The sequence below is a fragment of the Xenopus tropicalis genome, chromosome 3 (genome assembly GCF_000004195.4).
Source record: "Xenopus tropicalis strain Nigerian chromosome 3, UCB_Xtro_10.0, whole genome shotgun sequence".
In the NCBI taxonomy this organism is placed as follows: Eukaryota; Metazoa; Chordata; class Amphibia; order Anura; family Pipidae; genus Xenopus; species Xenopus tropicalis.
In genome coordinates, this window is record NC_030679.2 from 96,824,554 (window position 1) to 96,949,417 (window position 124,864).

At 37.9% G+C, this 124,864-nt stretch overlaps 1 protein-coding gene and 1 non-coding gene across 5 annotated transcripts; both read left to right on the forward strand.

The window, feature by feature from the left end:
- The first annotated feature begins 40,693 nt into the window (after positions 1-40,693).
- trpm1 (transient receptor potential cation channel subfamily M member 1) lies at positions 40,694-120,343 on the forward strand. Of its 4 annotated transcripts, none has more exons than XM_031899151.1 (27): positions 40,694-40,995; positions 68,723-68,802; positions 70,452-70,647; positions 73,483-73,696; positions 74,420-74,544; positions 74,849-75,020; positions 75,633-75,807; positions 75,946-76,069; positions 81,266-81,338; positions 81,847-81,947; positions 82,471-82,641; positions 83,055-83,189; positions 84,392-84,442; positions 85,143-85,283; positions 86,410-86,439; positions 88,195-88,484; positions 89,686-89,914; positions 91,062-91,184; positions 91,497-91,628; positions 93,260-93,388; positions 97,861-98,112; positions 100,870-101,044; positions 110,776-110,796; positions 111,842-111,986; positions 115,642-115,844; positions 117,269-117,401; positions 118,976-120,343. In XM_031899151.1, exons 1-27 carry the CDS (start codon positions 40,864-40,866, stop codon positions 120,261-120,263), a joined length of 5,040 nt encoding a protein of 1,679 aa, XP_031755011.1. In that variant the 5' UTR covers positions 40,694-40,863; the 3' UTR covers positions 120,264-120,343. The 4 variants fall into 4 exon arrangements, with proteins under 4 accessions (XP_031755011.1, XP_031755012.1, XP_031755013.1 ...); XM_031899154.1 differs by lacking the exon at positions 40,694-40,995 and adding an exon at positions 65,744-66,041; XM_031899152.1 differs by lacking the exon at positions 110,776-110,796 and having other exon boundaries at positions 100,870-101,062.
- On the forward strand, positions 75,265-75,369 carry mir204-1 (microRNA mir-204-1). The gene has a single exon (NR_049693.1). It is a non-coding gene; the product is annotated as a microRNA mir-204-1 (primary transcript).
- Positions 120,344-124,864: the final 4,521 nt, after the last annotated feature.

The window sequence follows — 124,864 nt, forward strand, 5'->3', positions numbered from 1 at the left end:
ACCTTTGATAAATCTGCCATGTAGTGTAGAAATAATAAAAGGTGTAAACATATATGTGTGCCAAATCAAATTTGCCATAAGAGAATTGATTAGAGTATAGCAATCCAGCTCTGGTGGTTTTTCTGGCGTTGTGTCTGGTAAAGGTCTTAATCATGCTCTATCTTATTTTAGTTATGACACAGCGATCACTATTTATTGCCGCTTTAGGTTTAATCCAGGGATCTGTACTAAACTGAAAGCACATTTCTCAAAAAGTACATGAAATATACTGTAGAAGTTCTGTATAAAGGCTAGTATGTTTTATACTGTACTTCTGCAATGCCGTTGCATGCACAGAGTATATGGATAATGTCATCCCACAATATGAGTAAGAGAAGTCGTAATCAAAGGGCCCCCATTCATCAATGCGCCACCATAACATATTCTGGATGAACGATCATTTGCCATTAAATCTCAATTTTTAATCCCAATTTTTAAAAATCATAAATATATCCAATTTAAAATAGCAAGGGTACCCAAATCTATTCCTGGTAGTACAGTACAGGGTAGTATTAGTATAATATGAATGTGTGCTTGGTAAAAACTAAATTCTAGTGTCACAATGACAGGATTACTGACCTTACCTGACTGAACTGCAGGAGACACCAATTACTGTTACTAAGCATACCTTGGCATTTCACTGTCCCTTAAATAAATTCCCTCAAGCACACTAAAGACTACTTACTGACTTAATTATTGATAGATATAAACCCATGCACCTAATATGACATAATCACACACAGCATTTTATACAACCTATGCCTCACCTACATCACACAGTTAAATAACAATAGTGACTAGGGCCCAGACTTGCTTGCTAGCACTGTATGGCTGTTACGTAAATGCATGGTAAATAACACTACTGCCGCTGCATTGCTGCTGAAGTCTTGGTTGCAGTTGAACACTTAAGGACATTTAAAGCTTATATAAACACTGGACTAATTTGCACCTGAGCAGTAATCCATAACACTCTTTAAAAAATCAAATCAAAGATTACCTCTAAATTAAATTATAAAAATAAATTTTGTAAATTGTATAATTTGACAATATTTAACTTTGCATTAGACCTTTTCCTTTCTTAAATAACACAAATAGCAGGCCCTAGAAGAAGTCATTAACCAAAGTGTTGGTGTCCAAGGCTTAGCCTATTAATAGTGTCTGCGCTCAAGGCCTGGGATTATGGACCCTAAAGCATTGTGTAACAGTCAGTCCTATGAATTATGTTAGCCATATTGAATGTAATAGTGGGCCCTTTCCTCATTAGGGTGCACCAACACAGCAACCATAGATTCTATAGGGGTGTCTTTTAGGAATCTGATAATTTATTTTATTTAAATTAAATGTATTTAAATTTTTCCTTTCAAAGTTAAATCCACTCCAGGCCCCTTTAACATGGTCAGAAACAATACCATTTAACTATTAATTGGCATTTCCTAATAGATTCAATAACTTATTTACAAAGTAAGTGACATCTGCTGATTTTGTAAATTGTGGTTAAACAAGACTGTTAGGAAATGTTTCATTTCCCATAACTGCCCCACCAGCTGTGTAGCATGCGCTGTAACAATCATTGTGAAAAGAGATTTCAAGTCCAAGATACAAGACCCATACACACACACCACAGTGTGCATTTTAGTCTAAACAGGTATCCATTTTTGATTGAGCCGCTCAACTGCGCCCCATGGCACTAAATAGCATGCCATGCCAACGCAAAATGCATTTACTCAGAATAATAGTAACTGCTGCTCCATTTCAGGTTAGTCAGGTTTCTATACCTATACTCTTCGCTCATAAATATACTGTACAAGGTTGGCACAGCCCTCCTATTTATTAGCCTTAGGGAAAAAGGGTGCAACCAAGAAAATAACTATTAATTTCAATGTATCAAATTATTATTATTATTGTAATAATTTTATTTATAAAGTGCCTTCTTACTCCACAGTTCTTTACAGAAATAAAACATAATCAGGTCAGGTTATATCAGCAATCAATTAACCTGCCTGTATCTTTTTGAAGTGTGAAAGGAATTTGGAGTATCCTGAGAAAACCCACACAAGCATGGGAAGAATATGCAAACTCCTTGCAGATAGAGTGCCCTAGGACCCTCAAGCTTGAGGTGCAAAAAGCAAAATTAATAAAATATTGGCCCCCAGGTAGGAAGTGGTACTGCAAAAGTAATCTGTGGTTTCCATATCCAGCCCTGTGGGGGAAGCAGACCTTGTGTCTGGGGGGGGGGGGGGGGGTGCTTCCTTTGCTTTAGTTGCTTGCACCTACAATTTTGGCCAGGTAAAGGGGGGGGGGGGCTTGGAAAAAATGTTTGCTGGGGACATTACATATCATTACAGCACTGGTCCAGCCTGTCTAATTGTTGTAGGTACATAGGCATTTGTAATCACTATGTTTCAAAGTGGTGATCAGAATTTTACTAGTATCTTCTCTACATTGACATGACTATGAAAAACACTGCCAATGCTGGGGCTAACATAGGTGTCAAATTGTAGAACTGCAGCTAATAACATCAACCAAAGAGCTTTATTCTTATCAGATTATTACATAATAGAAAATGAAAGCAACAATTTGATTGATTGCTAAGGGTCACTGCATAGTGCACTTTAGAACCTATGTTTTTAAGTGGGGAACTAAAGCAAAAATGAATTTAATATAAGCTTCATCCCATGGAAATAAGATTTTTTATATATAATCAATTAACAATTTCTACGCTTTCTGCAGTTTCAGCAATCTATCTTTTTCATACCCTCGCTTAATGTAGAAGTTATAGTTAAAGCTGACAGACAGCTAGTTCTAATACACAGTCTAGGCAAAAGTGGGCACATACCAACAATGTATTAGACCTGTCTATCAAAATCTGATGCTGACTCCTGCCTGAAGACAGACAGATTCCTGAGAGGAGGATACTGAAAAGTAACTTGATTATACAGCTATGGGATCTATTATCCAGAATGCTTGGGACTTGTGATTTTCTGGATAAGGTTTTCTCTCATGATTTGAATCTCCATATCTTAATTGTACTAAAACAAAAATCCTGTTAAACATTAACAAAACCCAATAGGATGGTTTTGACACCAATATGGAGTAAAAATCATTTAAAAAATTTAATTGTTTGCTTAAAATAGAAATTACCCTACCATAATTCTGAGCTTTTTGGATATTGGGTTTCTGGATTCCTGTACCAGAAACAGTCCAGAATTTTTAATCAATTATATTTAACAAGTTTCTTATTTCCATGAGATATTATATTTTTTTTGTACATTAATTCCTCTTTAAATTAGCAATCCTAACCCAAAGGCCATCCCTGAACATTTCCCATTTATTAGAGAAGTGGGAAGTGGTTGCCAGTGATGGCCTCTGTTTGGCCTGAAAGGTCCCTTGCTATCATTGCTATGCACACGTGCTCACAGTTTCTTTTTTTCCAGAGCAAACAATCCCAGTTAGTTTATTGAACTTTACAAGCCTTCCTTTACATTATTTTAATAATACTGCTCACCTCTGAGCTGGCTTGAATTCATCTATGTCCTAAAGAGGTGGCCCAATAGTGCCATGTGTTCAAAATGTGGTGTGACAAGGGGCTTATAGAGTACAAAAACAATGTATTGCATCATGTGGCCCTATTTTGGCATTTTATCATTTTGATAGCAGTTGATTACAATAGTGGTACATTTTAACACCTATCTATACATGTACAGTAAGTACAAGGGCAACAAGGATACCAATAAATGAACATTTGCGGTATATAAAATTATATTTTTGCTTAGAGTAACTGTGGAAAAAATATATTACTTGCAAGCTATGTTTTCTTTAGTTGACAAACTGTATAAAATATGTATATGTTATTACATTTATTAATTTATTGACTGAAGAACAGTTCCTGCCGCTGGCATAAATATGTGCCAAATGCACTGTATGAATCGACTGCTGTATTTGCCCTATTGTAGTATTGTCCTCACAGGTCCTGTAACTGGAATCATTTCTCTCCTGGCCTTGAGCCCTCACTTACAGCACATGGAAATATGCATCCATAACGAACACAAGAACACAGGACCTTTTTATAGCCTTCTTTGTGCGCTATAATAAAAAGTGTTTTATCTAGCTTCTCTTTGCAAAATCAATTTCAGCCGGCAGCCATGTTTGTCTGTAATATTTTAGCATGCTCCCTGATGCAAGGTAATCCAAGGAAAAAAAAAATGATATGCAAGGAGTCTAAATGATGTGGATATTGCTTGCCAAGCAGCTGTGCAATTGCCTTCAGAATGATTTGCTAATAAACTGAGCATGTGCTACCAGATCTGCTTGGATTTCTACCACCTGAAAGATTGTGCTGCCTTTTTTATCACTGACAGCTATGGGTTGCCCTTTCTTTCTTTTTCTTCCTAAGGAGCTTTGCAGAATGTCAGCTTCCCGCAAATCTTTGGTGTTATTTTAAGGCACCTGCTAAACTAGTTTCATGCCCCATTAACATATTTGGTGGCATTCTCTATTAATTGTTTGTTATTCTGAAGTTTGTCTACTAAAAGATAATTTAAACATTTAATAAACTCAACAGAATTGTTTTGCCTACATAAGGATTAATTATATCTTAGTTAAGATTAATAACAAGGTAATGTTTTATTATTATGACCTTCCTGTAATTTGGAGTTTTCTGGATAATGGGTTTCTGGATAATGGATCCCATACCTGTAATTAAAAGAAGTAAACTGAATACAGATTAACAAAAATAAAGTTGAAATGCAACGCAATGTTTTCTTGACAAAATAAGAGGGTATATGCCAGTTGTAAGAGGCTGGGGATGTTAATTGGGTTTTACCATGGCTCCAGCCTGTGCACATTTACATCTATTTAGATAGCCATTAACTCCTACATTTTTTTTAGTATAATCCATATTAGAATCTACTCCTTATGTTGCATGACCTACTTAGAAACACATATCTTTGAAACATACTGGGTATTAGTCTAGGAGACCTGCTGGCACTATACATGCATAATTAGAAAAATTTGCCAAAGGTTCTTGGCACATACTACCACCAGATGGATAAGTAGGCTGCACAAATTCTTCTTTAATAAATACCTCTAGTTAGTTACGGTAGCAGTTTCACAGTTCCAGCACAAAATTGCCATGTAGTTGCCAAAGTAACATAACAATTCAATGTTAATCTTTGTGACTTAGCATAGAATATTTTTTCCACTGCGGGATGAGATCTAAAACAGAGGCAGTTTTCCCTGAACTGTAGACACAGTGCCAGTATATACCTGCATGAGTTATGCCAAGTGCCATCTCACAGAGGAGTGGTGTGCTCAGAGTGTAAATGTGTTAACTTCTTGTTTGCTGGAGGAGGAGCATCCTGTTCTTGTGCAAGTTACAACACAGGAAGAGCACTAAAAGTTTCTAATGCATTTCTTCTTCACACAAATCTGCCGACACAAGGTCAAGGGAGAAAAATGTAAAGAAGGACACAGCTTCAAGAACACAAGGGAGTTGATTCTCTAACTTTGACTTACCCATTTCTCAGGTAATAGGGTCATGGCTGACATCTGAGGCATTTGGCAACACAAGAGCCTACTGACACCTTTTTCTATTGTCAGGTCTAGCTCTCCTGGAGAGCCCCTGGTCCCCTTGGAGCTGAAATCTCTTAAAGGGACCCTTCACATAAAAAAACTGTATTTTGCATAACAGAATGAAAGAAAATACAGTCTTGATAACTTTCCAATGAATTCACATTAATGTAATTGTTTTAAAGTTATTTGTAAATGTAATTTTTACTAAAAGTAGTACGGAACAGTTGCATGCAGTTCATTTCATTTTTTTGTTGTTGTTTTTGCTTATTAAATTAAATTAAATTAATGCTGTAGTTGTTACCTGGGTTATTGGGTTAAATAAAACATGTCCCTATTAGTACTTTTGATGTAGAACATTCCTCTGAAAGGGCAAGTTGTGGGACCAAAGTGGGTAATGCTCTGAAGCAGTTTGCGGACAATGTGGGGGTTGGTTTTTATATTATGTATGATGGTGTCATAAAAGGGGGGATTGAAATGGGAAGAAGGTTTTTATTGCTTTAAAGCAGGGGTCCTCCCCCTTTTTACACGAGAACACAGTGGTAGGCTGATGTAGAGGAAAATACTTTGAAACTTCCCTGTTTGATCTGCCAGAGGTGGATGTGTGAAAAGGCAAAAGGGTTACTTCTGCTATTGCAAGGGCCTGTGAGGTACAGTATATATTTGGGAATAGGCCCAAGTCCCGGTCTGAATAGTAGGACTGCAAGTACTACCCCTGATGATTGTGGTTCTGGAAAACTGTGGAGGTAGGGGAATTAATTATGTTGCAACCTGCAATAGGGTTAGGAAATATTGGGGCAATCCTGCTGAAGGCTGATGGTGGGAACTGTGCTGACAGTGACAAATCTTACTGCAAAGCACTGCTTAAGAGACAGAGAAGTGGGCTAGTTATACTGCTGCAATGGAAAAAAATCCCTCTAGTCTCCTGTCAGTAATCCATATCCTCTATTTTACCCCTTATACTTTATACATTTATAATTCTTTTAAAGTGCTATATTGCATTCTTTAGTGATGTTCAAGACAATATACACTAAAGCATATTGATTACACACAAATGTAAACTGATCATATTATATATTTATTTGTTTCAATTGTTTTCCGCAGCAATACACAGTTACCTTGAACTCATCTCAAACAGGACACTGAATATTAATTTCCAAAGGGGTGGTAAATCCATGCCATTTAATTTACAGCTTAGCAGACCTTCACTGCCCCATACTGGATAATGCCATGTCCTGCACATAGGTGATGATGCAATGAGAAAGCTTGATGAGCTTATTGCAGTGCTTATTTATATTTATATGAGTACAGACAAACAGTATGCCGGTCAGTATGGAATAGCTACTCTACTTTAAAAATTAGAAAAAGAGTATTTCCTGCAGAGTTCCCATCCAGTCAGTTCCGATGAATTGTGCACAAGTGCACTTATTAATGCAGCGGGACCCTGAAGCTGAGCCACCCTGAAGGTGATGATCAGGAGCGGGCCAAGTCGACTGGGCGCCCTAGGCAACCCGGTCGCCAACTCCGCCCACCTCCCCGCCCCCCCAAACGGCGCATGCGCGCCAAAGCACAGGAGGAGGTGCGGGGGGGGGGAGGAGGTGCGGAGGGGGGGCGGTGCGATTAGATCGGTCATTGCCTCCGCCGCTACTGACAAGCACTAAGGGTAGGCAGGAGAGGCTCCTGCCTGGCGCCCCTCAATCGTTGCGCCCTAGGCAGCTGTCTCTTCTGCCTACCCCTAGTTCCAGCCCTGGTGATGATAATCCCAGGGTTCTTACCAGAGGCTGCTTTAAAGGAAATCTAAACACCCAACAATGTATTGCATAAAACAGCCTATATGTAAAATTCCACTTCATATAAATAAAAATATATAGATAAATAAATAAATATATAGAAATATACTTTTTAGTATTTTTTAGTATGTGCCATTGGGTAATTCTAAATTGAAAATTGCCATTTTAAGTACTAAAGGCCACCACCTGGGATCATAGGATTCATAGCGCACACAAACAAACCAAGGACACACATACATGTTAGGCCCCATCAGCCAATTAATGGACAAAGTTCTGTCTTTTACTCCCACACTTCTTCCTGTTACAGTTAGAGCTGTATTTCCTGTCTTTGAGGGAGCACCCAGCCCATCACAAAATAATGGTTCAAGGGAAAATATGTAAAAGCGATATTTATTTATATATTCCAGTTTGGTAATATTCTTTAATAGGGCACTTTACCTGCTGGTTATGTATTCATTCTGGGCATATAGTTTCCTTTAAGAGGCACAACTAAAGAATCATGGCAGATGTAATTTTAAGGCTGAGTATTGGAAACTAAGTAACCTAAACTCAGTTGCAAGCATTTTAACTCATCAGCATTTACCTCATCTAATCACAAAACTGCAAACAGAAGCAGTAATGCTGAAATTGTAGTAAAAAAATATAGCCTCAGGCCGCTATCCTCAAGACTAACCCAGGTCCTGCCTATTATAGCTGCTAGATTTATTATATTAAATCAGACATGGAAGATATTGTAAACCATTTTGAGATGACTTTAATATAGAAGGGGTTAAAAGATATTTTTATGATATACTTGTCTGACTCTTTCAGTGCAAGAACATCCTGTTTCAGGGATATTATTAGCCATTCTGCGTAACTATGGCAGGCAAGCTTCTGTGCCGGGCACGCGATATGATGCCTCATACAGACAACACAGGGCAGTACCCTGACTCACACCTGCAGTCAGCAAACTATTCTGGGCAGAGAATACATTCTGCAAAATAGCATTTCTAAACTGGAAGTGATTCCGTGGGAAGATTCCATCAGACAGTAATATCACTTGCCAAATTTCTGCTGTATAAGCAAATTTCAGTTTGCAAGATTACTAAATCATGACTGGTATATGACAGTGGTTTCTCTGCAATACCCTTTAGTTACATATTTCTTTAAAATAAAGTGTTATCAAGCTAGAATGAATCGTTAACTACCATTAAGTATCATACCCCAATATAGGTGGATTTCTCTATCACTTTTTAAACGGTGATGAGTATAAATTATTTGTAAATCTTTCTGTAAGATTAAGGGCCTAATTCTTCAAGCAAAGGAAGTCATCGTTTATTTGGATTTTGACTTGTAGCTAAATTGTAAGTAAGTTTAGATACTGGCAGGGAATACATGCCTGATGTCATCTATATGGTGATATCAGTGTGCTATGGCAGCGCTGTCCAACTGGTGGCCTGCGCCCCCCTGTATTGTTTAAACATGTAATGCCCTGTACTGTTCACACCTTTTAATCTCTGCATTGTTCACCCACTGCATTGTTCACACCTCAGGCTCAGACAGGGGCACAGGCCAGGCAGATAATGACACACACATCCAGCATAGGGCAGACAAAGCATTGTACACACAGGCAGCATAGGGCAGGCAGAGTATGGCACACACAGGTGGGGTAGGGCAGAAAGAGTATGGCACATATAGGCAGCATAGAACAGGCAGAGTATGGCACACACAGGCAGCATAGGGCAGGCAGAACATGGCACACATGGGCAGCATAGGGCAGGCAGAGTATGGCACACACAGGCAGCATAGGGCAGGCAGAGTATGGCACACACAGGCAGCATAGGGAAGGCAGAGTATGGCACACACAGGCAGCACAGCGAACGCACAGTATGGCACACACAGGCATCACAGGGCATGCAGAGTATGGCACACACAGACAGCATAGGGCAGGCAGAACATGGCACAGACGGGCAGCATAGGGCAGGCAGAGTACTGCCTTTGTGTGCCATACTCCGCCTGCCCTATGCTGCCTGTGTGTGCCATACTTTGCCTACCCTATGCTGCCTGTGGGAGGTGAACCTGGCAGGGGTTTGTTCTGGGAGTTTGTTAGCAGTTGGAAATAGCCATTAAATGGTCCTTAAGGCGTGTAATTATGTGCTGGGGGTTGCTGTGCTATCCCACAGGGGAGGAGGAGGCATATGCATTTAAGGGTATGTCTTAATATGACATAATAAAATTCTTTCACATATGAATGATGGATGAAATCCCCACAGTGAGCACCAAGCATTTGGGTTTTTGCTTTTTCTGGGCTACCACCATTAATGTGGGCATGGTCTTAAAAGCTCTTGTGATAGCATGGGTGTGGTTTGAAGTGGGTGCAGTTTAAAACAGGGGAATGGTCAAAATTGGCTTCCATTAGCAGCCCTCCACTATGTATGCTAGAGAAATTCTGTCCCTCGGCACCGCAGAAGTTGGACAGCACTATGCTATGGTATCTGAAATCCTGGCTGCAGCAGTTCATAGATGACGACTCATTTTTATGTCTTGGCCCCTCCCCCTACAGATAAATACTTTTTATGGTTAAGGCATAGAATATATTGTAAGCTAGTAGTTGTTTAGATTTGATTAAATACAAATTTGGAATATTGGACTAAAAATTAATCCAGTTGCATAGTTTTCACTAAATACAGAATGCCTGCATTTGCTTTATTTGGATTTGTAACTCTTTAACAGAAATCAACCAAAAACTAGGAATGCTGCAATATTTAACCTCAACCCCTCTTCTAAAAATGCTGTTATTATTCTTTCCCGGAGGTATTTTTAACATCAGTTTATGTTTCATTGTGGAGTGCCCAAGCTACTATAATGAATGTGGTGCAGAAAACATGGCCTTTAGACTCCGGTTCAGATCTTGGTTACTATATATATCAGCCTGCACTCCAGCAACTTCCCACTCCAGCCTGCGGATGTGCATGTATCATCTAACCTGTGATCTATTGCATATTAAATAACACTCTGACAATAAAACACAAAACCCCCCTCAAGATGTTCTCCACCAACAATAGTTTCTCTGGTATGTCAGGAAATGTGCTGTCTCCCTGAGAGCTGGGTTTTCATGCAGAAATAAATTATGTAAAAATGATAAAATACAGATTGTGAGAGCTGAATAAGATCTATTGTTTTACAGATATTTTATCTCTTGTAAACTTAAGCATGTTACATAGACAGCGTTATTAACTATGTAACAAAGACACCTGCTTTATGCTTTAAATAAGGTCCTGCTTTTGAAACCCAACAAGTCAGTGCAACGTAAAATAACAATTATTGGTGGGATTAGCACCACATAAAGAGAAACATACATTATTGGTTGCTATACCATGAATTCTATATGTTTATTATGAATATACAAAGTCACAAACTCTTAATTTTCTTTCACCTGACAGCTGCATGGGTCTGTTTCTAAGCTCTGGTGAAATGTTTGTGGCTAAATAGCATCACCATGAGGTTAATCTGTTCTGCAATCTGCAGAACTGGAGACATATTCTGAATTCATGGGAATGCCACTTTAAGTTGACTTTTTCATTTGAAGGTGTCATAACTGCAATGTTTGATGTTTATCCCATTTCAACAATGATGTATAGGCTCAGGAATTCTCAGATAAACCCATCAGTAGACACAGCAGAATTGCACCTAAAGAATCAGCCACATATGGCATTTTTAAGTGCTATCAACTGAAAAAGGATTCAATATTTATTTTCTATTTTATGTGTTTTCAATAAACACAAAAGGGAGAGTCAGTTGCACAAAAATACCAGTCATTAAAGGTACTTGTATTAACAAGTGCTCCTTGCTACTTGACACCACAGCTTTCTGTTCTGAATTTTTAATTAAAGGTCGCCTTACACTGCAAGATCCGCTCGTTTGGCAAGGTCACCAAGTGAGCGGATCTTCTATCGATCTGCCCACCTACGGCTGGGTGATATTGGACTAATTTGATCGTTTGCCCCAGGGCCAAACGATTGAATGAATAAAAACGGCAAGCATAGGCGCCGTAGGTTCGGAGACTGCCTCAATGAGACAATGCGGCCCCCAATCTGACAAAAAAAAATCAAACCTGCCGATCGAGATCTGCCCGATTTCAGTCCAGATGTCAGTCGGGGAGGCCCAGTGGCGGTGCTCATACACCAGCAGATAAGCTACCAAATCGGTCTAAAAGACTGATATTGGCAGCTGAAATTGGTCTGTGTATGCCCACCTTTAGCCTATTGATGCAGGGAAACCCTGTAGCTACCACCACCTCCAACTCCAGGTTTCCCAAAGCAGCCTGTGTCAATTGCCTTAGCGCAGTGGCGACAAAAGAATAGGACACATATATCAATTATCAATCTCAACACTGGAAATTGTTAGTGCAATTGCATAAGATACAGGTAAAAACTCAAGAGCAATTGTGGACAAAAAATATTTTGCCAAACACGCATTATTTACTATTTTTCATGTACTATTTATTCCCTTCAGGTGTTTCTCTGAGTATTCTATTTGTTTGCTGAAGCATCTGCCTGTGGCAATAATAGGGCGAGAAAGGCTATTATAATTTAACAATTTATTTTATACTAATTAGGTCAATGCTAAAAAATGAAGATTGCTTTCATTGTTTTTGCATTGTGACTAAAGGATAGCCTGACTCCTTATTTAGCATAAAATCCTCAAAACATAAAAGAACCCCCCCAAAAAAAATTTGTGTAACAGTATATTTTATGAAACATGTATTAAACAATTAAGAATCAATCTAACTACTTTTACCTTTTAACTGATTATAAACTTGTTTGGTAAAATGTGCACTTTTTCATCACTCCTCCTAATCCTGAGCTTTTCAAACCTGACCACAAACATTCCACCTGTGTTTGTATAAACCAGCCAAGCATACAACCAAACTGACTTGTTTTACTTTGTACATGACATAAAATATTGATATATAATTTCTTTGGTTCAATAATCTCATGACTTATTGCCACTTAGAAACTGCCATCAAGTTCTGAAGCGATCCATACAGAGCAGAGGTCTATATACTACAGACAACACTTAGGTACCCTCCCTTTTAAAGGGGCAGTTCCACAAGAGTTTAATAAATAGGGCTTGGGCTAAATATACTTTTGCCTATCATTTTAATAATGAAAAATAATGATAATGATCATTTTTTTATTTCTGAAGTTACACAGGGAATACAGGGAAACTGAAGCTACTCCATGTTTGGTCCTTGCAAGGTAGATAATTAGATTGCCAGTGCACTCAAACAATAAAACAGGCACAACAAAGAGGGTAAGGGAGGAGTTGTATGCTGATAATTAGTGATAAGCAAAATTTCGATTTTCCGTCAGATCAGGGATCACATTGCGGTCGTTGGTCCAATGGCACCTATGCCCACCGTTATAATTCAGTAGTTTTGGTGACCTTGCCAAACTAGCGGATTGCAACATGTACTTATCTACCACACCTAATATGTAGTCTTTGTATTAAACAACAATATGTTCTTACAGATAACCTCAGATTTACCTCTTATAACAAACATACTCAATTCCATTACTGGCTGGTTGAAATTCCAAGTTTTCTGTAACAGCTGTGATGGATATTGCCCAGGCTGCTCTCCTTTTACAGGGCTGAAATCAACCCTAATGATTTTATATTCTGCTGGAATCTATAATGTATTCATTTAATGTGTGCTTCAGCATATGTTGATCTTTATAAATCATTATAAATGAAATATAATGCCAGTGAAAAATTGAGCTTAAATCTCTTGTACATAGAAACAGTAAACATCTGGTATATTTGGAGTAGTGTATTTAGTTTATATACTTTTTTCCACGAACACTTTGCTTACATAATATGGCTTTGTTTTTCTTATAATGTGCTGTGCCTATATACCTAACTCTGGAAAATGATGGGAGGACTTGTGCAAATAATACGTTTGGGTTGTTTTTGACTTTATGCACCTCCTATCATTCATAACAGTGCTGTGTTTATGACCTTGAGAAAAGGTCATTTTGCTTCTGGCAAAAAAAGAACAAAATAATCCACATATTTTAAGTGGAGAAAAGAACAGTTTCATGTTGGCTGGTTTCATGTGGTTGGCTTTACTGCTGCAGATTGATTTTTGTTTTCCATGCAAAATGTAATGTGGGCTGTTGTACAAACAAGCATTATTGTGATCTGTGTCAGTACTGTAAGTATAGACTTGTGAGGAGTGCTTTACTATGAATTCTCTAGATAATTGCAGAGATTCCCTGCTGCCACTCCCTAGCCCAAAATATATTTGCTACTACAGGTATGAGGTCCCTTATCTGCAAGCCCATTATCCAGAAAGCTCTACTTTACAGGAAGGCTATCCTCATAGACTCCATTATAAATAATTCTACATTTTAAAAAATGATTTCCCTTTTCTCTGTAATAATTAAAATTACCTTGTACTTGACGGTAACTAAGCTGCATGAATCCATATTAGTGGCAAAACAATCCTGTTGGGTTTATTTAGTGTTTAATGGGATTTTGTCAAGGGAAAACATGTTTTTTAAAAAATGCATCAGTTAGTTACACTCCCCCATTTTTTAAAATAGCAAACAGGTTTTTTATATTTAATTTTGAAATTTCACATGGGGCTAGCCATGTTTTTCCTTTTTCCAGGGTGCCACAGCCATTTGACTTAGTCACACTTTACTGCTGCGCTACAAGTTGGAGAGATATCACCCCCCTCTCTTCCCCCCAGTTGCCGTTTAGCAGAACAATGGGAAGGTAGCAAGAAAGCAGCAATATCTGACACCTACATTGCTAAAATGCTCCCATGCCCCACCTAATGGTAAATATGATAACAGCACTTAATAGTAAAAAATCTGGCTCACCCAATTCATGACTCCTCCAGTTACACTGAGTAGTAGAAACCATAGCTTATCTCAAAGTAGTTTTATTTTGTAGTGCTGGCCCTTTCTGAAAGCTCAGAATCAGGCGCAATGCACTGAGATGGCTGACTACACACCAATATATCAGCTAAAAAGATACATTTTTTGGTTCAATAATAACATTTTAAATGGTAGAGTGAATTATTTGCAATGTACACAGTGTAATTTAGTAACAAAATCTACACCATAAACATCATGACAGAATCCCTTTATATGATTTTTATCAGACTTAAGGTATGGTGATCCAAATGACAGAAATATCCCTTATCCTAAAAACCCCAGGTCCCAAGCATTCTGCATAACAAATTCTATACCTGTATCACTTTGTAAGGGAAAATGTTGAAGATACAGCATTCTTTGAAATGTAACCAAAGCCCCAAATAAACCCTATGAAACGGCTCTGCAAGGTAAATTGGGCAGGAGGTGCAGGTATAGCAGTATACTAGTGCGGTTGGTCAATTGGACAGCAACCCCCGATGAAAGCAAAAAGTTGACTGGTTGCCTAATTCCCTTTACCAGCTTAGCTGCCCTTTTCTGAACTCTCTCTAACTTACTAATGTCCCGTTTGAGTGCTGGGCCCAAAACTGCAGATATTTTATAATTAATTGGAGCCACACTCTCAACCCACATCTTTTTACTATTACTATATTTAAGAAACTTTTTCGGGTTAGTCTTAGCCCCCACAATGTGCTCCTCATTTTCTATCTTTGCCTTCTGGATTGCAGTTTTACAACACTTGTTATAGTGTTCATATTCCTTAAATGCAACTTCTATCCCCTCTCATTTGTATTGCTTAAATGCTTTCCTTTTTCCCCACTAACTTCTTTACTTCTGAATTAAGCCACATAGGGTGGTTCTTAATGCTTCTACATTTACTTCCCAGTTTATAACGACTGAGTGCCCATTATGCCCATGTATGTGATGCAGAATTGGGGGATACATTAACCAATATTGCACATTAAACTTTAATTCTTAAAATTGTATTTTATTTAAAACCACAAGATTATTATTTTTTAATAAAAAAATTTAAATATTTCTTTACACATGGAAGCTAACATCCCACTTTACATTTAACCTATTCAGTGCATGGGTATTTAGATTAAAGATCCACTTTACTTCCAATTGTAGTAAACTACTTAATTTATTCCCTCCAGTTATTTAACCTTTCGCTTAATCTATACCAGGGATCCCCAATCATCTGAACCACACTCAGATGTAAAAAGTGTTGGTGAGCCACACAAGCATGAGTTCTTTGGGGATGCCAAATAAGGACTGCTATTGGCTATTTGGTAGCCCCATGTGGACTGCTAGCCTGCAGGAGGCTCTGCTTGGAGTAAATCTGTCTGTGTGATTCCAAAACTTGCCTCAAAACCAGAAATTCAAAATTGTGGAACTACGATGAGGCCACACTGGGAGCAACCTCAAAGGAGGTAAGGAGCAACATGTTGTTTACGAGCCACTGGTTGGGGATCACTGATCTATACCCCAGGGAGCTTCTGGTGCAGGCGGCCATGTTGGGCACAGGCATAAGTTTCTAATGAATGAATACCCCAGTTCACTGATTATGCACATGTGTGTGATGTAGAACTGAGGAACACATCAACCAATAGGTGCTGTTTTTATCTTTATTTTTTATCTTTTAGTTCCCTTTTGGTCAGCAAAGAGAAACTAACTAAAGAAGATTTCTAAATATATGAATATTACTTGTATAACATTTATATCTATATACAACTGTACAGCTAATAGGGGTAATATTTTTGCAATATATTTATTGAAGCAGGCTGCCTCTGTATATTTTAGCTTAAAAGAATAAAAATCAATGTCTGTTATGTGGGCGTACTGTGCTTGGATGAAAGGGATACTGACACATGCGTGGAAATGCCACAGATTTATTTCTCTTTTTAAATAACATAAATAATACCTTGTATACACTTACTTCCTGCAAACCTCCTGTGCCTGATGGCCTTTAAAGGAAAAAGAAAGCCAAAGTCACTTGGGGGTGCCAAAATGTTAGGCACCCCCAAGTGACTTTGACCACCTACCTTTTACCCCGGGCTGGTGCCCCTGTGAGGAGGGAACAGCACCAGCCCGGGGTAGCTGCCGGCGCTTCCTTCCTTCTGTTTCGCTGCGCGTGCATGCGCAGTAGAGTGAAAAGCCGAACTTAAACATTAAAGTCGGCTTTTCACTCTACTGAGCATGCGCCCACCGCTGGCATTCCGGAAAAGGAAGCCAGAACACGGAAACGATCCGCTCCAGGTGCCCCGGGCTGGTGCTGTTTTCTCCCAACAGGGGCACCAGCCCGGGGTACGAGGTAAGCGGTTAAAGTCACTTGGGGGTGCCTAACATTTTGGCACCCCCAAGTGACTTTACCTTTCGTTTCCCTTTAAAGGTATCTCTTACTTCTTAGGGGGCTGCAAGGGCTTATGTGAACATATTCAACACCAAAGACCACCTACAAGGATTATTTAGTACATTTGGGGTTTGACTCCAAAACAGCTGAACAGTGGTAGCTGTGAACACAAATGATATTATTTATTTTAGTCTCAATATATTTCCCAACCTCTTACCTACATAACGCCCTCACTACCTTCACACACCTGATGACTTGTAGCACACCTTATGTACAAACGAAAGACCTTATACGCACACCCTTAACTCTCCTCGGAAGTTCACGCTCGGTGCTCACTGCGGAGGGATCGGCACCCTCCAAAAGAGTCCAAATAGAAGAAAGCAATGGCACTCAAGAGCTACAAACGGGACTAGCTCTCTAGATACTTTATTACGGAAGTGCAACGTTTCGGGGCAAAACAACCCCTTTGTCAAGCATACACATCAGTGGAAGTGACGGCAATAAATACCCAATTAATTAGCATACACAGCTTCATTAATTAACATTATTCAATATACACAAGTGATTAACTACATAAATATAAGTGTAAAATCTTTATACAAAGTTCATAAAGTGTCCATATAATAATCTCAGTTAATATAATAGTTTCTATTAACTATTATTAATATAATAGTTTCTATTAACATCGCAGAAAAGTGACTTGCAGATTGCAATATCCAAAGTGACACAGTGCTGAAGAAAAAACAGGTCCCACAGGATACTAAAATATAAAATAGTGTTACCGAATTAAAAATTGTTACTAAATTAAAAACATTCAAAGAATATCAGAAACAGCTATTTGCAAGAATGTATCAGAAAAAGTATCTTACCCTACTCGCAGCAGACAGAGAAAATGTATCTATCCCTGCTAAGTACCCAAGAGGGTTATTTATCTGAAATAGAAATATAAAACCAACCATTAATCTACTGTGCAGGTATTCATAGGAAACAGGACATATTAAATTCCTCATTTAACCCCTTTGGCTGGCGCGATTGTAAACGCCAGATCCAATAGCATTCTCTTTGTGACAATATTTTCTTTTTCTCTTGTCCCTGTATAGTAATCACTTTTTCTAAAATCTGCCATCTGACTTGTGACACCTGGTGTCCATGTGTAAAAAAGTGCTTAGCAAGCAATGTCTCTCTTTTTTTCTCTATTTCCTTGCCTTTTTCGTTAGTCTTAATTTTCTGAGGAGATTGTGGTTGATAATTACGGATGATAGATTTATGCTCATTAAGTCTGACTTTAATAGATCTTGTAGTTTGTCCAACATACACTAAACCGCATGGACACTTAATACAATAAATTACATCCTTTGTATCACAGGTAAAGAAACCTCCTACCTTGTATCTAGTGCCATGCAGAGGATGTGTGACAAAAGCCCCGGGAATAATACCACTACAGTGGCTACAATTTCTACATGGATATGTACCATTGATGTTATCAGTAAGGGGCCTCTGCTTCAAGTTTGATCTATGCTTGATACTCTCACCAATATTTTTACCCCTTCTGTAAGAAAAAACTGGTGGCAATTTAAACAAATGGCCATATTTAGGATCAGTAGCCAAAATTCCCCAATGTTTTAAAATGATATTCATTCTTTTTTTTAGCATTTATATCATAAGAAGTAATAAAAGGGATTCGCTTAACCGTATCCACCCTTTTTCTTTTTAGGGCCTCAGTTCTTGGGATCGATTTTACTTCATTTCTAATTTCCATTAACGTATTCGGACCGTATCGCTTATCCACAAATTTCTGAACTGTCTTTAACGACTCCTCGTCGTATAATTCTGGGGTAGATGTAATGCGCTTAATGCGCATTAACTGACTCTTAGGCAAACCTTTAAATAGCCCTTGTGGATGGAAACTGGATGGTCGTAGCAAATTATTCTTATCTGTAGGTTTACTATAAACTGAAGTAACGAAACTAGAACCAGAAACCGTTACCATCACATCCAAAAAATGCATCTCAGTCCGGTCTACCTCCAGGGTAAATTTGATGGTAGAGTGAACAGTATTCAGATAGGACAAGAATTTATTTAAGAGATCTAATGTACCAGTCCAGAAAAAAAAGGTGTCATCCACATAGCGCATGTAGCTATGTATAAAAGGTTGATAAGAATTATTAGAAAAAATATATGTTTTTTCAAAATTATCCATAAACACATTAGCATATCTTAGCCTTGAACAAGAGGGAGGCTCACATTGTTGTGGATGACTCAAGAACACTTTATTGCAGTCACAATGCAGTTTCTTTAGTAAACATTGTCACACAAATCCCTCACAAACAATATATCCAGCATAGGGTTAACCCAGGCTTCTGGGCCCGAGCCTGATGCCTACTTCTGTGCTTCTTCCTTCCTTTTAGGGATGCTGTATCTGCTTACAGACTTTTAGCACAGGGGTCATCCTTGCATTAGAGGCACACTAAGCCTGACTTACCCTAACCCTTTTTCCAACTGGGTCCCTATCTGGGTGAGGTACCACGGGACAATGGTCCCTTCCTGTCTCCTCAGTGGAGCCTCAGCTGCTCATCTCACTAATCTACCACTAGCTCTCACTGACTACAGTGAGCTCCACACATTTAACCTGCCGCTTTCTGTCATAACTATTCTCTTTGGTACCTTTTTGAGGTGTTAGACCTTTGGCTTCCTGGTGTATTTCACTTGATCCTCCTGTTGACCAAGAGTAAGTAGTCCCCTGTTCTCGCCTTGATTATTCTTTAAGCAACAGCACTAAACTTTAAGTCAGCATTCCTTAACTACAAGAAATATTTATTATATAAAACATAGATTTTAAGCAACATGTGCGATGCCATATGTGTCAAGTGGGTGATCTTGGAACTTTTTGCTGCTCTGTTGCTAGGCTGCATGTTGTAAAGCATTAATATCAATATCCTATGCCCTTTTGTCAATTACATGTTTTAAACATGTACATACATTTGTCCCAATACATTTTTTTAAATATTTAGATGATGACCTACCAAAGAAGAAAAAGTTTTTCCTGAAGAGAAAGAGATTTTTTTTGAGTCCAGCTGGAGGGTTGTGGAACCAATGTGGCTCTCCAAGACATTTCTACAGCCTTCTACTTTACAAGTGTGTGTATCAGTAGTTTCCAAACTGTTCCCCATGCAGGCGTAAGATACTGAGTATGAAGGGAACCCTGTAGGTACTGTCTATAGGCACAGTAACACTCAATGCATAACAGAGGGCAGGAAGGGCTGAATGGTGTCAAGCACAACTACACCACACAGCACAACTATAAAGGTGGTTTTAATGCACAATTGACTGCAGGGAAGTTGCAGACATACATGAGTCCTCCAGCATAGGGAATTGGGGGACAGCATACAACACTATCATTGTAAAATTGTAAGGGGGGAATGCTTATTAACTATTTTATATATTCTTGAAATTACAACAGTATGACTATTAAAACAATGTTTTCTTAATTTTTTAATGTTAAGAGCTAATGGAGAGCCAGGCCACATAAACCCTGAAAGCCACCGCTTTACATGGCTTGGGCATGTCTGTGTGCCCAGGTATATAACCTATACTGAAGATGGGTTTTATCCTAGTCTAGGATGTAGGGCCCCAGGTGTGGGAATGTATACAAGACTGACATCTAATATTAGAAATTGTAATGTAACTCTTCTGTGAAAGGTAAACAGGTATTACTTCTTAGTAACTTATCCTGATATCAGTTACAGAGACTATTTTATGCAATATCCTGTCTTTTTTCATCTTTGTGAATTTTTAGGAACAAATTGAAAGTCTAACCATATACATAGGGTTAGAAAACCCAGCTTCTACCATATTGTGCCTTCTGGCTTCTGGGGTTCCATACAGGGTAGCCCCTTGCTGATGGTATTTTAGTTTCAAATAAAGGACACAAGGCCAAGGTAGTGACCCCATCATAGCTTGTAGTTCTGTCAGAACATTATCGAGGAGGATATAAATGGCCAGTTCCCTCTTTGGCTATGTCTAACTCTCATCTCATGGAAAATCCTATGTGTGTTATTGCTCGTTTACCAGTTATGTCTGTGCCTTTGCTGCCTGCCAACACCACTTCCTCTTCTATGGAAACATTTTAATTAAAGGATGTTTCTTGAAATTGCTGTTGGTTACTGCCATACTTGGAAAGCTTGCACCCCCTGTCTAATTCTGAGCGGCTGCAGAATACTAATTGACTCAAAGTGAAGGGTAAAGGGAAGACTATAGATATTAAGCATGTAAAGAGGGGAGTCCCCTGCTTTACATTACACAAATGAAATAAAATAGGTATTTACATTACTGCAGCAAAATTATTAATATGGAAATGTTGCTGCAGTGTCCCTACTAGTAGCATGCAGCTCAGATACACTTAGAAAAAAATGAACAGTGACATAGATTCATATAAATCATTAACAGACAATTACAGACTGTTTGGAAGTACATTTTGTTGTAACCAGCATTAAATAGGTGCATTTTGATTCAGTTTCTTGATTCATTTTTGGTGCTCACCCACACAAATATTTTGCTTCATTGAAGTACAAAGGAATGTTTGTAGTTCTGCAGCCGACTGCCTGGGGGACTTCTTGGAGAAATCCCTGCTGTAAAACAATCAGGGGGAAACAAGCAGGCTGATTCTTCTGATCTTAATTTCATTCGTATCATTATAATCTGTCATTTGCAACCACAGCTTTGTCTCTCCATTTGAAAGATTTCCCTTTATTTGCTCTAAGCCAAACGGAATTGGATCACACACACTTTATATAATGTGTTTGGAGTTTTTTTATTTTCATTTTCAGCAGTTTTAGGAGCTATGAATGTTATTATGATATTTAAATGTAGCTAGGAAATGTGCATAGAATCATATTTTCTCAGGCGACAAAGTTTGACTTATCTTGCTTAAAAGAAGAAGGCATTTTTATGTGAAACTAGCACTTTTTTAAGGACCTGATTTTCCCAGGATAGCATCTTCTTCTCCAAAATACTTTCAGATCTGTGACAGCCTAACCTTTGTAGTTTATCTTACTAAAGTGTGACTGAAAGGAGTGGTGCTTGGCATACACAAGCGGCATTATACCCTCTCTGAAGGCAGTTGCCAGCAAAGTCTAGCCAGTGGCTGCTGCAAAGAGAGTAGGACTTTGTTGCCTCATGCATGCAGCAAATGTTCATCATGTATAATGTGCTGTTATGTTATTCTAAACATTATGTATTTGGTGGGGAAGGGGGGGGGCACCACTGTACCATAACTTTCAGCCATGTCGAAATATGTAAGGGCTCATTCATTAAAAGTATGTGCAAATGAATATCGCTATAATTGGCACAACATTGTATGCCAAGTGCTTGAATCTACCTGCACTCCCCTAATGGAGCATGTTTTACCCCTTGCAGCCATGTATTTATACTTGGTGTGCAGTTAGGCCTACCCAAATTTGCACTCCTCACCTGTGCACATGTAGTAGCTCATCTCCTCCCCGCTGCTTGTCGCTAGTGCTTCTCATCTGGTCCCAGAGCACTGAAGTATTGGCGTGCAGGAGAGTTAAGCAGATCTCCTGCTTGCCTGTTTTCCTAGTGCTCCAGGGGAAAAACAAATGCATGCTGCCTCTAAAATCGTGCCGCCCTAGGCCTGGGCCTTTGTGGCTTTCCCACAAATCTGGGCCTGCAAATGTGCACCATTCACTACCAGGTGCAAATCTTTGGGCCTCTGGAATCTGATGGAGGATAAATGGATATGTTATCCATATAGTTTCTATTAATTAATTTAATTAATTACAGCATTGTCCTAGAATATTCTTTATTATCACTTCCCACAGAGGTAATCATTTTTTGATTCTTTATTATTTTTTGCATTCTTCATGCTTTAGCTGACGCTAATTCACATAGAATGCTGTTGTAACATTTTCTTATGGATGCTTCTCCATCAGTGATTCACCCTTCATAATCCTGTTTAACATACTGCATATCCAAAATAAGGAAAATTCCAAAATAGACAAGTTAAGGAGTATAACCATCAATTGTTGTATATGGCCCAGGTCATCAAACCTCAGCTCACAGGAAGAAACTCAAACCAAAATTGCCTCAAAAATTGAGAAACATGGCTGGCACTAGAAAAAGTGGACCAAATAAAAAGTGGTGCAGTTAAAACATGTTTGTTTTACTCAAAGAAAAAACATCTTAAACACAGGCACTTAATCATTATTATTATGAATTCAACTGTTGGGTTCACAGTCAACAACCAATCAACATGGCTGATACCGTTGATACCGTTCCCCACAAACGACTGCTTTCTAAGCTAAGGTATATTGGTCTTAGTGAAGTCGTTTGCACATGGATAGAAAACTGGCTACAGGATCGGGTACAGAGGGTGGTTGTTAATGGCACATTCTCTACTTGGAGTAAGGTTCTCAGTGGGGTCCCTCAGGGTTCTGTACTGGGTCCACTTTTGTTTAACTTGTTCATAAATGACTTAGGGGAGGGTATTATGAGTAATGTATCAGTGTTTGCAGATGACACAAAACTCTGCAGACCAGTCAATTCTATCCAGGATGTGGCATCCTTGCAGCAGGATCTTGACCAACTGGCAATCTGGGCAGCTAAGTGGCAGATGAGATTTAATGTGGATAAATGTAAGGTCATGCACCTGGGATGTAAAAATATGCAAGCCCCGTATACCCTTAATGGGACTGCACTAGGCAAATCCATAATGGGGAAGGACCTTGGAGTCCTTGTAGATAATAAACTTGGCTGTAGCAAGCAATGCCAGGCAGCAGCTGCAAGGGCAAACAAGGTTTTGAGCTGTATTAAAAGGGGTATAGATTCACGGGAGGAGGGGGTTATTCTTCCCCTTTACAGAGCGCTGGTAAGGCCTCATCTAGAATATGCTGTTCAGTTTTGGTCTCCAGTGCTCAAACGGGACATTATTGAGTTAGAGAGGGTCCAGAGAAGGGAAACTAAGCTGGTAAAGGGTATGGAAAGTCTCAGTTATGAAGAAAGACTGGCCAAGTTGGGTCTGTTTACACTGGAGAAGAGGCGCTTAAGAGGTGACATGATAACTATGTATAAATATATAAGGGGATCATATAATAACCTTTCTAAAGTTTTATTTACCAGTAGGTCCTTCCAACGGACACGAGGGCACCCACTCCGTTTAGAAGAAGGGAGGTTCCATTTAAACATTCGGAAAGGATTTTTTACAGTGAGAGCTGTGAAGTTCTGGAATTCCCTCCCCGAATCAGTTGTACTGGCTGATACATTATATAACTTTAAGAAGGGGCTGGATGGATACTTAGCAATTGAGGGAATACAGGGTTATGGGAGATAGCTCTTAGTACTAGTTGATCCAGGGACTGGTCCGATTGCCATCTTGGAGTCAGGAAGGAATTTTTTCCCCTCTGCGGCAAATTAGAGAGGCTTCAGATGGGGTTTTTTGCCTTCCTCTGGATCAACTAGTAGTTAGGCAGGTTATATATAGGCATTATGGTTGAACTTGATGGACGTATGTCTTTTTTCAACCCAACTTACTATGTTACTATGTTACTATGTAACATGCAGGATTAAATGACCAACCACAAGACCCAATTTATCTACCAATCAGATAACATTTCTCATTAAAAGTGAATGGGTATATGTTAGACATATATACAAAAAGTTTGAGGGATTACTTTAGAAATTAATACAATTCATTTAAGTAAATAACAATAAGCAATGAAGCATAATATATCTAGGGCTCACTCCTTAGTGAGCTGCTGTTGAATACAAAAAGCAGGTACAAGAACAATATATAGAGAAGTAGGTTAAAAAGAGGACTAAATGAACATATTAAGTTCATGCCCAGTGGTAATCCTGTTTAACATACTGCATAACTATATTGCCGTACAGCAAGCAATTCCTTAGGCTTTGGAGGATGTGACCATGCACCCTTTTCTGCCTGTAAGAGATGTATACACACATAAAGCGGGTCATTTACTCACTATTTTTTTTCCAGGGCAAGTAAGGACAAGTCATGGTAAGAATGGTAAGTGTTATACTGGTTATAACTACTTGACACTGCCCAAGTTACTAAATTTTTGGGAGTAATAGACCTTGATTTCCACAAGCCACTTCCCATTACATTTTGACCCACATCTCAGTTCACCTTTGAGTGACTTGTATCTAATGTAATGGGTAAAGAAGAAAAAGCATTACACTACTTTCCCCTAATTATAGCTACGTATTATTGGTATAATATTAATTCATTACAACAATGAAAGCTGGACTTTAACATATTTGCTGTTTAGCTTTTTATTAACTACCATAATTTTACTATTCCTGTTCACCTAAGTCATATATGTCAAACACAAGGCCCGGGGGCCAAATCCGGCCCACCTGGCTGTTTTATGTGGCCCTTGGTGAGTGTGTCTGACCATCCAGCCTGATCAATTTCCATTTTCCTCACATAGTAACTAAGACTAAGGGGTATATTTATCATGCTGTGTAAAAAGTGGAGTGAAGCATTACAGTAATGTTGCCCATGGCAACCAATAAGTAATCAGATTTCAACAGTAGCAAAGCATCTGATTGGCTTCTATGAGCAACATCACCGGTAATGTCTTACTCCACTTTTTACGCATTGTGATAAATATACCCCTTAGTATCTTACTAAGTATATTAATAAAAAATTTGGCCCGCGACTTAGCCTGTGTTTTAGATTTTGGGCCCCTTATGCGATTGAGTTTGACACCCCTGACCTAAGTGAACTTAAAAGACTCTGTAAAAATAATAAATTCTGTTGTAGTCTTTAGCTAGGCTGAGGCTTAGCTTATGGAATTAGGAATTAGCTTTTCTGAGAACAATAACACACAGAGAATAGTATTCGATTCCAGAGTTTAACATCCATCCAGGAATCAATGGCTGATACCATCATATCTCTCATCATGGATCTTCTGTCTGGATAGAACTATCATATACCAAGGATATGTTGTTGTCCCTATGTCTGACAAGGTAAGTTATTACTTTAAGTAATTCTGAAGACTGAATCATTATTTAAAGAAGTACTGCTTTATTTAATCACTGTTTATAGTTTCTTGAATGAACTAATATGACCATTACGACCATTTTTGAACTACAAATATGCAGTTATACCATATTGTTAATATATAATAAATAGTAGGTTGAAACAAATATTGTTGCTAGCCTTCCCACAAATGTTTTCATGTTATCATTTACAGATCAGTGGTGTTTAATAGATGAAAGGTTGCAGTATGGACATTATCAAGCTGAATTCCAGAAACACTAATCAAAAACACCCATCCAGAACAAGTCTTCTGATGTTTATTTATTGCCTTTCACCAAAACTGTGCAAGATACCGGCTAGAAAGCTAATTAGTTGATTTCCATTTACATTAAAACAGTGCGACAATAGAAATGGAATTTCAGGTTCCTTAGGCACATCTAAGGATGGTGGTTTCGGGCCCTTTGTGATACAGAATTTGAAATTCCCCCATTATTTTATTACAAGATTGCAGATATATGAAAACATTGTCATAACACCCCGAAGAACATCTAGGCCAGTGATCACCAACCAGTGGCTCAGGGGCAACATGTTGCTCCCCCCCCTCCCCCCTTTGATGTTGCTCCCAGTGGCTTTCATTCTTAAATTTCTAACTTGGAGGCATAAAAGCCATGGGTACTACCAAACAGAGCCTCCTGTAGTCTGACAATCCACATAGGGCCTACAAAATAACCAGTTGCAGCCTTTTTTGGTCACCGCCACAAACTTTTTTCATGCTTGTGTTGTTCCCCAACTTTTTTATGTTTAAATATTTCTCATGGGTTAAAAAGATTGGGGACCCCTGATCTAGGCAAATAAGCATTTGTGCCTAGTTTAACCCTAATGAGCTTTTAAGGAGAGCAAGTGAACATTGTCAGTACATACCATTATAATTATGAGTTCTTTCCCCTACACATATTTTGTACCCCTAAGTTTAAGCAACCCTATAGCCTGGAGACTTTTCTCTTGGTGCAAGGATAGAAACCCTGCTTAATGCAGGATAACAAATAGGTGTTGGAATTAAAACTTGCCCAGTCTGTTTCCTTTGATATCCCAGTTGACCATGGCACCAACCAGCAGGATGTTATAATGGCAGACGTTAAGATATGGTATATCATTTTATTATTCATCCTGTGAACCCAATCACAAGCCTGTAAGCTAGCCCATTAACCTATCTCACAGCACATTATAAATCTCTTTTCCTATAAAGGAGTCAGTTTCTATTCTGTACTTACACTATATAAATGTACATTTTTTATTTTTTTGCTTAAAATCACAGCAAGCAGACACGCACCATTTTGTGGACACTGCTTTGTAGCACCCCAGAATCTTATGCTTTCACAATCTAGGTGATATCTAGGAAGTGCTGAATGAACAGTTAAAGTCATTGTAATTACAAATTTGAGCTGTCAATCATATATTGCCTGCTCCACCGCTATACCTGAGGCATAGAATTGGGACAGGTAATACATGATTGACAGTTCAAATTTTTATACATTTATTACATGTTTGGATGATTTAGTTTAAAAAAAGAATTTGGGATTAATGTTTTCAAAGGTCTTTTATTATAAAACTTTTTATGTGTAGGTGACAGGTCCCCTTTAAGGCAAATTGAATTCCCACTAAAGTCATTGTGGCATTTAATAGTCACATATACAAAGCCTTACCAGGATCAAAGCACATCCCTAGTGTGTTGTTGCTTGATACAGAAAAGCCTGAATTAATTGTAAACCCCAAAAGTCTGTTTGCCCTTTAGTTTGCTGTCCCACATTTTTTTTTAATCTTTATGCCTTAACTGTCCCCTTCTCTCTATGTTCTACCCACAGGCATCCTTCTATAGACTCTGGCTGCAACTTTTTCACCTACCATTCTCACCTGTCCCATTCTGCACTAGACACTGCACTTTATATTCTATATAAACTATTTATAGTTTTGAAGGATTTTAACTCTTTGTGTTTTAGCTTGGTTACTGATTGAGCTAAGGGGGGTAGTACTCTAAGGTATCATTGTTGATACCATATTGTTTTTGTTGACCCTCTTCTCCAGTTTCCTAGTTTACTGTTTTTCTTAGAAATAAATATTTAAAAACATATACCCCACTGCTGCCTTAATTAATGTAATTTTATTGGTATTTATTTTGATTATTGAAATAAGTCAATAAGTTTAAAGTAAAGTAAAGTAAAATTAGGTACCTCGGCTTATATTCAGATTGGCTTATACTCGAGTATATATATATATATATATAGTCCAAATTAAAATCGGCACTCACCGCTCCAAAGGCACTCGCCGGGTGCTAACCAAGAGATAAACAGCAGATTTGTAGAAAGCACTCACAGCATAGGTATAGTAAAAAATTTTCTTTATATTTATTTAGATCATCGCATCCACATGCGATGCGATGATCTAAATAAATATAAAGAAAATTTTTTACTATACCTATGCTGTGAGTGCTTTCTACAAATCTGCTATATATATATATATATATATATATATATATATATATATATATATATATATATATATAATAGAAAGAGTGCCACACACATAGGGACAAACCCTGAGGAAGAGCACAGATTGTGCTCGAAACGTTGGAATTTTTTTCAATAACCCACTTTTTCTTTTGTATCAAGCCCCTATGTGTGCGGCACTCTTTCTATTATATTTTTGTTTTTGACCTGCACCAAGGGCATTTGGACTTGTATAGGGTGTGCTCCTCCCTGTATACTATATATATATATATATATATATATACACAGTATATATATAAATATGTGTGCGTGTGTGTTTATGCTTATGAAGGCTTTGCAGGGCAAACTGGATCCTACAGAAATCCAGTAACTGAGGGAGAGAATGATGGGGGACAGGGAGATGGAACCTCATTACTATAATTTGTTGAAGTATCACACTTATATTCTGCTTGCTATGATGTTGCTGGTCCCTGGTAATTTTTATCCCCCCACCACTCTGCCATTCTAACCTTGACCAAGTCTCTGTTTTAAAAGCAGTAGTTCACCTTTTAACTTTACATGTTCTAGATTTTCTGGTGCCCGGGGTAGGGTACTAGGTGGAAAAGAAATGCCAGTCCCCACCCAATACCAAGTTTGTAGCCCTAAAATGTGGCAATATTTTGCTTTTGTATCTGGTGCCCAGTGAAGGGTACCCTGCTTGCCTTAAGGCAAGTTTATTTTTGCTTATTGTTACCAGTGATTTGAATTTCTAGTTTTTATGTGTATTTGTAATTTATATATACCAACAGAACAGTGCCTGCATTTAAACAGTAATATTCAATTCATGTAAAGTGTTAACGTACACCTTGTGGAATCAAGGAGCAGAGAGTAATACAATCAGATTAGGTTTGCTTATATGATTTTATTGTCCAACTGCATTATGAAAAATGATATTAAACCATTTAAGCACCATTGCACAGTGCAATGAGACCACACAGCATTGGGTTATAATTGGACAAAGATATACTATTCAACACATTGTTTATCACTCAAGTCTTGATGCCAATGCTAATGTAATCCATAATATAGATTAATTCCTGCTTTTTAATTAAGTTATTTTTAATTGTTGTCCATTGATGGAAAAATCTAGCATATGCACAGTATTAAATAGCCTTCAGCTCTGTATTAATTATTGGAAATCTTTTACTTAGGTCAAGCACAAACTGATTTGGATGCATTTCTGCAAGAATGTGGTTGTAGTTACATGTTATTAAGTAAGTTCCACCAGTGGTTTTGATTCTGTTAGATCCCCTACTTCTAAGGTCGTCTTTATATCTAAAGATTGAGCTATGACTATTTTCTTATTTGCATTGCTCCTTTAGTATTTTGTGACTATCGAATCGCCATTCGCAAACAATCGTTTCAATACAAAAATTTCGGAACGTTCCGATCGTAAGTACGAAATTTTCATATTCAAGCAAAAAGAACTTTTAGTGACATTTGTGATCATCAGAAATGATCGGATTTCATGATTCGAATTCGTACATTAGTGAATCGGCCCCAAAATGTTGAATGACTTACACTGCTCCACAGAAATCCATTTAGCTGACCAAGTAAATAACTTGCATTTATCTAGGTACAGGCCATAGGTACAGGTGTCTGTTACAAGAGAACTAAACCCTAAAACAAACATGGGTATAAATGCCATATTGTATATCCCTATCTTATTGCACCAATGTTTTAGTAATGATTCAGGCCTTCAAAGATGTGCACCGGGGGTCATCATCTTGGACTTCGTTAGGGGTGTCAGTGACATGCCCATGCTCAGTGTGCGCTGTGCAGCTTTTGGGAAGTTGAGGTTTGGCATATAAGCTAATGTTACAGAGCTGATTATCAAATTTATTTGACTTTTTTGACGCAACTGCAACTTTTTTTTCTCACTCAGTGAATCCATGCCTGGCGAAAAAATTTGCTCATCGCTACTAGAGGGAAAATGTAATAAAAGTGAGCAGGTAAAACCCAGGCAAACATATAATCAAGGCACTGATCTTTTTAATAAAGGAGAGGAAGGCAGGAGGTGGGAGCTGTGCCTACATTCTGCACAGATAATTGGCATTGATGTAATTTGTTAGCATTGCCAAGCAGAGCTGCTCTGTGGGACTCTTGTAGCTTTTCATTAGAGATTAATGTTACGTGCTAAACTTGGATGGCAGGTTTCTCTGAATGAATGATCTAATATTGCCTGCTATCACTTTAATATCAGCATATTATTGTAATAATTTTGTAAATGTTTCTATAACTGACAAATAAATGAAATGCTTAAATGCAGAAATTTATTTTTTAAAATCCAGTGACACAGCAATTAATCATCTTTCCCCGTAGGCATCAATAGTTGCAACAAACAACAAATTGTGGTGCGTACAAAGAATTTTGGATTTATTCTGACGTGAGCACACATGTTTAAAATGTGAAAAAAAATTATTTTATGTAGAAGTTAATGGGAGTTGTCCTAGGCAAAAAATAAATGCTTTTTTTTTAATATGGTTTTTAAAGGTACAATACAAATTTGATACATTTGAGTTCATTTTGAATTCGATTGGGTTTTTTTTATATTCAGTTTTTTTAATAAATAAGCAAACATTCGAGTTAAGTAAAATTTAGAGTTTAATCAAATGTAAAAAAAAATCTAAAATTAACAAATGTGAAAATTGATGAATAAGCCTTTATGGGTTATTCATGACCAAGTGCAGAGTGTAAAGTGCAGTTTCAGATGCAAAATGTTTTGTACCCTTAATGCAGCGAAATTCCAGCATAATTGCAGGTGTTCGGGAAGTTGTGGTAGCAAATCAGATGCCATTGTGACTAACATTTTCAGAGCTGGGACTGTGTCTCTTCTGGGGCTTGAAGTGAAATGATGTTTGAGTCTTTTGGAGAAAGTCTGCTGGGCCTATTGACGCAATGTGTTGTGGTAAGGTTCAAATTACTACCACATTCAGGGTGGCAGTAGCTCTTGGGATCCCCAAAAGTCAGTAGTCACACTTGCATGGGGCAGCTGCAATGGCACATAAGCACAACATTTGTGTCAGTGGCGTAACTAGATATTACTGGGCCCCACAGCAAATTCATTTTGGGGCCCCTAAAGTTGACCTATTCTGCCAAGATATATTGAAATTGCTGCATAATTAGGGTCTTACTGGCCCCCCTATACTCCTTGGCCCCCCTGCACATCAGTGTTTGTAAATTACCCCTATTGTGCTTATATAGTTAAGTGGCAGTGTATAGCTAACTGGCATTCAGAAACACTGGGGCATATTAATGAAAAAGTGAAACAGTTTACCAGCTTTTTCTATAGGATTCTTAGGGGCTGATTTACTAAAGGTCGATAAAACGAGTAATATTTATACCATGTGTTAAAAATTTCAGCACTTCTTATTTTTTGTGACTTAACGATTGATTCACTAAAAGGTCATAATAAAGAAGCGATGTTCTTTGCGTTATTTATCTGGCGATAAGCGATTTTAAGTGATATTTTAACACATGCCCGATAATTTACACTGCGTGCAATATTTTTAGCCGCACTTGATATTAGCACAAGCTATTACGCACGTAGCAGTTACTTTCTGAAAACTACTGTTCTGAAAATCACCATTTCCCTGAAAACACAAGCATGCATCACACTAGGAAGATCACATACTTGAAAAAATCCAACTGCAAACTCCATTTTGTCACCACAGACAATCACCAGCTGCAAATTTGTTAAGTAACGCCTACTCCTGGGAGGCATTAAGTTTCACTGTAATTATCGCCACATTTTACGCGCTTAACGCGAAGAACTTTAATAAACTTAGTGATGTAACCGAACACACAACGAATATACAAACTGAATGTAGAACGGCAGGCAGAGGCAGAATCCAAAAACAGGCAAAAGGTCAGGGCAAGCGGCAGTCAAGCGAAGTCAAGGACAGGCCAAGGTCAAAACCGGGAAATCAAGGTAGAACTAGGAAGGGCTCAGGAACAAGGCAGAAGGCAGGATCAGGACACGGAACTGGAGCTTGGAACCAGCGAGAACAAGAACAGGAACAGGGAACACGAAGGCAGGGTCACGAGAGACAATTAATGACCAAGCAAGGGGCAATGGTCAGGGAAAGGCTTATAAAGGGTGAAGATTAGGAGATGGGAAACACATGAGGTTAATGAGGTGGGTGGAGGAAAGTGAGCAGACAGAAAGTAGGAGACAAGAGAAGAAACAGACAGACCGAAATGCCTCCAGTGGCTACAGAGGCAAATGCATGCCGCCAGGAATACCACAAGTGGTGTTTGAAACCTGGCTGATCCTGACACATGCGCTAGTATTATTTCTCTGCAATAATTACCGCAATGCGTTAAAAATAACGCTTTGCTATAATGCGTTTTTTTGCGCATGTGACATGAGTGTTAACGCATGGAAAATGACTTTGATGAATCGGTACTTATATCGACCTTTAGTGAATCGACCCCATAGTAGCATATTTATCAAAGGGTGAAAATAGTTCACCATTTGATATGATAGCTGCTTAAACGATCTTGTGCAAGAAGAGCTACTGTATGAGGCAAACTATAACAAACTTTTATTTCACCCTTGGATAAACAAGCCCCTTGATTTGTATGGAGAAGAGATGGGGGAATACTTCACTAAGCAATGTAAGGAAATATAAATATTTATGTACAGCACGGGAAAACAGCAAAGTGAAGAAACATAAGTGTCTGGCCAGTTACTCCCTGATCTTTCCACCAATGCACATTTTCTAAAAACCTGCAGTAGATGGTGCTGCTGATCCACTATACGTTAAATGACAAATACAATTGAGCTGGTCACCTAAGGGCACACTTGTCACCGGATAAGCAGCAGGCAATGTTACTTCTAGCAGGGAGCTTTCCAGATATACTGTACACCATTAAGGTACTCAGAGTAAATCCAATTTTCCAGTTATTTTGTAAGCAAGGCTCTGGGAAAGCGAGCAAGGTGAAAGCCTTACGTTTCTTTGCTGGGATGACTTGCATTGTGAATAATTGAAAGCAATTCTATAGCATAAACTTCAGAACACACATGCACAATGCTTTAAATAAGTCTAACACAACAATGAATCTATAATATAGTCATAGTAACATAGTAAGTTAGGTTGAAAAAAAGACATATGTCCATCAAGTTCATCCATAATGCCTATATATAACCTGCCTAACTAGTTAATCCAGAGGAAGCAAACAACCCCATCTGAAGCCTCTCTAATTTGCCGCAGTGGGATCAGACCCTGGATCAACTTGAACTAAGAGCTATCTCCCATAACCCTGTAGTCCCTCACTTACTAAAAAGCCACCCAACCCCTTCTTAAAGATATATACAGCTGGTTCAGGGAGGGAATTCCACAACTTCATAGCTCTCACAGTACCCTTTGTACCCGATCCTGTAACCAGTTTCCTATATAAGTGCAAATGACCAATAGACCTTAGTTTAGAAAGCAGTTGTTCGTGGGGAATGGTATCAAATGCTTTGGCAAAATCCAAATAGATTATATCTACTGCATCCCCACTGTCCAGCTTCTTACTTACCTCATCATAAAAAGCAATTAAATTGGTGTGACATTATTTGTCCCTCATAAAGCCATGCTGATTTTTGTATGTGATCCCTTAACAAGCCTTCAAATAACTTGCCCACCACGGATGTCAAACTTACAGGCCTATAATTGCCAGGCTGAGATCTTACTCCCTTTTTAAATATAGGAATGACATTCGCCTTCTTCCAATCCCTAGGTACCATACCTGATGAAAGGGAGTCTGAGAATATCAGAAACAGAGGCCACTGCAATTCTGCCCCTAGCTCTCTCAGTACCCGAGGGTGTATTCCATCTGGCCCAGGTGCCTTGTTTACATTTATCTTGTGTAACCCTTTAAGCACCATATCCTGTGCCAACCACTGTATAGTTGGAGCTGAGGCAACAGTGCAGCTATTGGGTGGGACTTGGCACTCTGGCTCCTCTACTGTATACACAAAAGAAAAGAACTGGTTTAGCACATCTGCCTTTTCTGTATCCGCTGTAACCATATTGTTACTATAAATGAATGGGGCCAGACTCTCAACCTGCATCTTTTTACTATTAATATAAAAAATCAAAACCAATTGTAAATTGTCTCAGAATATCATTGTCTACATCATACTAAAATTTAATTTACAACCCCCTGAAAAAGCAAGGCCCATTTTGTTGGAAATATGCTTCTTGTCTTGGGCCATGGAACAGGATCTTCACTTATGAAAGATGTCCTGGCATGTCTCTAACATCACCTACTGACTAATGTACCCTGTCACAAGTGAATAGCACATCAATACTTTAATTGAACAGAAATTGCTCTTAAGATTGCACCTCTACTTTTGCCCTCGCTCCTTTCATATCATTTATGAGTCCTTACCTAGCAGCAGGTTTAAATAAGGGCTTTTTCGCATTCCTTTTCCCTCCAGGAACCCAGGTACACCTCCGTCAGGCATGTGTTTTCGGAGTGCGTATCAGTTAGAGAAATACCCTTTCCAGATACCTGTATCCCCAGATTCTTAGGCCTTAACCATAAGATCTTTGTAGAAGATTTTTGTTTGATGCCTGAAAGAGAGAGTCTGAGGCATAAGCAGTGCAGAATTTAGTGCTTCATGGACCTGCAACTGAAAATTAAAATGGCCCCCTCTTTTTTTTTACCAATTTAGAGCAGAAATGTAATTATCCTATAAATATATCTTTGAAACTGACATACGAACTGTCTCATTAAGAGCAGTGAATCAAACTGCACCTACACTTTCATTCTTGAGCTTTTTAACAGGCGCACTCTTCCTAGGCTGTCAGAATCATTGCAATACACATATATATTTTCAAATGGATTTTAGTGCTGCAAGAAAACCCATCCATAATAAGGTGAATCTACAGCATATCAGAACAAAGTATAGGTAGGCCAATCTTTTGACAGTCTACCTTTACCAAGGTTGCCTTCTCCTTTAATTTAGAACTGTCCCTTGCACTTTTATTAACATTTTCCCTTCATTAGCTCAGTAACAAAGGTTTCCATACTTTCAAGATAAAGAACACTAATAACGTACTGGCAGTGTATCTCTTTAGGAAACACCTTGTTATCTTATTAGATGTTATACCAGAAGGGTTGCAACCTTTCCTGGAAAAATATATACATATATATATATATGATAATATTAATAATAATAAGCGTTATTTTCCTTATTAAGTGACAACCCTATTTACCAGTGTGGTTATTTAACTTTAAAATATGCATGTTTTCCTGAGCAATCCTTTATATATAAAGATAACAATATTTTGTTATCTTTAAACTGTATTGGTGGTAATGATATGGGATGGGAATCTAACATTTAACAGTGCATTTAACAGTGATATGTTGCTTTTTTAAAATTTATAGATACAGTTAAATTAATAGGAAATGCATCTTTGTTTTTCCAACAGCATTATCTGTAAATGTGTTACTGGCGCCCTCTGCTGATGGTTTAGAGCAATTGCTTGCATCAAAAATATTTTTAAACCATATTTTGAAATATATCTGTATGTGAGCAGGCTGAAAACAGAGTTACATTTATAATCCTTTACCAATTTTCTCGCCTATATGTGATCATTCAGTTGTCTAATAACACACACACACACACACATATATATATATATAGCGAACCCAGGGTGGCACTCTGCTTCAGGTCTTATCTTGGGTGCAAGGTAAATGATTTAAATATCCAAAAAAAGACCAGCAACACCGAGAACTGAGTTATATTCCAAAAAGATCAATCGTGTATTAAAAACGCATGAACAGCCAACGTTACGTTTCGATATATATATATATATATATATATATATCTATTCCAGCAATAGTACTTTACAAAAAAAACAAATGTATTGGCAAAGGTAATCATGGATTTTCAGACTTATGTAGTACATTGGTACATTGCAGTGATCTGAAATAAGTAATATCAAGTTATATATCAAACTTACAATTTACAGGGGGGACAGGTCTTTATGCATGAACAATATGCAGGGTATCCATGAGGCTGAGTACTTTTTATGGCACTTTGAATTTCCTCCATTTCAGTAATCCATTACACACAGCAGAAAGTGATGTTTCATCACCATGGAATCAGTATGTTTGTAGCATTTAATGCAGGATTTGGTGTAACTATTTTTTGGTTGTTGATTGGCTTTCTTTTGCCTGAACTGGCCTGCTTGTAATATTCAAGTCCAGTTAAGTTTTATTGTCATCACATCTGCATACAAAATATATATACATGGGACGAAATTGCAAATTAGACCCACACAAGAAAAATAGAAACATAATTACATTTCACATACATACATACTGCTAAAAAGCGCAAAGTGCAAAAACATACTGTGCATATACAGAGCAAAGACTAAATTATGTGCCAAATAATAAAAACTTTTTCTAGTCTCTGCTACCTATTTAGCAAACCCAGCATTTTCAATTTCCAATTCTGCTCACTGATTCAGTTAGTATTCATGCCGTCGCTGTGCCTGCATATAGCCTTCAGTTTGCTGTAATTCTTTACCTGCTCAAGAGTTGTTTCCTGCTCACTATTACTTACCTATCAGTTTACGTTGGAGTTATCTGTGAAGCTATCTACTGCAGCTCTATTTCTTCCTTAAAATGTATTTAATTGGAATTCTTTAACATTCTTTAACATTTGATTTACAAAGTACAGATGCTACCGCTTCTGTGCCTCATTGCCTCACTGTGAGAATCTGTTGTCAGGATGATGAGCAGCGTTGCTATAGTAATAAAGTTCTGGAGAAGAACCAATCAGAGTTGGGACATAAAAAGAAATTCTAAATCGTATAATTCCACAGATCGCCTTCAAATCAAATAAATTGAAAGAATAAGGCACATGGGGGGATGCCACATTGTGGGTAAAAAACACTGCACTTTGCATACTGCACTTGTGTACGTATATTACTGCTGGTAAAGTCATAGAGGTCTGGAGAACTAAAAAAAACCATAAATCTCTTGAAGGGTCATGCACTTAAGGGCTCTGGCACACAGGGAGATTAGTCGCCCGCGACAAATCTCCCGTGTCTCGGGCGACTAATCTCCCCGGATTGCCATCCCACCAGCGAAAATGTAAATCGCCGGTGGGATGGCATACGTGGCGGTGCGATTTCAGTGAGATCGCGCAAGTTTCCTCTCGAGGCAACTTGCGTGATCTCACTGAAATCACGCCGCCGCGTGTGCCATCCCACTGGCGACTTACACTTTCGCCGGTGGGATGGCAGGTGATGGCAACTCGGGGAGATTAGTCGCCTGAGACACGGGAGATTTGTTGCGGGCGACTAATCTCCCCGTGTGCCAGAGCCCTAAGAAAGTACAGCATGCAAAGTGCAATTTACTTAACATCTAGTGGCCAGAGCCCCCAAGGCACAGAATAGAAAAAGACAGACACTGATTCTAATAGAAATTACATATGCAAATAACTTAAAAACCATTACAAATGTGTATTGAATGTTATTACAAAGTTGCTTAGAATTAGGTTTTCTTTTATTAGGCAAAAAACTAATTTTTGGTTGATGTCCATTAAACTGCAATGTGGCTATAAAATATTATGTTTGTAAACGGTCTACTCTCTCTTACTGATCTGTTATGTTTTGATACATATAAGGTTAAGTCTGTCGTTTCTCTGATCCTTATCTTGCCTTTTCCAGCTGCTTCTAACATTTCACACTACACTATCTTCCGCTCTGGGGACCATCTGCTCTTATTCTAGCTGGGTTGGCTTGACATGTCCTTTAATGTAGCCCTGCAAAATACAAAGTTCAAAACGGTTTTTAAAGCAAGAACTTTGAAGTTGTGGAGTGCTCTCCCTGAAGCTGTTATACTGGCAGTCATATTAGATAGTTGCAGAAAACACTTACCTGAATATATATCTGATAATATCTGAACTTATTAAAAGGCACTTTAGAGTACCATGACTTAGACTTGGTCTGTGCCCAGGTCTGGGAACAAGTAGAGCCAAACATCATGAACTTTCATTCTGCCTGAACTACCAATCATCATGTAGGCAGCACACAGAAACCTTACCGTAGATCAGATCTAAGTAAATAAATTATTCTGTGCATTTGTTGTGAATCATTTGCCCTGGGACACAGGCAAGGATCAAAAAGGCAAGAAACAAGTTTCCTTTGTCTTTCATGTCTTCGCCTTATCAAAACACCTTTTCTCATTCACTGCAATATGAGAGGCCACAAATCTATAAACTGAATTTCTTCCCCATCTTGTTTGGAAAGTGGCAGGTAAACAGCTTTACCTGTCTTTTTGAATGCATAAAATGGCTGAAAATATTGAGAAATATGAGCAGTAAGACACTTAGGAACTGGCATGTAAATGTCTCTATTTGCTTCTTCTCTCATGGTGACAAGCAGTCTCAAACAAAACCATTAAAGTCACTTTTTAGATTAAGATGCTAAAAAAAAAAATTGTCAGTGTGTCTTGAATTACTCCTGGTACCAGCTCTGTATTGTGGAGCCTTTTCACCCGTTAGCACCCCACGTGGATGAATACTGAAGTCCTACTATATCCTTAATTGAAGGGACATTAGTAGCTTACAGGGGCAACAAAGTTGAAGCCTGCCCACATGTATGCTCTGTTATTGCAGCAGTATATTCACGGTTGGACTATAGAGGGCCCAGCAGTTACAGTACATCAAGCTATGTTTCATCTTCTTCTGAATCACTTCCAGTATCTCCAGTGCCACCATGAGAGTCCCTGTCAAACCTGTAGCACCCACTTTTGCTAATTGAAATGGGGACAATAGAGGGAGGAAGAGGGTAGTAGCAGTCTTTTCCTGGCGCATTGAAGGCAGTAGGAGTAGAAGTATGGGGGAGGCAGGTGCTGACACCTGGATTGCAGGGAACTGAAAGTACTTGCCTTCATGATGATTGTGGGAGACAATGTAGCTTATTTCTACCAAATAAGGTAGAAAGGGAGGACAAAGGGGGGCAAAGGGGACCATAAATAATGGAGGAGAAAGGAGGAGGTGAAGGAGGAGAAAATGAGAAACCTAGCAGGATATTAGAAGTTTCACAAAGGGTATGGGGCACAGACAGGCCTGGACTGGCAATGTGTGAATTCTAAAAAATGCCAGAGGAACTGCTGTTAGATATCATAAACAGTCACTAATAATTGGGCTGGTGGGGGCAGTTTGGGCCTATGTGTACTTGAAATGCCAGGACCTATATTAAAAACCAGTACAGACCTAAGTACAGACCAAATCCTTCTATACAAGTTATGGAACGCTAAAGTGATAATAAGTTCAAATAATAAAGTAAGTGTTTTCTGCAACTATCTAATATGACTGCCAGTATAACTTCACGTTTTGCAGGGCTACATTAAATAACATATCAACCCAACCCAGCTCGAATAAGAGCAGATGGATACAGTGTGAAATGTTAGAAGCAGCTTTGCCTACAGCTGATCAGCTGGAAAAGGCAAGATAAGGATCAGAAAAAGGACAGGCTTAACCTTATATGCATCAAAACATAACAGATAAGTAAGAGAGAGTAGACTGTACGCAAACATAATATCATATAGCCACATTGCAGTTTAAAGGACATGTCAACCCAAAAAAAAAAAAAAAACCCAAAGTTCTTTTTTGCCTAATAAAAAAAAACATAACTCTAAGCAACTATGCAATAACATTCATTACAAATTTTTAACGGTTTCTAGGTTATTTGTAAATATAATTTATTTTAATTTTATTAAAAGCAGTGTTTGTCTGTTCTTTTCTATTCTCTGCCCTGGGGGCTCTAACTCTTGAAACAATGTAACACAAGCAGCAGACTGACAGACCTGCCTTGCTGGAGGAGACTGATGTTTGCAACATTGTTAAGCAAATGCTGCTTCCAATAGCAATTACATTTAGAAATAACTTTTAAAGCACTAAAATGTATAATACATTCATATTGGAAAGTTAGGAAAAAAAACTATTTTTTTGGGTTGACATGTCATTTAAACTGCAATGTGGCTATATGATATTATGTTTGTGAACAGTCTACTCTCTCCCTCTGATCTGTTATGTTTTGATGCATATAAGGTTAAGCCTGTCCTTTCTCTGATCCTTATCTTGCCTTTTCCAGCTGATCAGCTGTGGGCAAAGCTGCTTCTAACATTTCACACTGTAGTTTCCTACCGTATATTCTGCTCTGAGGACCATCTGCTCTTATTCTAGCAATCCCAGCATCATTTCCATCTGACTTATGCCTTTCAATGTAGAAAAGGGAAAAAAATAACTTTCTTTTGTGCTGATGCTACGTAAAGTAGATTTACCTTCAATCATCATTTATTAAATCTCCATCCATTAAAAACCATAGCTTGCTAGAGCTGCGTGCATTAAGCCTGATTATAGAGGCTGTAGAAAAGGGGGATGGGAAGGAAGGCAGCAGTCTGTACCCATGTGTTGCTCACTTCTACTTATGACTGCCTCCAAGCTATGTCTACAGAAGCTTCTACATTCTGGAACTTATGTTACTACAGAGAAGTGATGCCTACTTCCCTAGGTTCATCTTCTCACTGTTGGCCTGCTGAACTCTGAGCTGTGGCTTCAGTAAATGAATGAATATAAAGTTCCCCTTAATGACTTGGAGCTGCTAAATATATCCTTATGGAGGGGAAAGGGCAAGGGGGCAAGCGAGCAGCTGGAGGTAGAGGTGGAAAGTTCTCAGGTTCCTTAAGAAGGATGAGCGGGTCCTTTAAACGCACATCTCTAAAGGGCTCTTCATCTGGATCCCAAAAGGTATGTAAGACTGTAAAGCTGCAAATGGAATTGCTTAGACACATGGGGCACTTTTGCCTGCCTTATCTTTTTCTACTCCATGTTTTAAAAATACAGTATTACTAAACAGTAGCCTTTTGTACATGTAAATTGCTTTCTAAGAATAAAATGTCTAAAAGTTAAAGACAGATAAGTATGACAGGATAAATTAATTCCATGTTTTAAGATATTATCCAGAGAATGCTCATGCAAAGATTGTCTTACTCTGTTCAGCGCTAATGAAAGCCCTTTCACTAATGATACAAGATACAAAACAATTTGAAAGTAAATACAGTAAAAATACAACTTAATGAGTATGTGTATAAAAAGGCTAATTTGCATTAATTTATACATGCTATTATGTCATTAATTTCATATGAATCTTATTTTGTTCTGTAGAATGGAGATACTGCAGGTGCTTAGTGACTGGAAATAGAAGCTCTGCATTATCTAGGATAGGTACTGACTTTGTTATTGGCAAGTGTAACATCAGATCCAGGCATGTTGACTTGATGCCAGTACTAGGCAGAATAAAATTATTAAAACCTTCATTGTGCTTTCAACAAGAACTTAATGGATCCTAAACAAACAACTACAAAACTACAAAAAGCATATATTGCTTATGACTGAAGTTACTGACCCTTTCTTGAGTTTATAACAGTTGGAATCTATGTCTGTTGAGCAAATGGATCTTAATCATTTGCACAAAAAACTCTACTGTTCTTAACAGTTTGCTCAGCTGTGTTTTTTTACTAGTTCATTGGGAGCTGTATCTTTTTCTAATGTCTCTCAGTGGTTTAATGTAGCCTTAAAATGAGCAGCTTCCTGTTCTGCAGGAAGTGGGGATTCAGAGGAAATGCATTCCCCTGAGAAACAACTAATGCAATAAAAGACAAGGAAATTGCACTGTATTGCTTTTGGATAAAGTGTATATGTAGTAGCTTTCTGTGTTAAACCCCTTTTAAAATGCTAAGACTTTCATTATCCTTAATGGAACCAAGAATGTGCATCTCTCACCAAAACTACTAGTAATGGCTACAGTTATTATTATTATTATTTTTCTAAGATTTCTGAACAGACCCACTGTAATAAGAAGCCATGACTGAAAAGAACCAAGCAATCGCTCTATATTTTAGAGAGGTTATATTTTGCACAGAGGTTTTTGGCCATTTTTTTAATGTCTGGGTTCTGCTATACACATTATGGTCATCATTTACTAAAATAGATTCCAATATTCAACAGTGCATAACCTTTTACATCCAATCAGATATTTTCTTACATTATAACATGTGCACAGCTGCACTGAGCCAGTTGAGCAACCCATAGAGCCTATCAGACATTACATCACACTAGTGGAAAATTACATTCATATTACTGAAAAATCTCCTTTGTGTGATATCTGAAGGTCATTATTTATTATTCCAAATTAGGGAGGCAAAAAGGTGACGTATAATAATACCTCCTGTTTTAAACAGTATCTCGCTTACTTTTTCTTTTCATGATCATTATTATTTTTTCTGTCTTTCCAACACGTAAAGATAAAGTGCAAGTTTAATTGCAGTGCCATTACACCAGTCAGTTACTATTATTTCTGTCTTGGTGTTTTTCTTTTCTGATGTATATTAATACTTATTCTCAGTCAGAAAGTTTGCAATAACAATGCTTACCAGTAGGGGAATACATGAAGGAACTGTAACACCCTGACAAGATTTAAACCAGTGACCTGCTATTTGCTATATATTACTTCTGCACTATCTAAATAGACTGCTACTTATATGCTGTGTTCTCCTTTAGTTTCCAGATAGGCATAGTGAATTTAGATGTTGTTTTTGGCAACAGGTACTTAGGGGCTGATTTACTAACCCACGAATCCGACCCGAATTGGAACAGTTCCGACTTGAAAACGAACATTTTGCGACTTTTTCGTATGTTTTGCGATTTTTTCGGATTCTGTACGAATTTTTCGTTACCAATACGATTTTTGCGTAAAAACGCGAGTTTTTCGTATCCATTACGAAAGTTGCGTAAAAAGTTGCGCATTTTTCGTAGCGTTAAAACTTACGCGAAAAGTTGCGCATTTTTCGTAGCGTTAAAACTTAACGCTACGAAAAATGCGCAACTTTTCGCGTAAGTTTTAACGCTACGAAAAATGCGCAACTTTTTACGCAACTTTCGTAATGGATAGGAAAACTCGCGTTTTTACGCAAAAATCGTATTGGTAACGAAAAATTCGTAAAGAATCCGAAAAAATCGCAAAACATACGAAAAAATCGCAAAATACCGATCATTACGAAAAAAACGCAATCGGACTCCATTCGACCCGTTCGTGGGTAAGTAAATCAGCCCCTTAGAGTTAGCCATCAGTCTGCCTATATAACCTCCAGCTCTGTATTCATTCACTGCCCATTGTAGGTCAAATTTGCTGGTTCCTATGTGCCCTGAGTCCTGTTCCTAGATTCTGATTCCTGCTTCCCTGGTCTTCTCCCTTGTGTTGTTTCTTGGTTTAAACCCTGGCTTGTTTCTGGTTTCAAGTTTGCCTTATGATCCTGCAGTAGTTTTTCTGTTACTGACCTGGCCTGCATGATGTCTAGTTCTGTCCTTACAGATTATTTTCTTCCAGCTACATAGTTACATAAGACCAAGACATCTGAAAGACTTCAAAATGTAATGCTTTGGTTTTTCAAGATCTTTTTCTAATGATTTTGAAATTTCATATATAATACCATTGTCTATAAAGCTGACTTCTGTGTTGAATACCGTATCAGGAATACAAGGAGGAAAGCAGGGCTCAATGGATGACATTGATTCTTTAGATTACAGGTAGAAATGTCATATTCAGATAAGGCAGACTGCATAGCAGACAGCAGCTCACCAGCATGAATCCAGGTAGGATGTTACAGGAACAAGAAAATGGTTTGGTCTCATATAAGGGATATTTTGGGGTTCTTATTTCACACAAAAATAAATGATCACATTTTCCTCTTAAAATGATCAGGCCCCAGTGTGTCTGCAACTATGGTAGTTACTATAACAATCATACTTGTAATGCTTAATCTTTTTTTCCTTTTCAAAACCACCTCTATATGAATTAGAGCAAATGACATGCAGTGTACAGGGACAGGGGCAGGGGAGTAACTACAGGGGCATAACTACAGAGGAAGCAGATCCTGCAGCTGCAGGGAGTCCAAATAGTGTAGAGCAGGGGTCCCCAACCTTTGTTAATCCTGAGCCACAGCCAAGTGTAAAAAGACTTGGAGAGCAACACAAGCATCATTAAAGTTCATGGGGTTGCCAAATAAGGGCTATAAATGATTGGCTATAAGGTAGCTTCAATGCACACTATCAGCTTACAGGGGGCTTTATTTGGTAGTAAATCTTGTTCTTATTCAACAAAAACTTGCCACCAAGTCAGGAATTCAAAAATAAACACCTGGTTTGGGGACACTGAGAGCAACATCAAAGGGGTTGGGGAGCAACATGTTGCTCATGAGTCACTGGTTGGGGATCACTGGTGTAGAGGGCCAAGTAAGGCCCTAATTAATGAGCAATTTCAATGTATCTTTGTAGAATAGGTCAACTTAGCAATGTTTTGGGGCCCTGTGACATCTAGTTACGCCATTGCTGGCATGTCTACAGTTTGTGTGTGCTGGAATACATCTGTGTTCCCAGAAGGGGTACATTTATTTCCAACTTCCTATAATATCTCATTGCTCAGTTTGTGAGCTTAGTGACTGGAGTACAGTTGCTGTGCAACCAGCTCTACTATGTATAGCTTTAGAGAAAATATTAAATGTCATATTGTCAGGCACATCTTGAAATGTGGAAATATTTAGCTGCCTTACTGACTAAAGAGGATGCAGATCACAATCTTTTGCCATTCTTTTCCAACCACTTAAATAAAAAGTTGTCAAGTGAGTTAACTTATATATTTTCAAACTTTTCTTTCATAATTTCTTCAGATATTGCTTTTGAAAATATCATATCACTTTTGCCTTTGATGCTGCAGCTAAGGCTGCAAAGATGTTTTTCAACTCAACTCAGTTTTCTGGTTTTAGCTTTGTTTTTTTGTCAGTATCATATCATGATCAATAAACTGCATTTGAAGTCTATAACAGGCATCAGAGAAAAACAGCAGACTATATCAAAAGAAACACTTGATGAATTAAGCAGTAGATGCATAAACACAAACAGAATAAACCATAATTTATGAGCGTATCACTTACCTGGAGGCAAGGGAAGTTTTACTTTAGACTTGTATGGCTAGCACACGTGAAAATAGAAAGGCTCAAATGGAATGCAAGTTAAGTACATTATAGGCAAAATACACTAATAATACCTGAAATTAAGTTTATGGGGATCTTTACTAGATTTTTTTTTACAGCTACATCTTTGTTCAGAGACTGCATTATTTAAGGTGGTATTTATTCCACTTCACTGGATTGCTGTTAATAATAATAAAATCTAAAACTTTCCAATAACTTGTTAGTCACATGAAAGTTATTCTTCTGCCTTGTGGGCTATGGCTACATGGGCATCCAAGTCACCTTTGGGACCCTAGTTTGGAACTTCCTTTATTTACTGCTGGGGACAGTTAGCGTTAGTCTAACCCTGCAACATTACTACTAATGTAAGGAGAAGGCTCACAGAATGGTACAGTGTAAGATGGTACAGTGTAAGGTGTTTGTGTGTGAATTAGTGAGAAATAACAAATATTTAGAGGTAAAACCCACCTGCAAAAATTGTATAAAAATTGTTTGCTCTTATAAATGCGTGATGGATAAAACAAGTATGGGACCTGTTATCCAGAATGCTCAGGACTTGGGGCCCCTAATTTGTATTTACTCTGAATTCATGAATACATAAACCCATTGACACAAACCTGTTATTTTCAATATGATAGGAAGAAGATTAGATTAAATAATCTAAGATTATTCAGTAACTGCAATGAAGTGCCTGTGCCTATTAAAAATTAGTATCAATTGATAAATTCTTATGAAGTGTCAGTGCTCCAATTCGTGACTTATTCCACAATTAGGAAATAAATATAAAAAAAACCCCAAAACATAAAAATTGCTTACAATTCATTCAAATAACGGTTACAAAATAATAAGATGGAACACCACAAATAGGGAGAAGGCAGGATGCCAAGGACTGTGGTCTTGTGTTTTATCTTCCCTACCTCAATTGTGGAGAGCTTATCTTACCTAAAGAATCCCAAATCCAAGGCACTTTGGAGTTATAGAGAAGAAAGATTAAAAGAAGCATAAAAATTTAAGCACCTTAAAAGGCCACTGTACATGTACAAATAAACCCATATGGTGATAATGAGAAACTATTTTTAAAAACTAATTATTATGGAGAATTAAGCAATGTTCGTTATAAAATCAATAAGAGAAAACTTTGTCAACGTGCCTTTCGCATAAGGGTTTTTCAAGGCAAATGGATCTATCAGAGTACGCGAGGTTATTTAAAGCTTCCTTGTATTACATCATGCTAATCTGCCCTTTCCTATGTGACTATTATTTGAATATTTGACGCATCATGCGCATGTGCGTATTTGTACGGGCAGTGTCGCACAGCTACTCCTTTCTCATCATTACCAGAAAGGGCTGTTTGCCATCTCGCCCCAGATCTGACCAGAAAAAGGGAAACACATGAATATAAACGATCTTTGTCACCATAGCAACCGGGATTCAATGTAGTTTCACCTAGTATATTAACAAGAGCTTACTGGTATTCGATTTATAACTCAATAAAGGTTTTCAATACTCCAACTTTGTGAAATTAATTACGATGATTTGATGATATGTATACTATTATTTGCTAAATACATTTATATAACAAAACTAATTCTGTTCATTATATAATTATTTAATGAATTTTTCAAAATTTACCATGCACTCACAGTGCCCACTATATATTACACCACTTATAGCTGAGCTCAAAGTACTCTTTTGTAAAAATGCTATAAAATGTCACTTTTAACACACAGACATTCCTTAATTTTAGAATTAACACACACACAAGGATTTTATCCATATATACAGTATATATCTACAGGTTGATGCTAAACTACATAAACTACATAGAAACAATAATCTACTCATACTGTCCAGTGGCCTAACAAGCAGATCACTGGTTATGATTATTGGTTAGCAAAGTACACAATCAGAGGCTGTGGTCTGGTCACAGGCGGAGGTCATTACAGCAGTATTACAAGCATTACCGTAGTATTACATTACCCCCATAAAGGCCCATTGTGTATCCATAAAGGAAACTAAGAACAATAATCAATAAAGAAAATACTATCTATACTAACTTTAAATAACTCTCCCCCCATGTGCCATTTCATTAAAAACAGAAATCAGCTGTGTATTAGGGACTCACCATACACAATTATTTTACTTGTAGAAAAAGTATCATATACCCCATCAATACAACACATTTTATTTAAAATAAGCATCATGTGTACAACGCAAAGTATGTCTAAGCCAACCAATATGCAGTAAACCAATGTTCAATTCTTCAAGTAAGCATCTTGCATTGATATTGTGTGGGGGAATTTAGCATATGAAGTGGATTACAGATCAATCATCAATTAGCATTGCTGCAAACAAAAATAATTAGTTTCTGTAGGTTGTTGGCATTAAATAAATATTTACCCCTGTTTCTTAATAGCACCCTAAATGATCAGATATTAGAACTTGCTCTGGGTGGCTGCAGAGACCAACCCATGCATTAGTATTAACCGCATTATTGTATAACCTGTTGTTTTTTAGAATGTGTTGTTCTGGAGTAGCTCAGAAAGATCTCATCTGGATGTTATGCAAAATGTTGATGTGTACTTAGAGACAGCAGGGAAAAGGCAGCCAAAGATTAATCTCTGATAATGGCACAGCGAAAGAGCTAGCAGCTGGTGTGGATTAATATTCCTTAATATCTGCTTTCATGTGATTAATAGATAGATGGTTAAAGCCTTTACCTACAGAGAGCAAGCAGAGTGTTGTGGCTCTAGTGACACTTAGAATGCGCACATCTTTAGTGCTCTGGGAGCTTATGTAGCAGGTAATGTGAGTTCACATAATCACTGCTTATGGGTCAGCTTCCTGGAAATTGCCTGTGAACACAGACCAGAATAAATTACTAAATTCCATAAAAAGCCTTTCTGTCAATGTCCTATTTATTGGTTGACATTAATTTCTGATTTGTATCTATTCTGTTTTTCCTATATTATCAGTGACCTCTTTTCTTAATAATGGTCAAGTTGAAACTACCCAAGAGAGACTTGCTACTGTGTTATGCACTTTGATTTTAACTCTTTATATTCTGATCCTAAGGGTAATAGATATTGCAACAGGTTTACAAATAACCTGTTATTTTCAGGTAATGTTAATCAAGTCATATAGACGTCATAACAGCCTGATTTCTATGAGCAAATCCACCATTCTGTTAACCAACATTTTTAAATGAAGTACTTTTTTACAGACAAATAAAAGAGCCCACATAGTATTCAAATGATTGAGTTACTTTATGGCCTAACAGTGCCTAATATAGAGGAAACCAGACAGACAGAATTCAGTTCCATGGTATTACAAGATGATCAAAATCTTGTAATACCATGGAACTGCAGTCTGTCTTGAGGAACCCATAGATGTATTGTAGCAATATATGGGTGGAAAGGCCAAAAACTTTCCATATTGCTTGACAATATTGCTGTTTTTGTGGACAGTGTTACGAGCAAATCAAAAATAGTTCATATTGTACTTAAATGGAACATTTTTGAGCAATGGGCATGTATTCTCAACAAGCTTTCTTGGCAGTACATGCACTTCCAGTTTTGTATATGCTACCAAGCGAGGGGGGGTGTTAGTTGGCCAAAGGTTGCCGTATTACAATAATGAAAAGTTATCTGTTTTGTACATCATATATGATGGATAGATTTTATATATAGCAGAAAGCAGTAACTGGTGTCAGCCCTATAATGTCTTCTGATTCAACATCAGAGTATGATGGCATGCATTTTCAGGGTCACTGCCCAACTAGTTTTTTTTTATCTTGAATAATCATCTCATGTGAGATCACACAGAGTAACGTGATTAAATAAAGAAATTACATATGTACTTCTGTCACATGTAACCCCTTTAGATTTTTGGATCAGAAGCTTATTGGCCTTTGTATGGGACATGGCCTCTCTGACTTAGGGTTTGGCCCTGATGTATTTTGAGTACAGCAGCAAGCCACACATATGGTCCTACCCATTTTGTTTGCACAGGCTGCCTGATCCATTGACCAAGTTATGCACAAAGTTACCAAACAAATTGTCTAGTTTATGGCAAGCTTAAGTAAATTTGACAGAAATTTTCCTGAGAATGAGAGATGCATTACTAAATGGGATTATACACAGGGAAAGCTTGTAGCAAAGCTGATCTGATTTATAAAGTGATATTTAAGTATTTCTTTAAAAGGACATGGATTAGATGTTTTCTGTTTGAATACTTAAGTATGGGATTTCACTACAAGTCATTATGCATTGGAGCTTCCTCTAAAAGCTGCTCAGAATACATCAGTGCAAGTTAATTATTATTATCCTATATTTATATAAAGCTGAAAAATTCCAAGGCACTTGTATGCATCGCTCATATCAGTCCTTGCCCCAGTGGAGCCTACATTCAAAAGTCCCTATGGCATTCTTACACGACAGTCCATTTTATCTGCAGGAAATGCACACAGAGCATTCAAACTCCTAACAGATGGTGCCTAGAGCCAAGAACCCAAGTGCAGCAATGCTAGAGCCAAGAACCCAAGTGCAGCAATGCTAGAGCCAAGAAACCAAGTGCAGCAATGCTAGAGCCAAGAACCCAAGTGCAGCAATGCTAGAGCCAAGAACCCAAGTGCAGCAATGCTATCCATTGTTCCACTGTGTTTCTTATATTGTGGAGGAGTCAGTATTGCATCTATTTGGAAAATGACTCTAGAACAGGTGCATTTATTGTTACTCTTTAGACATATTACAGTGTTTAACAATATTGCTAATATGGTCACAGGCAAACATGTATACGAATTGCCTTGGCAGGTCACGGGATATTTGCAGTCAGTGGATACAAAAAGAGTGATATATTTCCATAGCTGAAATAAGCAGAGATTATAACAACAGTAATTATGACCATTTACCAAATAAAGTCCAAGATGTTATGTATGTAGTTTAATAATAAGAAATACCCAGCAACAGATAGAACATAAAAAAAGATAGCATACTGAAATATTAGGTATTAAGGGTCGTCACTAAGAAGTTCCTTGATCATAAAAAGGCACATTGCTTAAAGTCAGGGAACTAGTTTCTAGTGTAAAAAGTGTATGAGAAGAGGGAATGGAAGAGCTAGGATAAGTGGTGCCAAAGGAATCCCTGTGCCATACAGTGGTGCAATAGCGCATGATAAATCATTGTTAACAAATGATACATTTTTAAAATGGGAATGGGATGATATTGAGTAGAAACTACATCGAAAGGTTATTGGGTACAAAAAAATAACTTTCCCCAAAAGTAATTTATCATATATAAATCAATGTACAGCCGCTGTATTTTTGTTTGCGAGCACACAAGTGCTTAGCTTAGCTTAAGTTGCCTCTGAACATTGCCTACAGGGTACAATATGGGAAAAAGTTTGTTTGATGAGTGCTTCAATAAGAATTGTTCTTACATAAACTAATTTTATTTTAAATGGACCATAGTTGTTGATATAAAGTATTTTAAGAAGACCATTTTAAATAAAATTCTATTTTTATAGAATTCTATTAGTATAAACATGCTGTATGTCGGAAATCCCTTATGGCTTTATAACGGGAGGTTAAGGCTACCCTTTTATTTCAGTCTTGCAGTAATTCTGTAATATTTCTATTGCGGTGGTTCCCAAACTGCCTGCCTGTGAGGGCTGAGAGCAGTGACAGTGGTTGCTCAGCCTGATGACCTATTAGGGTGAGAACTGGTGAGAATCTCCTCTCTTAGATATACCTAAAAGCATAATTTGAAGGTCAGTTAGAGTGAAATTTGGGATAAATATATATTTTATGTCCTGGATATATTGTGATTTAATGGTAATGTAGGTATGTATGTATAACTTTATTTATAAAGCACCACAAGGGTACGCAGTGCTGTACAATCTTACAAAAAACAAAATTACACACAGGGAGGACAAGTGTTATAATAAATAAATACAATATATATATATGCACAGGGAATAAGTGCCATGTGGAATGAGACACAGTAGGAAGGAGGTCCCTGCCCCGTAGAGCTTACAGTTTAAGTGGTTTGGTAACATACAGGCACAAATTGGAAGGTAAGAGTGCACTAGGTATGGGCATTTGCCCTTAAGCGCAGGACTGGGCAAAATAATGTAGCTCTGTCTTCACCCTAAGGGGGGTTCTGGACAAAGGTTGGACCTTCAAGTGGGGTTTGAACTCAAAAATGGTTGACAACTGCTGTTCTAGAGGCATATTAAGATGCAATCCCTGTAGTAGCTGTGAAAGGAGTTCATCACTGGGCTAATAAATCTACTCTCAGATTAATTTAGAAGTGTCTGTGGGAGTTTTAAGGAATATTATCTTTGATACATGGTGTGCCTAGTCAGAAATATAACCTCATAATCTTCAGATAGGGTTTTAGCATGTAAGGTAATATTGCCCCCAAAGCATATCACTTGATGGATAGTTGGACTGACCTGCTAGATCACCAAAGGATCTCTCAGTGAGCCCAGGCCATAAAGCTCCCACAGATTAGAACCTGTCCCACTATCTTTTATTACATGTAATTGTTGTGAAAGCAGCTCCTGTATTTCATCTTCCTTGGTATTTACTTGGTATGTCCTATCTGTGATACTGGTGCCAAAAGGATTCTTGGAGCAGTTAATGCAATGAGCTAATATTGTTTTTTTAGTGATTTAAAGTTGTTGATATTATATTACATAGTTTATTATATAATTTGTTTATTTTTTTACATTATCTTTTTTATTATTTTAGAGTTATCGTTAAATGTATTTACATTCAAATGTATTTTTTGCTGTATCCCATATCTCTTGCCCCTAATCACCATACGCTGTGCTGTCATCTTACAGACAGTATCAGGAACAGACTGAACCACTGCTCAGCATAATCATTGCTCTTTTTAATAAGCCTTTAAATGGTGTACAGATGGCTATGGCTTTAAAGGTATTAATCTCTGTGAGAGGAGAATGAACCCTTGTAATAATTAATATAGAAATGATTTTAAAATAACATTCAATTACAAAACTGCTATCTTTTGGAGGTCCTTAATCAGGGTCAGATGAGTTCATGAAAATATATGACCTGTGATACTTGCAGCGCTGTAAGTACAAGTAGAAGCAGGAGAGGCCACACACCATTACCAACCAAAAATAGGTGGAGATATGCTTGACTGTCATATCAAATAACAGATGGCATAAACAATAAACAGCAATAAACAAAAAATTGCCCAATAAAAAAACATTGCCATGCCTGGAACAGCACATTCCAAAAGTACAAAAGAATAGAATAGAGAATACACAGAAATCAATCATCACAGTGGCAAAGAAATGTGTGTATAATAGCAAGGCTCTTGATTTTAATGTTAAATATCAAATACAGTTTCTAATATGCACGACATTCAGAATTTACCCTACAAGAAATTGCAGTCATTATAGCAATTCAGAACATAACCAAAACTTCATTTGATGTTGCTTCAATAAAGGTTTTTGTTTTTAACTAATTTTTCATGCTTCTATGTACCCCCCTCTGATATTTGCCAGAATTCACAGGCTTTGCTTGGTGTTAATATTATCAAAAGGCAAAACCCATAAAAACATACGAAGGTTGGTATTTTTTTTCAGAAAAGGTGGCAACCCTACCTATGTTCGAAGGTGTTGCTTCTGAATGTAGGGGTAGTCATTTTAATATAACGACTTTGTTTTGTATTACATAGTTTATAAAAGAAGCCTCAACATAAATACCCAAAAAATTAAAAAAAAAAAGAATAAAGGTTGCAAAAACACCAAATACCACATAGGAAACTTTTAAGGCTATTATTTGTGTTGTTAGATATTATCAATATGGGTTTCTGCTCCCCTAGTTGAGAATATATAGCACCTGCAATACGTGTCAATGTATGTTGTAATTGGGCAGTAGCATTTTAATTTAGATTTAAAAAAGAACTTGTTAACCCCTGTATCAGTTCCAGGCCAGTACAGTGAGCTGACAGTTATGGGACAGAAGGGCATTTTGGAAAGCGCTGAAAAGCGTAATGAAAATGCAGAGGGACTGTGGAGTTAAGCGGCATGCAAATTCCCTCTACACACAAAAGGGTTAACTTATCCAATCCCTCCCCGCACATAGCAGCCTATAGGGGTCCCCTGTGCTTTCTCATCCACCCCTCCTCCTCTGGGAGATGCCTGGCATCTCCCGGGCAGCACTCCCTGGCAGCACTCCCTCTTCTATGCTGACCGGAGCTGCATCTCTCTCCCTCCCACCCTGTTCTGGATTCACCTTGGCAATACCTGTAAACATAAAAAAAATTGTATAGGCCATTTTTTTTTATGTTTGTTGTAAAAAGTTGTCACAGCAAATGGCGAGTGCTTGGTCATTTAATTTCTGCTGTTATTTGATGTCTGTTACATGCGCACTGCATTTGCAGTGGCCGGAATTCGGTTATGAAACAGCTATAAGATGTTTTGGTACATGTGAAAACAGATGGCAAGGACAAATGATGAGGTATTTTTCTAATAAAGCTGTGGCTGACCTGCACCTCAAATATCTGTGTCTTTGTGTTCTTTCTAGAAGCTTGGATTTAAGTTCTATGAAGGGAGGGAATAAGTCTCCACAGTCTTACAGAGGCATGGAAGGTGCCATGGACGTTGTCAAAGTACTGCTTAAAGAGATACTGACACTAGAAATGAAACCTTTTTACATTTATCATAACACTGTATTTGCATGAGTTTTAGCATTTTGCCAAAAAAGTATTTGCCCGATGCTTTTACATTACCTATCTAATCCCTCATGTTCCCCTATGAGGGGACTGCCATATTTGTGCAGCAGTGGGCTGTTAGTATTAGAAGCTATAACTGACAGGCTGAGAAGGGACAGTCAGGTTAAGGAATTTCAAGTAACAATTACTTACAGAAGCAGACCTATCAGCAAAGAATGATCAACATGAACTATAGGTAACTTTTTTTGTAGATTCATATTTGAAAAGTTGTTTTTTCGTGTCAGTATCACTTTAAGGACACGCTGTTCCATTCCATGAAAAGCCCAATGCTGTGATCTAACAATACTGCACCCTATGCTATGATTAGCGAGGCCACCTGTACAGGGAATTAATTGCCAAAGTGCTGGCCTTGCAGGCATCCTAAGATCTCAGGCATACAGAGTAAAAGGAGCTTTTAAGCCTCTTTTCCCAAACATGGTTCTTTTTAGATTATGTAAAATGTCTATGTATGTGTTTTATTTTTTATGTAATTGCAAAAGTGCTAATAGGAACATTTTCTTTGTTCTGGTACAGGATTAATTATCTGGATTGCTTGGGACCTTAGGTTTTCCAGATAAGGGATCTTTCTGTAATTTGGATCACCATACCTTGTTTGATACAAAACATATAAACATTAAATAAACCCAATAGGATTGTTTCCCATTAATCTGGACTAGTTTTTTTAATTAGCGTAAAAGTAGACTCTATGGGATATGGCCTTCCCGTAACTCAGAGCTTTCTGGATAAGAGATCCCATACCATTTACTTTGATTTGTTCCTCTGTAAAACGTTTTACTTACACCTTTAGACATATACAGCAATGAGGTACTGGACTGACTCAATCCTAAACCAAAGAGCCCCACTACATATAAACATTTAGAGGGCGGCTCTTTATTTATCTGCACAGTTGTCCTTGTATGCTGTCAGCTAGTTTACCTTGAATATGAAGGAAGAAAAAAAACAAACAAAACACTACATTGTATAGTGAATGTCAACAGCATCCTTTTTGTTATAGCCAGGCACAAGCTTTTTTCCTTTTTAGTTGAAGAAGCATGGGCAAACGCTTTTATTATATTCAATGGAAATTAGAGAGGTGCCTTGCAAAGGGAACAGTAGCTGCTAGGTGGTGCTGTGATTCTAAAAAATCTTGTTTGCAAATGGCCTACTTGTGCACCATATATGATGTAGGAACCAGTTGTGTTTATGTTTATATTTGGAAAAAGTGACCTACATGCAGTGTCTTCCTTGCACCACTCCTTGTGTGTCTGTGCTTGATCTGTATAGCCACAAACCCAAAAGACAGCTGTGATATTACTGAAATGTTTTTAAAAGTTTTTTCCCCATATGTAATACATATACAACTTTGTCCAGGTGTAGTAACCCATAGCAACCAATGAAATGTTTATCTTTAAACAGGCGATGCTTTCTGCTGATTGGTTGCTATAGGTGGTTAAACTTTATATTCTACACAGCTTATCTAATATCACTGGTAACCTGTGCCTTTTGGCCCTATTCAGTAACTACCCCTATGGCTACACAGCAGCCTATTCATATGAAATATATTAATGTTTATGAAGTAAACAAACAATATTTATTAGTGTAGTATAATAATATTTAATGTCTACATGCATATAAAACAGTTTTTGGCAGTGCAAGGTCAACTCTTAGCAGAATCCAAGGCAACAACCGGCTCTCGATCACCTCCCCTCCCCACCCCAGTGAAATGACAAGGGGGGGGTGGAGACGGGATGATCACAGGAGTAGCATTAAATAGGGATGGGGATGTGGCCATCAGCTCCCATAGCCTGCAAACAGCTTCAGTTAAAGATAAGCAATAAAAAGTAATAATAAAGGTTAGAATTACAAAGAAAGTTACTGATTGCCAGTGTCAGCGAGCCCTGCCAGATTATTCACTTTCTTATTGCCCATTTTCTAAAAACTGAACTTCTATATAAAGCATAGGTCTGAATGGCTCTTTACTTTGTAGTGTTTGGAATACAAAAATGAATAATACATTTCCACCAGAGGGGTCCTTGGCATAATTATAAAGGAAGCAGAATTTGCACTCATGGGGTGCCCAGGGCACACACAACATTTGCCCCAGGTCTAGTAAGAAAAAATTAGCTGAAAAATAAATGCCTTCTGGTAATAGTTGCTATGGGTAACTAGAACTGCAGCTTTTATTATATTACAGGTGTGTGATTTATTATCAAGAAGGCTTGGGACCTGGATTTTTTCAGATAAGGGATCTTTCCATATATTGGATCACCATACCTTAAGTCTGCTAAAAAAAACATTTAAACAGTAACTGTTTGACACCAGTATGGATTCATGCAGCTTATCATCCAGTACAAGGTACTATTTTATTATTACATAGAAAAAGGAAATCATTTGAAAAGTTAGAATTATTTGCTTAAAATAGTGTTTATGGGAGATGGCCTTCCTGTAATTCAAAGATTTCTGGATATTCCGGATAAGGGATCCCATACCTGTACTGCCTTAAATTTAGGAATGGACAACTAACATTTTTTTTGTCCTTTTCACCTTTTAAACTTGGCTTGGTGCATCATATCTTCTGGCAGTGTATGTAAAAATCACAAGTTTTTATTTCCTTCCCCAAGAATGTATGTAACACTGTGTAAAAGTCTGTGGGTAATTGTATTAAGTCACTTTTGCTTTCAATAGGGTTACTGTTGGAATAATATGCTTCTTGTATGCCATTATCTCCAGTGAAGCTGGTAAAAATGTGTGCGACTTTTAGGGCTGTTTTTCATCACATGTTTATAAAAGCACATGTCCAAGATTTGTCTGTCACAAGACTAGAGAGTGCTGTTATGTAGTGAAATCATGGCATGTCCAACACTAATGCCAGTTACCGCTCAACCTTAAATAGAAAATGTCATTAAAGCAATGGTACCGGTCTCCCAGGCTTGTGCAAAAACATAACAGAAATAAATGCAGGATTGCATCTGAAATAACCCACTTACTGGCTTGAATTTAGTGGACGTGGCTTTTTTTAATCATGTACTACTGTATTGTATGTACAATACAATGCAATATGATACATATGTTGTTATATTTGTATCTGCCTATCAAAAGGCAAATATACCCTGTCCATAAGTAGGATAGATTTCCATTTATTAAAAGATAAACCTGGTTTAGACAAGCCATAAATCACATGCTCTTAATCTCGCTATCTCCCATTAACACACCTGTGTAAAATGTTGTAGGAAAATATTCGTAGCTAAACTGTATGAGCACAGAAATGCCATTAATTGCAGGGATGGTTTTTTCTTTTCTTCCCAGACTTAATGTCCAAAATAGGCCGCTTGGCACAAAAAAAGCTTCGTAGTGGGTAGTTAATTGCCAGTCATTACTTATCAAGTGTCTTGTTTGATTTAGGCTGAGTGTAAATATACCTACAGTAGGGATGTCTTTCTAATATTGCATCAAACCCATTTATCTCAGAAATGGGTTCTTAGTTCATCAGAACATAATCTCAATCAGGGTTGAATGCTTATGCAGGGATGGTGACCTTTGCATACTACAATGCTTTCCACAGTTTTGCTAAAGTTGCTGGTAGAGAATCTCTTACTCAGATCAGTGCATAACCTTACGTCATTATATGCATACACACAAGACTACCCAAAACCAGAGAGATTATGGGGCTAATTTACTAAAGCAAAATGTAAAAAATAAGAGTAATCAGAGCAATTTACCCACAATGCAACATTCCCTCCCACAATTCCAGCATAACTGCACTTGCTGCACCCAGGTGCAAGGATTTGACAACAGATAGCAAATTGCACACAAATACTGTAGATGCCAGTTATACTAACAAAGGAAAGAACATGGGCATATACTTAGACTTATTTATATGTTAAGGTGGCAATACACGTTAAGATATGCCCACCTAAGGTGGGTGATATAGGGCTAATTCAACTAAATTAAAACGGTGAATGGGCCGTCGCACCGCATCAACAAGCCGAAGCTGCTCCCGATCCAATGGGAAAAGCAAACCTGTTCGATCAAGATCTGGGCAATTTTAGGCCATATATCGGTTAGGTAGGCCTGTCAGGGGTGCTCACACACAGGCAAATAAGCTGCCAAATCGGTCTAAAGAACTCAAAACAGCAGCTGCAGTCCGCCAGTGTATGGCCACCTTTATTCAATTGCCAATAGCAAGCAGTACCTTAGTGTACTCTGCAGCTTGTGCATTTTTGCACTAAAGAAGCAACCAGCAAATTGATGTATAGTACTAATATAGATGAGGACAAGTAGGCACAAGTGCATTGTGTATCGCAGTGGGCACAAATATGCAACCATTTTAGCTTTTATTGCATTATATCTAACTACACTGATGGTCTGTTGTACCACAGGGCTAGGGCAAATTCCATTTCTGTAACCACCAACCACCACCACCTCCTTCATGTCCCTTCTGCCTCAAAGCAGTGTCTTGGTTTTGCAGAACACCCGGTGCATGTGCAAATCATTTACACAATGGAGATGCAAGGAGAAGTGCAGGAGTTTGTGGGACATTGAGGTTAAACAAATTGTGGTTTTAAAGCAAAAAAAATGAGAGGTAATAGCAAACATTACTTTACAAAATGTTTGCTTGAGTATCAGGGACTCATTTATTATAATAATACATTAAATATAACATTCATAAAAAACGCTGAACTACCGGTAATAATTCATGTGGAATTGCAACATGAAAGGAATTATATGATATGTTCTATGCTCCTGGGCTTGGAGTATTCCTAGTATTCATGGATATCACACAAAATCAAAAGATGAACGCATAATATGGGGTTTTTGTTTTCATCTGTTTATAATTAGAATGTGAGGGCCCATAAGTGTTTGCTACATTTTTACCTGGGCTCCCACATTTGGTTTATTTAAACCTTTTTGTGGCACAGTGACTAGAAAATCTCTAGTGTTAGGCATTTCTCTCCCGAAATGCTCCATGACACATAGTAGATTTGGAGAATAACAGGTGCTCTGCTCACTCAGGCTGAAGGAGCATCACCTGGGAAATATGAGTGGGACAAGTAAGTGGTGGAGTAGGCTTTACAACTGAGAGAGCCAGGGTGAAGAAGACAAAAAGCCAGCAAGTAGAATACTTTGGATTATTTTGATCTTATTATGGATGAGGCACAATACAAAAAGAAGGTTATCCTGACTTCCAATGGGCTGTCCTCTCTGGTATCACAAGAATAAGCTTTATTTTGTTTGTTGCATATACTGTATAAACCTGTAAAGAGACTAATAGCATGTGGTATTAGCAATGAAAAAATAAATTGGTGATAAAATATTGTTGCATTTCAAAATTAAAACAGAGTTGCTAGAAAAAAAACCCTCAAAATGTGTATGTAAACATATTAAAGTGCACTGGTGTAAGACAAATACAAATCTCTGATTGAAGGCGTTCAAATATAGAATAACTAGAAACAATTAGCTATTGAAATGTATCTGGGATCTCCACAAGTCTATGCTGAATATAAACCAAGGACCAAAAATAGACTAACTGCTCAGAGCACAGGCTGAACAGTCTTTATCTTCTGCCAAAAAATATCTTTATATATTATACATCAAGGTTTTTGCTGTTTCTGAGTATATAAATTGTGTGCCACTAATATGCTCTCATGCTGTGGGTCTCCAGACCTCAGAGCCCAATAATAGTTTGAGAGGATCAGACTGAAAAAAAGATATTTATTAGAATGCATGACGAATAAATGCACAAGACCGCTTAAAGTACTGGTGTAATTTCAGTCATACACCACTGGCTGACTGCATGTAGCCCAAAGGCCATATTAGTTGGGGGAAACAATAGTCTCAATGTCCTTGGCTGAAAGCCTTTACATCATAACCCTGATCTCATGCTTTTCACATGGCATGACACTCAGTCTGAAGCACTGCTTGTGTTAGGCAGCAGTTGAAGTGAAACTTCTGTTTAATGTTATATTCATCTACTATGCATGCCCCAACTACTATAAGGTCAACTATGGCAATTGAGTGGATCTCAACTTATAGATCGGAACCTAAAGATGGCTTGTTATGCTGTTTTGGTTGGATCAATACAGTTGATTTATTCTTATGACTGACAATGTTTATTCAATTTTGACATACTGTATTCAAACTAAAATTTGGGTTGAAAGGCAAAAGTGACTATATGGATTGAAGACAAAATGAAACTGTTAACCTAGGTTAAGATGTTCCTTATAAGTTTCTTTTAAGATCTCCACTGGTGGCACTTGAGTAAAGACCTGCAGATATTACTTTTGCCAGTCAGGGAAAGCGTTATAAATGGCTTTTAAAAGCAGGTTATTTAGGGGTACATATAATCCAACCACAAGCAGAGTTTTGATCCAATCATATAGTTTAGAGATTAGGATTTTTTCTGTTTAATTTTCTAAAAGTGAAAACAGCACTTTCTTGCCATAATGTGTATCAACAGCAACAAAAGAATCTTGTTCCTGTCTCCCTGACCACGATTGCACAGTGGAAGCCAGGACCAGATTTGCTTCCATTCCCCTTGCTCCTGCTGGGCAATGAGATCCAGAAACAGGATGTGATGTAGCTGAGGATGAAAGTCGCAACACTGCGGTGCTACCCTGCAGTTACATAGCTGGTACAGTACCTTAGGTGGTAAGAGTGATTTTGCACACATTTTGAAACTTAGGGGTATATTTATCATGCTGTGTAAAAAGTGGTGTAAAAGAAACCGGTGATATTGCTCATAGCATCAGATGATTTGCTTTGGTTTTCTAACTGTTGAAATCTAATTGCTGATTGGTCGCCCTGGGCAACATCACCTGTAATGCTTTACTCCACTTTTTACACAGCATGATAAATATACCCCTAGGTTTCATTAGAATCCCTAAGTTTTAGATTTAGAATCAAGAGCACAGATGTGATAGTTAAAGTACCTTATGCACCCCCTAACAGGCGCTGGCTTTGCTGACTTTGATGTTAACTCATAATCAAAAAAAAAAAGAAAAATGGTGTGAAAGCGTAAAATTCTGGTACCTTCCATCCAGTATAATATCGACACAAAAATACTGAATTCAGCTTGCAATCAAAAGTAGGAATATCTGCTTTACCTGCATTTAATCACAAGCAGACACTAGACAAAACCAATGTAGCAGCAGGCCACAGTAGGTTGTTTATGCAAGAACGTCATTCATAAAGGTTTCCTGCAGTCAGCATTTTTCTTAAAAAAGGAATAAAAAACCTCCCTGTAATTTGTAGCAAAGAACTGAGCATTCTATTGTACTTCATTAGGGACAAAGATTAATAAAAGCTGAGATTTGCATAATACAATATATTGATAATAATGAAAGAACTCTGAGATTACGCCTAGCTCCCAGGAACAATGAAACCTCTTTCAGCATTGTGTGTTCATTCCCTCACTGTTGGCCTAATGTAAGCAGCAAAGCGGTTCAGCTGTCGTTTGGGCTTGCATAACTTAGACCAAAGCATGGGTCTTAGCGCCTGTTTTTTGTTTTTTTAAAAGAGCTCCCCTGTGTTAACAAACAGCATGAATACAGAAACATTTAGATCTTCGTATGCCTTCTAATTTCCTGTTTAATGAGCAACTACTTCAGTACTTTAAATAGGTTCAGCATATAATCTTACCAACATACTGTATTATCTGCAGTTAAATTAAGGTCACTCTGAAAAGTAGAGTTTCATGGCTGTATCAGCACTATTAGTGGGTACAGCACCACCGGACCAGCTGTGCCGATTAGTGTACATCTTAATATTATTTTAATAATGTGTTTCTGGGTTCGGAGCCTTCGCAAGTACAAAAGCACAACAAAGTAATAAAGTTATGCCCCACACAAACAGAATCTTCACTAAAAATAAAGTTCATAGATGGTGGCATAAATACAAGTTACTAGGCCCTCATAACATTTTTTTGTGGCCCCTGGAATTCCAGGAAGAGTACCTGTTTTAAACATATATATTGAAATTGTACATAAGTCATGAAGATAAAGTTTTTATTTAAAAATGCAGTCCACCTTGCAGAACTCCAGCTGTTGTATAGCTAAACTAGCTTTACCCTTCCTACAAATATTTTCTATATTTGAAATGCTGGAAGTTGTAGTTCACCAGCAGATCTAAGATAACGGGTTAAAAATTTCAACAAGGCATTCTAAACATATTTATCTGATATTATACATTGTACAAATAGTAAATCTGTAACTTGCCCAAAGATATGGTAATAACACAGGGTCCCTCTGTGGCTAGAGTCCCAGGATACATGCCATCTTTGGCCTGTACTAAAAGCCTCTCTCCCAGCAAGTACTGTTGGGAACTTGTCAGTGAGAGCCACTGCGAAGGCCACAGCACATCCGAGGGCAAATAGTTTTTGTTTGGAGTCACAGAACCATTGTGCTAAGTCATCTCACTAAACAAACTCACAGAGAACTCAACCATCCCATGGCGAGTGCTCAGTCACCCACAAAGGCACCTTTTGTATGGGTATATTAGCTCTGTCTGTCTTTCCTTTATTATCCATCTGTGTTATTTCTGTGAGCTTTGATTGTGCTCTTTGGCTGACTGTTGCCTGCAGATTAATGGTGCATAAACCCATTTTCCCACCATGTTCTAAAGTCAGACATAGCTGCCTGACGTGTGCCTTGTACAGTTAATAGATTCTACAGCAGGTACTGTATCTGCAAATGGTATTCCCTGTGCAACTGAACTACACATACCAGAACCCCCTAACAGCCAAAGGCTGTCCATCCTGCCCAAGGTTGTCCATCAATGCACAGTAGAGTGGTTAGCTAGCTAAATGCCTGGCTTAAAGCACTGGCTTATTAATATGACCTACAGATAAATACTTCTAATTTTCTTCTATTTTATTATTGTATGTACAATATATGCAGGCCATAAATGTACTTTATGCTGTATGGAGTCATAGCCCTCAAATGTCAACAGTAACAAGACTGTTTTAAAGGGTAACCAAAGCACAAAAAGCATTCAGCTAGAACTGAAGTCATTGCATATTTGACAACTTTTGGAAATACATGCTAGGGTGATTTTACCGCTGGGTCTTTGTGACTTTAAAAAACTGCACTAAAAAGAAGAGATAGCAGCCATCCTATATGGCATGCTTTATTGCTGTGGTTTTAACAATGCAAAAGATTTTACCCACCTCTCTACAATAGATAGATAGATAGATGATAGATAGATAGATGATAGATAGATAGATAGATGATAGCTAGATAGATAGATAGATAGATAGATAGATAGATAGATAGATAGACATAGGCCGAAACACAGACTGGCTATTACCATTCTGCATAAACACTTGAAATAAGCATCTTTTATCTTCCCCTAAGTATTTACTAAGAGGCAAGCAAGTATGGCTGGTGTTTCAAGCAGATAGTGCATCGAGTGTACAATATGTTCTAGAGTTCTGAATACACTATTTTATTGACCTGTCAAAACTCAGTGACAAAGAAGCTGCTCCATATCCTTCTAGTTTTGTTCAGCCATTGCCCTTGTAACAGTGCCCATAAACTCATTGGGAATGAGTAGCACTTCTGAAACGCTGGGGACAAAAGTTTGATTCTATCTGGGGCACTATCTGCAAGGAGTTCGTAAGTTCTCCCCGTGTCTGTGTGGGTTTCCTCAAACACTCACAGACTCAAGACATACTGGCAGGTTAACTGGCTCCTGACCTTCTTGTGTGCGAATGTGATAGGAAAGCATCCTACAGTATGGCTTTGTTTTTGCTACATAGCCTTTTTTATGGCTAATTCATGATGAGTTCCTTGTGCTTTCCTTGTGTTCTGTTTTTAAACAATCTTTAAGTTAGAAAGTCATTCCTATTGCTACATGCTTTTGTGAGGGTAACCTATGGCTTTCATTTCACTGGCATATGCTAAGAATCTGCTCCTGCATAATTAACAAAGTGCAAAACACTATAGTATAGATATATAATATATGGCTTGCATGGTTTACAGGACCTTTTCAATGGTGTAAAAAAAGTATTTCTGTATGAGGCAGTGGCCTAAAAAACATATAAAATATAATGATAACCATTTACCTAGGGTGCAAGTGCTACAGATGTGCATCCATTGGTGCTCATACAATATGCATTTATGCCCCAAGGAAAGCTGCAGCACGGTGCCAGGATGCGATGGTGAGCCCTGTTCTTTAGGACGTGGCCCTATTGCAGCTTGCACCTTCTGTAGCTCTCTAGCTTGTGCTTTTGAATGACATGCAAGTTAGGGGACAGGTAGGGGGAGGAGAGGTTTCATCTACATAGCTCCCCACACCTGCCTCTCTTATATAGAGCGCTCACCCAAACAGCTCTCTGTTTCACAGCACAGGGGCCTGCAGCCATTCTGCAATAGCAATTGCAAAAAAAGGGAAAATGTATACACTGTGTCCTGTAACATAAATTACCCCTTTTGTACATGTGCTTGTGACACAGTTAAATGGTTTGCTTTTCTAAAAATTTAGAATGCTTTTCATTTACATTTGACAAAAAATGAAGAGATAAACATGATCACTCCTATTTTCTGTGTATTTATATTCAATAACAGAGAATAAGGGCAATCACAGGAAAAAATACAAGTGGTCATTTACAAGTGTAAGCAAAGTTTCACTACTGCAATTTTCCCCAGCAGTCAGTTGCACGTTAAACCTGATTCTTTAAATATCAAAATGTGCTCATTGTTGCTCTGTCCTTCCTGCCTTACATTCCAAATTGATCACTGCTGCACCTATTAACAGGCGCAGCTCCTAAATTATTGGGCACAGGCATCACTTGCACACTGAGCACCATAAATTACATTAGGAAAATATGGTATTTTCAGGTATAACTCTTATCTTTTCAGGTTAAAGTCACATGAATTTGAGGGTTAGAATACTGTTTGACTTATCACAAGAATTTGGCAAAGTCTGGATTCGGCTGAATCCAAAAACAAATATTGAATTTGCTGCATGCTCACTGTACTTCTGGGTAGATAGTTTTGTTACTAATTACTGGGCACTGGACTATATTTCAGCAGCAACACTGGGGTTGCATAAAATTGTTTGATCTGGCACCAAACACAATATTAATACTGGTATAAGCAAACCAAAATCAGTATTAAAATATGGAGTATAAAGTGGTGCTCAAAGGTGTAAAAACCCCTAAGTTTGCCCATTGTTTATTAGACTGGTTCTCGTGTGCAGCAGAGGGCTTTGGCCACATTAGTTCTGTCTGAAAAATTTCCTGTGCCATTTGATAAATATGTGAGACAAACTGGAATTCTGTATTCAGAAAGCTACAAACTATTGGAAGAAGATGATCTCCTTTAATCACCTTGTTAATAATGAACGTGCAATATTTTTGCCACTTAAGGACAATAGAATTTATGTAGCAAAAATAGAAATTATGGAAGCTTTTGCACTTTACGGAGAATGATTGTAGAAATATTTGGGCATTTTATGCATACGTCTCACTGGAGTTTCAGACTTTTTAAGGATTATCTGTAATTAATGCTGTGTGACCTCTTTTTCCATTAGAAAAAGAATGGGTAGTTTAATGAGGACCCCTGAAAAGGCTCATTATGCCCAATTGTCTCAATTATGCAAATGAAGTTGATTTTTTTAAAGCAGGGCAGTAGAGTTTCAGATTAGAGTTTTTGGAATTCCATCTGCAAAGCAGGCATTTTTCCAGTTCCTTCTCTGTAGTCACACAGAACTTTTAACAAATTGGAGATTTGGGTATTATCAAAGTAGATTTGTTGTGCCTTGTTCCACCATGGGATGAAAATACCCTCAGGGCAGGGAGACTGATCATGGGACTGCAAAAGGATTACCTTCAAAGGCAGTCATGAGATTGGCCTGAACAAAGAGACTGCTCACATGCTTATCATATGAGATTCTCTTCTTAAAGTGCTGGCACCCCATCTCCTCAGGGAGTCTGACCACCTCCTGGCAGAGCACTGAGGAGGCAAGACAGCACTCTAGCTCTACTGCCTTCTCTGTCAAGCAACGGCGCAGGACATCTGAGGTAGGAACACACTGAGATGTACTTTTACTTGCATGTTTTTCAGTTAAAAGGGGTTATTCAATATCTGCCTCGGTTGATTTTGCTTGGCTTGAAAAAAGGATTAGAAAATCCTCTATTTTATTTTATTAAATAAGTTGTTTATTATCTGTAGGGTGCCATCTACCATTTGGACTAACTTTTTTTCTCTATGCCATTATTTTTTAATCTTCCATCTATTATACACAATTGCTTTACAAATGCTCTAAATACCTTTTGTATTTTAGTAGATTAAATAGTAAATGACAAAACAAGCTGCCATTTGAGCTGTGATTGATAAGATAACACAAATGCTAGAATTTTGTTACCTCATCAAATAGGGTCCAAAAAAATAACAGAAGTAGAAAACATTTTATGCAGTGAACTTAACACAGATGTTATTCACATACTTCATGCTTCACACACAGCATTGCCTTAAAACTGAAACTGAGAGATTTGAACCTTCAGTTAAAGAGTTGTGAGCAGACCTGCAAATGACTCCTTTATGTCCCTGTGGTTGACTGTGCATCAAGAACTGCTAGTTTATTAGCACAAATAGAGCCTTATATTAAGAGTTGTAAATCAAAATTTGCAGTCAGCTGTTACAGTCTTGTTTGATGCCATCAGAGCAAGGTATTTGTATATGGCTTTAAGGAGTAGGAGAGCGACCAGACAGAAGAACCAGAGAAGAAAGGGTGAGGCTCAGAAGTCATGCCCCAATATCTCACAGTAATCTATGAGATCAAAGCCTCTTAATTTTAAGGCTGTTATCATTTATTGCATGTGTATATATGCATTGGGGTTGATTTAATAAGGTTGAACTTGATGGAATATTGCCTTTTATCAAACCCAATTAACTGTAACTGTAATTTTAAAATAGTGGTTCTTGATTCAGGGACTTATAGGTGTCATTTGCATGTGTCTGCCTGAGAGTCATTTATCAGTACTTATGGCAGTTTCTTTTTAGAGAAAGGCTTTCAAAATATTCAATGTACTGTGGCTTTTTGGCTTCTTTTCAACCATCACACCCTTACCACACCATCTGCAGAATTGGCACCACAACCACTGTAATTGTAAGCAGGTTTCCAACCATTTTGGTCCTTTAAACAAAGTACCTACTTTCTGTATTGCATTTGCTTATAAAAGTGATATAAATAAGCTATGAAGAATAATTCCTGTATAGTTCATAGCTTTCATTTATGTATTATAATTGTACTCATTTGTAGTTCAGACTAGTGTGCCATGTTTTCCAGATTGCTAGTGAATTTAGTATTAGAACACGAATAACACTTTAATGCGCCGAGATGTGTTTTTAATGCTGATTTCACATACAGATTAACAAAAACATATATTTAAGGCTTTATGTTACCAGTGCTGTCTGTTGTACCAGGATGTTAATAAATGTAGTTGTAGGCCTCTGTGCCTAGTATGTTTATGTGCTTTGAGGGATCAACAAGGAATTAACAGGTTTACCAGTAGGATCAAATCACTAACAAATGTTCTATTTGTCTTGTAGTAAAAAGGTTCTCCTGGCCCTTGGCCTGAGCATTACAATTAATCTGTCATAATCCTTTCTGAATTCTTCAGTGTAACGGAAATGTTCTTTTTCTAAACTCATTAACTACATGGTATAAAGAATCAAATGTATGCAATCCTTTGGGATGTTTTACTGTGAGACAATGTACAAGGAAAATACAGACATACAGTTCCATGCAGTATGTGCCTGCCTCAGCATTTGCACAGGATGATAATCAAGCTTTGAGTAAGGAGATTAAAGAGACAAGGGCAGTGACACTTCAAAGGCTGTCTGAGCATGGTTTCTGAATTGTATTGCAGAGATGTCACATACCAGCCTTTTGCTGCTACTGGGGAATGGGTTAGTGCATAATGATGTGACTCTTTCTCTGTTTCATTGCAAATTTTACGTATAATAAAAACCAATAGACTTGAGAGGGGAGCTTTCAATGCTAAAATAATAAAGTTTCCAGGTATAACACAATTCCTTTGTAAAGGCATTTACATTCACCTACAAATAGGGCAGCTGTAAAACATCAGGATAATGGTAAAGTTTGTTGTGTTTCCAACAAGAAATATGGATGTTCCTGGAGCAAATATTTAGAAAAGATCCAGTTTTGATCCCATAGATGGTATTGTATTATTTTCCAGGTCTACCAAACAATAAAGGCACAATAATTTATAGAAAATATGTGGGGAATAAATACAATTTGTTGGTTGGTTGCTTTGGGTTACTAGACCTGGTACATATTGTGACTTTTACTTCATTACCCTGTAAGTCAGTTATTTGTTGCATTCATTTGATTATTGAAACCAAAGATTGTCCTGCCTGTTCTTTGGGGGGGGGTGACTAAACGTATGTGTGTAAATTAATATGAGGAATATTATGCAGAATGGGTTATAAAAGTTACACATTTATATGTTTTATTTATTTAAGGAGAGTCCAGTAACACCTCTGATCTTCAAATGATCCTGGCAGATTGTCTCTTGCACAACCCATTAAGCTCATTAAAATGCCTTAAATTGTGTCTCAAAGAAAAGTCTATTTGGAGAAGGGTTTTGAACTGTTTGTTTACTTTTTAATAAATATGCCCCCCCCCCACCTGAGACGTTCTGTATATAAAATTAAGCATATTTCTTGCATTTTTTAGGGTCAAAAGGCTTGGATAGAAAAGACATTTTCTAAGCGAGAATGCATTTATGTACTTGCCAACAGCAAAGACAGCAACAGGTGAGTACCGGAAAACTTATATGAATTAAAGCAACATCACTTTACAAAAAGTAAAATGTTTTTTTTAATCAATAAAAAACTCAGAGACAATAAATTGTAAATTCAAGCTGCTGTTTTAGCTCAAAATATGAGCTTTTCTGAAGCTTTGTTATCACATCCCTCTACCTTGACATCAATTTATCTCTACTAAATCATATTAGGAAAAAAAAACTGCTATCTGCAAGTAGCGTTATCGAAGCCATGTGGTGTGTGTGCTGAGCAGCCCTTTGTTCCTAATAGTCACATACTGTTATCTACGAGTGTGGGATATGATTTCTAATCTAGTCTCAGACTCCATCACCAACGCTCTCAAATAAGTAAAATTACCACACAAAATGTGTTTTAAAATGGCTGTCAGCTTGCATTACTATGTACTCCTGTCTTTTGTTTTTGTTTCTTTTTTTAAATACAAAGATAGACTTACCAAACATTCATGCAGGTTAATTTGATCCTTATGAAAATGACCCTATTGCATGTCGTACCCGTGATTACAGAAAGATTGTAAGCTCTGCAGTGGTGTCTTGGAAATTGGTTAGAAAACAGTTTATTTTCTTAAACAGAAGGGAACCCCATCCTTTCAGCATTAGCAGATGCCCCTATTGGTTAGCTCTGGTTAAGGTTAGGTCTGGCAATTCACAGGACCCCCCTTTGCAGCTTGTGGCCTCGCTGCTTCCTAACTTGTCTGATGATGCACAAGTTAAGGGGTCAGACATTTACATGCCTCCTCCCTTCCACCCCCCCTGAATGCAGTACTGCTGAATGCAGGCACTGGTTTAAACTTGGGGGTAGTTGCAGAAATGGAACACAGAGACCTGCAGCAATTTTACATTCAAGCATGACAAAGTGCATAAAGGACACCCTTTTGCACTTTTCACACTGCCTTCCATGTAGCAAATATCACTGTTCTGTTTGTCAGATTGATACGAAGTACATCCTGCCCATGCTCACTCACTTCCTCATTTAGCAATGCAGCAACAATTAAAAACTTGTGACATTTTATAACAGGAAATGAGAGTTCAGCCTGCTTCCCTTATGTTAGTATACCTTACCATGTAACCATGTTTACATAGTGAGTTATATCAGAAATATGCAATGTATAGAACTTCATCTATGTCCTAGCATTCTCAGCTAAAATAGTCCCTTTTTATCACCTCCCCTTCCATTTACTTACTATCCTATCCTTCATTTAGATGATGGGACAGGATCACATACAGTTGTGCTCTCCTGCATTAAAAGGACAGAAATCCAAGTTTAAAAAATAAAATTTCTGCTCTAACACTTACCATGGACACATTGTTGCCTTAGTTTCTAGCCTTCTTTAAATATGCTATTGAAATTTACAAATATATAAATCGAACTACAGACTATCCGCTGCATTGGATATTTGAAAGTTGTAGTTCAGAAAGAGCTTATGGAATCCCAATTTCAGATAACTAATAATATGCCATTTATATATTTATTGTATATTTTCTGATCTTTGTGAGGCTAAAGCTTCTGTCCTGCTATTAACTTGACAGTGATGTAAAATAAGAATAGACTAGCATAAATATGATTTGTTGACTTTATACACTATATCCCTGTGCTGAGATCTGACCATGATTCATCTCTAGGTGTTGCTGTGGCCAGCTACTTACTCAACACATCCCAGTTCCTCAAAATGCTACGGGTAACAAGAATGGAGAAGAGTGCAAGCAGCTGGAAGCAGTGCCTGAAAAATGGTCAATCAGTAAACACACTCAGCTTAGCCCTACAGATGCTTTTGGAATTCTGGAGTTCCAGGGGGGCGGGCACTCCAACAAGGCCATGGTAAGATCAAGATGAAGTGCCCTTTTTTACTGTAACTATCACACTTTGTGCTCTTTGTTCTAAAGAAACTTGTCCTAGTGTGCACATCTGTGCACTCACATATGTAGGACTAGAATTCAGCTCTAAAGTTAAAGGAAGGAGAGATTGCTTGGATTTGGTCACTGTTTGTAGCCAGCAGCATCACTTACAGTAAATTAAACATCATTGTAATAGCATATTATTCATATCCAATGATTATTATATTTTAAATAAAAAAACACTTTAAACGAATTGTATTTTAGCTTTAAATAAGGATCTGATTTTTTAATCTATGAATATAATGTAATAGGGGGTTAACTGGTTTCAGCAAGGGAGCAAAGCAAATAAGACCTAGTAACTGTCCTTAGTCTTTAACTTCAGTTATTAGTGATTTTGAGAAATAGATGACTTTTCCTATAAAATAAATCCAAAGCCTCAAACTCTGGACATAATAACATAAGCATATAAGTCCTGTGCCCTTTTATAGGGTGTAATGTGTCCTTGCTATTCCTTACTAAATTACAAATGAGTGCTCCCTATCTGTACCACAGTTAGAAAGGGTGTACCCCACACAGAAACACAACATTCACTGCCCTTCAGTTACCCAGGGTTTCCCAGAGCTTTTATGTGATGGAAACTACTGATTTTTCTGTAAAGGGGTTGTTCTCCTTTAAGTTAACTTTAGTATGTTGTAGAAAGGCCAATTTTTCAATTGGTCTTCATTATTTATTCATAGTTTTTTAATTATTTGCCTTTTTCTTCACTTTCTTTTGGTCACTGACCCCAGCAGCCAAAAAACAATTGCTCTGTGAGGCCACAGATTTATTCTAAAGCCATCTTTCCATTCAGGCCCTCTCCTATTCATATTCCAGTCTCTTATTCAAACCACTCCCTGGTTGCTAGGGTAATTGGTACCAGATAGCTGCTGAAACTTCAAACTGGAGAGCTGCAGAGAAAAAGTAAAATAACTAAAAAAAGTACATATAATGAAAAAATGAAGACCAATTGCAGATTGTCTTAGAATAGAACTTTCTACATCATAAATATATGAATATTAAAGTTAACGCAAAGGTGAACAACCCCTTTAAGGAACATCTGGAAAGCAGAAAGTATTGCTTTGCTTTGTAAATTTAAAGGGTTCCTTCTGGGCAAGTAGATAACCGCCATATCACACCTCTGAAACTCTGTGCTGCCTCATTCTGCAGTCAGAATTACACCACTACAATTGCTCTTGCAGTTATATATATATATATGTTTAACCTACAAGATAGCCCTAACTTATACTATAAATACTAAGGATATAATATACACGAACCATAAATATCCTGTAAATGATATCCTTATAAATATTATACCCCCTTGCCCTTTTTGTAAAGTATGTGGATATTGGACGTTACACAGGAGTTTAATAACCTGTATAAAAGCACTTAGACTCTGGCATCATGCTTTTATATAGTCATGGAACATCTATGGGACTTATATTTATTATACTTATATTTTACAATAGGTGGTGCATTATTCCCTATATATTTCACATTCAATGTAATTTAAATACAATATGAAGAACAGGAAATTATATACAGATAGAGGGTTACTGTTTTCTCATAAAACTAGAGGCCACCCCTTTAGATCAGAGGAACTGAACTTTCACTTCAGGGCAGTGAGGTTGTGGAATGCCCTTCCTTGTGATGGCAGATTCTGTTAATGTGATTAGGATAATATTCAAGGATGCTGGGATACTTAAATCTACTATCGATGTTGGTATATATAGTTTGTGCACAGTATGTGAGTGTATAGATAGGTCAGGATAGGTTTATGTGTGTGCTGGGTTCACTTGGAGGGGTTGAACTTGATGGACTTTGGTCTTTTTTCAACCCAACTTTACTATGAAAATATGTAACTATACACTGTACATTACTGTCTGTTAATGTGATGACATGCTGAATACATTTACGATTAGGATTCTGTAATAACTACACATCATATATTTACACTTAAAGTATATCCATGCCTTGTACACAATCCTAGCGTAATAAACTGATGTTTTTAATAATATAAATGGATGGAGAAAAAGTGTATGAAGGCAGTGTCTATGGCTGATAAGGCATATCCCATTTCAGAAGATGCACATTCAGCTGGAGCGAAGACCATCTGTACAATGTGTTATGTTTATGGAACTTTACTTATCTGCATCTACTCAATCCCTGCTAAAGGCAATATCACCGCTAGAGAAAGCGTCTCCAGGAAATTTGAAACAGAAATACATCAATTAAGTGCTATTTGTGTGAAAGATATGGCCTCATTCTAGCTGACTCCCAAAGAATTTACTGAGCTTTTTAGAAGTAAACATTCCATATGCAGCAATTATAATTGTTCGGTGCTCTTAATAAATGTCAGTAACGGGCCAATGAATGAAAACACAATTCTAAGCAACTTTCAGATATACAAAAATTTTCAATGGCATTAAAGTTATTTCGAAATGTGATTGCTATTGAAAGCAGTATCTGTCTTAAATGATTGTGCTGGGGTATACTGGTGTGCCAACTCACCCCCATACTAAGAACAGTAAAAACTGATGAATTGTGCTTACTGTTATAGGGCAGTCTCAATGTGCCAGTAGTTAAACTAACCCTTTGGTAAAACAGAAACAAATGATTGTATTTAAAGATGATTGAGTTTATTTATCTTAATACGGAGATTATTTTCTTTTTCTGTAATGGCCATTGGTTATATTGTATAAGAAAATTTAAAATAATTATTTAACTTTTTATTACTTGAATTGGCTTGTATTGACATTATTGCATTTTCTGTTTTCAGTATATTCGCGTGTCCTATGATTCAAAGCCTGACTCTTTGCTTCACCTCATGGTAAAAGAATGGCAACTGGAACTTCCAAAGCTTCTAATTTCAGTGCACGGGGGGCTTCAAAATTTTGAAATGCAGCCCAAGTTGAAGCAAGTATTTGGGAAAGGCCTAATCAAAGCTGCCATGACTACTGGGGCCTGGATATTCACTGGAGGAGTAAGTACAGGTAAGAAGCCAATGCAATCTATATGTTTTATGAGTATCAAGGTAGCATTCCCAAGCATTAGACTTTTGTTACTTATACATATTGCCTTTCCTAGGGGCTACCTGTTCAATTCCACATACTAAAGAATACTTTTTAAAATTGTATTCCTTTTCCATTGTCAGCCCTAATACACCCACTTTTATTCCCATTAGTACTCATCTATAGGCCACACCACTATAGGTTTTACCCCAACTGCATTTCTAACTTGAAAGTGCCAATTCAGTTTAAAATTAAAAGGATGTAGAATACAGTAAAACATTTTTCCTAAAAACCAAACCTGAAATATATTATTATTTCATTACCTTAGGTTAATATGTGGAATACTAGTCTAACTGTCAACTGGAAATAGACAATTTATGAACTTTATTAGGCAATTTTTTGGAGGGGGCATGCACAGACTAGTCACTAGATGACACTTTTTTAGTTGAACATTATACACCCACAACATTAACAGGGCTCTCCAGCTACAATACAATTAACATAAGGGGAGAGGGAAAGAAAATATTTAGTGAGGGTAAGATTACTATGAGGGAAAAGGCCATTATAACAGAACATGCAAATAAAGGCAGTATTAACAAATGACAAACAGGAAGGGAGAAGATAGTGGGGTAGTATTTAATACAAACCCATTTTACAGATAATAACAAAACATTTTACTTATTATTGTGCCTCTTATTTCTGCAGGAGTTATACGCCATGTTGGAGATGCCTTGAAAGACCATTCTTCCAAATCCAGGGGAAGAATATGTGCCATAGGAATTGCACCATGGGGGATTGTAGAAAACAAAGAGGACCTTATTGGAAAAGATGTAAGAATACAGTTGGGCAAAAACAATGTGACTAGGCTATATTATAAATCTGTTCTATGGGCACAACCCATGGTATATGAACTATATTCAAGGGTAATCATGGTCGCAGCAGTTAGCATGTCACCTGATTAATCTCAAGGTACTTCATGCTATTGCTGAATGTGGATGTGGGAGCGGATTTTAGAAAATTCATGAAAACTGTACATTGGGAAGACCACCATCTCAGTTAATATTACTGTTTGTTTTTTTGTGTGAACCCAGTAAAATATAGGTGCCTCATTGTATTTATGCTCATTTCTTACAGGTAACAAAACCTTACCAAACAATGTCAAACCCCCTTAGTAAACTTTCTGTGCTAAATAGTAGTCATACACATTTCATCCTAGCTGATAATGGAACATTAGGGAAGTATGGAGCAGAAGTGAAATTACGGCGCCAGTTAGAGAAACACATCTCTCTCCAAAAAATTAATACACGTAAGTAGGAACCTTGTTTTTGCAGATGGTTTATATTGAAGGGCTATAATTGCACTAATATATTTGAACAGGAGAACTTGTTTCCTAACATAGTCTTCATGTTTCTTATGATGCATATATTGTTGGGTTTAGGGCAAGCAGGAAGTAGTGGGTAGTAAAGACCCTGAAAACATGTAACACTATTGGAGATGCACAGGATTAGGGTGCAGTTCTATAACCACCTTATGGTTTATACTCAATGCAATAGAGGACTTCGACATTGTGACCCATGGGCTTCCCTTTGTCATCCTATGCCTGAGAATGCTGGAGAGGCAGGGACAGCAAAGGGATGCTCAGATGTTACCTCTTGCATCACATGCATGGTGAATGATGGAAGAATGATGGATTGCATAGGTATATTTATTCATTTATATATTATTTATAAGTTTATATTATTAATGCTTTATTTAATGTACCAGCAATAAAGAGGTGGTTATGATTTAGAAGCTTTGATTTTTTTTTTGCACATAATAGACTTTATTATGAATTGAAATTAATATGCATATCATATTATAAACAGAGCTTATATATGAAGTGCCAGTATAACTGGACAGATTTGTGTTTGTGCCATAGGTCTAGGCCAGGGTGTGCCTGTGGTTGCTCTCATCGTCGAAGGAGGTCCTAATGTCATCACAATAGTACTGGAATGTTTACGGGAAGAACCTCCTGTCCCTGTGGTGGTTTGCGACGGTAGTGGCCGAGCCTCAGATATAATGTCTTTTGCACATAAGTATTCTGAGGAAGGAGGGTAAAATTTTCTTTTATTTACTGGAATTCTCCATCTAATTATATTTTTTCTCAGGACTTTGCTAATGAATATTCTAGTAATGGATACCAGTTTTGAAAAGTATTCATACTCTGTTCCTTCTGGTGCTTATTTTTTTAGGATAATTAGCGAATCCCTCCGTGACCAGCTTCTGGTTACCATTCAGAAAACTTTTAACTACAGTCGCAACCAGGCTCACCAATTGTTAGTGGTTCTGATGGAGTGCATGAAGAAGAAGGAACTGGTGAGATAGTTTAGTCACTATGAACACATTCAATAGCACTTAATTTAGCATACCTGTAAAAATGTAACAATGAATGCATTTGCAGAGTCTATATATATATATATATATATATATATATATATATATACAGTATGTATATAATATAGAGACAAACAATTTTTAAAACTCCTATTGAGAAAATACAGGGGATGTTTTATATTTTAAAACTGTCCTTTAGAAGCACATATTCACATATATACTATTTATAAAACAATAATGCAAAATTAATTTATATCATATTTAATTACGTTAGGAGAAAAAGAGAACCAAATACTGTTTTTTGTTACTGATACAAGTAATGTACACATTTGCTGACTTGATGTGGTATGGCATTTTTTTACTCCAAACAATTGCAAATTCTTTTTTGATATATGAATTTCCCCTAGGAGATGGAACTTGATGGAACTTTTTTTATATTTTGACTTACTGTTTAAACACCCATTTTCCATCTCTAACATTAACTCAGGGCTGTGTTAGCTAGCTCTGCTGAAACAGAAACTGATGATACAATAGCATTTTTCTATGTACTGTGTAATATTTTAATAAACATGTTTTCTTCCCATTATGACTCCTTACATGAATCTTATCTCAGAGCCACATCTAAAGTTCATCCCAAGCATATCACCCTGTAACTATACACAGGGCCGCCATCAGGGGGGCACAGGGGGTACAGTTGTCCCGGGCCCGGATGTTTTTAACTTTAAAGGGGGCCCGGCCGCACTAGAGTTTTCCTAGCTCGAGCCCCCTTTAATCAATTCCGGGCCCTCTCACTGCTGATGTCCTTTGCTACGTCCTGGTGTTCCCCGGTACATCAGCGCTTATATAAGGTTGCGCCCCATGCGTAGTGACGTCACTTGTTGTGAGGGGCCCCGTGATTTCTAATGGTGGCCCTGACTATACATATGCCTGCAGTGAGAATATGAATGAAACTATACGTTTTAGTATGCAACAGGATGCCATCAATATATTAGGAAGCAATTAATGGAGAAAAGAATTGTTTGTTTTTATGTGTGTGTGTGTGAATGTGTGTAGATTCTTTTCTAAATACAAATTTGTTTTGTTTATTTATACAACACAATTGGTAATTCTGTAAATTACAGTAAATTAATGTATTTAAATGAGAAAACCTGCTGGCCTATATGAGCCCACATTATTCCATCAGATATGTACATGTAAAATTCCTGATTTTACTGCTACTTATCATTAATTCAGGACACTTTATAATATTGCAGTACTTTTTATTAAATGTATGCAGTTAAACAATTTGTCTGCCACATTAGTAATATATATAGATTTACTTCTTACGCACTTTATGCACTAATGTGGCTCCATTGCACACACAATTCAGTTTTTAAGCATGACTAAATAGCTCAGATATTACCTAAGTACAAAAACATAAGACTTCACTGATAAATCAGAATTTAAAGTATTTTATTTAGAATAAGGCAAGAGAAAAACTTTTCCCTGAAATCACATCATATTTGGATAGAAATTGAATACTGTACACATATAATGGATACATTGTATATGTTTCATTTTGGTTAAATAACTAATACCCAATTCTATGACATTAAATTGTATGCATTTATACTGTGGCATTGCTTGTGCTTATCTGACTAGTTAATTGACGCACCCACATTATGATATTATATTACTCTCAAAGACACAGCATTAAAGTAAGAGCTATTTTCCATAACTGAAGAGTTGAAAATAAAATTGTTTGTTTTCCTAATAAAGAACATTTATTGTGTCCATCACTTGTCACCAGTCATTGATTTTTCCTTCATGTGTGCCATAATCCATATACAGGTATGGGATCCCTTATCCAGAAACCTGTTATCCAGAAAGTTCCAAATTACGGAAAGGCCATCTCCCATAGACTCCATTATGAGCAAATAATTTTAATTTTATAAAATGATTTAATTTTTCTGTGTAATAATAAAACAATACCTTGTACTTGATCTCAACTAAGATAGAATTAATCCTTATTGGAGACAAAACAATTCTATTAGGTTTATTTAATGTTTAAAGTTAGGGAGAAAATTAAGGAAAGATCCCTTATCCGGAAAATCCCAGGCCCCAACCATTCTGGATAACAGATCCCATGCCTGTACTGCCTTTCCTAACAGACCTATGATCATAAAGATGTATAAAAAATTGTACAAGGATTTTGGTTAACGAGAATAACTGTATGGCAAGTGAAACACCTGTCGCTATCCCGTTAATATTCTTGGATGTCAACTAGATAAAGAGACCTGATAATCAGTTTACCAGCTTTCAAATAAGACATTGGGGACAAATTATACGATCTGTATTAAAAACATACACTGAGCATCTGCTAATGAAAGGGTGGATGTGGACAAGTTGCCTCTCCTAGCATGAGGATTGTCTGGTTTGAGGGTTGAACCAAATCATAAGTACCTGTACTGCGATACAGAACAGCTCATTTATGTTCACAAGTGCAATTTCAAATGCAATGGGCATGGCAAAAAGGTAACAATAGCTCTGTGTCAATGGGAAGAGCAGTGCCATATTCAGAATGAAATGCAGGAAGCACAGACCACAATGAAAGTGCATTGAGTGCATTTTGTACCTTTAAATTAATACCTTCATGGGAAAATGTGTTTTTTTTTTCAAAATGCATCAGTTAATAGAGCTTCTCCAGCAGAATCCTGCGTTGAAATCTGTTTTTTAAAAGCACACACATTTTTTTTTTATATTTCATCTTGAAACTTCACATGGGGCTAGACATATTCTTCATTTCCCAGGGTGCTAAAAGCATGTGACTGTGCTCTGATAAACTTCAGTCACACTTTACTGCTGAGCTGCAAGTTGGAGTGATTTCACCCGCTCCACTTTCAGCCCCCAGCAGCTGATCAACAGAACAATAGGAAAGTAGCAAGATTGCAGCTCCCAGACACCTCAACTGCATAGCACTCAATAGTAAAAAAGTCTGGCTTGGGACTCCTCCAGTTACATGGGAGTAGGAGAAACAATAGATTACCTGAAAGCAGTTCTAATGTGTAGCGCTGGCTCCTTCTAAAAGACTCAGGCACAATGCTGCCTACACACCAATATTACAATTAAATGGTAGAGTGAATTATTTGCTTTGTAAATAGTGTAATTTAGAAAAAAAAAGTACACTGTAAAAATCATGACAGAATCCCTTTAATGAAAATGGTTTTAGGCACAATTCCTTGTGGAGAAAAAGTTGCCCACTGCTCTTGAGGTTATAAATGAGCCCTAGAGTGTATAACATAATGCCATACCCCACAAATCAAACAAAACTGCTCTAGAAGTTACATTTATTAGGAGAAAAAACTTTCCTAATACCAATAATACTAATAATTTCATCTAATCATGCTAGAAGATGGAAAGATTTATACAGCCAATTAAAACCCATGTCATTCCACAAACTAGACACACCTTCCTCTTATGGCAGAAATTAATACTTATACTAAATTAATACTTAATTGAACGTATAGCTATGCAATTCAAATAAATAATGATTTTGTATCCAGTGGAGCATAAATGTATTTGGGTGAGTTTACCCAAATACAGCTATATAAAACCTTACTTATACAGTAAATATATTGCATTTTCCAGTTAATGTTCCATACACAATGTGAAGGAGATGATGTTTCTACATCAGCTTTATATTGTGCTTAAATAATTCATGTCAGGTCATTTGTATACATGCAATTACAATTATCTGTCTGATTCTCAGCAAATTACTCTGAATGTTTTTATTCAAGTCCTTATGCAAGGCAGTTTCTGTTCATTAGTGGAAATAATAGAATATTAGAATAATAGAAAGTATTAATATACAATATATTAAACACAAATGAGCATAACACTGCTGTCTGATAAACTAATTCCTGATTCTATTAGCACCTGTAATGTGGACTCAGAGAGCAAAATGAAAGTGGAGCATGGGCAAAATGAACAGAACACAGAGGAACCAGAAAGTAAATTCAGAATGAGATGTATGCCTGTGAATGTATTTTCTAGTTCACACTGTTGTCTTTCTAGAAGGATTCAGCCATCCCACTGAAATTTCACTGTGAATACATATTGTCACACTTAGGGGCTGATTTACTAAGACACGATTTTGAATCCGAATTGGAAAATTCCGATTGGAAACGAACATTTTGCGACTTTTTCGGTAATTTTGCGATTTTTTCGGCGTCTTTACGATTTTTGCGAAAAAACGCGAGTTTTTCGGAGCCATTACGAAAGTTGCGCAAAGTCGCAATTTTTTCGTAGCGTTAACACTTGCGCGCAAAGTGGCGCCTTTTTCGTAGCGTTAAAACTTAAAAGGCGCGACGTTTCGTGCAAGTTTTAACGCTACGAAAAAATCGCGACTTTGCGCAACTTTCGTAATGGCTACGAAAAACTCATGTTTTTTCGCAAAAATCGTAAAGACGCCGAAAAAATCGCAAAAAATACGAAAAAATCGCAAAATTACCGATCATTACCAAAAAAACGCAATCGGACACATTCGGCCCGTTCGTGGGTTAGTAAATGTGCCCCTTAGTAAAATGCAGTAAGCCATGGCGTTTGTGAGCTACAAGGGATAACTATATAGGCAACAAAGGCCATGGACTGCTGCAATAATTCCAGTGTATAGGATACATAATTTCCAGCAGAAAATGCTACCTGCTGATTGGTTGCTGATGAGTTATTGCTCTTGGGCAAATTTATTGCCATTTATTGCATAACCCCAATAAAGTTTATGTGGAAGCAAATCTAATTCATATATATAACAAGAATCACAACAAAATAATGAAGGCAGTATGATTGATTGTTGATTATATTTATGTATCAAAGAATTATTGAGGATGAGCGTTAATTGCTCTATCAGTACTTCTATCTATATACTCCATTTTATCAGCCCCTTTTGATTTATTGTAAATTGCACACTTGCGGTTTTCTGTTAATAAAGACCCCAGCTTTTACTACCTTTAATAGATTTTTTTCCTTGAGGCTCTGTGTATTGGTAAAAAATGTCCTTGTAACTGCAAAGTTACAGTATAACACAACTCATAAAGTCATAGAAAGTTGTATGGGTTCACCACATGATTTTCAGTGTAACATTTGGTTGGTAGCCCTCAGCATGTAACAAGGTTACAAATGTATTATTTAACTCCAAAACAGATCACAGTGTTCCGTATGGGATCAGAGGGTCAGCAGGATATTGAAATGGCCATCCTAACAGCTCTTCTAAAAGGTAGGCAAGTTTGCCTATACATATTGGTCTGAACAGTCACTTTAGGCAGCAATAATCAAGGTTTAAAATAAAATATGAATTAATTCACCTTATTAAGAAAATAACATAAGCAAAGTTCCAGTTTTTTTAAATTTTCCATTTAGTACACAGTTGCACAAGTTGCAAGGCAGTTACATATCTTTTTTCAGTTGAATGTCATAATCCTTACCCCTTTATAGACCTGAACAGAGCAGCACCCTTTCTTGTTTTATAAACATGGTTTGCTCTTATGTCTGGAGCTTTCCAGGTATACCTTGATAGTGACAAGCAACACATCTATTGATTTATATAAATACTAACATGCAGTTATAGTTTGGTATTTATTTCTGAATATTAAAGGGAAAGCATAGTAACATATACTGCCCCTATCAGTATTCTCAAGCAAAGTACCATTTTCACAAACAGAAAGTTTATTTAACTAATGTATTTAGTTCATAGATCCTATGTTAAATTATCTGTTTAATTTAAGGAACAAATGCCTCTGCTCCAGACCAGTTAAGCTTGGCATTGGCCTGGAACCGTGTTGATATCGCACGCAGTCAGATTTTCGTGTTTGGACATCACTGGCCAGTAAGTTATGATAAGACAATCACTGAGCCCAGACTAATGATTGAGAACACCAAGGTCTTATTAGTTAGTGTTATCTAGATCTTGGCCTCAATTATGATCACTGGTTCAATGTGGCAAGATCATAAATGGGTGCCAAACGGAGTGCTCATTGATGTTTTTCATTAAGGTACTTGCTCCCTTAAACTTGCAGAAAATGCCAATACACTCCTTCAACCGGCTCTTAGGAATTACAAGCATCAATGTAACACTGGACCTACAGTCAGCCTGGACCTGCCAGTAATTCGTGTGTGCATCCACAATTATGCAAGAATTCTGCAAAAAAAAAACTGCATTATGGTTTAAAAACATGAATCCAAATTCTGAATTTGCAGATTGCCCTGAGTATGTTAGTATGTATGTAGCAGTGTTAACTGTGTCTGCAGCGGGAGGCCATTTTGTTAGATGCTCCATCAAAGTGAATTTTAAATATCCATTCTTTTTAAAGCCTTGTGCTAAAACCTTAGTAATTTATTTTGTGTTAAAGCCCTTAGGAAGCCTTACAGCAGCTGATGGGACCACACAAGATAAAGACAAGAAATCACCTGCTGCTCAACCTAAAGCAACACGAGGAAAGGGCAAAGGTAAAAAGAAAGGCAAGGGCAAAGAAGAGCCAGCAGAAGAAACTGATCCAAGGAAGATTGAGCTACTTAATTGGGTATATTATTGATTTAAATTATATTGTGTTATGCACTGCAGTATATTTTGATTCAGAATATCCCTCCCTCTGTGAGAAAGCTATACCTTCAAAATAAATACTTAACCAACATAACATTTATATCATAAGTAAACTATTAAAAAATCATACCAAATTGGCATATACATATCAGTCTATATTGCCTTTTTACATGTATTACCTTCAGCCAACATTTTGTGATAGTCTGTGTGCTTCATCAGAGATCACCTGACAGGAAATAATGAAGCTCTAACTTCCCTTTAACTTCAATTTATTTCTCAAAATCAGCTTGTATCCAGTGGTCAATTCTGGACAGCTAATGCAATATAAATACTATTATAAACCGATTTTATATAATTCCCTCAAGCTAACCATTAATGTATGGATTTTTCAAGGTCAGTTCTTTAGAACAAGCCATGATGGATGCCCTAGTCCTTGATAGGGTAGATTTTGTAAAGCTTTTGATTGAAAATGGTGTCAGCATGCAGCGTTTTCTAACAATCCCTCGCCTAGAAGAACTTTACAACACAGTAAGTATGAACATTCTTTTTTTTCTGATAAGCTTTTTTAAAAGTCAAAACAAAAAAGAACTTTGCAATACTATATACTTTTAGAAAAATGCCTATTGCATCCCATGGCAATTTTAGAGACATATTTATCAGTTGGTGATAGAGATAAATACACTTCCAAAACTCTCATAGGATAGTGGGTGATTTTTTCTGCCCCTAGGTCTTGGTTAAATATGCCCCCTTGTGTAACCACACCAGGACAGATGGGGCAATCTATGTCCTATGACCTACAGGCTAATGACTAGCTCAATGGTACACCAAAGGCCAGATTTACTAATGTTCATATTTTTTCATATTTTTTTCACTTTCATGAGCATTTTACTAATTACTTGAAAACTAATTACTTGAAAAGTGTAAAAAACACAAAAAACTCTAATACAAAACTATGGCATCTAAAAGCCGTCGAGGTCATGCGGAAGTCAATGGGAGTTTTCCTAGGCAATTTGTAACAATTTCTGTTTAATTTGTGGTTTTAGAGGTTTTGTGTTTTTTTCCATTTGTAAGTGCATAAAACTACTTACGAAAAAGAGAAATTCGAGGTTTTGGTATTCTTATTTGTATTTGTTACACATTTTTATTCATTCACGCATTTTATATTCATATCTGTTAATAAACAGTAATTAAAAAATTGTGCATTTTTCATTTGTGAGGTTTTTCAAGGTAAAAAAATCCACGAAAATCCAATTGAATTTTGATAAATCTGCCTCCAAGTGTCTTTACAGTGTGTCACTGCTGTTAATGATATAATAGTGCTGTTTTATAGTGAGTACGAGAAAAACTCTCTTAAACTTTTGAAAACCTTATTAAATATTTATACTTTCTTGCAGGCATTCTTCATACAGTTTACACATGGAGGAATTACATTAACTCTTGTCCTTAAAATTTCAGTCAGATCAGTTACTACTGCTTTTACAGTCATTCACCTTTTCTAGCTAAAAGGTATCCAATATGTTGAGCCTCTCCAACTAAATCCTTCATTTACCTGATGTTAAGACTGAGACTCCATATCAAATCCCTAATGTGACTATTGGGGACATACAAGAACCTAGTAGCCCCAAGCCATTTCTTAATAAAACACACAGGGCTCTCAAGAGTAAACGTTTATATACAGCTTAATGTTATCAGGATCTTCTATGCTAACCACAATTTTTTATTTATTTTAGAGGTTGGGGCCCCCAAATACACTACATTATATTGTAAGAGATGTGAAAAAGGTAGGTTTTGCACACAGAAAGCACTCTGAACACATTTTAACAATGGGGTTGCAAAATATTTTATTTCAGCAATAACTAGAATGTTGGCAAAAAGATATGCTATAATTACTTTGCAAGTAAAGAAATATATCTAGCATCTATGTATTAAATATTTTGTTGGTGTTTTTATCTATGTCTATCAACATATCTTTCATCTCAGTTAAATCCGCTCTGCAGTTAACATTCAGATCACTTTATCTCATCACATATGTACATTATTCTCTGCATTAATCTTTGTCTGTTTCTCAGTTTTCATCGTAACATCTCCTCCTTGCTTTTTCATTGTTCATCTGTGATTCATTCTCATTCAGCGAATGACTAGAGGTTTCGGTTGGGTTAACATAGAGGTGAATGTCTGTTTTTTTAATTATTTCTTCTGGTATATATTATAATGCATGGCAAGAGAAATGCCTATCATGTGAGTTATGTGCACAGCATTAATTTAACACAAACAGCAGATATTATAATTGAGCCAATATAATAAACCATACAATATATTTAAAATTTGGGGTGCCATCGATTTAGGCCATGGGAAGACCATTATCATAATGTGGCTATAATGTTTTCTAAATTCTTTGTACAGTACATTCTTTGTACAGTAGAGTGCTGTTTAATATCGTGAATTGTATTCTGCATCCTGAAATTCCTTTATTTTTGCTAGGGTAATCTTCCGCCTGATTATCATGTCAGCTTGATTGATATTGGTCTTGTGCTTGAATACCTCATGGGTGGGGCTTACCGTTGTCACTATACAAGAAAAACCTTCCGAACCCTTTACAATAACTTATTTGGACCAAAGAGAGTAAGTACATTATGAATTTTGTGTATCAGTGCCATGTTTTCTCAAGGGCAGCTGAAAGGCACTTTTAGTTGAGCTGTATGAACCATCTAACCTTAATTAGTCATACTGAAATATTTCTAGTAAGCTCTAAGTTATGTCAGTTTCTAATTTATTTGTTTTATTACCTAATAGCCTCTTAAATAATAGACTATTGGTTGCTATGGGCAACACCACCGCTGATGTTTGTCTCCAACGTTAATAAATACACCCCCATAAGGCTTAAAACCAAGTACAGCATGTTTAAGTATGATCATATGAATGCCAGAACAGATATCTTCCCAGTGCCCTTCTTTTCACAGGATTTCAGGGCATTAAACAATAAATTAATATTACATATATTTCTCATAAATGCAGATAATTACATAGCATAAGTTGTCAGTGTGCTTAACATTTAAAGCACATAGAAAAGAAGTTTGCCCATGGTGAGAATAATTGGTACAGGAGTCATCAAAAGGAACAAACTGCTGATCACTTAAGCATATCTCATTCAACCAGTGAACATGCTAATATATGCAGTGTATGAAGCTGACATATGAAATATAGGTATATCTAGTGGGCCCATTCATTAAAGTATGAATTTCGTAGTGTATGTACGATAGGAAAAAATTTGTAGGAAAAATTGTGGTAGCGATCCTAAAGTTACGAAATTTTCGTATCTGAACGGTCGTAAATGGCGCAAAAACCTGTGACTTCACTACATCATTTTGGGAGCATTCCATAGGACTCAATGGCACTCTGCAGCTCCAACCTGGCCAAAAGATAGTCACGATAACAAAGCTTGAATGAATAACGAAACTTTCATTGTCGTTGCGCAAAATATGACTTTTTCGTGGAATAATCACGGAAAAGTCATACTTTTTTTAACGATATTATTGTTAACAGTACGAAAAGTTCTAAACTTTAGAAAAAATACGATTGTTTATTAATCATGGTCATTGTGCTTTAATGAATGAGCCCCCTAGTGTATGTCTACATTGAGATACAGTAATTCACAGATTCTTTTACCTGTACTAAATGTGGATTTTTAGTTTAATAGAAGGAATGTGCTGTATTGCTGTAACCAAATGTGCTTGTTTTTAAATTGCAGCCAAAAGCTCTTAAGCTTTTAGGAATGGAGGTAAGTAGTTTTATTCTATTTAATTTTATGGATATACACTAAGCCTATACCATGAGTCATGCTTTAGAAAATCACAAACAACATTTAAATGATAATTTTTATTTGTTGGTGTACTTTACATTTGGATTCTCATATAAAAGGGGCAGATTTTTGCATTAGCCCTTTCTAACCAAGCAGCATAGCATTTCTTAACCAATTTTAGCATAAACATCTGATATCTTATATATCAGGTTGCATAGCAATAGGTGGCTTTTATATACAGTACTCCAAATATACTTATATACAGGGATGGGACCTGTTATCCAGAATGTTCGGAACCTGGTGTTTTCTGGATAAGGGGCCTTTCCATGATTTGGATCTCCATACTTTAAGTTTACTAAAAAATAATTTAAACATTAAATAAACCCAATAGGATTGTTTTGCTCCCAATACGGATTCACTCTATATTAATTTGGATCAAGACCAATGTACTGTTTTATTATTACAGAGAAAAAAGTAAATTAATTTTAAAAAATTTAAAATGTCTATGGGAAAAGAGTCTATGGGAAATGGCCATCCAGTAAATTGGAGCTTTCTGGATAACAGGTTTCTGGATAATGTATCCTATAGCTATACCTATTAAACCAACTGGTCAGAGACATACCTGAAGTTATGGCAAAATGGTGTTGCCAATGAGTGTGGTCCTCACCTGGTATCTAATTACAGGGTTTGTATCTCTAAGAGGCTTTATTTGTACAAATCTCTTATTAAATTTACAATGTGCTATAAATTTGATCCAATCGATGTAGTGGATGGCACGACGGAACACACTAAACAGATATTTATTTACATACAAATGCACATTTGTATTGGTGTTTTAGTCATATATGAGAATACAGAGTATACTGTATGTGTGCAAGTGTACTGAACTGTGCAGTCACATCCAATATACATTACAGTCACTCAGATTAACTACTATGAAAATGAAGTCTGTAGTGTGAATGGGAGGTTATAACTGTTTTGCCAAAGAATTTTGACTTCATCACATGTAGGACAGATGTTGAAGCCTGTCATTGAGTTTGTCAATGTGCTGTATTGTGTTGTGGAAGATTATTAGTCATTCTCTTCTGTATTAGAATATCTGCCTATTCATGTATCAGTCTTAACTCCCTGTATTTCTCCCTAGGAACCTGCTTCACTCCCATCAATCCCTGCCCTTCACGTCATTCCTGTAGCTGAGACCTCCCTTTAACTCTTCCTGAACTGATTACATAGTTATAGCCCACCTATCATCTATATGTCCTGCAGTAATAAGAAGATATTGCCTTTCATTTAAGGTGATTGCTTCTCCACCTTGTTATTTCTCCCTGTCAACCATTTCTTTAATATTAGTATACAAATGTTTCCTCTAAAATTGCATATGTGTATTTACATACATTTCAAGTTGTAATATTAAAGACAACTGTGGTTATTGAACACTGGGTAGAAAAGGTAAGAGACAAAATACCAAGTGCTGCAGCAATTCAGTTTTCTTTGGATAAAAAGAGATGCAAATTGACGTGCAAAATATAATGTAGTATTATGACTTAAATTACACACGTCGCTGCCCCGAAGGTGTTGTTTTATTATAGTTAAAAGCTATTCCCTTGTTCTGAAGGGATGCTAAGGGTTTTGTTACAACAACAGGCTGCACCTGAGCAAAAAGGAAATTTATACAAATCATGGAAAAAGTATTGCATTTGCAATGAATGAGTTAACTCCAGATGTTTCTGCTAGGACGATGAGCCTCCTACTAAAGGGAAGAAAAAGAAGAAAAAAAAGGAAGAAGAAATTGACATGGATGTGGATGATCCTGAGGTTAGCCGGTTCAAGTACCCATTTCACGAGCTGATGGTGTGGGCTGTGCTCCTGAAAAGGCAAAAGATGGCTCTGTTTCTATGGCAACGAGGGGAGGAAACTATGGCTAAAGCACTTGTGGCATGCAAGCTATACAAATCAATGGCACATGAATCGTCAGAGAGTGAACTTGTAGATGACATCTCCCAGGATTTAGACAACAACTCAAAGTTAGTTTCAAGTCAATAAATATATTATGATGTAGCATTCAAACTCTAAGCTTATATCTTTTCATATCTCAACTGGGTTTTTAATTGTTTGCTTACCTTCATATATCTATTTGGGAATCTATTGTGTGTCACACAGGCGAGGCTATTTCTGACCGAAGTGTATTATCATTTGTGTGAGGCCCTACAAAAATAAAGATGGAGGAAACAGGGTGAAGGAGTGTGTATAATGGGTTAGCAGGGGACCCAGAAATTTATTACCCACACTTCTATTCGTTTTTGATAATTTAAATGAATGGTTGACAATAAGGTAGTCATACTGTTTTAATATCCAACAGATTATCCTTTAAAACAATTGGCCAGGTATCACTTATCTCATCTTGTGTGTAGTCAGCTAAGCCCTAACTTCTGTGTGACTTGGGCAAGTACAATGTATGTGTGTCTATGCTTGTAATTTGCATTACAAGGTCGGGACATGGGCATCCATTTGGATTACCCTCAGTGAAGCCTATAGGAGCTCTGTACTGAACACTTACATAGTTACATAGTTACATAGGGTTGAAAAAAGACCATTGTCCATCAAGTTCAACCCATCCGAGTAAACCCAGCACACAACCTATACTAACCAATCTATACACTCACATACATAAACTATATATATATACAACCAGTAATACTAACTGTAGATATTAGTATCGCAATAGCCTTGGATATTCTGCTTGTTCAAAAACTCATCCAGGCCCCTCTTAAAGGCATTAACAGAGTCTGCCATTACCACATCACTAGGAAGGGCATTCCCCAACCTCACTGCCCTCACCGTGAAAAACCACCTACGCTGCTTCAAATGGAAGCTCTGTTCCTCTAATCTATAGGGGTGACCTCTGGTGCGCTGATTGTTTTTATGGGAAAAAAGAACATCCCCCAACTGCCTATAATCCCCTCTAATGTACTTGTACAGAGTAATCATGTCCCCACTTGCTCAAAGGAGATATTAAATATAAGAGTTTCATTGACCTTGTGCGATTGGCCATGCGGCAATGTAGGTACAACCAGCACAGTCACATAGCTCCTATAGGAGGTAGGTGCAAACATTAGGTGCATAGCAATTTAAAGGGAGCAGTTTATTGTACCTAGTTAAATGAGCCCTTCAAGATAATTATACATGTTTGATGTGTTTGTTAAAAGTTCTTCTCATAACCTTTAGGGATTTTGGCCAGCTGGCTTTGGAGCTGTTGGACCAGTCTTACAAACATGACGAGCAGGTTGCCATGAAACTCTTAACCTATGAGCTAAAGAACTGGAGCAACTCCACCTGTTTAAAGCTTGCAGTGGCTGCCAAACACAGAGACTTCATAGCACACACATGCAGCCAGATGTTACTTACTGATATGTGGATGGGACGCCTTCGCATGAGGAAAAATCCTGGCCTTAAAGTATTTAAACACTTTGATCATTTCTACTTATATTAACTATTCTTGCATATCAATCCAGATACTTTGTGAGGTTATCAAGCTCAAGGGTATTATATAATGCAGTAAGAGGTGTTGATAGGAAAAGAAAATGAGTTAGAAGCTTGGTCTATTTAATGATTGCCTGTGTTCAATATATATATATACTATATATATATATATATATGAGTCAAAGGCAACTGGCACTCCCGTCTAAGATCATTAGAACGCCTGGGTGCAGTATTCAAAAATGGTATAAAAGAAAAAAGGAAAATGCTGCACTCACAGGTCTTAGTGGAAAAATTCAGCTTATTTATTTCAAACGTCCATCTAACATTTCGTCTGCTGTGGAAGCAGCCAAAACATTATGGACGTTTGAAATAAACAAGCTGAATTTTTCCACTAAGACCTGTGAGTGCGGTCTTTAGGAGTTAGTCTGCCTGGGTGCAGTCCTTCATAGTAGCATCCAAGTGGACCTTATATCCAGAATCCGCACTCAATGTCAACTTTGACAAAGGCTGGGGTACCAGCCGAATCGTTAGTTCTTGTCATTTAATAAAAATCCTTTTAAAATCTTTCCGAAGTCCTGTGAGTGCGGATTCTGGATACAAAATGAGTTGGACTAAGACTAAACACACATCTTTACTGACTTGTATGAAAAATCCTATCATATTATTTTAAGACTGAATATTAGGGATATGTGAAAAAATGAAAAAATTTGCAGCAAAATCTGTGAGTTGGCTGACAGGTACAAGTTCTCTATGTATGACAGTCAGGGCAAGCAGGAGATAAGATCCAATCACATTGCCTGCTTGATCTGGCTGTCAAAGTAAATGGTTAAAACTCTTGCCATCAATTCACCCTCATGAATGTGTGCAATGGGATAGTAAAGTATCTGCATACTTTTAATATTTGTGATCCCAGGTGGGTGTGACTTTGGAACAAGTCATATGAACTGTACTGACACATGCAGTAAGCCCTGCACATCTGACACAATATCCTCATACCACTCATACCCTTACTGATATTTAAAAACAATACAATACCCATGTTGCAACAAAAACACAGGGAACTCTATACATTTTTTAGAGATACGTATCTTTATCTTTTCCTTTATCTTTACTGAATATAGGTAATCATGGGAATTCTTTTCCCACCAACCATCCTGTTTCTTGAGTTCCGATCCCAGGATGACCTTTCTTTTCACACTTCCAAAGAATATGAAGAAGGCAAGGAAAAGGAAGATGAAAACATGGTGAGAAGCTCAGTATACCCCTTTTGTCCCATGGCCTTTAAAGAATGAGCAGAAGCAGGTAGCAGAAGCAGGTTCATGATTTCAACACAATTTAACACAAGTTGCCATCATTTCCTTTATATAGTACCTAGTGATTTCCACCTATGTAATGTATCAACGTTTTCTGTCCTGGTTAAGTTTATAGATTCATTGTCTTGCAAATAGAAGCCAGTACAATGCTTAATATGGGCAATTAAACTTGCCTATGGGCAGGACACAATCTATCACCAGTATGCTAAAAATGTCAATTAACCTATTGATTTATATGAACAGGATGGAAATGCAGACACAACTTCTAGAAAAGGAGATGAAGAAAATGGCAACAGAAAGCAGAAAAGCATTCCAATAGGCACCAAGATTTATGAGTTCTACAATGCACCAATTGTAAAATTCTGGTTCTACACCGTAAGTGACAGCTTGATGCCATTATATTTTAAATAATGTACATTAATATGAGTTATATGATTTGGTTTAAGAACAGAATGCTGGGTTGCCACTTAAATACTGTTTGGACCAGAGTGGTGGAGAATATTTAATAAAATACACAAACAATTTCCCAAGAAGTGCAGCACAACAACAAATAGGCTTGTATAGTATTTAGCAAAAAACTCATCCTATATAATCAACCAATTTCTGGAGAAACAGAGGTAAAAGAGTTATTTTCACAAGGACAGCAATGAAACTAAAGAATTCTACCCATGAAGCAGATGCACTGGCAAACACTTTACATAGTTTCCTGACCTGATTCGGTACACTAAGGGGCACATTTACTAACCCACGAACGGGCCGAATGCATCCGATTGTGTTTTTTTCGTAATGATCGGTATTTTGCGATTTTTTCGGAAAATTTATGCGACTTTTTCGTTACTAATACGATTTGTGCGAAAAAATGCGAGTTTTTCGTAGCCATTCCGAAAGTTGCGCAAAATCTGGCGATTTTTTTGTAGCGTTAAAACTTGCGCGAAACGTCGCACCTTTTAAGCTACGAAAAAGGTGCAACTTTTCGCACAAGTTTTAACGCTGCGAAAAAATCGCCAGATTTTGCGCAACTTTCGGAATGGCTATGAAAAACTTGCGTTTTTTCGCACAAATTGTATTGGTAACGAAAAAGTCAGAAAGACGCCGAAAAAAATCGCAAAAAATACGAAAAAGTCGCAAAATGTTCGTTTTCAAATCGGAATTTTTCCAATTCGGTTCAGATTCGTGTCTTAGTAAATGTGCCCCTAAGTTGCATAACAGTTCACACATGCAGTAGTCAAGAGCTTTAATATCACATAAATGTAAGGGTTGGGGTTTGGTTCAGCTAGAAATGATCTGGTTTATCAAGGACTTTTGTACATCTATTCAAAAATGACAAACTTGATGGGCATGTATTTCTTTACTATCAATGTGTATGCAATACCGAAGGAGTCACAGATAAGCACTAGTGTTGTAAAGATAGTAACTTCTTGTAAAAAAAAAAATGGAATGCACTCCTCGTGACCCAGGTGCAGTTAAAGCCCAGAGTCCTGCACTAACTGGGGAGCACGCAGAAATCCCCAATCGGCAACCACAGTGTTTCATCCACAATGGACATAATGATAGCCTAGGATTTAGTCCATTGTGGACAAAACGTGTCAGGCGTTTTTTTTAATGTTCTAAATGGAATAAAGTTTTTCAAATCTTTGTCTGGTTTGCGAGCCTCTCTCCTACCACTCCTTGTGAGTTCAGTGCTGCCTCTGTGTTCTGAAATGAAAATAAAGTAGAAGGCAGGGTAAGAAGTGCAAAAAACAGTTATGAATTTAATCATAGTTATATTGTGAAAGCCTTGGATTGCCTGAGATTCATAAAAATCTCACAGGCCACACCCAGACTATTAGTTAGTCAACACTATTTCCATGTAATAATATTTCTCATAAAATGTAAATATCTATACATCTTTCCACCTTTGCAAACTCCGTAGCATGTCATTATTTATTATTATTATTATTACCTTGCTTTATTTTACATAAACTGTGTATGGTTATTAAGATAAGCTAAAACATTGTTCACTTCAGATTTCCTACTTGGCATATTTAATGCTATTTAACTATGTCATCCTGGTGAAGATGGAGAGGTGGCCTTCAGTCCAAGAATGGGTAGTAATTTCCTATATTGTGACACTTGCACTGGAAAAAGTTAGAGAGGTAAGAAACTGTATATACAGTATATACCAAAAAAGAGAGATTGTTGTGCTTTCTACTGATGCAGCTGAAGTCATCCAGCCAGTAATAACAATAGTAACATAATATTACTGAAACACCCCAAACAATTTTGTCCACCAGTAAATTCTATGTACCGATGGAATTTACTGGTATGCTGCAGTTAGAATAGACTGGTGATTATTTGCAGTGGGTTTTTAGGCTGGAAATAAACATACCCCACTATTTTATATTGCACAGAAACAATATTTTATGTGCAGCGTTCATTTATTCTACTGCCTCTTGGCAATATACATCTTTTATTTATTTTAATTATTATCAAAGTAAAATGTCAATGGAGAAATCATGCAACCATTCTGTCTATCCAATCACTTGCCTGTGGAATGCTGCAAGATCAACAGATAAATTAGAAAATGCTCTATTATTATTGTATATTGCCATTAAATGTCATTAAAAATCTACACCCAGTGTAGATCAGTAGATCAGTGTGAAAAGTGCAGAATCCCAATCAATTACTAGTAAGATATACAATATTACAACTTAATTTATATACAATTTGTGTGAAAAATTTGTGATGAAAATTGATTAAAGCAGAAATTGTGTAAAAAATAACAACGTGCCAGTGCATTATACTTCTCTATATAGAGAAGGAGTGTACAAAAGTTGTGTTTTGGGCTGCTTTATTGAAAATGTTCCCAAAAATCCTGCTAGTCCCATCCATGTATTCTACTTACTGCTGTCTCCTTTTTCAGGATATGCGGGGTAGCCGGCGGCACTAAGTCCACTATAGGATAAGAACCAGCAGCTAGGTGGACCTGAAAATGAAGCCTGTCTTATTTGTGTGGCTACAGTTGTGTCATTGGCTGTCCCCCTCCTATTTCTAGAAGGGACTGTTAGAACGACTCAACTCATTTGAAACACGAACAGGGACTATAGCAGATCTATAGGGAGCTCTAAAAAAAGGGCCATATTTAAATATAATCATTTTAGCCCCAAGTGAAACCAGCACCATATAGTATTCATTATTGCCTACAAGATTGAAAGGGTTTCAGTTATGCTATATGCCTCATTTAACTATAACTCATCATTTAACTATATCATTTAACTCTGAGTTCTTAAAAAATCTTTAAAGGAGACAGAAAGTCATTTTGGCATTTTATTGCCAATAGATTTGCCACATTAGGGCCACCTAGAACACTATATTTATTCTGCAGAAAGCATTGCCGTATCCAAGTAAAGTGCTCTAGAAGCTCCCTCAGTTTGTTTAAGATTGCAGCTGCCATTTTAGCTTGGTCTTCCTAGCTTCCTGCTGCAGCTCTAGCTGTTGGCAGCTCAGATTACACATTCCTAAGATAGGAGGGAGTGAGTTTTATGAATTCTTATGGGAGGGGGGAGCAGGAGAAGGGAGAGAGAGCTGTGCAGACTCTGGCCTTGGGAATGAAGGATTTACTGAGAGAGGATGTCTAATACCAAACAACATGTTTACAAAAAAGGAGACAATAAATCCTATGTGTCTTTAGACAGAGCACTCAGTGCAGCGTTTCTGTGAGTGCTGATGGCTGTATGTACACAGACCCTTCTGATAAAGATTACTTAGTTTTTGTGCTTTTATGATTACTTAAATAGTATTAGTTTATTGGCATAATATACAATGACTGTGAAAATTGGACTTCTTTTTTACTGATGGAAATATTAAAACCCTGGGTATACCATTTAGATGGGAATGGCCGAACATCTAGGGGTGTGGTCTCAATAATTATCTTCCCTATTGCTTATTAGAGGAAGCATAATTAAAAAAGTGGGCTTAGGGACAGTAAGAGAATCTTGGTTGCCTTTTGATAAAGCTTTTTTTTTGTTTTAAACATTTCATCTATTATATTGGGATACTGAGATGTTATCCCGCCAATTTAACCATCAAATTTTGCTCTGCCTGTTTACTTTTCCACGTTATCTAGGAATTGTGATATTGTAGGTTAACTAGGCTTCCTCCTGTAATAAATGATAGGAAATGAAGTTATAAAGACCAGAGCTCTATTCCAATCTTCTCCACCTGAGTGGTGTCCCCAGGGTTTAGGTATAGCCAGTTTGGGATACAGTGTCGGACTGGGACCCCAGGGGCCCACCAGAAAACCTTAGACCATGGGCCCTCTCTCCAAACGATTTTTCCTCCTTTTCTCACTTAGCCACTTTATTCTCCTAGTCTCTTTTATTTGCATGCTAACATCTATTCTTCCATCTATTTCTCCTCTTTGTTCCCATTCAGAAATATGGAATGACGATCAAACAGGCCAAATGGTCAGGAGCAGGAGTGCCCCCTGGGCCCACCGGGAGTTTTCCTGGTATCCTGGTGGGCCAGTCCAACACTGTTGGGATAGTAGATTGTTTGGGGATATCTTTAACAGTCTATCTAATTGTCATTTTCATAGTCTTTGATTCATGGTACAATCATGTCAATAAACAAAAAACTATTTAAGTAATCACAGAAGCACTTTTCACTTTCACACTCTTCACAATTTTCAATCAACTGAGTATTATAGTTCATTTTCTACATTCATTTTTAACACAGATTTTCTACAAATGAAGTCACAATATTCTATTTCATGCTATTAATTGGGATTTTCATTATTCATTTTTGAACTTTTCACACTGATGGATGCAGATTTTTAATTAACTAGTTTCTTTTGGCAATCTAGAGCATGTTTTACTTTATTGGTCGATCTGGTAAATTTATAGGAACCTGATTTTAGCAATTATAGTATACAAGGAATAGCAGAATTCCATAGGCAAGTGATATGATAGACTGGTTGTGTAATTATGGTTGCATAATTTCTGCACTGGCATTTACAGAGAAACTTTAAGAGCAGGGGTACCTGGGGAGATTAGTCGAACTGTGACAAATCTCCATTGTCAAGGGCAACTAATCTCCCCGCAATGCCATCCCACTGGCTAGAATGTAAATCGCCGGTGGGATGCCATACGCGGCGCCACGATTTGCAAGTTTACAAGTTTCGCATTACATTCTAGCTGGTGGGATGGCATTGCGAGGAGATTAGTCACCCGCGACTAGTCATGCAACGACTAATCTCCCCGTGTGTCACTGCCCTTAAAGGAACAGTAACACCAAAAAATTAAAGTGTATAAAAGTAACTAAAATATAATGTGATGCTGCCCTGCACTGGTAAAAGTTGTGTGTTTACTTCAGAAAGTCTACTATAATTTATATAAATAAGCTGCTGTGTAGCCATGGAGGCAGCCATTCAAAGGAGAAAAGGCACATAGCAGATAACAGATAAAACACCATTGTATTCTACAGAACTTATCTGTTATCTGCTATGTAACCTGTGCCTTTTCTCCTTTTTTCCAGCTTGAATGGCTGCCCCCATGGCTACACAGCAGCTTATTATATAAATTATAGTAGTGTTACTGTAGCAAACACACCAGTTTTACCAGTGCAGGGCAACAGTGCATTATATTTTTATTACTTTAAAGCTCTTTCATTTTTTGGTGTTACTGTTCCTTTAAAAGAGCTCTATTTTTCTTTTATTATAATTACAGTCCAGTTATACCCTTGTTTTAGATAGCCTTTGCAATGAGTGGTAGTTGGTTATATACTTAATTTGATAAATATTTGTCATTGGACTAGATTTACTTAAAAATGTCAAGGTACAATGTAGAAGTATTAGTGCAGTTCAATATGTTTTTCTCATACTGCAGTGCTTTTCCCTGATTGCTGGACACAATCATTACACTACTATAGGCACCATTCTTAAAGGAGAAGGAAAGGCTAAATCACTTGGGGGTGCCAAAATGTTAGGCATCCCCAAGTGACTTAGATCGCTTACCTTCTACCCCGGGCTGGTGCCCCTGTTAGGAGAGAACAGCACCAGCCCGGGGTGCGAGCTCTTCCTACTTCCTATTCGCATGCGCCGGCCGACGGATTTCGCCGGGAGAAGAAAGAGGAAGGAGGAAGCGCTCGCTACAGGTACCCCGGGCTGGTGCTTTTTTCTCCTAACAGGGGCACCAGCCCAGGGTACAAGGTAAGCGATCTAAGTCACTTGGGGGTGCCTAACATTTTGGCACCCCCAAGTGACTTAGCCTTTCCTTCTCCTTTAAGCCCATTTGTAAATCCCATGCAAGCTGCATTTGTGCCATTAGATTCTCTTATGATCTTTTAATCTGTGTAGATTTCTTTTACAATCTCTTATAATCTCTTGATCTGTGAAAATAGATCATGCTTTTCTGGCTATAGATCATTAAGGGTCTTTAAATGTCTGCAAACTTCAAGCTTTTTTAGTAGGGTTATTTTTATAGAACAAATCAGGAAACGCTAGCACTAAGAATACAAAATAATTCACTCTGAGGTACTAAAAATCTTTACAATCTACTCTTAAATAAAAAATTCATTTTATTAGAAAAATATCAATGACACCATATTTTTGTTTCTCTTTTATCTTTAGATTCTAATGTCTGAACCAGGAAAGCTAAGCCAAAAAGTGAAAGTCTGGCTCCAGGAATATTGGAATATAACTGATCTTGTGGCCATTTCTGTATTTCTAATTGGCGCTATTCTGCGACTGCAAAATCAGCCATATATGGGATATGGAAGAGTCATTTACTGTGTAGATATAATCTTTTGGTATATTCGTGTACTGGATATTTTTGGTGTCAACAAATACTTGGGACCCTATGTCATGATGATTGGAAAAATGGTAGGTGTTAATGTGTATGCACAAATTATACCACTCTAAAACTAGTCAGTTACCAACTTTAGCAGTACATTGGCTAAGACAATTTCATTATAACTAAAAGCTACGTTTTTTTAACTTATAAATATACAAATATATACTGATCTAAAAGACTTTCCACATTTCTTAATATCTTTGTTGTACAATATGGTTCTCACAAATCAAACTTCCTACACAACATCTCTACAGGCTAGGCATTGGAATGAATTCAAGTAGGTGTATCTGTATGGGTACCCCTTCCATTGCATGTAAATAAGTGTTATGTGTGGTACATTAGGTATATAATGTGGGGTGTAAAAAAAAGCAGATAAGTATTAAATAATTTTTAACTATAGGATTGGACCATATAGGAAACATATTTACATTGTTACATATTTAAATTGGGTTGAAAAAAGACCAAAATCCATCAAGTTCAACCCCTCCAAAGGAAATCCAGTGCACATATATACACACACTCAAACCAACCTACTATACACTCACATATAGAAAATAAATGTACCAATACTTGTATCAACTAACTGTAGATCACAATAGCCTTGGATATTATAACTGTTCAAAAAAATCATACAAGCCGATCCTAAAGGTGTTAATAGAATTTAGTCAAATATCTCTGCAAAGTGGCAGCATCCTGCATGGAACTTATAGTTTTGCACAATCTAGTATCATCAGCAAAAATAGAGACCGTATTTTGAATGCCCAACTCCAGGTCATTCATTTTAAAAAAAAGTTAAAAAGCAAAAGACAAACCCCCACAGAAGTCCACTAAGAATACTGATGTGTCTTAGTAGATCACAACCTCTGCCATGCCAGAGTCTAGGTTCCTGCTCACTTCATCATAGAAGGCAATTCATTTAGTCTGGCAACCTATTTTGCATAAAACCATGCTGGCACAAACTCATAGTATTGTATTGTATTATATTATATGATAGATAATCAAAAAGTAAACCATGTTATGATCACTATTCCCTAAATGTTTACTATTGCAAATGCTAGAAATTAATTCAGTAATATTAGTTATTACTAGATCCAAAAGAGAATTTTTCCTAGTAGGTTCCTGAACTACCTAAAATAAAAAAATTTAATTTAGCATACTGACAATCCTACTAGCTTTTACTGGCTTCCCCATTACTACAGTCAATGTCTGGATACTTTAAGTCACCAATGATAACAGCTTGACCTTGTTGTGAAGCCTCCTCCATTTGTAATATTAGCTGGGCTTCATTCTCTTCACTCATACTGGGTGGTTTGTAGCCTAAACCAATATAAGAATGATAATTTTCTTTGTAACCTTTTGCCCAGCCAAAATTTCTACCCAAAGGGATTCAAACCCTTCCTCAACACTATCCCAAGTACCGTATATACTCGAGTATAAGCCAATCCGAGTATAAGCCGAGGTACCTAATTTTACCTAAGAAAACTGGAAAAACGTATTGACTCGAGTATAAGCCTAGGGTGGGAAATGCAGCCGCTACTGCTAAGTTTTTTTTAGCTGTCAGGCAAGTTTGGGAAGGCTAAGGAAGCTGCCATAAAAAATACCTGATGCCCACCACAGTCTGCTTTCCATTGACTTCAGAGCTTTTCAACTTGTCTTCCCATTGACTTCAGAGCTGTGCAACTAAAACTCCTTGTTAGATTTCTGCCGTGTGCGCTCCCAACTTAGAAAGGCACACATGGGAGCGAGTGCACACTCGCATGTGTGAACTTAGGAAAGGCACAACTTGGAAAAAGGCACAACTTGGAAAGGCACTACTTAGAAAGGCACAACTTGGAAAAGGCACAACTTGAAAAAAGGCACAACTTAGAAAGGCACAACATGCAAAAGGCACAACTTAGAAAGGCAGACATGCATCAGGCATCTGGTCGGCGCAAGACTTACATCACTTGTAGACACATGTAATCCAGTACCTGCAGGACCGAGAACCGGAACAGGCAGACAGTGCGGTCCCACGTTTCAGCGCTCGTAACCACCCTCACCCGGCGCCATGGTGAGACGCTGACGGGGAGACAGGGTGGCGATGCGGTTGCGCCTGTGTGGAGCACGCCTCACCTGGCGCAAGACACTTGGACGCCAATGGGGGGACAGGGTGGAGGTGCCTGTGCGCCTGTGTGTAGCGCGCCTGTGTGGAAGCGACCGTACAGCCACGGAAGGGCGGGCACATGCGCACGAACGTACGGCCAAGGCACCGCTGACATGCGCGCAAATGTCAGCAGTGTCAGAGCGCGCCGAACATTATTGCTGTATCTGCTTGATTGGAAGCAGGGTCATGCCGGCTGGAGAGTCCTCAAGATGATCCGTCTGATATTAGTGCCATTTGGTCACACACGCTGACAGTCTGTGAATTGACCCGGTCCCCCCTCCACGGTACTGGGAGTAGTATGGGGAGCGGTACGGTCAGCTGTATATACTCGAGTATAAGCCGAGGCTGAGTTTTTGAGCATATTTTTCGTGCTCAAAAACTCGGCTTATACTCGAGTATATACGGTAGTTCTCTCCTGCTATAGCCTTGTACTGTACAATACCTAGCTATACTAGGTCAAATGTGTTTTGCACTGAAAATATATCCCCTTTATAAACTAAGCTTATCTTTAAGTACCAAAATTTGAAACAGATGTTAATCTATTGGAACCCAGCTACAACTGTTTATTTATATTATATATTTTGTCCTTGGTGGGAAATAATGCATTACTAGCGATGTGTATCAATGACCTACTATTTTACAGATGATTGACATGCTGTATTTTGTGATCATTATGCTGGTGGTGCTGATGAGCTTTGGTGTAGCACGACAGGCAATCCTGCACCCAGATGAAGAGCCATCATGGAGACTTGCCCGGAACATCTTTTACATGCCTTATTGGATGATCTATGGAGAAGTGTTTGCAGACCAGATAGACCGTAAGACTAGAATTCATAGTAAGACTCTGTTTCCTGTTTCAAAAGCAGATGATCAGTCCAAATTAACAGAATATCTGTTTTAATTTGGAAAACATATTGTGAATTGTATGAATTGTGTAACTCATCAGTAACTTTTATAATATAAACCTTCATCAATTGCTAACACAGTGCAACCCAAGAGTGGATTTAGAGTGGCATTCCTTGGGTTCCCAGAAAAACAGAGCAAAACTAATATTGGCTAAAGTGGCTTCCGCTGTAAATGCTGCATGGCTACAACGCTAAAAGCTAAAAAGTATGCTACTGGTAGATTCTACCAAAGCCTTCTGGAGAAGGGACTTCCTCTTAAACTAGCCTAGGGCTATGCACTGCCCTAAAATGAGCCCTGAGGATTACCTATTTTAAAGAGGAATTTTAAGCAAAGTAAGAATAGAAATAGAATGCTAAATGAATAAATACGTTTACACCGTTTTATCACAATATATGGCTGTTGTAAGATAATTAAAAACGGTTCCCATATTTTCCATCTGAATAAACAACATTTTCTAACATCAATGATTTAATTTATAAGGATGAATACATTCACCCATTAAATTATAATTTAGGAGTGTCATTCATGGTGAGGCTATATTATTATTACTAGCTCGTGCTGCAAGATTGTTATGCTATGTACTGATACACGCAACAAGATTTGTTAATGCATTAATTAATTTTATGGGAAATTGCTACAATCTTGCACTAACAACAAAGAGGCAGTACAATGCACAACTTGCAGTTTGTAAATCACTTCCCCAATGCTTTAATTTACAGCATAATATTTAAAGGGGTTCTCTACCTAAAAACTGTTTTTGCACAGATAAAGCAAAGCAATATCTGTACGTGTTTTTCTTGAAGACGTTTTCGCTAGCCACGTGGCTGACTTTCTCAATGCAGATTTGAGAAAGCCAGTTGGATGACTGAATCAACGTCTTCAAGAAAAGCTACCAGACTACAGATTTACCATGACCTGAATGAATGACTTTCGCAGACATAAAGCAGAAGTTCTAAGCAGCTTTTTATACATTATTTATACATACATTATTAATATATTTTCAATGTTCAAAGTTATTTTTAAAATGTACTTGCTATTAAAAAAGTATCTATTTTTAACTTTCTCTGCACTCCTGGCAAAAAATGTGGGCAGGCGGTAAGGGCCCTGATGCGGCTGCATGCCCTGCCAGTCGTACCTTGAGCAAGGTAGGGGACGGGAGGAGAGGACACCCACCTTGTCATCCACCACCCGCCCCTTTTTCAGTGCAGCTCCTATAAATGGATCCTAAAATGATCGATAAAATGGATCCTATACCTATACCCAGTCAGAACCATCACGATTCAAGAAACTATAAGACAATTGGCAGGGCACTGCCACATTGGTGTATATTGCCCAGTGTACCAATTTGTTAATTACATCCAAGTACCCTGTACCATGTTTTCTTCATTTCCAAACTGATGTCCTGATTTACAGAAGTTTTGGAATGGCTGCATTATCCTGCCAAATGCACTGTTAAACTGGTCAAAAAGAGGTGGACAGATAATACAGAACACTAACAGGCATTTCATTAAGCATAACAGCTTACCTGTAACAACTTAAGGGTAATAAAAGATTAGAAGGCTCATTTATTAAAGCTCTGGGCTCAAGCGCAAGAGCACTATGTGGTATAAATTCATGTTCCCTTGTGCTCAGTTACACAACACTTTTGTCCACTTAAAGGTGTTATCCACCCTAAAACTATTTTTCCATAATAAAGAAAATGTAATTTTAAGCAACCAATATACTGTAGGGACCCATAGGGTTAATGTGCCCCTATGGTGTTAAACCCTACCTTTCCTTTCTTCCTTGTCACTAAGCGGGATGAATGTATCTAGTTGGTATTTACATATACCTTATTATTGGCCCAAGGCTAGACCACACCCTACCACACTTTAATATAGTGATAGGAAGGGTGGATCTTCCTTCTTGGGTTACAGCAACTTACCCTGTGTGGGTTGCCTTACCCTGCCCAACCTCTTTATGAGGAGGGATAAACCGGAAGACACCATACTTCAACTGCTTAATCTGCTTTAACATCAATTGTATTGCTGAATCCTGTTATACCTCATCTGATAGTGAGTATTGATTTGCCCTGCATTACCAACGTTGTCTTGGACAAATAAACCATTATCTTTGTTTGCAAGAGCTCCTGGCATCCATTCTATCATTTGCACTAAACAGCGGCATCCTCCATAAGTTTCTTCCCCATCACGAAGGCCCATCTTGAGAACCTGAGTCGCATGTACACCTGTTAAGGCCCAAACGCGGAGTCTGTTGGAAGAGTTCGTAGGGGAAGGACCTCTCCTACACCTCCCACTGAGGCGACAGCCGCTGAGGGTGAGACAGGACTGGGCCTAGTGGAGGAGTGGCAGGAGTGCCGAACCGGAGCGTCAGAGCAAAAACAGTAGGCAGAAGGCGTAGTCAGACAGGCGGTGAGTCGGTGCAGGCAGCGAGGTTCAATTCCAAGATCAGGCCGGGTCAAAGTCAAAGTATTTAGCATCAGAGGATAAAGCTTAGTGTTTCCCAGAGAAAAGATCACTTCGCAGTGATTCTAGGCCTCAGGCGTCCTTAAAAACATAATGCGGGCGCGTGCACGTGCATCAAGTCGTGCGCGTGCGCCGGCGTAAAGACGCGTGCGCGCATGCGCCGGCGTAAGGACGAGCGCGCGCATGCGCCGGCGTCACCGTAGCCGCGCGCTGTGCGCGCCCGTGCTGCCCGGTGTTGCCACAGAGGAGCCCCGCGGTCGGCTCCGGACCGCAGCAGGTACCCTACATTGCCCCCCCCCAAGGCGCGGCCTCTGGACGTGCACAGATGTAGGTTTACCTGGAAACTTCTTGTGGAAGGCTCGAATTAACCGGGGAGCATGGATATTGGTTAGAGACTCCCAAGAATTCTCTTCAGGGGGGAAACCCTTCCACTGGACCAAATATTGTAAGTTACCTCTTAGGAATCTAGAATCAAGGATAGTTTGTACCTCAAATTCTTCCGAACCTTGCACCAACACAGGCTCAGGAGGAGGCTCAGTACGACCGGGAAATGGATTTTCGAAAGAGTTCTTTAGTAGAGAGACGTGAAACACAGGATGCACCTGGAGATTAACAGGCAATTTCAACTTATAAGCAACGGAATTTATCTGCTTGATAATTGGAAAAGGCCCCAAAAACCTTTGTCCTAGCTTTTTAGAGGGACAAGAGAGTTTTAAATTGCGTGTAGACAGCCAGACGAGATCGCCCACCTTGAATTCAGGACTCTTTCTTCGTCTTTTGTCAGCGTGTCTCTTATAAGCCTCTTGTGCCTCCTTGATCGTTTGTTGAAGAACCTTAAAGTTATTGTTTAAAAAGGAAAGCCGGTCTTGTGCCGCAGGGACAGAAACTTCAGAAAGTCCAGGTAAAACAGTAAGGTGAAACCCATAATTGGAAAAGAAGGGAGACTGTTTGGAAGTGGAATGTACAGCATTATTATAAGAAAATTCTGCCAAAGGTAAGAGTGCCACCCAATCTTCTTGGGAAAATGAAGAAAAACATCTAATATATTGTTCCAGAGTTTGATTGGTACGTTCAGTCTGTCCATTAGTTTGGGGATGGAAAGCCGTGGACAAAGCAAGTTGTATACGCAGTCCCTGGCATAAAGACTTCCAGAAACGGGAAGTGAATTGAGAGCCTCGATCAGACACAATCTGTTTAGGCAAACCGTGGAGCCGAAAAATCTCTCTAATAAAGACTTCAGCCGTGGTAGCAGCCGATGGTAACCCAACCATGGGGATGAAATGAGCCATCTTAGTAAAACCATCGACCACAACAAAAATAGTATTATAACCAGCAGACTCTGGAAGAACCACAATAAAATCCATGGAAATTCTCTCCCATGGTTTCTCAGGGACCGGAAGAGGCTGAAGCAGACCCATAGGACGAGAACGAGGATCCTTAAATCGGGCACAAGTCTGACAAGACATAACATATTTAAAGCAGTCTCTGGTTATGCCGGGCCAAAAAAAATGTCTTTTAGCAAGTTCCTGTGACTTATGGATTCCTAAATGACCGGACACTGGATGATCATGAATAAATTTGAGAACTTCAAGGCGTAACCCTTCAGGGACAAAAATCTTCCCATCCGTCAAAAAATAGTCATTTTGGAAGATAGAACCCTCCGGCCCCTTGCTTATAACTCTGGAGGCATCGTGAATCTTTTCCAATAGGTCTGCCTGTAGGAGAAGGAAGTTAGAGGTTTTAAGTATAGTCCCAGAGGCTGAACTACCTTCTGGTGCAGGAAACATCTGAGACAAAGCATCTGCTTTCCCATTCTTTGAACCAGGTCTGAAGGTGACATGAAAGTTGAACCTCGAGAAAAAAAGTGCCCACCGAGCTTGACGAGGGCGAAGTCTTTTAGCAGAGCGTAAATATTCCAAGTTTTTATGGTCCGAAAAAACTAAAATAGGATGGTTTGCCCCTTCTAAAAGATGTCGCCATTTTTGAAAAGCTGATTTAATGGCAAGCAGTTCCCTGTCCCCCACATCATAGTTTTGTTCAGACTGTGACAACTTCCTTGAAAAGAACGCAACAGGGTGGAGTTGATTGTTAGAATCAGTTCTTTGTGAAAGCACTGCACCTATGGCATATTCTGAAGCATCAACTTCAAGAATAAATGGGCGAGTCGGATCAGGGTGACGCAAAATAGGGGCTGTCGTAAAACGTTTCTTGAGGTCTATAAATGCTTGCTGGGCCTCAGGAGACCAATGAAACTTTTTATTCAAACTTGTGAGAGAAGTGATTGGGGCGATGACCCTGGAAAAGTCTCTGATGAACTTCCGATAGAAGTTAGCAAATCCCACGAATCTTTGAACTGCCTTACGGTCATTAGGAGTAGGCCAGTCAAGCACAGCTGAAACTTTACGAGAGTCCATGGACATTCCCTCAGGAGAGATGACGAGACCAAGGAATTCAATGGAAGATTTTTCGAATTCACACTTCTCGAGCTTGGCAAAAAGTTTGTGGGTCCTTAACCTGGAAAACACTTTCTTAACATGAACCCGATGCTTCTCTAGGGAAGAGGAAAAAATCAGGATATCATCGAGATACACAATGACGAAATGATCTAAAAAGTCTCTAAAAATATCATTGACAAAGTGCTGGAACGTAGCTGGTGCGTTGCAAAGCCCAAAAGGCATTACCAAATACTCGAAGTGGCCGTATCGGGTTCGGAAGGCCGTCTTCCACTCGTCACCTTGGCGGATGCGGACTAAGTTATAAGCCCCCCGTAGGTCAAGTTTGGTAAATACTCGGGCTGACCGCAATCTTTGAAAAAGCTCTGGTATTAGAGGCAAAGGGTACCGGTTCTTAACTGTAATTTTATTTAAATCACGATAGTCAATGCAGGGACGTAAGGAGTGGTCCTTCTTCTCTACAAAGAAGATACCGGCTCCGGCAGGTGACGTGGATGGACGAATAAACCCTTTGCTTAGGTTTTCTTCAATATAATCTTTAAGGACAGCGAGTTCTGGTTCAGAAAGGGGATAGATCCGTCCGAAAGGAATAGTTGCTCCAGACAGGAGATCAATAGGACAATCATAAATTCGATGAGGTGGGAGATCATCAGCCCCTTTTTCATCAAAAACATCCAAAAACTCATGATACGGCTCAGGGATAAGTTTGAGGTGAGGGTCAGAGGTTAATAATTGCAGAGTTCCTGGAGGCGAGGTATGATGGAAGCATGAGTCGGACAAAAATGAGATTTGATTAGAGTCCCAATGGATAAGAGGGTTGTGTGCCTTGAGCCAAGGGAATCCCAGGATGAGTGGGTACAAGGGGGAAGATACCACATCAAAAGACAAAGACTCATAATGCTGCTGAATCTTTATTAACAAAGGAATGGTCTCAAAAAGTACGGGACCAGAGGAGATGTCGGATCCGTCTGCCAATTTAACCGCCATTGGACAGGATCTCAGTCTTAACGGAATATCGTAACGTTGGGCAAAGTCCCGGTCAATGAAGCATCCACAGGCTCCAGAATCAATCAGTGCCGGTATCTGAAGAGTTCTTCTTGACCACTGTAAAACAGCATCAATAGACATGAGAGACAGACCTTCAACAGACTCAGCGCTAAGGAGGATAGGAACGGATCTCTTACGTGCAGGTCGAATAGGACAGGTACGGAGGAGATGCCCAGAGCCCCCGCAGTACAGGCACAAATTCATGCGGCGCCTACGTAGTCTCTCTTCAGCCGTCAGCGGAGAGCGAATCAACCCAATTTGCATTGGTTCAGGGACTTCTGAGGAGGACGTTGGAGCAGGTGACAATACGGTAGGCTTGGGGAACAAAGGTGCCTTGGGAACAACCCAGCTGGGCTGAAACATTCCCGATCTTTCTAACCTTCTCTCCCTTAGACGCCGATCGATCTGGATCACGGAGTCAATCAAGGCCTCCAACTCCTCGGGTATTCCGACACCAATTCATCTTTTAAGTTCTCAGATAAACCGATCCTGAATTGGTGCTTTAACGCAGCTTGATTCCATTGCGTGTCAGCGGAAAAATTGCGAAAGTCTGTCACATATTCCTCCACTGCGCGCCTCCCTTGGGACAGAGACCTGAGAGCTGCTTCCGCCGTGGCCTCCCTTTGAGGATCGTCATACAGTTGCGAAATAGCTTGGAAGAAGGCAGTTGAGTCACCAAACAGGGGGCTTTGTTGCTCCAAAAGCCGATGAGCCCAGGTCTGTGGTTCGCCGGACAAAAGAGAAATTGCGAATCCCACCTTGGACTGTTCTGTAGTATAAACATGAGGATTCAAGGTGAACTCTAACTTGCAACTGTTCATAAAAGCCCAAAATTTCTTTCGATCCCCCGAAAAACGTTCAGGCAGTGAGAGTTTCAGCTTAGTAGCAGGAGCAGGAATTAAGACAGGGATAGGGGCAGCAGGAGTGGCCTCAGGTTCCTCGGGTAGCGCCTGTAGCTGAGCCTGCATGTGCTGAAAACCCGTCTGGAGGTCCTGTACCGCCTGGGTAAGAGCCGCCAGCTGTTGGGTGAGGTGGCGCATGGCCGAAGCTTCCCCAGATTCTTCCGTCGTGGCGAAGTGATACTGTTAAGGCCCAAATGCGGAGTCTGTTGGAAGAGTTCATAGGGGAAGGACCTCTCCTACACCTCCCACTGAGGCGACAGCCGCTGAGGGTGAGTCAAGTCGTGCGCGTGCGCCGGCATAAAGACGCGTGCGCGCATGCGCCGGCGTAAGGATGCGCGGATTGACGAGACGAGCGCTGTGCGCGCCCGTGCTGGCCGGTGGTGCCACAGAGGAGCCCCACGGTCGGCTCCGGACCGCAGCAGGTACCCTACAACACCATGCTCTATTACTAGCTGGACAGTTTGACTTTTACAGCTAAATGTGGGTTACAATACATTAATCACAAATTTGTAATAGTTTTTCAGTTATTACCATGTAATTGCTATTAAAAACAGAATCTGACTCAATTTTCTCCCCACTTATCCGTCTGACTCCTAAAACAATGTTGCAGGCTAGCTAATAAGAAAGCCTGGTAAATATCTGACTCCTGTTGTAGTGTTTTAAGATTCAGTGCTCCATAACTTGTCCATAACTTGTCTGAAAAATGAAAGCAATGTTTGATTGCATGCTATGGGTACCTGCCTTAGTGCAATTTAGCAACTATTTAATAATTAGCCACATATAAGGGCACTGCTGCCATAAGGCGAGTTGAGAAACCCACCTCAGGCAGCACTGGGCAGGTTACCAGGCTTGGTAAAAAGCTGCTTCTGGTAATTTAAAGAGCAGAAATTCCAATTTTTAAGTCAGAATTTTGGTTCTTGTAGTGCAGAAAGCGACAATACAAAGTAATGGATGGAAGTAAGGTAAAGCACGGGGTGGAGGGCAGAGGTGGGGCAGCATCAACTTGGCCACCTCATTACTTTCCATTATTATAAATGGAAATAGCCTGTAAGTAAAGTAGATTAGCGTAATTATTCCCACATACCTGAGTTTTAGGCATTAAATAGACTATTTTTGTCATACTGAGCTTCCCATTGCTCATTTTGGAGAAGATCTCTAACAAATCCTGCAAATGCCACAAGAATTTTCCTAAGAAAAAATGCAAACCTCACTCATCTCTTTGCTTAACTTCTTTGCTTGTGTCTTGTTCACAATAATACAGTGAGTTCATTGGCAATAAGCACAAGAAAACGTAGGTGCAACAGCTTATTGTATAGCGGTTTTACAAACCCTTTTACACCTGATAGTATACAAGCCCCTTTTGCCACCTAAGGTTATTAAAAATGTTTATGTGGCTCATCTGAGGGTCCTGCTCCATTCTTATGTAATTATAGCAACACTTTACTAAGCACCCATTTGCACCCTCACTATAAACCTGTGACTGTGCATGTAAGTTCATAGAACTGAAAAGGTAAGATGGAGACTGGAGCCAAAGGATTCCAGAGGGTAGTGAGAAGCCAGATACAGTACATAGCCCTGATACATACAAATGGCTCAGCAGCCACACACATATTATTGTGTATCAGCTACTATATCAAAGAAATGATAAATGATAAAATTTCCTTTGGAAATATGTCAAATTTAATTTCTAAGTTTAGTGTATTAAATCACTGACATATGAAAGCTTACAGACAGTGCTAAATCTTGCAAAAAAAAAAAGATAAATCATCTTACACCTGCACATCAAATTGTTTTCAATGTAATATTTATTTAATTTTCTTGTTTGGTCTTCTTGCTATTATTTCAGCCAAAACATTTGGAAATTCACTTGCAATGATCAGTTCTCAAACCAGTGGGCACTCATTCTTTGTTGAAATAGAAATCTGTCATTCCACTTATTTGAGAATTCTCAAGAGCTGTCAAGAATTCTCAAGAATACTGTTAAGGGGTGGTTTACCTTTAAGTTAACTTTTAATATGCTGTAGTATGTCCTATTCCTAACAACTTTGCAATTGGTCTTCATTTTTTTTTATATAGTTTTTTTTAATTATTTGTCTTTCACTACTAAATATTTTCAGCTTTTAAATCAGGGTCACTGACCCCAGCAGCTAAATAAAATACTGCTCTGTGAGCTTAGAATTTGATTATTATTGCTACTTTTTATTCTTTATTTTTCTATTCAGGCCCTCTTCTAATGATATTGTAGTCCCTTATTCAAACCACTGCCTGGTTGCAAAGGTAAACCAGATAGCTTCTAAAATTCCAAACTGGAGAGCTGCTGAACAAAAATCTAAATAACTGAAAAACCACAAATAAAAAATGAAATTCAATTGCATATATTTAGAATATCATTGTTTCCATCACACTAAAAAGTTAATTCAAAGGAGAAAATCCGATTTAAAGGCTAAACAGAACCTTCCATAAATTCTCAAAAAAATTCTAAAGAATTTTATACTTAAAAAAAGTTCAAGTGGCAAATGATAAATACTTGATAAATACCTCAAAGTAGATATGTATGGATACAGCAAATTCTCTGTGCCCACAAAAATGCTTCTCATATTTACTATGATCATCTGCTAGTACATATTTAAGCATTTATCTTTCTTTATATGATTTCTGATAATATTATTTACCAACATTTACTTAAAATCATAGCTTATTTATATTACATGCATCATTTATTATAGTTAATCTTTCCTTTCTCCTTTCCAATACATGCTGCCTTTTGTTTGAACAGTGTATGCAATGGAGATTAATCGTAAGTTTCCACCAAAATGACACAAATGCTTTACATTCTTGTCTGACAAAAGATATAAATAAATGTTATTTATCAAACAATGTGCAATATGAAATATATACTCAATAAACAAAATTAATAAACATCACCCTTCCATTAGCTCAAATGATGGTTGTCAGACATTACAGCCAGCAGCAAATCAAAGAGCTAATGCTTGCCAGGATAGGGCTACTGTTTAGATAAGAGGTGCAAGTCAAGGGCCTACTTACCTCCTATAGTGTAAGCCAGTCTGATGTAAATGACATAAAAAGATATCTAAACAAGTGACTGGTCAGACTGTAGACATTAGTGCAACTTTTGACATAGGTAGCAGGCCCAGATTGGCAATCTGTAGGTTCTGGCAAATGCCAGAGGGGCTGCTGTAAGATGCCATAGACTGTCACTATTGATTGGGCCTGTGGGGGCTGTTTGGGCCTCTGTGTACTTGTAGTATTACTATTTTTGTTGGTTAAGGGCGGTGGCACGTGGGGAGATTAGTGGCCCCACAATAAATTTTCATTACCGTGAGCCACTAATCTCCCTACAAATGTAAATCGTTGGTGGGATGGCATACGCGTCACTTTGGTTTCCCGAAGTCACCTAAAGTTTCCTTGAGAGGCATCCTATTGGTGATTTACATTCTTGCCGGTGGGATGGCATGTCAAGAAGATTAGTCGCCCTTGGTAACAAAGATTTATCGCAGGCCACTGCCCTTAAAGCCCATCAGTGATTATTAATAAATGCTCAATGAACTGCTTTCAAAATGAATGTCACTGTGAGCTCAGTAAAGGAACAATGAAAATGGCCTATATACCCCATAAGTAATCACTAATGGACAATTTTATCACTATTTGAGTTTGAAATATATCTGTTAATGTTTCACTAATTCTTGCTTTTGCCCTACTAAGAGCCCAGCTCAGCATATATGCAGTAATGTGCATTTTAGATATACAGTAACTGCCTTAATCATAGCTCATACAAATTAATGAGAAATTGTGGTTTTCTTATTATTTTTTTTATTTTACAGCACCCTGTGGTGAAAACCTATACGATGAAGATGGAAAACGCCTTCCCCCATGTATCCCTGGTGCATGGTTAACTCCAGCACTCATGGCATGTTATCTTCTGGTAGCAAATATTCTTCTAGTAAACCTTCTAATAGCAGTGTTCAAGTAAGTTTTAAAAAAAAATGTGGCGAACCCTTGTAGAACAGAGAGATAGAGTAGACCCAGTAACTAACTACAATCTTCCCTTGGGGAGTTTGGGAAAACTCTTTAGCAGATCCCGAACACTACTAGAGCTTGCTCTTACAGAGGTCTAACCTGAAGGAAGTGGTCATCCTATCTAAGGACCAATTAATGCACAGATGCAAATATCAAAAGTGGTAACATATGATTCTGCATTGTAACAGCAAACTAGGAAGTGTAGAGGATAAGACCATAGGGAGGGTTAACCCTATGGGTCCCTACAGCTGTATCATAGTCCTGTGAGGAATTGTATGCTCATGCTGTCCTGTATGTTTGTTTAATAGTAATAGAATGTCCTATTCCTAGCAACTTTGCAATTGGTCTTCATTAATTATTTTTTTATCGTTTTTGAATGATTTGCCTTTCTCTTCTACATCTTTCCATCTTTCAAATGGGGGTCACTGACCCCAGCAGCTAAAAAACTATTGCTCTCTAAGCTTACAATTGTATTATTATTATTACATTTTTTCTGGATCTTTCTACTCAGGCCCCCTTCTATTCATATTCCAGTCTCTCATTCAAACCACTGCCTTTTAGCTACGGTAAACAAGATCCTAGCAACCAGATAGCTGCTGAAATTCCAAACTGGAGAGCTGCTGAACAAAAAGCTAAATAACTGAAAAACCAAAACATATAAATAATAAGGACCAATTTCAAATTGTCTTAGAATATCAATGTCTACATCATAACAAAAGTTAATTTAAAAGTGCACAAACCCTTTAATATAGGTGCAAATGTTGTAGAACTTGTGAATCATGCACACGCTGCTTCAGCATAAGTGAGCATTTGGAAGATGTGGGTATTCTCTTACATGCCAACCATTTATATGTATCCATAACAAAGTTTTAAAAAGTGGGTGCAGGAAGGAAAAGATCTGTCGGGACCCATAGGCTTAAATGGCCCCAAATCCCTACAGGTTCAGTTTCTTTAGGTGCTGGGCTGTATCTAAGTAAGTTCATTAACATATGTATGCTATTGGTTAGAAGGTAAGGTGACCACTTCCTGCCTCACTTTGGTATAGTTCTGGGAAAGGAGTGGCACCTTCCTCTTTGCTTCCACCTGAGGAACAGTGTGGTTGTGAGCCCAGGGCATAGGCCCAGGCCCAGTTTAAGTCGGGGAACAGGGCCCCGTGAATGAGCCATTAGATAGTGGCAGGTGTAGCTCCCTTTATAGTACACTCTAGGAGTCAGTTAGGGTTGAGCTAGAAAGAGCAGTTCTGACCTCCAACATAGGACTTGCTGTTTTGGAGGTATCTCTCCCTGGCCACATTGCCTGTAATGTAGGGATCCAAGTGAATAGGGAATTAGGACAGAGAATTCCCTGAGGTAATCCACTATGGGGTGTGGCAGGTGAAGTGAGATTCCTGCCAAGTCTGTCCTCAGGGGAGTGTCAGTCTGTATTACACTCTGCATGTGGTGTTGCCTGTACCACTGGCCTCTGAGAATCTGTATTGTGAGTAAACCCTGTGGATGTTCAATAAACACTTGTTATTTTGTTGTTTGCAAGAATCTCTGGCGCCCTCTGTTTTTATTTTTCTGCATAGCAACAAGAGAGGTGTAGTTGCACAACACCCTCACCTTCCTCTTCCACTTAGCGAAGGCCCGGTCTGGGTGAGAGAGTACAGAGTAACCCATGTTCTACTGGTACTAGTCCGGGAAGGCAGCTATTGAGCTGAAATAGAGGTTACAGGTCCTTGTTCTTAACCTGGCAATTGTCAGCTGTAAAGTATTGGGATCCATGGAGCCTATAGCAGTATGCATTGTCTCTTGTAGTTCACAATTAACAGGTGCTAAGGCATAGGTGTACCAAGCACTACAATAATAGTCCTAAATGCTACAGTGTGATGGAGCAAGTACACCCTGCATAGCATTTATACAGATACAGATTATTAGAAATAATAGAAATAAGGGTCACTGTTATAAAACCACCAGTGCTTAAAAATGTTCTATTGATAACAATTGATTCCAGATATATCTGCGATGTCTGAGTAGCAGAATTTCCTTACCTGGCAGGTTATTGAAGCAGACAGAGTCTAAGAAAAAGCAGATGGCAGAGTAAGCTTATTAAGGAAACGTTTCACTGCCAAGCTAATGCTTCCGAAACAGTTATTTTCCATGGCAGTAAAAAAAACAGCTGAGAACAATTCTGCCATCTGCTGCTTGACAATGATAATACAAAAATGTTTTTGCTTACTTTGTACTCTTAATTTGCCTCTGATCTTTTTTCCTTTATAATACCAGTATCTTCCCTCTAGTGTTTGATCATTTAATATATTCGGTAAGTCACCCAAGCTGTGCCCAACAAACCCAAATACTGAAGATCCAAAACTGTGAGGCTGCCCCCAGAGTCAATTTATTTTGATGTATGGCTTACAAAATGCAATATACAATGTAATAACAAATGAACCAGCCACTCTTTATTTACAAATAAACAAAATATATACAAAACAAGAGCAAGCTATTTTAACCTTAATATAAATAAAATTGGAATGGCATGCACTATATCCCTGTATGAATTTTCATCAAAATAATGGATTTTCACACAAAATAGTTATTGGGCTTGCTTTAGATATAAAAGGGACAATATACACCCAAAAACACACTTGCTGAACACAATAAATAGGCATTGTGTTGAAATTATATTCTGCCTACTGCTTTGATTTAAAAAAGTAAATATTTTACTATTTGCATGCTATTTTAAAGCACTAAATTTAAAGCTGGGCTGTTTTCACTATCCCCCTCCCTTTTTTATAAATAGGGAAATTTACTCAGAGCTCTCTATCTACCTTTGAACAAACAAACAAAAAAACAAACAAACCCCGACGTTCTCTAAGCAGCAGCCTCTGTGCAGCTCATTATCAGGGGCTTTTCAGTGGAATGGTAGTTAGTTTTATGAGCTCCTTTGAGTGAAAACTGACTCCATAGTCTTGTTTAGTAACAGAAACCAGAGATATTAAAACAATAAGCAAAAAGTATGTTCAAGCACAAGCCCAATTTATTGAATTCATGAGCATTTAATGGGCATGTATCACATTTGGTGGAAAAATAATCGCATTAACCTTTGTTTCAATGAATCCTCTTTATTTTTCCCAAACATGAATTGCTTCAGCAGCCATTTTAGGAGCATTGGCACTCATTTTTGGAAAACAATAATGTGTTTAAGTTTCACTTACAACTGGGTGAAATAGAAAATAATGATGGGATTAACTTTCCTTTGAAAATATGTGAAATAGAAAATAATGATGGGATTAACTTTCCTTTGAAAATATGTGAAATAGAAAATAATGATGGGATTCATTTTCCCTTGAAAATGTGTGAAATAGAAAACAATTATGGGATTAACTTCCCCTTGAAAATGTGTCAAGGACAGGCTCTCACTGACTATTCTATTCCTCTGCTATTCTGAGCCTCCATAGGACTCAATGGTACACAACAGATCAAACCTACCAAAATGTTTTTTGGCAAAAAAAAAGTTAAAATTGTTTAGTAAATGTGCCCCTAGGTTTTAAACTAAATGGCAGCTTTATATTATATGATAGACTGCAAAGACTGGTGTGTTTATATATTTATGATTTTTGCAGCAATACATTTTTTGAAGTAAAGTCTATTTCGAACCAAGTGTGGAAATTCCAGCGTTATCAGCTAATCATGACCTTTCATGACCGCCCAGTTCTGCCACCTCCCATGATAATCTTCAGCCACCTCTATATCATTTTGAAGCGTATTTGCTGTCGTTGTAAGAAGATACAGGAAGGAGATCAGGATGAACGTGACAGAGGCCTGAGTAAGTAAAAATGGGATAAATATTTTGCTTTCTGTTCACATAATATGCTATAGTACACAGATCATTAAACATTAAACAATTATTTATTGCTAAAAGATTATAATTTAATGTTTGCTCCAGCTAAGTGACAATGTGGTTAACAATACTTCCTTGGAGCACTGGGCTCCTAGGTTTGAGGTTAGCCAGGGCACAATCTGGAAGGAGTTTGTATGTTCTTTTTTTGCATTTGTGGGTTTGCTCCAAGCATTTTTGAAAAATCGATATTTTACAAGAAAAGACTGTAAAGCAGGGGTTTACTGCTCAAAATAAATGTTAATTTTTCACGCAACATGTTTTAAGCCTGTGAGGTTTTTTGTCAAGTGTGAACAGCAAAGTGAATCCTCATTGTTAAAGTGCTTTACAGGAATTGACATAAATAGAAAATGCCTGCTAACAGAGGTATGCAGGATGCACCTGAGGAAGGCTGTTGGCCAAAACGTGTAGTGCTATGATGCCTCAATAAAAATACACAAATCCACTGATAAAATGTGTACTGTCCGGGTCATTTATATCTGAATTTGGAAATGTTGTACAGCCAGCACGTGGTCTGTAACCTGTTGAGGAGTACCTACAGATAACACTGCAGGCTACTGCAGGACTTTTACTTATTTTGAATTATAATGGATGAATAATTCACTTGGGCTCTATCCAATTAATGGTAAACTGCTTGACACTGGGACTCTTCAAATGGAAACTTTGTGGACTTTTTGAACTTTAAGGATACTGCATATATGATGTAATGATTAGTGGGATGTGGTTATTCCCCTCTGGGTGGGCATTTCCCATATATGTCACTTCCTGTATAGCATTTTAACAATATGGATTCACTTGATGCTTTAACAATGTGTTTACACTAAACAAACAGCCTCACAGACATGAAACATGTTGTATATAAAAACTTCTTGTTCAGTCAACCTCTGCTATACAGCCTTTTCTTGAAAAATATGTATCCTGACTTTTTGCACCCATGGTGGAGGTGCTTTTTGTGTTATACAGTATTCAAGAAGGTCATTCACCCTGTATCTGTTGTTTTGGGATCACTTTTGATTCTCCCACATTGACAGCTTGGGTTTGAATGTCAGGTTTATTGTCATCTCAACTATATACAAGTACAAAGTGAGACGAAATTAGAAATACTTATTTCAACAAACAATATACAAAAATAGTGCAATTGAAGACCAGTATAAAAATGCAATAGATAATAAATCATAATATTATTATATATATCTTGTGCAACATAAGTATGTGTATTAAAATAACCTTGACAAAAGAATATATAAAAAAATCACCATGTTGTTATACACTGATCTCTGCAACTTTTTCAGTAGATTTAGTCCTAGTATTCAGTACCAAAGATCATGTGTATGTGCTCCAATTGCTTACAGAGTTGTTTCTAAATGATGAAGAACTGAAGAAACTGTACGAATTTGAGGAACAATGTGTTGAGGAATATTTCCAGGAGAAAGAAGATGAACAGCAGTCTTCCAATGATGAACGGATCAGAGTCACTTCAGAAAGGTAGCATAAGTAAAAGTAGCAATGAATAATATAATAACCAATATGCTAGTTTGAAGAAAAGAAAAATGCATTCAGAGATGCTTATTGTTCTTATCTAGTGTATCAAAATCTCTATCAAAATCCCCATCTTCAAAAGAGAAATGGAATGTGGCTTAATTGTGGGCTTAAATATCCAAGTCTTTTGTACCATCCCTGACTTATCAAGCAAGGCTTTTGAAAATACCTTCATTTTGCTGCCAGGGCCAGCAAACAGAACTTTACACCCTTGTTTTTTTATTCAGCCTTTTCTTGACCCAATTCCTTTATACAAAGGGGCACATTTACTAACCCACGAACGGGCCGAATGCGTCCGATTGCGTTTTTTTCGTAATGATCGGTATTTTGCGATTTTTTCTGAAAATTGACGCGACTTTTTCGTTACCAATACGATTTTTGCGAAAAAACGCAAGTTTTTCGTAGCCATTCCGAAAGTTGCGATTTTTTCGTAGCGTTAAAACTTGCGCAAAAAGTCGCAATTTTTTCGTAGTGTTAAAACTTGCGCGAAACGTCGCGCATTTTAAGTTTTAACGCTACGAAAAAAGCGCAACTTTCGGAATGGCTACGAAAAACTCGCGTTTTTCCACGCAAATCGTATTGGTAACGAAAAAGTCGCAATAATTTCCGAAAAGTCGTAAAGGTGCCGAAAAAATCGCAAAAAATACGAAAAAGTCGCAAAATGTTCGTTTTCAAATCGGAATTTTTCCAATTCGGATTCGGATTCGTGGGTTAGTAAATGTGCCCCAAAGTGTTTTGTTTTTCTGGAGACACACTGAATTTTGTGGCAAAAGCCCTAATAGAACAGTCTTTTTGCATATATTAAAAGCAATACCACATGGATTACTTCAATAGCTACCAGGCTGTTAAAGGAACAGTAACATCAAAAAATTAAAGTGTTTCAAAGTAATTAAAATATAATGTGCTGTTGCTCTGCAAAAAACTGGTGTTTTTGCTACAGAAAAGCTACTATATAAATAAGCTGCTGTGTAGCCATGGGGGCAGCCACAGGTTACATAGCAGATAACTAGTAGATAAGCCCCATATAATGGGGGTTTATCTGTTATCTGCTAAGTAACCTGTGCCTTTTCTCCTTTGAATGGCTGCCCCCATGACTACACAGCAGCTAACTTATATAAACTATACTAGTCTTTCTGAGGCAAACACACCAGTTGTAGCAATGCAGGGCAACAGTACATTATATTGTAATTACTTTTATACACTTTTGTATTTTTGGTGTTACTGTTCCTTTAAGGAGAAATTACGTGATCAGAATGAGCTTTTACTGCTAGCAGAAACTTCTCATTCAGTAGAAATGAAAATATGCTGCTTGTGACACTTTATAGTACTAGTAAGGCAAGTATCACATGAAAACTTCCACATCCTATAAGATTTGAAAATCTCTTGGTATAGTATAGTGGTGAGCAATTGCCAAGATATTTTACCACCTCTCCAAATAAATGGGAAGCAGTATGGGAAAATGGGAAGATCCAACATATTTGTCCTTCTTGCATGCATGTAATGCATTATTGTCTTTTCAGAGTTGAAAATATGTCTATGAGGTTAGAAGAAGTCAATGAAAGGGAACACTTCATGAAGGCTTCTCTGCAAACTGTTGATCTTCGACTCTCTCAACTAGAAGAGCTTTCGGGAAGAATGGTAAATGCTCTAGAAAGACTTGCTGGTATTGATAAGTCAGAGCTGATTAATGAACGCTCCCGTGCTTCCTCTGTGTGTGATGCAGCTTTTCTCCTCCGACAAGGCAGTGTAAACAGCTCTGATGGAACCAGTGTATACAAATACCATGTAGAAACAGATGAAGTGACATGTGATGAAAGCACAGGTTCAATTTCACCGGCTTTAGGGTTACGTAGAAAAGCCTATTCATTTGGTATGAGGACTGAGAAAGGAGAACAAGATAATAAGGCACAGTTGGTACCAAGACAGGCAAGTCTTCGCTATGCTTCAAGTGCTAATGCAGTAGCAACAAAGGATGCCAATAAAGTCACTTTGGGAATTGTTTCCAAAAGTTCAAGACCAATTTCTTGCGTGGATATTTGGATTCCAGAATGTGACAAGAAAGAAACAATTAATGAAAGTCCGAGCACTCAGCATTTAAGCCAAACAGATATTGTTACAAATTGTCAGTCAGAAGGAGAAGTCACAGAAGTTTCTAAATCAGAATTTGCTAACTCTCATTTGACTGTAGAAAGAACAAAGTTAGAAGCAACTATTTCTTTTCCGCTGGAGAGATCTAAAGCTATGAAATATTATTCAGGTCAGTCCTTTAATACCTGCCAAACTACCATGACAAAATCTAGAAGTTTTGTCTTTACCGAAGGTGGAAAACTGGTGGGTGGTGTTAACAACTGGACTGAATACAGCACAATTATAGATCAAGTGTCTCCTACTTCACTGGAAGAGTGGACTGACCAGTGGAATAACCAAGGAGACTCCCCCAGAAAGCAGAGCCCTGAGCTTGCAACTATTATATCAGAAGCTGAGATTCAAGCAGAATTAAAGCCTTTATTAACAGACACCGAAGATGACAGTGATATTGGAGAAACAGGAAACAGTGCCTCGTATCCTTGTACTGAAAGGACAGAAACTAAAAACTTACTGTCTGTGCAATTAGACAGGACTTGTGGATTTTCTTCCCCAAGGTCAAAAAGTTTACATAGCCACACAGGAAAGTCCCGATCCTTAATAGATAAGCTCGAGAGGCCTGGTCATGCCAGTAGTGTTATGAACATTGTGGTGGCGTGTGGTAGTGTAACAGAGGACACAAAAATAAAACAAGAAAATGCCTCCACAGAAACAGAATGTTAATATTGGCAAGATCATAATTTAAATAAACAAACCAGAGAAAATTTTTAGTGCTTCGTCTGTATATAAATTAAAACTTAGCTTTTAATATATGTTGTTAAAAAAATATATATACAATAAAATATGTAATAGATAATAAAGTATATTATTCCCTATTTCAATCAGTGCCTGTTACTTTGTTATTTATATCAATTAAGTAACTGGAGCAATCAATCCACTCATTCGTTGAATTGTTACTAGTGTTAAATTAATGTCCGTAACTGCACAGAGAGAATTAATTTACATCCAAACGTATAGTATCAGTCCCTGTCCCAGCTGACACACTGTTGCAAATCCATCTATGTACAAAGTATCAATGTTCCTAGTTTTAACCAGTGCAGTTGATCTGCAGATGCGATATAGAATGCTATTTATTGATACTAAAGACAACAGTGTTGCTAGTGGTAAGGTGTACTCAGAGAAGGGGGTGGGTGCATACAAGGTCAGCGATAGGATGGGAATAGAGCAGTATCAGGGTTTGTACTAGTTGGGGATTTTTTTATTTATTTTTATTTTAATAGGTATAAGGAATAGGGCGGCGGTCATTTGGTTCCAAGCTAGTAAGAACCTAGTAAGAATCTCATTGCCCACGTATCTTAAAGACACTAAGGATATTATTCAAAAAATTCAGGGCATACAAGTGAACCCAGGCTCACATTTGGCAAGTATAGATGTGGAAGCACTCTATACGAGCATTCCCCACGACAAGGGACTGGAAGCAGTGGAATTTTTCCTTAGTCAGAAATACGAGGGGAGGAAGGTTTCCTTCTTGGTCCGCCTGTTACATTATATACTTACTCATAACTACTTTTTGTTCAATGGTAAATTTTATCATCAAGTTAGGGGGACAGCAATGGGAAGTGCCTGTGCACCCAGTTATGCCAATTTGTTCCTGGGGTGGTGGGAAGTTCACCTGGTCTTTAATTATCAACAGAATCATCATCTCTCACAGATTATTCTATGGAAACGTTATATTGATGACATCTTTATTTGGTCGGAAGAACAATCAGACTTTCAGGACTTGATGTTTCTATTAAATCAGAACTCGATAGGGTTGCACTTTACTAGTGACTTTGGAAGGGAGAACCTTCCTTTTTTAGATTTGTCTTTACACATAAATCAAGAGGGATGTATAGAAACCACGATTTTCCGAAAAACCAACAGCTACCAACAGCTTACTTCACTATTCAAGTTTTCATCCATCTCCACTGAAAAAGGGTATTCCTATTGGACAGTACTTGAGGTTGCAGAGAAACTGTTCCAATCTTGAGGACTTTAAGAGACAAGCCCTAGATTTGAGAGCTAGGTTTCTGAAAAGGGGATATCCAAATCGATGCCTAAAGAGGGCGTATCAAAGGGCATTGGATACTGACGGTAGTACTCTTTTGCAGGACCGAAAGGCAGAGCCATCTCGTTTCTCCCAACAGATCAGGTGTATAAGCACGTTTAGTGACCAATGGGAAAATGTCAAACGGATACTTTCCAACTCCTGGAATATTCTGAAGGCAGATCGGGACTTGACATCAGTATTACCTCACAGACCTACAATGATAGCCAGACGAGCAGAAAGTCTAAGTGACATATTAGTACATAGTCACTTCACTGAGTCTAAACCAGTGAGAACACACTTTTTGAGCCCAACGGTGGGCTCATATAAATGTTTCAAATGTGAGGCCTGTAAGTATATGGCACCCACCAAGGAGTTTATGAATTCAGACTCCACACGTACGTACAAGATCAAGCAGTTTATTAACTGCCGGACATCAGGGGTCATATATGTAGGGATATGTAGCTGTCCTAAATTGTACGTGGGTAAAACTTTTCGAGAACTAAGAAAACGAGTCCTTGAGCACATTGGAACGATCACGCGCAATGTGGACACACCCTTGGCCAGACACATCAGAGACTTCCATAGATCAAATACACAAGCAATAAAATTCTTTGGTATTGAGAAAGTGCAACTTGGCACTAGGAAAGGGGATATAGATAAAGTGCTATTAAGGAAAGAGTGTCAGTGGATCTATAGACTGCGGACCAAATCACCCGCAGGTCTCAATGAGGGCTTCAGCTATTTACCTTTTATCAGTAATGACTAAGATGGGAGGTGGCAATAATTTCAGGATCTAACTTTAGGATCTAACGCTACAATCCCGTGTAATTATGACTTACCTACACTTAGTATTAGGAACATTTTTATTAACATCTATTTACTTGAATCTGTTAAATAAATACTTTTAGCATCAGTACTATGGGATACATCCAACGCTATCCATTCATTTCTTTTATGGCTAAGGGTTAGCTGTTATAGATATATACATGCAGTTCCATTCTTTCGCCTCTAGATGACTGTTGGACCAATAGCGTCATCACTGGGGACGATTTAAGGAGCTGCAGAATGGAAGCGACTCATTGATTGCCCTTGACAAAGTCACTCGACGTGACAAAACGCGTTGGGCGGGCGGGAGAGGTTGGGTGCAGCCTGAGTTAGCGAGGGGGGTTGACTTAGTGATTAGGCGGCTCCTGATAGCCGCAGAAGCAGAGGGGGAAGATATATTTCGGAGGGAGGGAACGGACAGCGGTTCAAATTTCACTATATATCTGTTGCTTTCAAATAGTTTTCCTTTCGTTTGGGAAACGGATACCATTGCTCTGAATTTAGATATTACGGCTGCTGGTGTTAGGAGCAGCCTCTTGTCTTTTTACTTGGGGATGGTGGTTGGAGCAGGGAGAGTGCTTTACTAATAATAGATGGCGCTGAGATTTAAACAGCGCTGACTGGCAAATAAATGTATGTAATGAAGGCCTTGATTACACGTGGATGAAAAGCTGAATGCCCCCAAGTTACATTCGGTTCTTACTAGCTTGGAACCAAATGACCGCCGCCCTATTCCTTATACCTATTAAAATAAAAATAAATAAAAAAAATCCCCAACTAGTACAAACCCTGATACTGCTCTATTCCCATCCTATCGCTGACCTTGTATGCACCCACCCCCTTCTCTGAGTACACCTTACCACTAGCAACACTGTTGTCTTTAGTATCAATAAATAGCATTCTATATCGCATCTGCAGATCAACTGCACTGGTTAAAACTAGGAACATTGATACTTTGTACATAGATGGATTTGCAACAGTGTGTCAGCTGGGACAGGGACTGATACTATACGTTTGGATGTAAATTAATTCTCTCTGTGCAGTTACGGACATTAATTTAACACTAGTAACAATTCAACGAATGAGTGGATTGATTGCTCCAGTTACTTAATTGATATAAATAACAAAGTAACAGGCACTGATTGAAAAAAGGAATAATATACTTTATTATCTATTACATATTTTATTGTATATATATTTTTTTAACAACATATATTAAAAGCTAAGTTTTAATTTATATACAGACGAAGCACTAAAAATTTTCTCTGGTTTGTTTATTTAGTAAATGAGGGTGGCAAACACCCAGTGCAGTCTCTCTATAGTGATAGTGGAAGGGAGGTCCCATTCCTTTCTTTTTCTCTCTTGCAAGATCATAATTTACCTAACAAAAAGCTTACTTAATGGGTAAGTATGAATGATCAGTGTTACCATAAAGATTTTGTTTTCTGTTTAACAGCCATGAATGGAAATCCCAGTTAATACTTTCATGAAGATCTTTATCTTCATGCTTTCAGCTATGCTATACCTGGGCTCCTGACCTATTTCAAATGAGGTCTTCAGATATATTCATTTCCAGCTATAGCTATTTTCATAAAGCCTTAGTCTGTGCCTCCTTCCCATTATTGTAAATGTAGTTTTCTCTTTATTGGGGGTAGCATCATGAGACATGAGGATAAAATGATACTGCCGAAAGAGGACTGCAACAAGATATCACTATTGTCCTTTTAATATATAGGCAAAAATATTACTTTTGTTAATAGAAAGAATATATTCATGGCATTCAAAGCATGACTGATGTGTAGTACTAGTCAGAACAAACCCTTTAAAGTTTTATACAGTGCATATTTTTCACTTCCAGTGGTCATCAGTAAAATACACAATATTGAACAGCACAGATCCAGATTCGATTTATTCACACAAATGGGCATATGATAGTTGTCTGCACAGCATCATTTTGGGCTCCATCCTTTGTCATGCTACCACTGCATTAGGGTGGTTTTAATCAAAATCTGGTTTGGTGCTTTTCAATATTGCGTTTTTCCTGAAAGCATGATTAACCCAGTCTGGTCTTGCTTCCTTTCTACTGCTCTCCACCAAGGCCATTCCACTATTAAATTTTATTGTATAAGAACTATGGCACATCACATTTTCCCTTATCCTCATCCCTGAGCCCAGGTAATTTATAAAAAAATGTAAGCATCTCAGGCCACCCTGCTCACCATCAAACAATAAAATAGTTGCCATGACTGTTTAATTAAAAATGTCCATATGCACAATGAATATTTCCTTCTTATTTAAGAGCTTAGATGGAGGATTCATTATATATTTGAATCATTTTTATTTCTAAAATAAAATAACTCTATAATGGTGAATTTTACAGATTTCCTATTACACATTTCAACCTATGCAC

Coding starts and splice junctions, on each gene's coding strand:
- trpm1 (XM_031899151.1), top strand. CDS start 40,864: ATGGAGGGGAAAGGGCAAGGGGGCAAGCGAGCAGCTGGAGGTAGAGGT. Junction 70,648..73,482: donor GGCACTCCAACAAGGCCATG/GTAAGATCAAGA, acceptor TTCTGTTTTCAG/TATATTCGCGTGTCCTATGA. Junction 117,402..118,975: donor ATCAGAGTCACTTCAGAAAG/GTAGCATAAGTA, acceptor TTGTCTTTTCAG/AGTTGAAAATATGTCTATGA.